Source organism: Nelumbo nucifera, chromosome 1 (assembly GCF_055504915.1).
Source record: "Nelumbo nucifera cultivar China Antique chromosome 1, China Antique-T2T, whole genome shotgun sequence".
Classification (NCBI taxonomy): Eukaryota; Viridiplantae; Streptophyta; class Magnoliopsida; order Proteales; family Nelumbonaceae; genus Nelumbo; species Nelumbo nucifera.
Genome location: NC_142649.1, coordinates 163,841,594 through 163,985,772, shown reverse-complemented (window position 1 = coordinate 163,985,772; position 144,179 = coordinate 163,841,594). Strand labels below are relative to the sequence as shown.

Genomic DNA, 144,179 nt, shown 5'->3' with positions numbered 1-144,179 from the left:
TACTTTACTAACATAATAGATGGGTCGTTGGACCCGATCTACTTCCTTTATTAGTACCGAGCTGACCACTTCGTCGCTCGCCAAGAGGTACAGTTCTAAAACATCGCCCTCCTCGGGCCGGGTTAAGGTCGGCACACTAGCGTGGTATTTCTTGAGCTCGTCGAACGCGAACTGGCAATCTTGGGTCCATTCGAACCCTTTGCTATTAATTGCCTTAAAGAACGGCAGACAGCGGTCCGCCGATTTAGACATGAAGCGGCTCATGGCAGCTATGCGGCCATTCAACCTCTGAACCTCCTTCAGCTTCTGGGGTGGTCTCATATCTAAAATGGCCTTAACTTTATCCGGGTTGGCCTCGATGTCGCGTCGGTTAACGATGTATCCTAAGAATTTGCCCGAGGTCACACCAAACACACACTTGTTTGGGTTCAGTCTCATATTAAACTTACGTAGAATTTCAAAAATAGAATGCAAATCTTGTATTAATTCATGTGAGAATTGAGTTTTGACGACCATGTCGTCTACATAGCATTCTACTTTTCTGCCGATTAATGGTGCAAACAACTTATTTACAAGCCTTTGAAAGGTTGCCCCTGCGTTTTTCAACCCGAAGGGCATAACCTTGTAACAGTATAGGCCAAATTCCGTGATGAAGGCAGTCTTTTCTTCGTCCGCCGGGTTCATCTTGATTTAGTTATAGCCCGAATAGGCGTCCAAGAAACTTAGCAACTCGTGCCCTAAGGTTGCGTCCACCAATCGGTCAATTCTAGGGAGCGGGAAGCAGTCTTTTGGGCAAGCCCGATTCAGGTCGATGTAGTCGACGCACATGCGCCACTTGCCGTTGGCCTTCTTTACCAGGACGGGGTTGGCTACCCAACTCGGGTAGTGAACTTCTCTTATGAAGTCAGCTGCGAGGAGCTTCTCAACCTCTTCGTCGACCACTTTCCACCGCTCCGGGGCTAGGTTGCGTTTCTTCTGTCTAACGGGCCTAACTACAGGATCAGTGTTCAACTTGTGAGTTATGAGTTCGGGGTCTATACCGGGCATCTCTGCCGCGGACCATGCAAAAATATCTAAATTTTGAAGTAAGAATCTTACCAGTTCGGATCGTAGGGGCTCCTGGACGGAAGCACCGATCTGAAGCGTCTGAGCTGGGTCTGCTGCTGAGGTCGGGACCGCGACTGTTTCTTCTGTGGGCGCAGCTCGCTCTTTGCCTTGTTCCGTGGGTCGCTCCAGTTCGAGGTCGTCGGCCACCTTGGTTTTCCCCTTCAGGGCGGCAACAGGGCACTTGCGGGACTCGAGCTGGTCGCCCCGCGCTACTCCCACACCGAAGTCTATTGGGAACTTCATAGCCAAATGGTAAGTGGAGACCACTGCCCGTAGGACATGGGTGATCGGTCGACCTATTATGGCGTTGTAGGGGGAGGGGGTCGCGACCACCAGGAAGTTGTGTTCGAATCTGACCACACAAGGCCATGTGCCGACCTCTACAAGTATTGTTACTTTCCCAAGGGGACGAACTTCTTCTCTGCTGAAGCCCACTAAAGGGGTGTTTGTAGGCTTCAGGTTGCTCCTCTACAACTGAAGCTGGTCGAACGTAGCTTTGAAAAGGATGTTGGTTGAGCTGCTTGAGTCAACGAGTACGCGCCTGACCTCGAAGTCGTTGATTCTTAGCTTTATTACGAGCACGTCATCGTGGGGGTAGTGGACCCCTCGCGCATCGTCTTCTGTGAAGAAAATTGGGTCTCCCGTCTTCGGCCGCTTTGGGGGGTTCTGCTCTTCCCGGGTGGCCTCACGAACTGACGTCCGAGCTGCTTCTGAAGTGCAACCCGCAATGATCAAACCTCTCACTATCATGTGGATGGTCCCCCGAACTGGCCTCTCCTCCGGAGGCTACCTCTGTGGTTGTTCGGCCGGCCTGCTACTGGACTCGGGAGCATCTTTACCGTGCTCCCCTTGCCGACCTGCTCTATTACTATTGTTATTATTATTTTGTACAAAGTTTCTCAAATATCCGCGACGGATGAGTTCCTCTATCTCGTCGCGGAGATTTTTACAACTGTCGGTACTGTGACCGTGATCTTTGTGAAAACTGCAATACAGACTCTTATTTCTTTCATTGGGATTCCCCCTCAAACGGGGTGGCCACTTCACGTACGGGGCATCCTTGATTACCATCAGGATTTTGGCCCGCTTCGCGTTCAGTGGGGTGTAATCAGCTCAGTCCGCTACAGAAGCTCGAAACAATTGACCCGGCTTTGCCCCCGAACTGTTTCCTTTTTCTTTCGGTTGTCCCCTTGACTGGAAGGCTCTCCTTCTCTCTTTCTTTTATCGGGTGCGCCCTCGCCCTTCTGGTTGATCTCCTCTTCGGTGGCTATGAACTTGTCCGCAAGCTTCAGAAACGCGGTTATGGTCGCGGGTTGGTTGACAACCATGTGCCATTTGAACTCTTTGTGTGTCACACCTTTTTTGGCTGCTGCAAGGCATACGGCGGGGTCCAGGCACGGTATCTGCATACAAGCATCGTTGAACCGCTTGATATAGACCCGGATGGACTCTCCCTCTCTTTGCACTATGCTGAGGAGGCTTTCTTCAGTTCGCGGGCATCGTTTGCTGGTGACGAAGTGGGACGTGAAGGCTTGTGCGAACTGCGCCCAACTTCTTATCGACCCGGGTGCCAAGTTCTGGTACCACGTGCGGGCTGCTCCCCTAAAAGTAGTGGAGAAGGCCACGTACATGCACGACTCATTGGCTTGCGCCAGGTGCATCTGTGACTGAAAGGCATTTACGTGATCATTCGGGTCGAACGACCCATCATACTTGTCAATAGGGGGGAGCTTGAAGTCCTTGGGCATTGGGACTTCCAGGAGTTTGGAAGACAGGGGGGATGGAACCGAGAGGAGGGGAGCTTTGACTTCGGCCGAGCTTACCTCTTCTTTGCCCATGAGCTCGGGCAAATCGCGGGTGACAGATCGGCGAGCTTGGCGGCGGCGTCTCTGCTTCTTGGTGGGCTTGGTGTTCGTGCTGCTCACCTTTGTGCTATCCGGAATGGTTTGCGCAAGAAGTAGCCCGGTCTGCTGGTGATGGTTGTGGACAGAGGGGTCCTGCTTGGAGTCTGTTGCCAGGATCTCGAACTGGTTTTCAAGGATCGGGGTTCCAAACTTCGACTGTCGAGGTGATGTAGACCTGCCGAGCCGGGGTCCTCCCGACCTGTCCGCCCGCGGCGAGATCGGGTTAGCCGATCTCTCCCGTCTGCCGCGAGGGGAGGCCTGATTTTTTGGGAGATTTTGGGGGACCTCTCCTTGGCCGGAGGGGTGCTCGTTCTGGCAGCGAGACTTGGCTTGCTGCGAGGCTGGGCGCTGAGGCGGGAGCTGAGGCTGCTAAAGCTGAGGTTGGAGCAGCTGGAGGAATTGCTGTTGATACTGATGCTGGGAGACCTGGTGCAGTACGTGTTGTTGATAGAGCTGAAGTTGTTGGAACTGTTGCATTTGAGCCTGCATGGCCCTCATGCACTGCATCAAGTCCTCCAGCTGGTTCGGGCTGGCCGCTGGGGGCACGATTGAAGGTTCGGTGAACGTCGTTCCGACTGTAGCAGGGAGTGGGGCGATGACAGGTGCCATTGTGAGAGGCACATTCAAGCTGGGGATTCCATCCGCTGAGAGGGGGACAGTGAACTGTCCGATACAGACAATGGGAAGCTGGGGTCGTTCCCTGGAGTTATCCATTTCCATGCTTCGTCCGACGTTGCTAGAGGAAGCCATGAGCGTTGGATTGTTTCAAGGAGGGAAAGAACTGAAAGAATTTAGAGAGAAAGGCCTTTTTAAGCGTTTCCCACAGATGGCGCCAAATGATGTAGCACAATCCGGTCACTCCTAGCTGGCTGTTATGGGCCCGGGCGTAGGATCGCGTCACGGGTCGCTCCACCGTAGGAACCTCAGATCTTTCCTTGCCCTTGGCCTTGCGTACAGGCCCTATTTTGACTATCTCAGGGGTGATTTGTCCAAGAGACCACCGAACTCTCCTTTACTTTCTTTCTTGACTGAATATTCGATATCCTCATTCAATAATAGCGTCTCCTTAAATAGGAGATTACAAGAGGAGGGTTCCTTGTTGGATTCGGCTAGGTTAGTCCTAAACGGACTCAAAACTCCTACTTCTAATTAGACTACTTACTTTTAATGGTACTACAATTCCTTCTAAGAATAGGGGATAAGATAAGGGAGAATGGGATAAGGGATAAGGGATAAGGCGCATTCTCTTGTCGTGTCCGGATAAGGGTGGGCCCACCCTATGAGCTATCGTGTAGGCCCCGCTCTGCTGCTACTGCTGGTGTGCGTGCGCACGGCTCATGGTGTCGCCGCCGCACGGTGCTGCGCGTGGTGCCGTTGCCGCGCGGCGCATGGAGCCACTGTCGCGCGGTGCGTGCGTGCAGTGCTGTGTGCGGTGCCGCTGCCGCGCGGTGCTGCGCGCGGCTCATGGTGCCGCTATCGTGCGGTGCCTGTCGTGTGTGCGTTGCTGCCTCAACTGCTGCCGTGTGGTGCGGGTGCTCATAACATCACTCCCCTCCTGGACTACGAGCTTGTCCTCAAGCTCGAGGTTTGGATAAGCGTTGTGGAGGTCGGTCCAGGGAATCCAGGTCGCCTCTACTGGGGGTATTCCCTCCCATTCGACTAAAACCTCGAAGGTGCCTTGATGGATGCGGGACCGGATGAGGGCACGGGGCTGGAGGATAGGTCTGCCCTCCTGCAAAGGGGGTAGGGGAGGCACATGGTCGGGAGGAGTGCCAACATAAAGCTTTAAGAGGGATACATGGAAGATCGTGGATCCTGCTGTGCTTCGAGAGCTCGAGTTGATAAGCTACCTTTCCTATCTTCCTTAGAATCTTGAAGGGCCAGTAGAATTTGGGGGCCAGCTTAGGGGGCCCCCAGCGCCTGAGGGACAGTTGCCTGTATGGTCGGAGTTTCAGCCAAACGTACTGCCCTGGTTCGAAGGTGACTTTGCGATGCTGCTGATCGTAGGCGTGTTTCATACGTGCCTGCGCCTGCTGTAAGCGCAAGGAGACTTCGGCCAGGAGGGCATCACGAGCTTGAAGGCTGCGGTCCACTTCTTCCAGCCGCGTTGAGCCCGTCTCGTAGGACAGAAGGCGTGGAGGATCTCGACCGTACACAACTCTGAAGGGAGTGATTCCAAGGGAGGAGTGATAGGATGTATTGTAGCAGTATTTAGCCCATGGGAGGTACTCCACCCAGCGGCGCGGTTGGTCACCCACAAAGCAGCGAAGGTACATCTCAATTGTCCGGTTCACCACCTCTGTTTGGCCGTCTGACTGTGGATGGTAGGCTGAGGAGAAGGCGAGGGCCGTGCCTTGTAATCTAAAGAGCTCCTTCCAGAATGTGCTTGTGAAGATCGGGTCCCGGTCAATGACGATGGATTCAGGGAATCCATGTAGGCGAAAAATGTGGGTGAAGAAGGTATGGGCGACCGAGACTGCGGTATAAGGATGGGATAAAGGGAGGAAGTGAGCATATTTGGAGAACCGGTCCACTACCACGAACAGGACTGACTTCCCCCCGACTTTGGGTAGCCCTTCGATGAAATCCATGGCAATAAAGGCCTAGACCTACATTGGGAGGGAGAGGGGTTGGAGCAGGCCTGCGGGGTGCAGATTTTCCCATTTTTGCTGTTGGCACACTGCACAGTTCTGGATAAAGTCCCGTACCGAGGCCCCCATAGCTTGCCAATGGAAGTCAGCATGAATGGGATGCAGTGTTTTTTGAATGCCCTCATGTGTCGAGTGGTGTATGCTGGCGATGATGGAGGGGATGAGGGGGCAATCGGCGGGTAGGTAGATCTTCTTTTTGTAAAATACCAGCCCATCGTGGAGAGACCAGTTCGGGTTAGCAGACCCCGACTGTATTTGTTGGACTAGGTTGTTCCATTCTGATGACTGTGGCAGTGTGTTCCGAATGTCTTCTAGCAGGGTGGCTCGTGGTTGGGAGATCGCATGGAGGAGCATACTATCTTCTTCTCGTCGGGACAGGGCATCTGCTGCACGGTTCAGGGATCCTGCCTTATAGTCCACTTGGAAGTCGAACCCCAGAAGCTTGCTGACCCAATGTTGTAGTGGGGAGGTGGTCAGTCGTTGTTCCAGCAAGTATTTGAGGCTATAGTGGTCTGTTTTGACGACGAAGGGTCTGCCCCACAAGTACGGCCTCCAGTGTTGTACTGCCTTGGCTAGGCCAATGAGATCGCATTCATAGGCGGGTAATTTGAGATGGCGGTCAGCTAGCTTGCGGCTGAAGAAGGCTATCGGGTGCCCTTGCTGTTGAAGGATGGCTCCTATGCCTGTGCCGAAAGCATCACACTCGACTATGAACTCAAGATCAAAGTTTGGTAGCTGGAGGACTGGTGTGGAAGAGAGGGCTTCCCTTAGGCCTACGAAGGCTGCATCGGCTGTGCTATCCCAGTGGAAGGCATTTTTCTTGAGCAGGTTGGTAAGCGGGGCTGCTAACAGGCCGTAATTCTGTACGAACTTTCGGTAGTACCCTGTTAGCCCTAGGAACCCACGGAGGGCCTTGGCGGACTGTGGCCGGGGCCAGTCCTTAATGGCCTGAATCTTGGAGCTGTCCACAGTTACACCTTGCCCGCTGATTACATGTCCAAGGTAAAGGACTTGGTGTTCCCCAAAGGAACACTTGGATCTTTTAAGGAAGAGTCGGTGCTGTTTTAGGAGCTCAAGCACGACCCGCAGGTGTTGAATGTGTTCCACCCACGTCTTGCTATAGACCAAGATGTCGTCGAAGAAGACCAGTACATATTTACGGAGGTGGGAGTGGAAGACTTCATTCATCAGGGCCTAGAATGTGGAAGGGGCATTGCAGAGGCCGAATGGCATAACTAGGAACTCGAAATGGCCATGATGCGTCCTGAAGGTTGTCTTTTCTACATTTGCGGAAGACATCCTAACCTAGAAATAGCCTGACCTGAGGTCTAATTTCGAGAAGAATTGTGCGTCGTGGAGTTCGTCCAATAATTCGTCTACGATGGGGATCGGGAACTTGTCTTTGACGGTTCGGCTGTTGAGTTCCCTATAGTCTACACAAAATCTCCAAGTCCCATCCTGTTTGGGCACCAACAGAACTGGGGAGGAAAAAGGGGAGTGGCTGGGCCGAATGATCCCCTGTTGTAGCATATCTGCGCATTGCTTCTCTAACTCATCTTTTTGTCGGTGGGGGTAGCGATAGGGCCGAACAACGACCAGGTCTGACCCTACAATTAGAGGGATCCGGTGGTCGCAGGCTCTAGGAGGTGGGAGGCCCTTGGGTTCTTGGAAAACGGCCGAGTAATCGATGAGAAGTCTCTCCACATCCGTTGTGTGCGAATTCTCCCCCTGGAGTGCATGCAGTTGTGTCTTGGTCCTTGTCCGGGTTCCCTGCCAAGTAACTGGTTTGCCATCTAATTGGAGGGTCATGGTCAGGGTAGCGAAGTCCCACAGGATTGGGCCTAGCGTGATCAGCCATTTGACGCCTAGGACGATGTCAAATTCGTCCAAGGACAGTACAAATAAATCTGCTTGGAAGGATTCTTTTTCAACCTGAACTCTGGTGTTCTTGCAGATACCAGGGCTGTGGACTCTTTCCCCGTTCACCACGGCTACCTGTAGTTGTGGCCTGACTTCCATGGGCAACTCTAACTTGCGGGCCGCCTGATTGCTGATGAAATTGTGGGTGCTTCCGGAGTCTACCAGAATGTGCACGGGTTTCCCCATCACTAGTGCCCTTAGTTGCATCGTCTGGGAGGTTCTGATCCCTGTGATTGCATGAAGTGAGATCTCGGGTTCAGTTGGTGATGGCTCTTCCTCATCCTCTTCAGTCTCGTCTACTAGAAGGCAGAATAGTTTCTTGCATCTATGCCCTGCGGAGTATAGATCATCGCAATTGAAGCACTGCCCCTTCGCGCGCCGTTCTACCATCTCGGCTCAGGACAGACGCCGGATGGGGGGTGACACCCTGCTGCTCCCTGTCTGTGATACTGATCTGGAGGGGTTACCAGTGTGGGTCCTCTGCTCCCTGTTGGGCGCAGGGGTAGACACTCCCGCTGGCCTTGACGGTGCCCAAGTCGTGGCTGGCCGTCTAATGCTAAAGGGTCCCTGAGTAAGCTGCATCTTTCGTTCAAAGGCGTGGGCGAGGTTCATTGCCGTAACCAGATTTGGGGGGTGTTGCATCTCTACGTCTACCCTTAAGGGTTCTATCAGCCCTGCTGTGAACATGTCCACTTGCTGATCTGGTCTAACCGTGGCCGCTCTGGCAAGCAAGGTTTGGAACTGGCGTTGATATTCAGCCACGGTTCCCATTTGCTTGAGATTGATTAGCTCACCCAGCGGGTTGCTCGTCATCGGGGGTCCAAACCTGAGGAGGCAATAGGACCTGAACTGCTCCCAGTTGAGCCCGGGTTCTTCTTGCTCCACGCGGTAGAACCAGAGTTGTGCCTCTTCCGTAAGGTGGAAGGCTGCCAGGCTGACCTTGTCTCTGTCATCCGTGTGCTGGTTGCGGAAGAACTGTTCGCAGCGGTACAACCAACCTAATGGATCTCCGATGTCGTCGTAAGATGGAAATTCAAGCCGGCTGTACTTGGGGACAACTGCAGTCATCGGTGCTGTGGCTTGATGTTCGTTGGCTGATTCTGTCCCATCCGTGCGGCGACTGCCGGTAGAGGCTAGTCCCTCCGAGTTTTTTTCTTTGTTGGAGAGGAACGCTTCTAACAGGCGACGCAGCTCCCGGACGTCATCTTTGACCTCTCGGACCTCCATACTGGTTTCTGCGAACCTATGCTCCAGTTCATGGACTCTGAAAGACAGCGGCTCCTGTTCCCCCATGACGGTTGGCTCTGATACCAAGATGTTATGGGCCCGGGCGTAGGATCGCGTCACGGGTCGCTCCACTGCAGGAACCTCAGATCTTTCCTTGCCCTTGGCCTTGCGTACAAGCCCTATTTTGACTATCTCAGGGGTGATTTGTCCAAGAGATCACCGAACTCTCCTTTACTCTCTTTCTTGACTGAATATTTGATATCCTCATTCAATAATAGCGTCTCCTTAAATAGGAGATTACAAGAGGAGGGTTCCTTGTTGGATTCGGCTAGGTTAGTCCTAAACGGACTCAAAACTCCTACTTCTAATTAGACTACTTACTTTTAATGGTACTACAATTCCTTCTAAGAATAGGGGATAAGATAAGGGAGAATGGGATAAGGGATAAGGGATAAGGCGCGTTCTCTTGTCGTGTCCGGATAAGGGTGGGCCCACCCTATGAGCTGTCGTGTAGGCCCCGCTCTGCTACTACTGCTGGTGTGCGTGCGCGCGGCTCATGGTGCCGCCGCCGCGCGGTGCTGCGCGTGGTGCCGCTGCCGCGTGGTGCGTGCACGCGGTGCTGTGTGTGGTGCCGCTGCCGCGCGGTGCTGCGCGCGGCTCATGGTGCCGCTGTCGTGCGGTGCCTGTCATGTGCGCGCTGTTGCCTCAACTGCTGCCGTGTGGTGCGGGTGCTCATAACACTGGCGCTCATGTGGCTCCTGAGAGGTACCTGAGATGAGAGGAAAAAGGAAGAACTCCTGAGGGGTTTCCCGACGGGAACGCTCCGATGCTTAAGTTAGTATTATGTGCAAGAAGCAAAAGGAGAACGAAGGCTAAGAGTGAGGATAGCGCGTTATCATTATGTTCAGGAGGTCAGAGATTCAAGAAGAAGTTTTCCTTCTGCCCTGAGGGCTTTTATAGGGACATTCACATTAGGTCGGGCATAACTGCCACTGGGCTCCTGCCACGGCTGTTACCTGCCAGGGCTGCGCAGGTGGCCGTTGTGGTGTACGCTTCGCCCAGATGAGTGACACGTTTCCAAAGTGGCAGGCATGCCTTTGCTTGTCGAGAGACGTGGACACACTGTCGAAAGGACTGGGACTGCGCCGTCAACATAGGATATGGTGCAGTCTGATCGGTACGGTCTGTCAGTCGGAAGCTTCCTGGAGGGCGCTAGTGCAGCTCGTTCGCGAGCTATCTCGTGGCGAGCTGGGAACACTCTAGGATTACCCTTAGTGAAATTGGTCCTCGGAATGACTTGTCTGTTAGGGAGCTCGACTTTAGCTCGCGAGCTACAGTTGCCTCGGAGTATCTCTTCGAAGATAGCACGAGGAACCCGAGGTTCGCCTTGTGGCAGACTCCTCCCCTCGTGTACTGTAACATAGCAGACTGCTTCGTGGGCTCGTCACTTGGTCGTTCCGGGCTCCTACGCTAGGCTGTCAGTCATGCTAAGTCAGCGTCTACAATATATATTTGTACTTACATGGTCAAAGGTGTTGAGATCTCCAAACATGTTCCAATACTCTACCAACATGATCTGACACCACACATCTCATATATATATGACGGTTTCCACTTTTATGGTGGGTCTCAATGTCATCGTGAAATATGTGGTGTCAGATCATGTTGATAGGGTGTTAGAACGTGTATTCCTTTGTAGATTATGGATAGAGGTATTAGTAGTTGTGCCTGTCTGCATACCTGAGCCACCGGGCTCATACTTTATCATTATTTTATGTAAAGGTGATGGATTGGGTTACGGACTTTTGAATTTTGATGATATTATGCAGTGAAGCAAATTAAAGAAAAATTTTATGATTCTTCTTCTAAGTGGGCCTGGGTATTGTTTTATGGGATAAGAAGGCATTAAGACTGGCTGGATGGCATGAAATTGACATAAAATGCTGGACTCGGGTAATGTTTAATGGTCTGCAATCTACATTTTAAGCCCACGGGCCAGAAACATCCAAACATTGTTTGGTTTACGGTTGGAATTTGAATTAGAATTGAAAACGGAATCAAAATCTGTTAGAATCAGAATTGGAATGGTCTATTTCCATAGTTTGTTTGGTTCAGACAGGAATCAGAATGAGAATTGAAATCAATTGAAATGGGATTTCATTCCCAAAAGAGGGAGAGGGAGAGATTGCATTCAGTCCTTACAAAATGGTGTTCACACCATACTCATAGCCACTTGCGGCTGTGCACTGGGAATATCTCCTCATGAATAAAAACATACAATAGGGGTGTCAATTGGATTGGATTTTGGTCCAATGTGAGTCTATTATAAATGGACCAAGTCCAGTCCAATCCAATGAATGTTTTGGACCAATTTGGATCGGTCCAATTCAATGTCTGGACCATCCAATCTGTTCAAATTCATTTTGATTTAGATTGATTTCAACCCAAACCCAGTCCATTGACACATATATTCTTATCTTATATCAATGGACTAGATATTGGCTTAATCCAGCTCAATCCAATATAAATTTGTTACGGACGAACCAGGTCCAATCCAATCTAATAAATATTTTGGACCGGATTGGTCCAATCCAGTATGTCTTGTTGGTCCGTCCAATCCATCCAAATTGATTTTGGACTGGATGGGGTCCAATCCAAAACTGGTCTATTGACACCCTTACATACAAGTATGGAGATATCCCAAATTCCCAATACACGGTTGCAAGGAGCTGTGAGGACGGTGTGGGCACTGTTTTGTGAGGACTGAATCCGAATTCGGAGAGGGAATAGCCATTTCCTCAAATGAGAGAACGCCATTCCACCAGAAATGGGAATGGGATTCTGATTCCACCCAGGCCCCTATTCCTGCAAACCAAACGAGCCCTAAGATCATTTACCCTGTAAATCTCCATTATGGAATCCATGGAAGTATGGATCCAAATCCTGAAGTCATGAATTGGATCACTTCAGACCATGGCCTCATGGATGGCTGAACCCTGGTGTACCAACCCTGGCCCTAGCTCCAGGATGGTCCGGGCCGCCATTGCCACCATAGAAGAAGGGTGGAACGGTGGCAGGGGTGAAGGAAACATCCGGATTACTTGGCCAAAATTTCAACATCAGAATCCTAAACTTGATTTCTCAGATATGAGCAACGCTTAGGATACAAATCCGCCTTACAGAAGAACATGAGAAACAGGATCGCTGCAAGATGAATTTGTATAGGTGTCTCTCTCACAAGCAATTTCTTCTGACATTTGGGTTGAGCATGATTCCAAGGTGATATTGCTGGGAAGAATGGAACTGCATACGAAGGTTGTCAATGGACCGGCTTTGGTCCAATCCGATCCAATTCAATAAGGATCGGAATATTCAATAATATCATATCCAGGTCAGGTGGAACATCTCCCAATGACAAGTACGGGAGATGTTCTCAATGCATGTGGGGCATTTGTGGGGGCACCCTCAGCCCTCTGTTAGGCGCAGATGTGAACTCGAAAAATCCAGTCATATTGGTCCATAATTTGATCTAACTTATCAGCTGGTTGGCAAGGTCTGTTGGTCGTAGTGGAGATTTGGGATCTGATCTTGCCTACACCTGGGTGGAGGGGTTATGGTTCTTATGGGTTGGGGTAGGGGTGGCCACAAGCCAAGCTCTTCACGAGTTATTCGAACTCGGCTTGTGAAAAACTCGGCTCAGCTTGATTTCAACCGAGCTTTGAGCCCAATTTACAGACTCAATTAATAAACAAATCAAGCTCGAATATATATATATATATATATATATATATATATATATATATATATATATATATATATATATAATAATAAATATATTATAATTCTTAATTATTTAAATATCAAATAAAAAATATTTTTTATATATAATTTTGTATTTTCATAAAACTTTTTTCCTCAAATCAAACTCGAGCCGAGCCAAACTCAAGCTTATGAGTTTTTGATTCGAGTTGAGCTCAAACTCAATGTTCTATCTTGAACGGAGCTCGAGCCTTATACTTTTCGGCTAGGCTCAGCTCAAATCCACCCCTAGTTGGGGGATAGGCTACCCCGTTGTGTAGCGTGTAGCCTTTCAAAAGAAATAAAAAAAAAAAAAGTATTTCCCTGATTTAGTTTTTCCAAGGTGGTGGGATCCACTTTAACAAGGGAAATTCATGTACTTTAGATTTGAGTTTTCTACACTGATGAGACCCACAGGAAATTTCATGTAGTTATTTCTTGTACAATTGTGGGACCCACTTTAAGGGAAGAAAAGTAAAAAATTGCATTATATATAGAATTCATTTCTGATGGAGCCCACTTTATTTATGCAATTGTTTTAACCAAAATTTTATGCATTTGTTCACTTGTAGGACCCACTGTAGGACAACGAAGATTAGAAAGAAATTACCTACAGAAATTGTGCAACCAAGTAGTGCTGTAGTGGGGATTCATCATAAAGGAAAGGTATTCTTACCATGCAAATGTGGCATTCTTACCTACAGAAATTACCTTGAAGATATGAAGTCTACGCCCACAGCCTACCATGCAAATGTGGCATTGTTAATTCTTTATCCAGCATAAAGGAAAGGTAAGCCACGAGTATCACAAGTGCAACCTCATCATCAGTGGAGTGGCAGGAATTTGTGATAACTAGGCATTACAATGTTTCTCAGGAAAATAAAATAAAATAGTTTTCAGGTTAATCCTGTTAAAATTCTACGTTTTCTCATAAACCATCTGTGAAAAATAAGGAAATGGCCTTTAACATGATTAAAATGTCCTTCAACATGATTAATGACATTAACTTCCATAGAAAAAGTGGGACTCTGCCCCTGCATGTGCAACACCTGCTGCAGAAATCATCACAGTATCTGCTTCAATGGAACCCCCACGGCGTGCAAATAGAAATAATACCAGAATAGAGAGAGAGAGAGAGAGAGAGAGATCCTTAGCATGATGAAGTTGCCAACAAACTGCAAGGCCATGATGAAGTTGATGCATGTTTTGAGGTAAGATTCTCTATCACCATAATTTTCTCATGAAGATAAAATTGGAATAATTTATTTTTCACCATAGTGGCTGAAATTCATGACACCTTTCAGTGTAGTCCTTAAACTCAGCATGCACCAGTAACCATTCCATCATCATTGAACAAATTCCAGCCACAATTCTCGTGAAGGACTTAATTTCCCAATGGAGTAACTATTAAAAAAAATAGGCTTGATTACAGAAATAGGCCACCTGCACAATAGGCAAAGAATGTGCTACACAATGGGGGTAGCCCCTTCCCAACCCTGGTGAAGGCAGGATGCAATCCTAATTCCCAAGTCCCCTGGTGAAGGCAGGAGTAACTTTTTTTTTCAAGTAATGTGAATAAGTGACTTCAGAAAGACTTCTTTATTGACAAATATTTTCTAATATTTGCAACACAGAAAAATTTAATCTAGAAGATTACAATTCTATTTTCTCAGCTTCATAGGCAGACATGTTTCTACAATAGAAGACCTGAAGTACTTCAGTCTCAATGCACTGCTGATGATCCTTCCATGAGATTTCCTTGTCCCAAAAATTCCTAGACCTCCCTCCTGAGCATAGGTAAGCTGTTTCTATTCCCAGATTCCAGCAATGCAATAATAGCTAAGATTCTATAAAGAGCAATTGCCAATATATTGGTTTTAAAGGCACAAGAGACCAAAGCATCACACTTTCACACTAGAGATTTAAGTGTAGATACCAGGGGATTGCACCAAAAGAGTTTCCAGAGATTAAGAGAATGCCTTCAATACCCCTTAAAAATACAGCCCTGACAACCAAATGTTTCATCTGCGAATCAGAACATCTCCAAGTTGTAAACGATTCCATGTTATATAGTGAAGAACAAATCTCAGAAAGATTGAAAATAGAAAGGGGGTACACTTTCTAACCTCTACATCTGGGACTTGGACCCCAAGATTAAAAGTCATGTGATTTTTCAAAACATCAAACTTTGTACTAAGGTCTTTTTACTGCAGACCCACCATCAACTCCAAATTCATTAAACCTGCTATACATCAACACATGATGAATCTAGGTTGGAAATATTTACTGCAATAGAAAATCTTTTCCTAGATAAAAATTATAAAATCAGCATAACATCTAAAATAGTGCTTAATCACATATTAGTCAAACAAGTTGAACCAACTGTATGTCAGCATAACATCTAAAATAGTGCTTAATCACATATGTTTACCTCACCATGTTAACACTAACCTAACTGTATGTCCAAGGAAGTTGAACCAAAGCAGGCACCCAAACACTATAGTTATCCCCACCTCATGACTTCAATCATATTCCGAAAGTTATTTCTCATTTACAAATACATGCAATGAATGGCGTTGCCCTTATTCATCAAGCAAATTTTCAGAACCCTACTCTATCTTTAACCTTTTTTTTGGTAGAATATAGAGAACTACCCTGTGCTTTGGGGGTAGTGACACCTAGGTCCCTGAACTTTCATTTGCGACAGAGAGATACCCTGTACTTTCAGATTTCAAAACTCCACCCCTAGTGCTAGCATTTGTCAGTTTTGAACTTTTATGAGACCATTTACCCCTCCTTTATCTCCAAAACCCAAGTGCTGAACTTTGTGGTGGGTGCTTTTCCTCTTGCAACTCTCTTTCATCTCTCTCTTAAACAAATGAAAAGAAAAAAAAAAGAATATAGGAAAAAAAATCAAAACTTGAATTTTTTAGGGAAGCAATAAAGGAGAGGGAAAAATGGTCTCATAAAAGTTCAAAACTGATGGAATGCTAACAGTGGAAGCAAAGTTTTGGAATCTGAAAGTACAAGGTCTGTCACAAATGAAATTTGAGGACCTAAGTGTCACTACCCCCAAAAGTTCAAGGTAGATCTCTGTATTTTACCCCTTTTTTCTTCTCCATCTTTATCCTTGAAGCTTGAGTTTAAAATTTCCATTAAGAAAAATGAAACCCAAAAGTAAGGTGGTATATTGTTTATAGTGTATGTAATAAATAAATAGGATTAATTTATAGAGAAGTACATGCAGAGTGCAGCATAGATCTTAAAGAACCAAGAAAATTCCATTGCATCCCCCTAGTTAACAGAAATAGAAATTGTGGAGTTGTAAGCATATAAAGAGTTTCAAGGTTCTCTGCTAATGGGCCTTTATATGCTCCTTGCTCACTAACCAGTCCCAAGTCCCAACAAGGGGAAAATGACAAAGAAGTAGAAAATAGAGTAAGATTTCTGCCTATACTGTTTAAATGCCAACAAGTTACTTAACTATATCTGGTCCATTGTTTTGACAGATTTCTTGTTTCTTCAAATTGGGAGGAAATTTACCCAGATTTTAAACAGCTGGCCCTCCCTAGACCAGTTTCAGATCACACTCCAATTCAGCTTGTTTGCGGGAATAGGGAAAAGGTAAAGACTCCTTTCAAATTTGAGAACTCTTGGTTTGAAGAAGTTGGTTTTTTATCTCTGCTGAAATCAGTGTGGAATGATTTCCGGGTGGAGGGTACTAGCTCATTTGTCCTTGTGAAGAAGTTGGGAGCAATTAAGGAAAGGGTCAAGAACTGGAAGGCAGAAAAAGGTGCAGATTTTGAAGCGGAGAAAAATAATTACTTGAAAATAATTTCAGAAATTGATAAGGAAGAAGAGGGAGGTCCAATATCGGAAGAGTTGAGATTGAGGAGAATTCAGGCCAAAACTAAATTTGATAAGGTGATAGTGAAAGAAGAGACTAAATGGAGACAGAGAGTTAAGATAACCTGGCTAAGGCTAGGTGATAGAAATTCCCATTTCTTTCACAAAATGGCTAATGCCCGTATGAGAGTGTCTTCAATCAGAAAGCTGGAATGGAAGGATAAAGTAGGGGATTCAGTAGCTGAAATCAAGTTAGTAGCTACAGCTTTCTACAAAAATCTATATAAAGATAAATGGGACAAGAGACCTTTTCCTCTAGATTTACCCTTCAAGAAGCTGAGTTCAGAGCAGAAGATGTTCCTTAAGAGACCTTTTTCAGAAGAAGAAATCAAATCAGCAATCTGGAATCTAGAAGGGGACAAATTTCCTGGGCCGGATGGTTTGTCTAATTTGTTTTACATTAAATGTTAGGATTTCATTAAGTCTGATCTGTTAAAGGTGTTCCAAGACTTACACAGAAATGCTTCTTTACACAGAAGTCTTAATGCTACCTTTATCTCCTTAATCCCTAAAGTGGAAGGGGCCACAAATATCAGGGACTTTAGGCCCATCAGCCTTCTAAATAGCTTCTACAAGATTCTCGGAAAGGTGTTAGCAGTGAGAATGAAGCAGGTGCTAAGCAGTGTTATTTCTAATAATCAGTTTGCTTTTGTACCGGGGAGACAAATGCTGGATTCTGTCTTGATTGCCAATGAGCTTATTGACTCAAGATTAAGGGAGGGTTCCCCGGGACTGGTTGTAAAGCTGGATATAGAAAAAGCATATGACCATGTAAATTGGAGGTGTCTGGATCAGGTTCTGGAGAGAATGAATTTTGGTCAGAAATGGAGAAATTGGATAAAAGTTTGTGTTTCTTCTCCCAAATTCTCGGTGCTGATTAATGGCCAGTCAGTAGGGTTTTTTGATAGTACGAGGGGTCTTAGACAGGGGGGCCCACTATCTCCGCTGCTCTTTATCTGTATATCAGAAATCCTGACCCAATTCTCTTTAAAGGCAGCAGCTAATGGCTTATGGGATGGTTTTGCAATTGCTCCGGAAGCGGAAAATGTTAACCTATTGTAGTTTGCTGACAACACTCTCTGTTTCCTTGATGCCTCTTCTGACCAGGTGGATGTTCTACTTGGTATTCTTTGTTGGTTCGAAGTTGTTTCAGGCCTAAAAGTTAATCTTCATAAAAGTAAGATAATCCCAGTGGGCCTTGTTCCTAATCTGGATTCTTTGCTAGATTGATGGCCTGCCAAGTGGATTACTTGCCAGGTAAGTACCTTGGCCTCCCACTAGGTGCCAATTATTCTTCTGCTTTATGGGATCCAGTAATTGAGAGAGTGGGGAAAAAATTGGCATCCTGGAAGGCAAAATATCTGTTTATCGGAGGCAAAATTGCCAACCTCCCTACCTACTTCATGTCCATGTCTCCTATGCCATCCAAAATTGCAAAGAAGCTTGAGAAGATGCAGAGAAAATTTCTCTGGAGAGGGTGGGAAGAAGACAAGAAGATGCACCTTGTGAATTGGAATCAAGTTTGTCTTCCTAAGGCAGAGGTTAATTCGGCTTTATTGAGTAAATGGTGTTGGAGATTTGCAGAAGAAAGATCTTCTTGGTGGAGGACCTTAATTGCAACAAAATTTGGTGTGGATTGGGGTAATTGGAAATCTCAGGATCCATACACAACATGGGGTTGTTCGGTTTGGAAAGGGATTCCAAAATCTTTTCCTGTGATGTATGAGGGAGTGAGACTATAAGTGGGAAGTGGAAATAGGCTGAAATTCTGGAAAGATCCCTGGTGCATGGACAGACCTTTAGCTGAGGCATTTCCCCTTTTGTTCCAATGTGTAGTTAATCAAGAAATATCAGTGGCAGAGTCTTATGTGATTTCTAACAACTCAGTGATCTGGAACCCTCAGTTCAGAAGAGATTTATTTGATTGGGAAATAGAAGGTGTAATGCAACTTCTGCAGATTTTACAGGAGCAGACGATAGACATTGCAGGTGAAGATGAATGGAGTTAGTCCTGGAGTAAGGATGGCTACTTCTCAGTCAAATCCCTTACCTTGAAGCTTAGTAGTACGGGTATTACTGAGTTCCCCTACCAGCAAGTATGGAAGTCCTGTGCTCCCTCGAAGTCTGTATTCCTTGTTTGGACTATCGTGCTGAATAAATGTCTCTCAAGACTCAACCTGGACAGAAGGGGCATTCAGCTCCCTTCTCTGATGTGTGGGTTGTGTGCCTTGTTGCCTGAGTCCACTGACCATCTGTGCTTACATTGTCCTATCTCCTCAAAAGTCTGGTACCATTTCATTGGAGCGGCTGGTCTTAATTGGGTTATGCCAAAGTCAGTTAAAGATCTGCTACTTTGCTGGAATCTCCAAGGTTTGAAGAAAAAAGGTTGTTTAATTTGGAGAACTATTCCTGCAGCAGTGATGTCGGTAGTTTGGTCTGAAAGGAATAGAAGAATCTTCAGCAACAAAGCTAAGAGCACAGAGGAGATACAGGCGGTCAGCAAGCTGATTTCTTGGGTGGCTGTTACACCTGATTTTAAAGAGCTAAATGTTCCTGTATTAGTAAGTCTAATTCGATTTGGGATCTGTAACTTGTCCTGAAATCTGAGAAGCTACTTGTGGCTTGCTCTTTTGTTGTACTGAGTTTTTTTCTGATTCAACAAAGTTATTACTTCACCTTTCAAAAAAAAAAAATCCAATAGAGGGAGTGATCACTTCTGCACATGCTGAAACTGACCTTGTGGTAGAGCTGTAGATATCATTTCCAGAGGTAAAACTGAAAAGCTAAAGAGAAACATGTTCTGTGTTTCATTGAAGTGTTACATGGATCAAAAATGTGTTACATAGTTAACCTTTATGCCATATGTTATATTGCAATGTTAACCTTTACTTAAAGAAATATACATAAGGTGACAAATAAATGGGTTTTCTCCAAATTTCCCTTTTTGACAGGGTGAATCTGAAATTTAAACATAAATGGAATTAATACACTATGAAATTATGAATGTGTAACTCATGCACCTAGTTCAAAGCGTTTGTCAATTCATCAGGTTGATTAAACCCATTAACAGCCCTATTAACACATAAACTAGCAAAGAACTAAGATATCAATAAATCTTTTTTTTTTTTTTTGAAAACTGTAAAGTAAAGTGATTTCATGAAAAATCAACTAAAGAAACCCCTGTACAAAGAGGAATGAACAGAGGATATACAAAAAACCAAAACAGCCCCATACAGCCTCAATCCCCCCCCCCCAAAAAAAAAAAAAAGAAACTACTCACTCCTTACAAACAAAAAAATAAACTCAAAAAAAGCACTTCGATGTCTGCCTTTAAACAACGGATGTACAGTCAGCCATGAGTGAATCATCCCCATAATTTTCCTCTGAACATCTTTGGAGTTTTGAATTCCTTCAAATAATCTGTTATTTCTTTCACTCCACACAGCCCACAGAACAGCTGCGGGAATAATGCTCCAAGCCACCTTTTCCAGCTTTACTCAGACCACTCAGCCACCAACCTCTATGAGTCCCCTAACATCTGCCGAGAAACATAGCTTTGCACCAAATAATTCCACCACTCTTAATTACATCCAGTGAGTAAAATTGCAGTGTAACAGAAGATGACTAGATGATTCCACATTCCCAATACATAGGGGATATGCCATGTCTACCACTTCTAACCCTCTTTTGACTAAATTGTCTTTGGTTAGAATCTTATCCAGCACTGCAACCAAACAAAAAGGCTATCTTTGAAGGCACAGTTCTAATCCATATTCTTTGACTTGGGAAAGAGATAGCTTCTTCCTTTGAAACTGCTTTAAAAAACGAGTTTACAGAGAACACACCTGATTTCTCAAAGCTCCACACGCTTTTGTCTTCCCCTATTCCAGATATATTCAACTCATGCAGAAGCTGGAGCAATCTGATTAGGGATGCCACCTCCCAATCATTTAAATTTCTCCTGAACTGAGGGTTCCAAGAGAACTGACCATTCTGCCTTTCCAAACATTCAGCAACAGTTGCATTTTTGTTTGTGGTAATTTCAAACAGGTCCGGAAAAGCATTCTTTAAGGGGCCCTCTTCACACCAGTTATCCTTCCAAAAGAAAACCCTCCTACCATTTCCCACTTTGTATTTTATTCCCCTATTAAACTGGGACTGGATTTTTTGTATGGCCTTCCAGATTGAGCATCCATCCATAGGGAGAGCTTATCCCCTCTGTTTCCCAATCCCTGCTACTTGGACCATATTTGGCTACTATCAGCCTTCTTTATAGACTTTCTGTCTGTTCATTAAACCTCCATAGCCATTTACCAAGAAGAGCTGTGTTTACCTCTCTTACTGATCTGATCCCTAGGCCCCTATTTGTCTTGGAACACCATATTTTCTTCCAATTCACCAAGTGGCATTTTGATTCCTCCCTCCAACCCCTCCACAAAAACCTCCTCATCTTTTTTTCTAGCACAGCAGCCCATTTAGCCGGAATAGGGAATAAGGATAAGTAGAAAACTGGGAGGGAGGCCAGCACACTTTTAATTAAGGTTACTTTGCTGCCCTTGGATAAATATTTTGTGTTCCAAGAGGCTAATTTCTTGTCTACCCTCTCCAAGATAGGTTCCCAAATAGATTTGGATTTACAACTTTCTCCCAGAGGCATGCCCAAGTATCTAGAAGGAAGTTTTCTGACTTTACATCCCCAATCATCTGCCCATTCTTCCATGTATAACACCCCCACAGCCATTAATTCACTCTTCAAGATGTTGACACGCAAGCCTGATACCACCTCAAACCATCTTAATGTTGCCTTCACATTCCAGATTTGTTCCCAAGAGGTGTCACAGAAAAATAATGTGTCATCTGCAAATTGAAGAAGAGCTATCTCCACCTTCCCACTGCCTACTTTAAAACCTTCCAGCATTCCTCCCAATCATGCTCTTTCTACCATCCTGTACAGGGCTTCTGTCACACAAATGAACAGAAGGGGGGAAAGAGGGTCCCCTTGCCTCAGACCTCTATAACTTCTAACATTCCACAAGAGCTACCATCACTAGGGCTGAGAAAGATGGAGAAGATAAGCACACTTTTATCAAATTTCTCCATTTTCTCCCGAAATTAAACATCTTCAGCATATAGTCAAAAAAATTCCAGTTTACATGGCCATATGCCTATTCGCTTTATCATTGATAACTAAGTAAATAAGCAAGGGACCTAGAGGCACTTCTGTTAGCCTTAAACTCACTCAAGTCAACTTGACTGAGTGATATTGCAATTAGTCTATACAAATAAGCAAGGGACCTAGAATCAACACTTTAGACTTACTTCAGAGAAAGAGACCTAACCATTGTCTACTTCCTAATAGATGTGCTCTTTGTAAAGCTGATGGGGAATCTGGCTACCACCTCATGGTCTCTTGTAAGGCTGCTAAAACTGTTTGGGAGTGGGTTTTCTCCCGTTTTGGGTGTTATTGGTATCCCCCGGAGACTGTCCAAGGTGTATTAGGGCAGTGGTGTGCTGGTCTTTGTGGGAAGAAAGAAACTCACGCATTTTTTCTGACAAGGAAAGAACATTGGAAGAATTGTTAGATCGAATCCTTTTAAGAGCTGTCCACTGGCTAAAATCTTTGGAGTTGTTTTCAGATTTTCCTATGGATGACTTGCTAAGAAACTGGAAAGAGATTGCTTCCATTGCTAGATGCAAGAAGACTCTTTGTCCGCTTTGGTCCCCTCCCCCCTCGGGCTTTATAAAGCTGAATTTTGATGGCAGCAGTGTAAAGAATCCAGGGCCCTCCGGGATTGGAGGAGTCTTCAAGAATGAGGAAGGGATTGTTACTTCTTTATTCTTTGGCCCTATTGGAAAAGGTGACTCTCTTAGGGCTGAGATCCTTGCAACGCTTGAAGGAATTCGAAGAGCAAAGGAATTAAATATCAATCGTTTGATTCTGGAAGGTGATTCGAAGGTGGTGGTTAGTTGGTTGGAGACAGAGGACAGTGGCTCACGGAACTTTAACAATGAAAAAAAAAAACAGTTCTTATGGCTGGGTAGGGACATTGAGATTCAGTACAGCTGGGTGAAGAGGAGTGCCAACTCATTTGCGGATGGGTTGGCCAAGCAAGGAGTGAATAGGGAGTCTGTTTTTTGGGCTAGTTTTTAATATTTTTCTTTGCTTTCCCTTTGTTTTCTGTTTTTGGGGAGCTAAGTTATTTTATCTCCCCCTTTGTATCCTTATTCCCTCTCTTCTTTTAATTTAATGAAGTTGGTGTTATTGATCAAAAAAAAAAATTCCTGTCTGTAATTCTACTCTCCATGACTACTGTTGTTATCCTGATCCATCTTTAATTAACACCACTAGACTAATGGTGTCAAATTAAATATGGATCTTTTGCACAACAACTTCTACAGCTCTACTTTGGTATCTTTAAACCAAGTTTTAGCTTCCAGGTCAACAAATTGCTGATTCAATTTCAAATTCCAAGTGTATGTTTACTTAAAAGCTCCTTTCAGAATCAAGATGCAGAATCATTTTGAATCGTTAGGCAATGTTTGATCTTAGGGTTTTCATTCATGCACATCATACAACATACCTTTGTCAGTTTTCGTCATGGTTGTTGTCCATTTTGGATCAAATGTTGATAAGGTAGCTAATTGCCATCATGATGTCTTAGTTTCTCAAATCCATATATTATGATCTTAATCAACCCATGTCCACTACAAGTCTTTCTGGAAGGTCTTAATCAACTTAAGTTGTATATGATTTTGCAGTCTTCATTAACACTTGATACAGCAGCAAATATGTCAATTTCCATATCAAGGAGTTGTGTATCAAGCTTCTACTCAAGAACCTGAACTATACTACAGATTTCTCCTCCAAGCTAAGAGGGTTCCTTGGCACCTAAGATTAGAGAATGGACATTCATCACATCACCCTTCTGTTGGTCCCTTGGCAAAAAGGTTGGAAGAGAAGTCAAATATTTGTGATACTTTTCTTCCTTTGTGAGCAACTCTACTACTAAGGTTGCTGTTGATGCATCTGGGGAAACATCTCTCTCTACCATTTTATGAAGAAGCTCAATCACTTTTTCAACGTCACTATTATGGCAGAAACCACGCATGAGGGTATTAAAAGTTACCACATTTGGAGCACAACCCATTTCTTCCATTTCCAAGAATAAATTGTTTGCCTTCTCCAACTGCCCACCTTTACAGAGTGCATTAATAATGATGGAATAGGTCACAACATTGGCCATCAAGCCCCTGCTAGACAGTTTATTAAATAGTTCCTCAGCAGCTTCAAGCATTCCTGCTTTGCACACTCCATGTATTAGGCAGTTGTATATCTTAATACTTGGTTCAAATGCACTACACTCAAGAGTTTTAAACAGTTCTATTGCCTCCAAAACACAGTTTTTCCTGAAAAGACCATCCAATAAAATAGTATATGACAACAAGTTGGGCTTCTGGTCATGAGCCTGCATGTCATCAAACAGCTTCCGTGCATCGTCAACTTTTCCTTGCTGACAAAGACCAGATAATAAGGTGTTATAGGTAATCATTGTCGGTCTGACCTCCTTATGAAGCATTTCACCATAAAGCCTGATAGCTTCATCTGATCTTCCACTCTTGCAATACCCATTAATCAACACATTATAGCTGACAACATCATGTTCGTGCCCCCTACATTTCATAGACTTGAATAGCTCCACTGCATCATCAATCCGACCTTCATAACATAACCCATCCATTAATGTGTTATAGGTGATCGTGTCAGGCTCTTCCCCTCTCTGAATCATCAATTGAAGCAATTTATTTGCTTCTGTCGTCTTTCCTTCCTTGCAAAGTGCATCCATCAACATATTGAAAGTTACTACAGTAGGTGGAATCCCTCGGTCCACCATTTCATTGAAAAGCCCTATGGCCTCTTTCCAATTGCCTACATTGCACAAACCATGAATTAGAGAGCTGTAAACAACCACATCAGGAGAAATCCTCCTACCCATCATCTCCGCAAAGAGTTCCTTAGCCTCATCTATGGAACCATCTTTACAAAGGCCATCAATAACCATACTGTACGTAACTACGTTAGGCTTAAACCTACCACCACCAACAGTTCCATTCACCATTTCTCTGTGCAAATTCAGTGCTAGGGCTGTGTTTCCTGACCTACAAAATCCATTAATCAGAGTCCCATATGTGATTACGGTGGGCATGCAGCCCTGCTCAATCATTTTTTGGAAGACCTGGGCAGCTTCATTGATCCGATTCTCCGTGCACATCCCCTTAATCAGAGAAGTGAAAGTGAAAGTGTTGGGGCCGTAACCCCGTTTCAGAATTTCCCCGAAAACTGCTAAACCGAATGGAACATGACTAGAGTTACAATAACAATTTAATAGAATGTTTAGCGTAATGAAATCGGGAGAGATACCGATTGGATTCAATTTTCTGTAGAGAGAAACAGCAGCTAAGTAGTGTTTGATCTTGGCAGTTGCACCTAAGACAAGATTGAATATGCTAATGGGAGGCGGGGGTTGCACGAGAAGCATTTGATTAAAGAACCCAACTGCATAATTTAGATGGATATTTCCTGATTTGCACTTCTCCTTGAAATTTTCGATTTCTGTTTGATCTAAATTATGGGAGGAGTATTCTGTTGTAGCTTCGGAGGCAGAATCAGAAATAACAGGTGGGTTTATGAACAAAGATGAAAGTTTACCTCTCGCAGCACATCTCAAAGAGGATGATGCAGCAGCAGAAGCTGAAACTCTCAACACCATTTGGAACGGAAGTAGCGCAATGTCGTGCCTGGGTCGCGGAGTTAAACACTTGAAAACTGATTCACTTCACCGTAGGGATGTATCGTGCGAGCTCACATCCTCTGCATCAACGTTGGAGAAAATTTTCTGCAATGTCCAATAAGAAAAGGCCAGGATCGCTAATCATAACTTAACGGAGCCAGGACCGCTAACGGGAGTCTAGACTCTAAAAAAAATTAAAATTCTTTTAATCCTGCCTTTCTCCCCCCACTTCACTCTCTCTCCCCCTCCTCCGTTCTCTTTCAACCCAGATACGAGATCGGCTTCAGTCAGAGCAAAATCGGCGGCAGTCTGAGGACCGCCAACATTTCTCAATCTCTTTTCTCTCGAGATTCTCTCTCTTCCCTTTTTTATTTTTGGAAAAATTTCTGATTTATACCTTGTACTTTTGGCTAATGTCACTTTTAGTCTTAGAACTTTAATTGGGACAATTCAGTATAGGAACTTTCATGACAATTTAGTATCTAAAAGTTAACCGCTTATAAATCAAATGTTAAATGACATTTAAAAATACATAAATGTTCTTAGATTGTCATCTAATTTTTTTATTAACATCCAAATATTGACACAAAATGAACAGTCCCAAATCCTTTTATCTTTTATTTAAGAAAGTTGAGGTCACGTCTTAGTGAGTATTGTAGTAATCCCAACTTTCTTAAATATAAGAGGCAAAGATTTGAGACATTTCATTTTTTGTTAACGTTTGAATGGCTGATAAGAAAATTATATGAACTCAAAGGGCATTTGTAGGAATGGCAACGGGGGGATTCAATGAAGGGATTACATTCCCCATCCCGACCCTGATTTCCAAATCATCCCCCATCCCCGTCAGGAAAGAAATGCTCTTCCATCCCCGACCCCCATCGGGGATGAGTTCCCTGTCGGAGACCCGGACCCCCAATTGCTTTTGACTTTCCCATCAGAGAAAGGAAAGCTCCTCCATCTCAGATCTGCAACTGAGATTCACATTGATTAAGTGATGGCCACGAGTTGCAAAGTTTCAAATTGATTCACATTGATTAGTGATGGCCACGACTGAGATTCACATTGATTAACACGAGTTGCAAAGTCCCAGATCTGCAACTTGTGAGCACTGAGTTGAGAGAAAGAGAAAGAGAGGATTGTTGTGGGCTTGCGGCGTGTCTCACCTGAGAGAGAGAGAGCACCAGCACCAACAGCGACTACTAATAGTGAAGACAATAGGATAGACGAAGAACGGAAGAAGAAGAACTGAAAAAGGGTAAGGTTTTGAGTTTCAGGCGCTGCCCTATATTCTTTCTTCTCTGTCTTTTGAGTGTCTAGTAGTAGAAGAGAGTCAAGAGACTCTCGATAGTTAAGAGTTTTAAGTTTTTGTCTTTTACTCTTTTTTAGTTTTTGTTATTTGTGTAATTATAATATAAATATTATACAAAATAATATATAAATATTATAATATATATATATATATATATTAATTGGGGCCGGGCGGGGCGGGGATTGCATTTCCTATCCCCGTCCCCAAACCCAATCGGGGATTCAGCTTTAGCCCCATCCCTGACCCCGACTTCGACCCCAACCTTGACCCCACCAAAGCACTCCCCATACCCAACCCCATCGGGTTGGGGAGCCCGAGTACCCGCCGAGGACGGGGAAAATTGCCATCCCTAGGCATTTATGCCTTTTTAAATATCACTTAATGGTTGATTAACAGTTGATTAATAGTAGATACTAAATTGACACATTTTAAAAATTCAAGTACTGAATTATCGCATTTTAAAGTTTAAGGACCAAAGAGACCCAAAATACAAAATAATAATTAAAAATTTTCCCTTTATTTTCTCTCCCATGCTTCTCTCCACCCTCCTTCCTTCTCCTTCAACCACCATTGTCACCACCCAAAAACCAAAATGGTACTATCACCAATGATGCCTCAATGTTCTCTCTTCAGTTTTACGACATTCACCTTAACTGTCCCTCCGAGTTCGTCTTTCTTCACCATCTCTCACCCACCTCCGTATCTTCTGGTTTCATAAAAGAAATTCTAAGTCGGCCAAAAAAAAATAGAAAGACCATCCTCCTATCTTTTACATGACCTGCAGTTTGGTACAAAGGCCCTCTTTATTAATTGTCACCGATTTATTTATTACTTAAGGAGTCAATTAAACTTTTTCCCAAGTTCCTCGTTCCCCATTAAGGGTCCAATTCTCTAACAACTTTCTAGAGTTCCCTGAACTCATCGTTCCTCTTCTGTACAAGGCATTCAACACGGTGGTTGAAAATATACATATCATTAGAAAAAGAGAACGAAATATTGGGTTGAAGCAGAACGAAGGGAAAGAGAACTATTCTAAGAGAAGCAGGGAGGCAAGGCTGGATAAAAATAAGGGAAAATTCCTGACCAAGTACCCTGTAATTTGGCTCAAGTGACAAAATCAGCCGTTAAATGGCATGTAAAAATACACAAATGCCCTTCAAGTGTTATCTAATTTTCTTTATCAATCATCCACTAAAATCAGAATCAAGTCAAATTTTTCATCCCTACGACAATACTTTTGTCTTTCTTCTCTTCTGAATATTCCATCATCTTCAGACCAAAACCAAAGCAATTTCTAGGAGAAATGTTTTCCTTTAACTACTGTAATTATCTTATCCAAAAAACAGAAAAACAAAAAAGTCTTCAGCCACCATCACTGATCTCTCTCTCTCAAGTATCAAGATAAAGCTTTCATTTCTTCTCCTCTCTTTTACCTATAGGAATAAAATATTACTGTGTTAAGTTAAAGAAATAAAAATAAGTTGTATAAAACCTGAAATTTTTGTTCTTGGCAACGACTTTGCGAAAAAGGCAAAATCGTTGCAAGTGTTTGTGACAGAGAGCTTGGACTTTGTTTCACCTTCTTGAGGAAGAAGATGATGAATAATGTGTTTTATTTTCAAGGGTAATTCTGACAGTTTCAAAAGTCTTAAATTGCATGAGGTCACATGGACAGGTACTAGATTGTCGTGTTTCAAAAGTTCAGGTACTGGATTGTTGAATTTTAAAGTTCAGGGACCAAATTGTCACTCGAACCAAAGTACAAGATATTGATTAGGAATTTTTCCTAAAAATAATTTTAATTTTTTGGAATACAGACTCCGGTTAACGGTAGGGGTGATCATGGGCAGGGCCAGGCCTAATTCTAGGCCAATGTCACTCATATATAAAACATTACATATCTATATATTAAATGACATAACATGAATATAAACTTATTTTATACATTATATAATATAAATTATACATGTCATGTTATAATATTTATATATAAAATATATAATAAAATGTAAAATAACATATATACATTATAGACAAAATGTGTAAGTTTAAATATATGCGAATCGGGCCGGGCTTGAAGTATTAAGCCCAAGCCTGGCCCTAAATTTTGCAGGCCTGAGCCGAACTTAAACACAAAACCAAGGCTCAAGCCCGGAATTTCCAGGCTGGGCTTGTGCGGGCCAGGCTGAAATGATCACCCCTAGTTAATGGTCTGGGCTCCCGTGAAATTGTGATTAAATAAGGAAGAGTGATGTGGCCCTTTTTCATTCGCGGTTGCAGAAAATTTTCTACAACGTTGATGTAGACGATGTGAGCTCGTATTGTGCAATAACTGCTGTTGAGGAATGAATAAGCAGTTGAGGACTGAACAACACCAATGTAGTCCGCTCCGAACCTTGTTTTAAGACGAAGTCGTTGACCATAAAAAGTGAAAACCGTTGATTTGGTCACCTGACCGGTTCTGTTTGAAAACTGGACTGAAAAACTGGGAATTGGTCATCTGATTGGTTTTGTTTTATTCCAAAACCGTTATTTGGATAAAAACCGTTGATTTGTTCAGTGAACCGCTGACACAGGCAATCGAACTGTCAAACCGTTCAACCCAAGAATGATTTTTGGCCATTTTTTTGGTTTTTTTTATTTTTTATTTTTTGTTAGAGAAGGCCGACCATCTGGACTTGACAGTTGGACCATTCAATCCGGGAACCGCACCCCATAATGATTCCTTGTTTGGTCCAGTTTTAAAAACCTTATTTTCAATTTTGTTTCATTGTAACATTTTTCAATTTCATGTATGAGAAATTATATGGAATAAATTTTAAGATTTGTTTTCAAGCTGTTTGTCTATCTTGTTACTTTGTTAATATTTTATTATTTTTTCAATTTTTCTTAAAAAAAAAAAAAAGAGATCCGCGCCAACCCACTATAAGCCCGAGCCCAGAAGGGCATGGCCTGCTACACTGTAGGTGGCCCAAAAAAGTGGGCCAGCATTGCCCACATTACAGCTCTAGCCACACAATGACTTGGATCTTCTATTCACGCACAGTACAACGGCACACATGATTGGTTAGTAGCAAGTGATACACCATATTGTGATGGCTCCTTCACATACCCCCAACACTACACTAGTGGCAAGTGGCAAGTGGCAATTGAATTTCATTTAGTCTCTATTACCAGTAAGTAAGGGTGGCAACGAGCTGAGCTTTTCACGAGCTGCTTGAATTCAGCTAGTGAAAAGCTCAGTTCGGCTCGGTTTTAGTCGAGTTTGAGTTCGAGTTCGAGCTCAATTCAATGGCTCGATTATTAAACAAGCTGAATTCGAGCCTACTAGAGCTCGGCTCGTGAGCCAACTCGAATATATATATTTATATATTTAAAATAAAAATATTATAATTCTTAATTTTTTAAATATAAAAAAAATGTATATATAATTTTTATTTTTATAAAATATAAAATGAGCCGAGCCGAGCTCGAGCCAAGCTCGAACTTGGTACTATTCGGTTTGGCTCGGCTCAACTCGAATCCACCCCTACCAGTAAGTAAAGTGGCTTTACCAATTAAGCCACCGTTAGTTTCAATGTGAACTTGGTTGAAAGAAATTGACATAAGTATGTAATACTGAAGGTCAAACGCTTTTCAACAAGTTTACTCGGGTAAATTTATTTGGGTAAGTTTTTTTTGGGAATATCTAAGTAATTACATTTACCTATTTTTTTTCCAAGTAAATAAGGCAATGATCATTTTAGTCATAAAAATCTATTATTTAAAGGGGTATTTTTGTCCCATTCAAGTATTGGCAACTCCCATGTGGGAAAATTGTTTATCCACAAAGGAGATGGGTACAGAAAAATAAACTTTCCAAAGAATGCCCCTTGAAAATTAGGATTTTAGAAAAAACTTAGGACAAAATGTTGCCAAATTTTATGAATTTTTAACCAAATTAATTGACATAATATCCAAATCAGGGTGGCTAAAATGTTGGAATCTAGAAGTTCCCCGGGGAGGGGGGGGATCTTTGTCCCAAAACAATCGAAAATTTAAATTACAATGATATAAAATTAAATTCTAATTTATAAATAAAAAGCTAAAAATGGGATTTGAGTCCAAAATAAAAATGCACAATTATATTTTCAATTTTTATTTTTAACTCTTTTTGACAAAAATATACATAGACAACAAAAAAAACCCAAAATAAAAAAAAAATATCACTCTGAACAATCAAACATGAAGATATAGCCTTCATAAATTTTGATAAGATAGGTTTTGACCAAGTGGGTGTTTGGCATCATGGTGTCGTGTATCTATTGTGATTCTATTTCAATGATACATCAGCACCACATAAGTGATTATACTTGCATCTTGTATGGTACATTCATCAACTGTTTTATACTTTTTCTTGTCTTGGTTATATGAAACTCAACTTTAGAGAATGGTATTTCCATTGTTGTATTTCAATTTCGTCTAGGTGGAACTGATATATAATAAAATAAATAATGTTGCATCGCATTTCATGCCTGCAACATTTTTTTCCCAATTTCAAAAGCACAAACTCAATGGACATACAATGCATCCAAAAAAACACCAATTGACAGTTTGAACGGTCAATGGCAAGGCAGAGCTTGGTCTCAATGATACAAAAAAATAAAAAAAAAACACCTGTCAGTCTTTTTTTTGGTATTGATTATTCATCTTTGTCCCCGTAAGAGCTATATATAGTTGTTAAGTGACGCCTAGGCAGGTGCCTGGGCAACAAGGCGCTCTTTGAGGCTCACCTCGTCTAATCGCCAAACAGTTTTCTACTTCCTACTATAAAATACATTTTTATTCGTTCTTTTTTGAGATTATAATTATAAAATAGACATTATTAAACTAAAATAATCATTTTATGTGTTTATATACTAATTTCTTTTTATTATTTTCTTATTTATTAGGGTTTAATCAACACAAGCATTGCTAAATGCTGTATCTAACCCTCAAAGACTTAAAAACCTAAACCAATAAGTAAGGAAGAATTTAAAATTTTATCTAATCAGCACTTTTTCCTTTTCCATATATTCTTCTTCTTCTTCTTCTACTAATACATTTTATTTTCTTCTTTTCCTATAACAAAAATAAAGATTCAGCCCCTATATTTTTTGAATTTTATGTTCCTTCTTCCTTTTCTTTTTATAAATATGTTGATTGTTTATACTTTAATATAAAATTTATACTTTTCTTATAAAAATACAAATAATTATTAAAAAAATATAATTATGGTACCTAGAAAACTACCCTATGATTTGGCGTCATCTCATCCCAAAAGGGACCTAAATAGGTGGTATTGTGTTGATACTTCGGAATTCGATCGTTGACTACACGAGTAAGTAAGAAAAAGGAGATTTTTTTTTCCTATTTTAAAATTAAAAGTAAATTAATGGAGACCATCCCCTTTCTTATTAATCTTGTACTACATGCCGAATCAAGACAACTTGGTATACTTGTCCTTCTTCCTATTTGCTTGCTGCGTACCAACATCGAGTCTTCGACAGGTGAACCTATCTGGACCCTTCAAACACCCAAAACGCTTACCATAACATCACAAGAATTCGATTCATTTTTGCATAACCCAACCAGTTGGTCACTCATCAAGATGAAGAATGGCAGCATCCAATGTCGCGCACAGCAGTCAATAGAGAGCTACAAGGGGGACTCACTTCCGTGCAAGCTTCCGAGCTGCTCCAAATAACAAGGCTTTCCCGATCACACCTGTCCGGAGTCCACATAGCAAAGCCACACTACCACCTATAAGCACCCATTTCCAGTCAAAACCAAGATCCACCTTGCGCTGAAAATCCATCGTTTGATCCTTTTCTTGTTCAACAGATAATGACTCAACAGAATCAGTGCTGTCATCAACAGGAATCTTGGTGGTGATCTGTGCCATCTGGGCACATCTAGACAGCGGTGCCCCAGATTTCCTGGCAAGCTGGTATGATCTCATGCCGGAGTGTAATTTCTTGACAGCTCCTCGCATCCCATGGCGGACACCCAGTTTTGCGACGTCCTTGGGGATTCCCATGTCTTCGTAATGTACTAGTATCACCTCACATGCAGATAACTGTCCATCTCCCTTACGAGATTCCACTGCATTTTTAACTCAAGAAGGAAACCAATCATGATTCATGAAGCATCTTTAGAGTCTAATATATTGTGGGTTGTGGCAAACATCAAACGCTGAGTAATAATGTTTACCTGCCTTGATTATCCAACTTGAGAAATAAAGCTCCACTCGCTTGGGCTTATTGCGCTTTTCTAAGCCTGGATATGGAACACCCTGCAAATATTGTTGTAAATAGTTACCAGCTAACCACATGCACAGAGACATTCTTTGTCGCAACATTAATGGTGAAACTTATTTTTAGCCTCTTAGTAAAATAGTACTAGAAAATGGATTTTGATACTTCAACAGCTACACTTAATTGCATGTATTATGGTGAAAAAAATATGTATGAACATTCAAGGTGTCAATGCTCATAGCTCATATATATATGGCAGATGCGGAGAAATGTGAAAATCAGAAATTGCAGTGCTTCTAGAGAATAGTACCACTGCTTACCACTTACATGGAAATTTCCATTTCTTAAGGTTGTGTTTGGCTGCAATGCAAATAAATTTGCACTGATGCAAAACCATGGCAGTGCAAATGATTTGAGTATAAATTCTGGCCTATTTTTGTTTCAAGTGTTAACTTATTTTATTTGATTACAGTACAAATAAAGTAAATTAAGACATGAAGCAGAATAAAGTAAAATCCAAAACAAAATTAAACAAGAATTTGCATTTTTTTACATTTGCACTCCCATGCATTTGTACTAGTGCAAATAAAATTGCACTGCAACGAAACACAGCCTAAAGCTTCTTCTGACCAACATATGGCCTTCGCCTCAGCAAAGAAGTGGCAAGGGTATGATGAGAACGCTCGGAGACCCAGAGTTAGGTTATGTTTCAAATAAATCCTTCATTTGCTTCTCTGTTCTGAAGAGCAGAAAAGCGCTGGAACATTTCAAAGAAAGTTGTCCAATTTTAAATTAGTATCAACAATTCTTCAATTGTTTCTGGAAAAACCTTCATTCTTTGCTTGAAAGTCATCATCCAACTGAAGCTTTGCCCATCCCAATTCCTATTTTCTTAAGCTTACCTTACTGCCTACTAAAAGGCAACAAGTTCAATATCATCTGATCCAGTTACCATACTTGAAGCAAGGTAGGCGGTTTCCAGCAATTAGCTAATATTTCCCAGAAGATTTCCATAAGAAAAGATCTCCTACTATCAACCAAAGAAGTTTCTAGAATTAAATAACCTTGATAAAAATGTTGGCAATAATTCTGTCGAAGTATTCCATTTGACAATATTTTGGGTGAATGACAATATCATAAAAATGCCAATAGCTAGGGTGATACCACACCCAAGACCCCAGATAGCTGGGACAAACATCGGGTAATGACGATATCAATTAAACCTAAGAATTTACATTTCGAGCTTACTAAATTTCATCTGAAACCTGAAACTAATATTTTGACTGAAACCACATTTGTAATTTTTTTTTTTATAAATGATGATTGGTCTTTTATTAAGCATAGAAGAAGTGTACAATCAGCCTAAGAGGAGACACGAGATGTTACCTCCCCTTAGAGCTGAGCACTGAGAATAAAGCACACTCTAGCCTGAAATTACAATTATAAGGTAGCCCAAAAAAGATCACCCCTTGTTTAGCCAATGAATCAGCCATAGCATTTGCCGTTCTGCAGACCCACTAAAAACTAATTGCCATATTCCTTGTCAGCCAATTAACTTTTTTCTAAAGATCCCTGTAACCCCAAAAGACTATTTTTGGAATTGACAGCCATCCCACTATCACCTTGGAGTCCCCCTCAACTATCAAGTTCTCAACTCCAAGTTGGTTAGCAACCTGTATACCTTGCACCACTGCTAATATCTCAGCCCTTGTAGAGTCTCCAACTCTCACTTGTCCTGAGAACAAAGATAGGATGTTGCTGTCCTTTATCTCTCAGGATTCCTCCTATACCAAAGGGCCCTGGATTACCTTGACTGCTTCTATCAAGTTCAGTTTAACCATTCTTTCTGGAGGGGGTTTCCTTTCTGCTTGTAGTCTATTCTTCGTGGAGTCTGTGGATGCCACTACTGCCTAATTTCTCCTTAAATCATCATAAGAAAAATTCATGAACAAGTCTGAAGTTTTCAACCAGAAGATTGTCCTTGTCATTATTATACACTCCTTTACTTCAGCAAGGTTTCTCTCCTTTTCTTGAAACCACATTTGTAATTTTATATAGATATTATTACGAGTCAATGGACTGGTTATTTTTTGAACTATTTTACAATCACTAATTATATATAATTTACGATCTCTTAAATTTCAGGACTTCCACCCCCCCCCCCAACCTTCCTGGCTCTAATGATACCTTTAAACCAGATAATTTTATGCCATTTCCAAACTTCTCTTGAAACTTTCAATATTTAAAGACAATCTCTATGCTGCTAGTAATCTGTGGAAAGGATTTCACCCTAGTTCAAGCAACATTTTTCCTTTTTTCTCTCTTCTCTTTTTTGGATCGGAAACAAATACTATATATTAAGATAAAGAAAAAATGGCATACACCCAACTCCCAATTAGGAGGACAAGTCTATACAATGAGCCCGTGCAACAACTGCTACAAGCAAAAAAGGCATTACCACTTTGAAAAAACACCCACTAGCATGAAAAAGCCCTGGGGAAATAGTTTTCAAAAAAAATTAATTCAACTATTTTCTCTCCTATCAAATATCATGCTGCTTCTTCAAAAATTAAAATATTCTTGTTGGCAGCAGTTTTGGAGAAGTGTGATGCAGGCATGCAGCAGCGCTAGAATAAGCTGACACAAGCTAGAATCTCCCCTACTCCAGCCCTCAATATCTACAGATAGAGCTTGACAGGCTACTACAGAATGAGTTGTAATCTGAGAAAGAGAAATATAGAGAGAAGATAAAGGGTAGAGAGAGAAAAGAGAAAGAAATCCCAAGGAATCACTACAAGGGACCTAGAATCATCTAGGGTTTATAGGAATCACTCAATACAGCAAACTTGCAAAAGAGCTCTAGAGAAATCTTCATTAGCTTCAAAAGGAAGAAAATACATCAATTTAAAGAAAGTGACTTGTGTGGCCACTGTTCGTCGTAATTACCAAAATGTCACTCCCTATCTTGTGCATCAAAAAAATCAGTAACTTTCCACCTACTAATGCAATTAAGGCTCAGTTTGGAAGGAGTAGAAATGCAAATATGTAGAGTGCAAAACCTTGTATTTTGTATTATTTTACTTGTATTTGTACTGTACAAATTTGCATTTGTACTCCTTCCAAACTGAGCCTAAACTGAAAATTCAAAGATAAACCCTAATAAACTAGAAAAAAACAAGATACCATGGGCCAGGCCCACATGGGACTACTCAAAATGACAAAAATGACCCTGACCAGATCAGTCCAATTCCCAAGAATCTTCCCCATGCCAAATCAGAACCTGTTTGTTGGCCTTCTTCCTACAGGTAAGGCCTGGACTGATTCCCATCAAAGTATTTGACTAAGGACAAGCTGCAGAGTAGGGGGATGCCTTTAGACAATGTATACTGTTCTATTCTCAGGGAATAAGGGGACAGCAAATCACTTATTTCCGCATTGCCCCTTTACAGTCTAGCTCTGGTGCACTGTACTTGAAATTTTGGCTGGATGGGATGTTATCCTTTGTCTATTTTCTAACTTATGCAAAGCTGCCATCTTGGGGGTTTAAGCAAGAGGGGAAAAACTGTCTGGAAGTTGGTGCCTTCGGCTGTGTTTTGGTGTGTATGGGGGGGGGGGGAGGAACGATCACATTTTCCAGAATGTGTTTGTTGATGAGCACAAAGCGGTAGGAGAATTAAAGGTAAGATATGTTCTTGGTTATCAGTTCAGAAGGACTTCAGAATTTTTGACAGACACCTTGTTTTTGTGTTAATAGCTTGCTAGAAAAATTACTGATAAAACAAAAAACAAAAAGCTCGCTGACAGAATTATGACTAGTCTTATACATATCCTGGGTGTTTTTTGAGGCCCATGGTATATATATATATATTGCCTCATTTCCTGAGCATGAATGAAATATTTTGTCAAGCTACTTTTCACAGTTAAGATGTCAAAAAAAAAATACAAGTTGTTACCCAAGGAAAAATACATAACACCTAAGGCATATTGATGAACTTAAATAACTAGAGAATAAGAAGTCATCAGCAGAATGAAGAGTTCAATTAAAGAAATAGTTGTCTCACCTTTGTCACACAATAATATGTCTTTCCAGACTCCCATATTTGTCGACCAATGATATACTCTCGATCACTGCAGAAAAATGGGAACTGAAAATCACAGATAACCAGGCCAAGATATCAATCAGAATACTGTAGAGACAAGACAACAGAAACAAAAGAAAAGACCATCACCAATTATGCAAATTCACAAATTGTAATTTTTCATAAACCTTTTTCACCCATTGGACAATCATTTTCCCTTCATGAGGGTATTCCTCCAACACCTTGAAGCATGCAAGCATGGGATCCCATTTAGGTCGAAATTCATCATCCCAGAAGAAATCTCTAACAAGCTCAGGAGTTGCATCCTCAAAAACAATTCTGCTACGGTAAATGGTTGGGCCTGTCTGGTAAACAAGAGGCAGTTTCAAATGCTAGTCAAGACAATGGAAGACTAACAGAAATACAATGACAACTTGAAAAGTTGATGCTGTATTGCAACAACAGAAAGTACCAAGTTTCAAGTTTATTCTCCACCATTACTGAGCTTCATAAAGTTGAACTTCAATGGTTACAACCTTTCTAACTTAGGAAAATCTAGTTGGGATGCACATTTGGGGAACACACATTTGCAGGTGGAGGGAAATTAAGTCATAGGATGGATAAGGATTGTGGGTCCTAGTCTGTAGTTGTTAAGACACTTTATGAGGGAATTCATATCCTTGGTTATGAGATTACATGCATCATTAAATTGGGTTCTACAGAGCAAATTCTCTTGTTGGTTCATTAGCATGGGAAAGAACATGTAAGACACTTCTCGAACACTATTCTGGGTTCCCCCCCCCCCAGATTAGTGTACTACTTTTGCTTAATTTCTTCTCTTTTGGAAGTCATGTAGTTTGGGGAAGAGTATCAGTGGAGCTAGCTCTCATGATTCTTCCTGTGAGAAGGATCTGTATTATTTTTAATAAGAATATCAAATCTTATGATTTCATATTCTTATTAATAAACTTCTGACTAGTTACCATTCAAAACAAGATGTTTTTTATAGTATTAGAGCTAACAAATGGAAGTCTCTCAAAAAAATTCTCAATTAAATGATTAAATATCTATACATATTTTAAGATGATGGGTATATAATAAACTATAATGAACCAAGGAAACTTTCCAAAGACTGCAGCAGTCTCAATAGAATAGCATATTCAGTAATGAATACATCCTGGCTCCTTTTCTTTTGCACATTTGTGCAAACATATTACAACACTGTATTAATTAAATATGTACTATAAAGGTGAAATCCTCTGTCCATGGTAATAAAAATTAATTAAGACAAATAAAGAAAAAAAGAAGATAGAAAACAACACTATTTGATGCATAACAAAGAAAATACAATATAGAATTATAGACTACCACATAGACCATTGTTTAAAAGAAATAGGAATGCAGGTGAAATCTTGCAGCATCCAAAAGATAAAGAAAGGTTTATCCAATCTAAAATGCAATATCTACCTCAGGCTCATAATGCCAAGCTTGATATGCAATATTTGGAGTGAAGCGTTCCATCATACTTTGCCATGATGTGTCCCCCACCCTCCCCTCAAGAAGATACAATAGGTGTTCTAAATCCTTTTCAGAGACCATGTCCTGCTCTGCCCCTGAAGTTATGCCACTAAAGCTGCAGAAAAGATGGAGACAAAGGATCTTTTCATTGACAATATAGCAAAATACTACAAAAGTTAGCACCCATGTACACACTAAGATTTTTACAATGGAATTGTGCAATCATAGAGGTTTTATTATAACTACGATACCTATACCTGAATAAACCTGGCATACCAGTGTTGGAAAATACCGGATACTGCATACTTCTAGGTGTCACTTTATATCATTAATAAAGTATTCAAAATGGCAATGTTTTAACAAACTATATTATTAAAAAAATCTGTATATCTTAGGAATTTAATTAAATTTCACAAGACATGCTTGAGAACCTCAAAAACTGGATATAAATAGCAGATTACATGGAGCACCCGTACCCGTATCTGTGTCCAAGATTTTAGGAAATGGAGAGTCATATCCCCTCTTTATGGAAATCGTAGGTTACCAACTATGACTTACAAACAAATAGCCATAATCCAAAAACAAAGGTATCAAAAGATGGCTCCTTGAAACACTTCGTGAACTAAGAACCAATAGAATGGCGTGCTCACTGTCGTCTTGGTCTTCTATACATGAAACATTTTCTTATCAAGTATTTCTTCTTTAAGTTTTATTGTTTAGGGAAATAAATGTATTTTAAATGTCAAACTTATCAAAAAAATATATATTGCAAATGTCAAGTAATATGTTTGCATCCTCTTCCTCTATATAAACCCATGTAAACACTCTTTTTAAGCATTGATTAAATGACTGAAGAGTTTTCCCGATTGATGTGTTAGGTACTGACTCCATAAAGTTCACCCAGACACACCGGAAATCAATAAAATGATAATAACGGGAATAAAGTTCGACAAAAGATAAGTTTATAATCATAAATACGTCAAGAAAAGCCGAAGAGGGAAAAGAACAAAAACTCACTCGAAACCACTGCCGGTCCGTTCCACCAACTGCGTCAAAGCTGCCAATACCGACTCCGAAACCGGCGGTTCGTCGCCTTTTCCTCTAAAATTCGACCAAAGCTTGCGACCAACAGAGAATGCAGAAAGCGCGGTAAAAGCAAGCCAAAGCCGACGGGCTCCGAACTCCAGCGGAGCTGTCCAAATGAACCGGAACTTGCTACGAAGGCCCAAGAAGACGAGACCAGTCCACCGGGGCCTCCATGACCAACCGATAACTAAACCGATCATCACCGCCACCCAAATAGGTACTGCACAGAGCAAAATGTCGACTAATGTTTCTACGATAACCGGTTTCCTTATGAAATCCATGAAATCTCCATAAATTCCTTCCATTTTTCGTGATCTGTAGTCCAATTAGAAACCCTACTACATGGATCACTCACCGTATAGAGAGACGAAGAGAGATCCAGGAGAAAGGGACTTACATACGAGAGAGAGAGAGAGAGAGAGAGAGAGGCAGGGAGCGCGAGATGTCTGTAACTTTTTATGGTTTAAAGCTGGGTTAATTAATAATTGATTAATTTGTGGATCAATTTTCACCAAAAGAAAGTAATTGTGGTCCAATCACCATATGCCACGTCATACATGTAGACGTGGGTCCCATGTTCTACCATGCAGTGATTACCCCACCGGTTTTACCCAAGACAAGAAGAGACCAGAGATCACAACGTGGCAACTGGCATTTATGTGGGGACCATAAAGTCCGGGCATTTCTTTTCGTAGTCTCCGCATGGTTGAGCATGAGCATAGGTGTCATTCACCACGTGTTCGTAGATTAGTGGGTCCTTTCATGCACGTCCTTTTGTGTACTACTATGATAAGGTAAATTACAGATTGCCACGTGTTTGGTTGCAATGTAAATAAATTTGCTTGAATGCAAAATTATAACCGTGCAAATGATTTGAATGTAAATTTTCACTTATTTTTAATTTAAATTTTAGCTTATTTTGTTCGATACAGTGCAAACGAACACATGAAGCAAAATAAAATAAAATTAAAAAAGAATTTGCATTTTTTTTTCATTTGTATTTCATGCATTTGTACTAATACAAATAAAATTGGATCGTAACCAAACACATCATAAAGGAATAGAGCACTAAGCAAAACTACTGGCTTAATTCTACAAATTTCCTGGTAGTGAGAGGTGTTCTCCAACTCGGTTGGTTAATCGATCAGCAAGACAGCAAGTTGGTTTGGGACTCGGCTTAAGTCAGTGCAATACCGATTCGAACAGTCTTTAGAATCTTGCATTGGAAATATCTTTATACTTCTATGCTTTATTTCATGGGGAGATATTTCTAATATAAGATCGCAAGAGGCTGTTGGAATGGTGTGAGCATAGGCTTGCAGTGCAAAGTCCAATTCATTGATACAACTAATTGCAGTTTCTTGCAACCCAACTAATTGTAGCTTGACCATCATCCCCTTGACACAAAGCATCAATTTAGGCCCCATTAGGTTTGCATGAATAGGGGTCCAGAATCAGAATTGGAATTGGCTATTTCGATTCTAACTGTTTGATTGGGCAGAATCGGAATCTCATTCCTATTCCTACTGGAATGGCAATCCCCCACTTGAGGGAATGACCATTCCCTGCCCCTCCCATGGGATCATTCCTCATTCCTATTGATTCCAATTCTCTTTCACATTCCTATCAGACACATACTATGAGAATAGACCATTCTAATTCCAATTCCGACTATAAACTAAACAGACCCTTAAAGTTGAGTTTAATCTGGTTCAACTTTGGAGAGGACCAACTAATGTACCTTATAATAGTGCTCTTCGCCTCTTCATCGCACAACCTTATAGTGTACCGATCATCTATGTCAATGGTCGCCTTACGCGTTGTCAATAAGACGGGCTGGGTCTGGGTGCAATACTGTCTCTTTATCAAAGATCGATTTATTTCTTTGAAGCCAAATATTCCAAATAACAAAGGCCAAACTTTCTACCTTAGACTTAGCATATATTCTCTTGAGCCAAGCTAATCTATCTTCGCATTCATGGGATCTGAGGGGTACCTGAGTGCAGTTCACAAACAGGTGGGTCCGTGTCTCCTGGTTCTCTAAACCACAAAGATTATTGCACATTGGGTCAGCTCCCAGCCTTTTTCTTGTAAACTAGCTTTGATGAGAACCTTTCCAGCAATAGCATGCCATAAAAGAAATTTTATTTTTGGGGGGATTTTGAGGGTTCTCACGAAAATTTTCGGTTTCAATACATCTTGGGTATCCTGAAAAGATTCTCATGTGACTTTTATTACTAAACTTTCAGACTTTAGCAACAAAATACATAAAATTGCATACAGAGAAAAGAGGAAAGTATAGAAAGACAGGAAAAAAAGTGTCGAACTTCGAATGAGTATTTTTGTAATTTTATCTTTGTGGTCAAGTCCATTAACAAAGTGGGGTAAAGTGCTAGAATTTAAAACTTGATGGTGTTTCTTTGTTACAGTTGAAAGTTTGGGGGAAGGGGGTGTTCTGTCCACAAAAATTTTGTTCACGTTTATCGCAGTCATACATGGAGAACATCTCATCCTCTTCATAATATCATGCAGGGGGAAATGTTTTCAATTCACAGGAGGTAGTGTATTGTGGGTAGGCGTGGGCAGAAGATCCCAACTCCTTCATTTGTAATGTAACATATCTTTTTCTGTAAGAGCGCATAAATGAAGGTAAAGTTTCTCATAATTTTTGTATTAAAGATGAGAGCCAAGTTTGCTTCCATTTATAAAAGCAAATTTTGCCATCAAAGTTGGTCAATGTAAAATACGTTGATTCCAGCCTTAGGATTCTTGTTTGCCTCCATCACAATAAATTTCTTGATGCCAAACTAAACCTGGATTGCATTCACACTTATTTGAACAAAATTGCATTCACACTTATTTTGGGTTTAAAAAAAAAAATGCATTCACTTTTTGCACTCTTTGCCACATAAAAACTTATTCCAATTGTTTGATACATCTAAGGACCCCCAAGGGCAAAGCCGAGGGACCTAGGGAAGCCATCCCCCCTCCCCCCGGCCCAGAACTTCTCACTTATATTACCTCTCCACTAAGGTTCAAAATTTTACAACGTATCAGGTCATATTAATCATTATGTACTATTTTGATAAGAGCCCAATACATGAAACGTGTAGAAATAATCTGTTCTATTTTTTTTCGTATATATTGCACCGATACAGACCCGTATTGAGCTGTTTTGGCTCTGTATTGACTGATACGGGCCCGAAACAATTTGATACAATTAGGGGTATTCACAGGTCGGGTTTGATTGGTTTGAGTCATTTTGTTCAATCGACTCGACCTAGTTGGTTTACTTATTAACTAAACTGAAACCGACCGACCTTGAAGCTAAACCAGCCCAAACATGAAGGGTCGGTTTGGGTTCATTTATCAGTTTAATTGGTTTTTATATATATTTTAAACTGAAATATCTATATCTAAATATCTATTTATATTTAAGTTTATTTCTTTTTAGTTTTTATGCAAAACCAAAATATATATTAAATCAATTAGTTTTTTATGCAAAACTGATTTTTTTGTCAATATATATTTAAATTTATACACAATTGAATTAAATATTGTACCATTGTATTATATTTGTATTGGTTTTGCGTTTTTAGTTTTTATCATAAATAACCAATTTTTTTTCAAATTTCAAACAAAACACAAATAAAATATATCAACACTTAACATATAGGGTAGGGACTAATTAGTAATTACTTAAACATACAAGATCAGTTCGGTTCGGTTTAGTTTTGGTTTTCATGTATAAAAACTAAAAGCTAACTGATTTGTCTGTTTATTTTCTCATACAAACCGAAACCAGTCAGTTATGAAAAACAGACCAACTCAGGTTAGGTCAATTTGACATTTAATGTGAACACCCCTCGATACACTTAATTTTTTTGGGTACCCTTCATTCATTAAGCTCTTTAATTACTTATATATTTAATTATAACTTTTCTTTCATTAATTAGTCAATTACTCCTAATTTAAATTTAAATTTGAATTTTAGCGCCTAATTCGAATTCTCTTATTACTTTAAATAATGGCAAGATAAGAACCTTAGTCACTAGGTTTTAACAACCGTAAGTTACCACTAGGCCACGCCCATTTGTTAGTTATAGTTGTATGCATTATTATTTTTAAGTAAATTTTCTCTTTTCTTAATGAATATTTATTAATAAATGCTAGAATTAATTATTAAAATTTATATACTAATAAATATTAATATAAATTGATGTACACACATAACATTTATATTGGTTATTTGAAAATTGATGTATACACATTCATATTTTAGTTTTTTTTTGTTTTCTCACATTTTATTTATTCCATCATTTTTCAACAATTGTTAATTGTAATTATTTACAATTAAATGAGTGTAAATATGGATTTTTACATTTAAACAACTTATTTACAATCATTTAAAACTTGTAATTATTGTTAGTACTATATTTTTTAGGATATATTTGAATTTCCTAACATATTTTTTAGGATATATTTAATTTTTCATCCGTATCTATACATATCTAAAATGTATCTCGATATGTCTCTTAAAATTCCCCCCCCCCCCCCCCCCGAATGACTCATCCATGTTTATTTTCACCTGCCCTTCCTCTCCATTTTAGGTCCCCTTTCATAAAAAATTCCTTACTCCGCCCCTAGGTAGGTTTACTTAAACCACCTCTATACTTTGACCCTAACAAAAACCTCCCTATATATTATAAATAAATATTTAAATACACCTCTTAAACAACCTCTTTTTAGATTGAGCTTTAAGGTCAACTCCAACTTGGCGTTTGTTGTTTACTTAATGAAGGAAGGAACAACAAGATCCACTTAAATAAAGTGAATCACTTTTTTATAGTAATTCGAAAATTTTTCATGGGCAAAAACAAAATAGGAATTTTAAAACTTTAAAGCATTATATCATCAGTTTCCATCAAAACAATTAACAAAAGAGGTGCTTTTGCATATTTATTTAAAACATGAACGACAGTTTTTGAGAAATTCAAAATACAGGAGAAGTTTGTTTTTGTCAAAAAGAAAAAAAAAATGAAAGGTTCAAGTAATATTCCCCTTTATTGTATGTGAGTGTGTTATCAATAGGATGTAAAAAGACAACAAGGGCTGAGATTGGCGGCCTGAAACAAGCTTGATGTAGTTGAAAGTGTTGAAAATGAATGAGAGAACCATTGACACGTGGCAAATTTAAAGGATCTCTCATATGAAATAAAATATCTGAATCATCTAGTTTACTTTATTCTCTTTTTCTTGAAAAACTAGTGAATGACCCCGGATTAAATACGGAGAAATTAATTATATATATATGAATAAAAATTAATGATTTTATATATGAATAAATATTAATAATTTTTATTTCCATTTTTTATTATTGTTTATAAACTGCCATTTTTTAAGTTATTCATACAGTCTACGGATCCACATAAATTTGCCCTTATATGTCAAACCCGTAAAATTATACTGGTCACTAAATTCAACTTGAACCATTCATTACTTTAATTTAACCATCATCATCATCATCATTATTATTATTTTTTTTTTATTTTAGTACTTAATTTAAATTTTTTGTTATATAGTATTAATTTAAGGTTTAATTACTGTATTCAGTAATTATTATGGGGCATGCTTTGAATAAACATTAATGATAATTGATGGTTGTTATTTCGTTTTTTATTATTTACTTAATTAAGTACTTGATGAATATTATTATTATTAATTATTTCTATAAATAATTGATTGTTATTATTATTTACTTAATTCAGGAATTTTCAGCAAGTAATTACTTGATTTAATTTGGATTATTTCATTTTTTAATTATTTATAATAGATATTTAGGGTAGTCTATTTATTTGATTTAAGAGACTTACCATGTTTTATCTAGACAATGATCCCATACTAAGTAAGGGGCAACTACAGTATCATTTAATTTGAAATTTACTATTTAACAATAAAAAAGCAATGTCCTGTTGAGCAACCCACCCCCCAAAAAAGTATCAATAACTTTGAAACCATTAATCTATGTATAAAATAGTAAAATTAGATGGATGTTTACGATCATATCACCAATACTACTTAATATTTAGGGACATGTGAATGGATAAAAAGCATTTAAATGATATCCATTCAAAGAGACAAAGAAGGAAGAAAATCATTCAAAGAGCTGCTAAGAAAAACAATCCATGCCAAACAACATTTGCAGATGCATCCATCATCTGAAGTAGGAGAACAAAAATATATCATGTGTGGTTACAATAAATTGATAATTTAATCAGGACTCCAAAGCCCATCCAACAGATGGAACATGAAAACAAAGGAGAATAACGGGACCATCCTAAGTATGGAAGTCACCTCCAAGTTAGGTGGCAACGCGCTTCTTTTGGTCGATCATGGTTACGGATTTTAAGTCTAAGCGCCCCACAATGCACATAGACTAGCTAGAATTTATCTTTAGGAAAAAGGTAGGGAAACATGTACATATAACATAATGGCATGCTTGAATATGGGAATTGGGGGATAGAAATAGGAAATGTAAATGTAGGTTGAAATTATAATTTCGGGCATGTTGATGTGTCAAATTCAAGTCAATTAGAATACTCATAGATTTTTAGTTCATTCATTTAGTAGCAATTTGAATATTTTTTTTTATTCCATGTATTTATTGAGTAATATAGATTAATAATTATGAAATCAGTAATAATAATAAGTATATTATTATTACTATTATTTACTAATAATATATTCTTATTATGTGTGTATTGATTTTGAAATCAGTAATATTAAATTATTATTATTATGAAATAATTAATTTGTTATAATTATGATTTTTAGTTAATCCCTAAAATAATAATTGCTTTTATATTTCTTTTAGTTTAACAATAATGGGTAATTGAAAGTTTATAATTTAACTTTAACAAAATGAAATATTTATTGGAGAATAATAATAGTATTGATTATAATTAGTAATAATAATAATAATAATAATAATAATAATAATAATAATAATAACAATAATAATAATAATAATAATAACAATATTAATAATGTAAATAAGTAACACTAATTATATATTTATCAAATAATTAATATGAATTAAAATAAATATAAAATGATTTTATCCGATTAATAATTAAAATTATTATAATACTTATTAATTATCATTAATTGATTAACATTCTGAAGTAATAATTATCATTGTTATAATTAAGGAATTAATTATCAGTAAGTAATTATATCAGTATTTAAATTTAATTAACTATAATTATTGATAATAATAATATAAATATAATTATTGATAATAATATTTATCAACAATATAAATATAAGTATTAATTAATATAATTTGATAAATTATTATTATTATTATTATGATAATAATAATATAATTATATATTAGTAATAATTAACTACAATTATTGATAATAATAATATAAATATATAATTATATTAATTAATATAAGTATTAATTATAATTACTGATAATAATAATATAATTAATTATTTCATATAAAAATATGAATTATAATTTCTGAGAATAATTCTAATATAAATAATTACCATTAAATATTTATTTTCAAAATAATTAATATGAGTTAATATAAATATAAAATGATTATTTTAGAATTATTAATTACCATTATGAAAATCATTGTTAATCATCATTCTAAATTAATAATGAGAAATATTATCAGTAATTATTTAATACCAGTATTTAAGTAATAGCAGTAATTATTATCAGTAATTAATTATTATCAGTGAGTTATTATTATTAGTAATTAATAGCTGAAATTAATTAATTAGGAGTCATTAATTATTATTAGTACTCCCCTCTTTCAAAAAGTTGACTCATCATCATTGTCATCATCAATGACAACAACTTGATAAATACATAATTTGATAAAAATAGGTAAATATCATTAATTTATTTATTTTTTATCTTTTGAAAAACCGAATAAGAGAAAAATAAAATTGTTAGCATTGCAAATGAAAAATTATTTGGATTTTTGCAAAAAAAATATTGAACATAAAAAACCAATTATTCAAAAATAAGGTTGTTAGTCAAAGAGTATTTAAAATTGTTTAGTAAATAATAATTTTAAGAAATTAAAATTATTAATTAATTATCTATCCGAAATAAAATGGGTAATTTCATAAAATAATTTTAAAAATTTAAGTTTTGCTTTTAACATTTTTTTAATAATAATCAGTATTAATAATACATTAATAATTATGGATTCAGTAATAATAATATGTATATTATTATTATTAACTAATAATATATTCTTATTATGTGTGTATGGATTTTGAAATCAGTAATATTAAAGTATTATTATTATTACTACTATTGTTATTATTTTATTTTTATTTTTATTAAGTAATTAATTTGTTATAAATACGATTTTTAGTTAATTCATAAAATAATATTTGCTTTTATAATTCTTTAAGTTTAACAATATTGAATAATAGAAAGTTTTATAATTTAACTTTCACTAAATGAAGTATTTATTGGAGAATAATAATAGAATTAATTATAATAATAGTATTAATTTTAATTACTTGTAATAATAATAACGTAAATAAGTAATACTAATTATATATTTATAAAGTAATTAATATGAATTAAGATTAATATAAAATGATTATATCCCAATTAATAATTAACATTATTAAAATACTTATTATTTATCATTAATTAATTAACATTCTAAAGTAATAATTATCATCATTAGTTTTAGTAATAATTAATTATATTGATAATAATAATAATAATATAATTATATTAACTAATTTAATATTATTAATTATAATTGATTATAACAATATAATTAATTATTTCATATAAATGTATGAATAATAATTTCTGGTAATAATTATAATATAAATAATTAATATTAAATATTTATTTTCAAAATAATTAATATGAGTTAACATAAATATAAAATGATTATTTCCGAATTATTAATTACCATTATAAAAGTATTTATTAATTATCATTAATTAATCATCATTTCGAATTAATAATGAGCAATATTGTGAGTAATAAATTATCAGTAATTAAGTATTAGCTGTAATTATTATAAGAAATAATTTTTAGTAATTAATTATTATCAATGAATAATTATTATTAGTAATTAATAGCTGGAATTAATTAATTAGAAATAGTTAACAGTAATTAATTAGTAATTAACAACAATTATTATTAGTAATTGTTAGACAGTTTTGTATGCCCTTAGCTTCAATCAGAATGATGTACTTTATGAGTTTATTGTAAATGAATAAAGATACATATTTGATTCATGTTCCCTTGGTATGTTTCTGTGTAATACCCTTAAACTGGACACTTAATAAGACTCGTGCTAGTTTAGAATGTTCACAGCTAGTGGGTCGGTCTGGGGAGACCTATCCTGACAAGGCTGACACTGTGGTGCCACCAAGTCGGTTGGGGTGGCCTATCTCAGTTGCCAGGGTGAGACCCTAGGCACATACAGTGTAGGATTAATTGAATCTTTGAACTGGACCAGATTTCCAGTATTGCCCTGGACCTTGGAGATTGATGGGCAAAACTGGAAAGTTACACCCGACCCCTAGACTCGATTATGATACTACACTAGGTGTCGGATTGGGCTGTCTTTGATGTACCAATCAGTGAGATCCTTAGCGGGGGTCAAAACCTAGGTATGTTGGGACAGTCCGAGAATTCATCTGAGTGGGTGATCATAGTGACAGGATCAGCCCCTTTGTCGGACAAAGGTAATGATCGGGGATGCACTCTCACTGATGGAAACCAAGACTGCCGGCAGCCGATTTCAACCGTTGAGATTTGTTTTGCAAAACATATTTTATATAAGATATAAAAGTATATATGTATGGTTTCTAAATTGTTTGCAAGAAGGTTTTAATTCCCGGGATCCATATAAGTGGAGAGTGCAACACTGTTCCTTGCAGCCGAGGGAGAGGTCCTCTCTTGTCGGGCAGTGTATGATCATTATGGGCTGAGAGGTTAAGTGTAAGACCATTGAGGATAATACCTGATGGGCTAATCTTGCATCTGCCCACAGTCCCTGGGTGTTACAAGGTGGCTTGGCCTAGGGACCACTTAGTGTAAGTGTTGGGCCCATAGAGCCCATTTGATGGGTTTCAGGGGGTGCACTGTCATTAACAGTGTATTCGGCCAGGCCTTGTAACAAAGGCTGGGCCGAACCCATGTGGCTGATGTGTAGATCAATGCTTGGGTCCCACGCCATACAAGGAAGCCCAACTGGGCAGTAATTTGGAAGCCTTTTGAGTACATAACCTTAAATGGGCCTTAAGCCCATTTCGAACTGGGCTGATTTGATCAGTCATTTAAAGGGGGCGAATTCTGAAGTGGGTCAGCTAAAAGGATTGGACTTAGACCATATCCACTCAGAGAGTCCAAGATCTAAATAAGATTTAGATCTGGAAACCTCCTAATTAGATTAGGAGACAGCTGATCTGATTTGCAGATAAGATAAGGATTATCCCTTATCACTAAGGGACTTCTAACCCAAATATGATTTGGATTAGCAGCTCCTAATCTGATTAGGAGCTGATCCCTTTGAGATTATAAAAGGGGAAGGAGGCGGCAGCCTTTTATATCATCAACAGCATTCTTCTCTTAAAGAAAGAGAGATTGAGAGATTTCCTGCATACTGCGAATTCTCTCCTGCCGCCACCTTCCTGCCATTGCCATTCCTTCAGTTCGATCTCCAGTTCTTGGGAGCAATCAAGATTGGATCTTGATTTCAATCTTTTGTGAAAAGATTGGTTGGAGCTGTACTCAAGTCGTCCAGTTGATCCTTACGAAGGATCAAGTTCTTTTGAAGAACGTTGCTGATTCTGCTCCACCCTGCATTGCGCCATCTTCAGTGGGAGTAGATTTTGGATCCTTCCTTGGGCGTGAACACCTCCATTGGGAGATAGTATTTCTCCGTATCAGGTATAATCCTCTCCCACTCCTTTTGGTTCAGATCTGGTTCAGTTTATGGTTCAAGATTGATCCTTGAAAATATGATTTTCTAAATGGGGAATACAATTCCCAGTTGAAGGGAGAGATAAAATTTTTGAAATTCGCCCCTTATTCCGCAATCTTTGGGCGTCCATAGGATGGATCTCTCATCCCTTCAGTAATTAATTAATTAGAAATACTTAATAGTAATTATTATTAATAATCAATAGCTGGAATTAATTAATTAGTTTAGTAGTTAACATTAAACAATAACACAATTTTTTTAGGAAATGATTGAAAGTGGGAGCTTCCCACTTCTCACTACTTTGCTTGGTGGTACGCTCCACTCTCCATGTTAGTGGGCTCTTTTCTTGAACTACCACTAATCAGAATTTGACACGTGTCCATTTTGTTTAAATCTTTAGAATGACATGTGTTTGAATGTAAATGAGCCACATGTTTGACTGTAGGGGGCTTTGGCCTGAAATCATTTATATATATATATAGGGCCACGTAACACATGCCATCACGTGAAGGTGCCAAACTACCGGTTGGCTCAATTGGTAATGTCTTTTCCAAACTACCAATTCCATTCTTTTCTCTTCTCTACAAATCCAATAAAACAATACGAATGGTGTTCACTCATGTGATAAGAGTCCTATCTACAACAACTAAACATTAACACTAGGGGTGAGCAAGAAAAACCAAAAAAACCGAATTGACCGATATATATATATATTATGTTTTTTATATATTATAAATTAATAAATATATAAGATATATAAATATATTTAAAATATTTAATATATTATTTATTATTTAAAATATAATATTTTATATGTATTTCTATTTTTTATTATATATTTATTTATAATATATACTATAAATATAAAAGCCAAAAAACCAACGAACCAAACCAATCAATCGATTAACCAGTCGACTTCAATTCAGTTTCGATTATCATTTTTCCAGAAACCAATAGTAGTGATTCAGTTTAAAACATAGGCCCACAATTCGGGGGCTATTTGGCATCATTGCTATTTCCTGGAGCAACAACACCACATCAACGCCACATCGGAAAAAACAATGCTCCAGGAAACAGGCATTTGTTTGAAACCGTTTTTCCATAAAAAATTGTGCTCCAAGCCATGCCTCGGAAATCGAGAAGCCCTGGCTTAGAGCAATGCCAAATTTGGCATTTCCTAGAGCTGCACCTCGTTGTTGCCAACAGGGCAATGATGTGGCACTGGATAATGGGTACCAGTGCTGAAAACGTTTTCTGGAGCAATGGTTCCAAATAGAAAAAGTTGTTGCTCCAGGAAACGTCCTACCTGGCAGCAACGATTCAAACAAAAATAAAGGCACCATTTTCTCTCCAAGCCACACATCAGCCTGCAACTGCAGCATCGATGCCAAACATGTACTCAATTAACCGAACCACGAGCGCCCCTAGTTAACGCCTCTGTTATATATTTTTTTAGAAAACAAAATATATTTATTTGTTATGAATAAACCTTTTCCAAAAAAAATCATTTTTTACACAGTCTTCATTCCCTTTCTCTTTTCTCTCCTCTCTGCCTGTTTGTAAAAATGTTCAAATAAAAACTCTCGGTTTTCTTTTTCTCTATGAATAACGAACAACCATCTTCAAAGTTTCTGTTTGCATGGCACTTGATGCGATCAAAAGCAGGAGCTCTAATGGTGAATCTGAAATTTGTAGGGACCAAAGTAGGGGTTTAGAGGTCATTGAAAAAAGAGGGGGAAAGGATCATCGGAGTTTTGTTGGAGTTTAAGGTATGAGACAGCAAGAGATAGGGAGAAGAGTGGCAGAAGTAATGGAACCGAGCAAAGATATACAAGAAAAACAGAGGGCTTAGGAAATGTTTGGCAAGTCTTATCTTAAGGAATGCCAGGCAAGTCTTTTTAGGTAGATCTTTCAACAGCCTAGTAAAAAAGATGCACTGAGCTTTTGGGGTCTTGTCTTTAAAGACCAAGACTGTTTGGTTAATTGATTTGCAATTTCACATCATGGTCTACCTGGCTGTTAAAAACAGCTGGAAAGGCTATTTTCAGTGTAGAAAGAACAAAACCTCCATTTAAAACTTTCCAGTTTTTCAGCCTTTTCAGTCTTTCCACACGCTTATCTTTGTGTCTTTTGGTCTATGACTATGCAATACCAAACGGGAAAAAACCATTTTTTTTGGTCTTGGGAGCTTCCTGCAGACTGAAAGATGGGCCAAAAAACACGCCAAACACCCCCTTAGTAGAGAAGAAACAAGAGTGGAGTTAGTTCTTAGTAGGAAATCAGATCGATGATAAAAAGTTTGTTTCCACCATGGCAAATGGGCAAATGGGCGACCATGTAAAAGTATAAATAGAAACACCTAATCTAAACCTCCCCGCTTTCAGAGCAGGGGCGGTCATGGGCCGATCACCCCTATTTCACAGGTTTTGTGAAGAATCTTTTTTTTTTTTTTTTCCATTAAATTCCTTCTACTTAATTCATTATAAGTAAACCAACGTTACATCATTACATATTCACATAATATGGTCAAAATTAGTAAATAAAAAAAGTTTAAATTTTAAAATGAACCAGAATAATGGTATCCGCCTCCCTTAACTAATGTTTGGATTGGTTTTCAAAAGCTGGAGAACTCCCATACAATTTTGATCGGTTTGTTCTATCACCCAAAATAAATGTGAAAACTGGACCAGGGATTGCACCAGAAAAATCTCTTTTTACGGATTAAAGTTAATCTACAGGTTTCTAGTTGTTTACAATAAACCAATTCCTGTTTTCCAGGTTCAACCAGTACTGCACTCCGATTTTTAAACATTTCCCAAAAGCCACAAATCATGTTACAAGTGAACTCTACAATCCCAGAACCACAACCAAATGCTTTAAATAAACTAGAATCAGCTTTTGAATGAACCGTATTGCAGAATGCTCTTTGAAGGTTCTTAAGTATGAAGAAGCAAGTGGGTAGGACAATCTTGACTTTATTCCTTTCTACCAAATGAGCTTTTGTTTCCTAATAACAGCAATGGAACACGTAAAAGTTCATCATTTTTTTATCAAATAAAAGTTCATTTAATCCAGGAAAAATACCAAAATTTTAAAAACTGAGAAGGTGAAGATATAATAAAGAAATGAGGCCGAAGACAATTTGTACAATATAATATAATCAGGTGCAGGTGGTTTATTTTATCCAAGACATCTTTGAAGGTGTCCGTTATGGCTGCATTTTTTGTTTATTACCTTTCATCATAATCAACAATGCAATGCCCCAAATGTCTGTTAGAAACTTGGTACACAGAATGTTGTGGCACTGAAGTGTTCTATTTTTATTATAAAAAATTTTGCTGCAATTAGGTTGTGATCACTCAAAGTCTGAGATGCTTATATATTACCTTATACATAAAGCAGCATCAATCAATTAGTTGTGCCCAAACTTCTCAATGATAAATTTACCCATCCAATTTAGAAATGAAATTATTTATTCTTTTCAACATAATGACATATCTTGCTGTTCAAGTAAAGGGTACATTGAATAGAACCTTATATATTATGGTAATAATTGATTCTCCCTATAAATTTATGTTATTGAGTATTAGTGGGTTAGTATATAAATTTTGAAGCAATAAAATAAGATTATGACACCCTCTGCATGCAACTAGTTTTTTATTAGCATACCTTTGATGACTCCATTGTAGAGATTATGAATTTACTATATATCCATCTAGATACTATAAAAATTCAAAATGAAGCTATTTCACTTCATCTAGCCTACCAAAAAGCTCTGTAAGAAATGAAGACACTTCAGTCTATGTGTCAACAGTCAACTGGAGATTCGTTGTCTCACAAATTGGTATTAGTTTTCATTATTCAAAGGATGACTTATGTATTGATGGAATAGAGCTTCTATCAAAGTAATTTTACTTTAAAGTAAGAGTGTCTTATTGAAGGTCAATGGTGAATTACATCATTGAAGTTTGTGGTTTGATCCTACATTAGAAATGTGCAATTACAAGGCCAGGTAATGTTTTTGAATGGGTTTTGCAAGTGCTCTCAGAAACCAAACTAGTGCAATCGATAGTTAATCTCCTGCTAGCATATAAGCTTTTTCTTTCTCTGTTCATACTCTATTTCATGCACTTTCCTAACCTTCAATTGAAAGGACAGGTCATACAGAGAAAGGAGAAAATATGGCAGATATTTTAGTCTAGGTTTATTATCAATCGTGATGAAATTTTCCAATGATAAAAACAAGATTCCTGCAAATTTGAGAGAAAAACTGAACTCTGAAAACCTGCTCACCTTTGATATTTCGCCTTTTCTTGTCCTGAAAACAAAAGGTTGTAGAAAGGAGTTTATTCATATTTGGAATAAAAGATTAGTAGACATATCATGATGATGAATCTATCCTCTATGCCTGGTTCATTTGGTGGGTACATATGAAATTACAAACTAGATCATGCCTGTAAGTGTATCACTCACCAACTTCAAATCAATGCTATGTCTTTAGCTACTTTCATTGTGTTGGATACATCTAATCCTGCAAAATTCAACCATCAAAATCAAAGAAAATGCAATGCCAAAGTTGGTACTTGGAATAACAAATACAAATGACAAAAATTATAATTGTCAGGTACAATTATGGAACCAACTGAGGGCTAGCTCGTTGGTGTGTTAGCTGGTTTGTTCCAGCGTTGACGCAGAATCAAATCCCGCAACCAGCACTTTGGGGAAAAAGGGGTCAGGGGAATTTTATTGATGGTGCATAGCACCGAATACCCAAAAAAATTGCCCATGCAAATCACATAATTTAGCCTAGCCCCTTGCCCCCCGTTTCAGTAGTCTCATAAGGGCAGTGTAATATTTATTGCTTTCTCTATGTTTCCCTACCCATATCTCTCACAATCTTTTTTTTTTTTTTTGATAAATAACGAGATATTTTATTGATTGCCATGAAAAAAAACAAGTATCCAGGCTTAGACAGCAGGGCTAATACAAACCATCCACAAGCTGAACATATAAACAACATATAAGTTATAACACAATATTACAACAGAGCCCCACGACTAGGCATTCCCCAAATACACCCCTGATTCATTATACCAGATCTTGCCAAGCTGTCCACTACAGCATTAGCAAATCTAGGAATCCACCTGAACAAACAATTCAAGCTACTTCCCGAAGCCTCCCTTACCAAAACTCTAACAGGAATTTCATATGTAGGCATTATTCATGGAATTTCATATGTACTTGCACAAACACGGTATATACAGTACATGAAACTTTATACTACAAACTAATAGTATGAATATTATGCACCCACAAAGCACCCATGCTCTCACTACTCACACCATTGTTCTAAAAGGAGCTAGAGACGTACACCTGGATGCACACCTTCAGGAGAGGCACTAAGAAAATGCCTGGAGGCATACAGTGGTTATAAAAAGGTTTGCTCTCGAGATTCAAAGATAAAATGTGCACAGAGAAAGTGGGGGTATGGACACTTTTAGCATACTGTATCTTATTTTATTCAGATTATGATTAACTTATAATTATTGTAAGAAAATAATGCAATAAGAAAATGAAAACACACACACACAACAAATGTAAAACTTATTATTGAAAGAAAAAACACTAAGAACTTAACATGCTGAGAGGCATACTGAGAGAAACATAAACTTTGAAATGCTAATGAGGCTTCTTAGAATCTATATTTAGACTCAAGGTTGCTTTAGATGATTATACCAGATATTGCAAAACATTCATCAGAAGCTCTAGAGAGAGAACTAGACGCTTGCCACTACTGCAGCAACCATATGTTTGTTGATTTCTGCCACCAATAGCCAGAAAATAAGAAATTACCATTAGAAACTACAACTAATACATCCATGCATTTGTTATGGATATTAGAGCATGAATTAGAAGTTACAATAAGATGAGAAAATATGCACTTACAGAAGCTGTTAAAATTTCAGACTTTCTGCTCAGCTTTAATATTCATGTTTTAGAAGACAGAAACTCGGCTACTTGTTCTTTAAATTCTAAGCCTGGAAATTGCCCAATATCATGGCCTTCAATAGGCTGAAATGCATCATGCAAACCAATGGCGAATTCATCTGGACGGGATCCACCACTTTGCAAGTAATCAGAAATCTGTTTTAGAAAATTACAGAACCTGGTAAGATTAATCTCTAGAGCAGTAGTGTGCAGGAATACAAGGCCTAGTCCAGGCATTGTTCACTGAACCATAACTTTTCAGGATAATGACTCTAATTATCAAATGATTGAACAAGCAGGAGTATTTCACCTACAATACATAGTTGGCATTCATAAATCATATATAATGAGTTACACGTTCAGTCAAGGATTAAAGTAGCGGTATCGGGTAACTCAGATATGGATACGGATATGAATACATTTTGGAAAATGAATATAAATTCCATAAATATATTACTAACTTTAGGTTTAATGTCAAAATAGCTACAAATAATGTATAAATACATAAGATTGTATATTTTAAAGGAATATATGAAGAAATAAATTACAATTAATATAGCAAGATGCATAGATATCATACAATTTTATTGATATGCATCAATCAAGATTCCAAGACACATATTATATAGATTTTTACAAATTAATACAAGCACAAAGCCATTATTATCTTATTTTATATTAAATTCCAAGGCGCAAAACATATGCAACTATTATATTTCAATTATTATATCAATATTTTTCTATTTTACTAATAATTTTTAACATTAACAAAAAATGTCAACTAAAAATTAATTCTCAAAATTTTGGTAAACAATATTTTCATTTTTGTAAACAATAAATATGTTATCATAAAATGCAAATCAAAATATTAATTGATAATTTATAAAAATATATAATCCTAACTTCAAATATATCAAATCTATTTAAGTTTCAAAGAGACATATTATATGAAAATTCATAAACTTTAATTACAACAATAATTATTCATTATTAATATTTTATTTTATAAATTTCTAAAATAAAAAATTAATTTTTTAATATAAATAAAGATCAGTGGATTTGATAGATTCAATTTATATTACATTTTTAAATATTTTATAAATAATATTTTTATTTTTGTAAATAATAAATACATGCTTATTTAATGCAAATTAAAATATTAATTAATAATTTATAAAAATTTTAAGATATATATCATGTGCAAATTTATAAATTTTAAGTATTAAAATAATTATTCTATTATTAATATTTTTAAATTTCTCTAAATTAAAAATCAATTTTTAATATAAATATGGATTTGGTAGATTATTTACTCCATTGGTTTATAAAATGTTAATTTTAAATATTATTCTTTTTAATTTGTAATTGGAGTTGTTGAAGATAAGCGTATGTTGGTTGTTTGGATTTTATGTAGATATTACAAAATAAAAGTTAATTTATTTCATTTATTGACATGAAATAAAAGTTGGCTTGGTGGTTAAAGATGCATTACTCTTGGGCACTAGGCGACTTGACCTCTTAGATTCAAATCACACAGAGCGTGTTTTTTATATTGAATGCGCTTGTTGTCAAACTAAGGTTCGATATGCTTCTGTATCAGTGCGTATTGGACTCTATCGGTCAATACTGCACAAGAAACACCAATACAATAGCATATTGGACAGATACGGACGACTAGAAGGACACACTTTCAATCGTAGCACATCCCGTGCCAGTATGATCCAATACCAATACGATATGCTCCATATCAGGCGTATCGCATTGATATTTTAATCCTTGAGTTCAATATATAATGTTTAGCAGAAAGGCAGATATTTCATGCTCATTATTAGACAATGTATGCACATTAAGACATCTCTATGTATGCATATAGGGGGCTGGCAGGACTGAACAGTGAGCATGGACATGGATTAGTGTATCATTGTATTTAAATCCTATGTAAGGAAATATAAGTGCACTTACATGATTGGCAAGAGCCATGCCACTCAAAGCTGCAGCTTCTAAACTTGAACCTAGTAGCCAGTCACCGCATATTCCAGCCCGTCCTTGGGGATCAAAGACGCAAGGAATTCCTGGACTATTAGTTGGAAGAGCTGCACCCCTATACATTCCAGGACAAGAAAAATATCTCAATCATCTGTAACAATGACAAAAATCAATAGTATTGCTCAAGAGTAGTTTCTCACCATAACTGAACACGGGTATAGAAAGGTCTAGTGAGTGATCCCTTTGATAATCCTAGTGCAATCTCAACACCCTCAAGCATGCCTTCTATCACCTTCTCTGCTGTGGCATTTGGGATATTTTCCTGATAAAACAGAAACTTAAATAAGATCAACATCTAAAAGGGAAAAAAACTAGCAATTTTGGATATTTTCCAAAAACCTCCATTATATTAATGCATGCTTGTTGATATGGTCAAATGTGACATGCATGGGAATAAGAAACTTATGTCACTTACCAATGAAACAGTTATGTCAATTTCCCACATTACAACTAAGAAAACTGATTTGATTTTCCTCTCTTGTTGTCTTGTAGCCTTTTCTGTTTCAGGCCAGATAAGGCTGTAATTTGATCTTTTCTGATCACTAATAAAATTTCTTGTTATTGATCAGAACAAGAAATATTCATATTCACTATAAATTGTGTTTGTATTCACACCGATAAATAATATGAGTTTATGACACAGGATCTTTTTAATCCAAACTGGAATTCTAAATGATGCAAAAACCTTTGCTTGTATGAGTAATAGATACATTAGCCCAAGTGTTTGGCTTTGGATACAATCTAGTTTAGCCATTCCACTACCAAAAACATTAGCCTAGGCATTTGGCCTTATGGCCTTCTGATGTCTTTTTGGATATTTTAACTTGTACACAAATTTTCTTGCTTGGGTCTGTATTCTGCATGACCACTCCATCTCAGTCAACCCACCATAATCTTGTTACCTATTAGGTCTACCCCTAGGAACATTTGAACGCATATTTCTAAGTTTATCCTTCCTAGTTTCACCAATCATCCATCTCAACATTGTAATACATGTGTTATTTCTTAATTGCCTAGGATTCTAAACCATAAAGCATGACAAGTCTCATAGCAATCACATGGAAATTTTCCTTCAATTTAAAAATTAAAATGCATCATTGAAGGAAACTCCAAACACAAATCACCTCTTCCACCTTGCAGAACAAAGATTATTATAATAATAGCTTTAAGGCAACTCTCGTTGATCAATCTAAGTTTGTTACAAGTTTCTAATCCGTCTTCATAAAAAGTTTCTATACACCCTGTTCCTGTCATTATCCAGCCTGCTTTTCAACTTAAAATTCCTTAGAATCATCCATAGTTATGAATTTCCATTTACTCCCTTTTTTTTGATAAATAATTTCCATTTACTCCCTTTATTATCTCATTAATGAAAGCTATACCACTGTTAAACAACACACACAATGGGACCTTCTATTGTACATACCCAGTTGCTTAGCTTTAACCAGAGCATAAAAGAAACAAAAAAGTAATGGACTCAATTGTAATCCATGGTATGTATTGTAACTGGATACTCATCTCTCCAATAAATGTTCTCATTCCAGCCACCATCACCTCACACTATTTCCAGATCATGTCAATATTGAGAAACACCTTATACCCTCACCTTCCAAATAATCTCTAGGAAGTAGGGGCTGTATCATATGATTTCTCTACCTGACCACCCTGGAATGAAGTGAACTTAATGTTTCAATATTCCCATTTCATGACTCAAATTCCATTAACAGAGATTCCTAATGTTCAACACATACCCCAATACAAATTGTCACAACCAATAACCAAACAAACATACATACAAGGATACGTGTATATAGAAAGAATCCAACCAAAAACGTACAAGTCGCAATAAAAAATAGCTAACCTGTGGAACTTTGTTTCGTTTTCCATAAGCAGCAGTGCTGAAGAAAGTCCAACAGTGAGGGCCACCGCTCTGTGAAGGGAATAGTTTCTTTGTGTTGTTTGCCATCCATGAAACAGAATCAACCCCTTTTACAAAAGCTCCTTCAAAAGCAGTTGAAATTCTGCTATTAGGGGTAGGAAGAGGATCTTCGAATGCTGCAAGTAGGGCCCAGATGGAACTGAGTTCAAGCTTCTACAAACACAAATAAGACATGGTCAAGTAGGAAAACAAACTTACAAATGCTTGAAGATGCATAGAGATGAAACATTAATATACATATAGCCTGTTTGGATGCCACATAAGTAAAATGAATTGATTGTAGCTTTTAAATTTCAGAGAACAAGTTTACCACCTAAAATGGATCCATTCCTAGTAGTTGGTGAAATATTGGGATCAGATCATTTCATATTTTATTAAAAAGATGAAATCATTTCCAACTTTTCTATATGGCCAGGATGAATCCATTTCAGGTTATGAAGATCAGGACATTGTTGTTAAAACTGGATCAGGCATCAAACCAGAAAGCTCTTCACTGGTTATACCAGTGGTTAAATAGTTCAGCCCATAAAAACCACCTGTAACAGGAAACATGAAAGCTCTCTACGGAATTGATTCATTGGTTTATCTATACAATATGGTTCAGGTTTGACAACAACAGTGTTTAGCTGATTAAAAACAACACATAAATTTAAGGGCTAAACAAAACCAAAGCGAAATGATTTTATTTGAGGCAACCAAGCAAGTTTTTATAATTTGCATCAAGTTTGAACAATTTGCATGAACACCTTCATTTGTCTTGCTATAAGTGGTAACCCCGATGAAGCAAGCAAGCGGTTTGCGCATTTTCCTGTTTATGAGAAAGAAAACAAGGGGAAAAAAGATCGGTATCTTATACAACCACAAATCCTCAGAGAAATCTAAGTAGGATCAGAAAGTCAAACAGGTGCCTAGTTATCAGATAAGTGATAATGGCATAACTTAAGGTTAAAAGGAAATCTGCACATTATAAAGAAAAGGATTAATGCCATTACTTTAAATTTCTGATTTAGTAAAAGCCAGAAATAATGTTTGTATTACACCTATTAGTTTTAGGACTCAAATGTTGAACGAGTACAGATGATGCCATGAGTCATATAGTACATATGGATGGTAGCCTAACATTAACTTACCTTTATGTGTACTTAAGATTTAAATTTAATTGAGACATATACTTAAATTAATGAAACAAAATAATGATTGAATGAGATAGACAAAAAGAGTCATGTCAGCAACAAGTTAACAACCATAGTACCATACCATAAGATAAGGTATACCAATTAAAAATGCATATTCTAAAGTAGAAACTCATGCTAGCACCTAGCACTTAGTAGTTGCTACTCCACAAAACGAGTGGCAAATGTACTGCCAACTATCAAGACAATTTTTACATAGTTGTGCAACAAATGAAGAATCCATCCCCAAAAAGGTAAATAGGTTCTAAGCATTGTAAGAAAACAAAGTCAATTTTACGCACATGAAGTTAACCAGAAAGCAGACAAATCAAATGGTATGGTAGAAGCCAACAACTGATCTATGTAGTTTTTTTTTTTTTTTTTTTTTTTTTTTCCGGTTTTGCTTATCAGTAACAATTATTAAAGAATTACTACTAGTTACTACTAGGGGTGGCAAATGGGTGGGTTGGGTAAGGGTTGAATACCAACCCACCCATCTTGACCCACCAACCCACCATGCCCCATCATCAATGCTTGTTAAAGGATCATAACCCACCCTAACCCTGACCCACCCATATTGATCCACTTGACCCATTCATACGACCCTTGCCCACCCTCACCCATACTAACCCACCTACCATCACATATAAATACATAAACAGGTTGGGTCGACCCGTATGCCCTAAACAACAATTTTTGAGAGAATCAACTCTGCCGAGATTGTCAAGTGGTATAAACGGGTAGGATCGACCCATGTACCCAAAAATAACATTTTTGATGAAACACCTCTAAGTGATGCCACATGGTAGAAACGGGTCGTGTTCGCCCATAATACCCGAAAAATAACAACTTTTTGAGAGAAACAACTCTCCTGAGATTGCCACGTGGTATAAACGGGTCAGGTTGACCCGTATAGTCGAAATAACAGAAAATACCAGAAAATGCATAAATTAATCAGAAAAAAATGCAGAAAATTCACAAAAAATGTAGAAAATTGCAAAAAATGCAGAAAAATAGTAGAAAATTGAATAAAAGAGCAGAAAATAATAGACAATTGCAGAGAATGTAGAAAATTGCAGAAAATAGCAGAAAAATAATAGAAATTTGCAAAAAAATGTAGAATATGCAGAAAATAGTAAAAATTTGAAGAAAATACCAGAAGATAGCAGAAATTTTCGGAAAATAGCAAAACATAGCAGAAAATTGCAAAAAATAACAGATAATTGTAGAAAATAGCAGAAAATTGCAGAAAAATACCAGAAAATACTAGGAAATTGCAGAAAACAGCAGAAAATTTCAGAAATTACAGAAAGTAGCAGAAAATACAGAAAAAACCAAAAATTGCAGAAAAATACCAAAAAATTGCAGAAAATGCAAGAAAAATGCAGAAAATATCAGAAAATTCCAGGAAATTGCAGAAAATAACAGAAAATTCCAGGAAATTGCAGAAAATACCAGAAAATTGCAGAATAATAGAAAAAAAATACAAGAAAATAGCATAAAATTGCAAACAAATTGCATAAAATACCAGGAAATTGCAGAAAATTACAGAAAAGACCAGAAAATGCAGAAAATTTCAAAAAAATAGCAAATATTTGCAGAAAATGCAAAAAATACCAGAAAATTACAGAAAGTTGCAAATAAATAACACAAAAATAGCAGAGAATACCAGAATATTGAAAACATTATGCAGACAAATAGCAGAAAATGCCGAAAATACCATAAAAATGCAGAAAATTGTAGAAAATGCAAAAAAAAGTAGAAAATTATAAATAAAAGTGTATAACTTTGAAGAAAAAATGTATAACTTTCTAACATTTTCAACAAAATCTAGAAAAAAAAACATGCAAACATACAAAATTCCAGATGGGTGAGCTCTGCTTTCAACCAAGAGATTACTGATTTGAGTTTTCGTTTTGTAAATACTGAGATGGTCATCAGATCCCACATTCCCGTATCGTTAGCACCAAGTTCAGAAAAGCTTTGCCTTATTATGATCAGTAACCTTGAACATTTATATATTTGCTACTAAAACCAAGTAAGCAATGTGGAACAGGGACATAGAGACAAGTTTCAGACAAAAAATATCCATTTTTTGTCAACCAACTTACTTATTTTTCTATTTTACAAAAGCAAGTAATTAACCTGTTCCTTAATTATAAACAAAATAAATAAAAGATTATTGGGCATGATCAAGTCTTGTCATGTCTGTGTTGGGTTAAAGTTATAAACCATAAGTATCAGAGTAGTTAAAAAGCTGAAGCTGTTGAAGTGTGGCATTTCTGGTGTATAATGTTAATGTTATTTTAATCAAAGGAGTGAGCTTGGAAGATTAGACACATTGTGAATTGTGATCAGGGTTCATTGATGACAACTAGGGTCTTTTCATAGCTACTTAGACACATGACCTCTAACATAGTTTGGGGCCATATAACTTGCCATGTGTTCCAACCTGGGGTAAGCTACTCATGTGTCCCACCTTCCTAGAATGGAGAGTGATAGGCTCAAAAATCAGCTAACTAGAATATGATTCCAAATGAACGTTTCTAGTATCAAATATTTAATTTGGATGACACAGAGAAGTTCCATCAACATTCTTTAAAGTTCTGAAGATAATTCTTTATAAATGAAGTCATGTTTAAACTCAAACAGTCTGCTGAAACTCTGTTGTTCTATCCAATATTCTTTATTCATTGGGGATCATCCCATGGTGTTGATTGAAAACTTCTTTACCAAACCATATTATAATGAATAAACAACCAAGGAAATTAATATTTAGAAACAGGACTCACAGTGGGTTGAATAGAGCAGCGGATTTGAGGCTATAAATTATAATAATACAACTTTATGAGCTTGGACTTGTGCAACATAGCAGAAGATGTGACCTCCATTGCTCCAATTTAATTAACAATCAGTCAATGCCGTGGACCTTAATTTAAATTTACAGAACTGATGTGGGGTTCAGTGCTGGATATTAGATAAGATTGTCATAAAACAGTGACCATGTTTAATGGGCATGGGCGCACGACAGCCTTAGAATCTAAGTTCAGACAAGTCATCGTCAAGCTTAAACAAAATAAAAGAAATGAAGTTATCAGGAATGGACGCTCACATCAACCCAGCTTAATTAGAACCATCACCTCTAGACGAGATATAAGGAGAAGACAAGCGGCCATTAGATATTTGATAAAAGAACAAATTGAAGACATACTTGCTGGGTCGATTTGCATTAGACTATACTGTAAATCTGCGGTGTTTAATAAATGAAGCTCCATTACAAGCACCAAGTTAAGGGAGACATTCATTGATCCAGTCCGGCAGCCTTGTAGTCGTTTCGTTCTTTTCTTTGTTTTATCTTTTTCTTCCAACAGTCGTCCAACACAGAGAGATCCCCATGAGCCCATGACTCAACTGGCCACGAATCATCCCACCTAACCAATGGGGATCTTTCTGTGCCCACTGGAGAGTAAATATATGTTTTGGGCACTTTTGGCATAAAATATATGCAACGGGGACAAGTTTCAGACATGTTTCATGTTCAACTTTTTGATTGAACAATATGACTGGGAGGCAGATAATCAATGAAGGCTGAGCAATGTCAAAAGATTTACCTATCCAAAACTCTTATGTACACACGACTTGAGATTTGAGAACTCTGAGAAACAATGGCATTGAAGCTAAGAGGACTATGAGAAACAATGGGCTTTTTCCCTCTTTGGGTGTAGATGGAACCCTCCATCAGATCTGCAGTGCCTTTTTTCCCCTTCTGTCTTCAAGTGGCATAGGAAAAGGGGAAAGACTATGTGGAAAGGTTTGAGGGCTGCAGTATGTTGGACAATATGGGAAGAAAGAAACTTCAAGATTTCTCAGCGGCTGAGAGAGGGGTGGAAGAACTAAAGGCTATCATTCATTTTAGGGCTGTACAGTGGCTGAAATCCTTGGAACTATTCACAGGTTACACAGTGGATGACATGTTGAGGAAGTGGGGTGAAATAGCAAAGTGCACACAGACCAAGTCGGTAATAAGTGTGTCTTGGACACCTCCACCTGCTGGGTTCATGAAATTAAATTTTGATAGGAGTAGTAGGGGGAACCCTGGACAATCAGGGATTGGGGGTGTCTTTAGGGATGAGAATGGGGTCATTTTTGCCTTGTTCTCAGGCCCAATTGGAGTGGGTGACTCCCTTAGAGCTGAGATCTTTGCAATTATGGAAGGAATCCAGAAAGCCAAGGAGATGAACATCAGAAAACTCTTAATTGAAGGGGATTCAGAGGTGGTGATAGGGTGGCTGAATGCAGACAACAATGGTTTATGGAGGTACAGTAATCAGAGGAGGAAATTTGAGTGGTTGGTGCGGGAGATGGAAGTTAAAATGTGCTGGGTCAAAAGATCAGCCAATTCTCTAGCTGATGGTTTAGCTAAACAAGGGGCAGAAAGGGATTCAATGTTTTGGGCTAAGTTGTAATTTTTTGTCTCTACCTATTCTTTTGTTTTCTTGATTGTACTTGGAAGATAAGTGTGTTTGTCTTCCTTATGTAACCTCTTTGGTGAATTAATGAAATTGTTGTTGATCAAAAAAAAAAAAAAAAGCTAAGAGGACAAACTTGTTTCAATGGCAGAGAGGACAATCTTGCTTCAATGGCGGAACAAAGAACTGCAAATGGATTGAAACCCTAACACCTTTCAATCTTGCACTTGATCTAAAGACTAGTGGAACAAAGAGCAAAGATCTGAAACTTAAATAATGGATTAATCTTCAATGGTGGAAGTTCGTTCGACTGAGAACTGAGAAAAACCCAGAGATCTTTGTTCGACAATTCAACTCTTGTAGCAACTCTCTCTCGACCCTCTCCTCTTACGGTCTTACCCTCTCTTGACCCTCTCCTTACCCAAGTGACCCTAACCCTTTTTGACCCAATGGGTACCCTCGACCCAACCCACCCTGACCCTCTTTTCCTTGACCCTAATGGGTCACTTGACCCATATAACCCACTGTTGAAATGGGTGGGTTTTGAAGCAGGTGGGTTGGGTGGGTCAAAAGGGTCAGGGTCAACATTGCCACCCCTACTACTACTACTACTACTATAGTAAAAGTAATGACACCTATGGTCCAAAAGATTGAACTATAGGGAATGAGTACCATTGAGGCATGCTGTTATAACAATGTGCAATATAACAACCGCATGATCAAACTGCAAGTACCATTATTAATTGTAGTAAAAATTGAGTACCCACATGGTCCAGATCAAACTTTACGGAAAGCATACCACTAAAGCATGTAGTTACCATTGTGTGCAATAACAATTGCATCAAACTGCCCACGAGGTTTCCCATTCTCACTTAAGTGCCACATCCCATTAAACGGCTCAAGTTTACTTATCCAGCAAGGCCTCACCATGTTAACCATAGAAGTCTGCACCAAGTGTCGAAGTTATGGTTAGAAATGGTGAAGAAGATGTCACAAAAGGCAAAAACATCCAATACAAGAAACAAGGAAAGAGCAAGAAAGTTATAAGGAGGCACAATAAGTTATTTGAGCAAAATCTGATTTACTAGTTTGCTGCTAACAAAGAAGGCTATAGTGCATAACAAGACATTTCCTAGGGAATTATAATCAATAAAGTGGTAATGAAGAAATAGGAGTTCAAATTTGGACACTTGAGTTGAAGAACTTCAACTACATCAGGGCTGGGGCTCAGACTATGAAGAAAAGATTAACCCATGACATGCCCACCCAAGCTACACTCCTACAAAGAAAAGGGCAATGCTAAGTTGTCATATAAAACTAGTAAGTGTGCACATGCTTTGCACGTGACATTTTTGATGATGATGATATTAAATAATATGTTTCCAAAATTTCTATAATGTTGGCAAAAAAAATTCTATAATGTTTTCATATTTCTGTCTATAAAAATTATTCTATTTATCACACTTATTTTTGTTTAGCATGTTGAATATACGATATTAGAGATGGGCCCAAATGTTTTCTACAATTTTTTGTATTTTTTATACTTTTGTGTGTTTTCACTTTTATTAATTTTTATTATTATTTAATTGTCAAAGCAATGGTTTACACATTTGACCCAAAAGGTTGAATTGTTGGCTCGCCACCAAACAGGAAAACAACTCCATTTTTGGGTAGATTTTAAATTTGTATTTTATTTCTATATCAATAAAAACAATTATTCTTTGTCACACCTATTTTTTTAATATGGTCATTTAATATAAGATTCAATGAAAGAATGGAAGTTAATATCATAAATATAAGACTTAATGAAAGGGAATTGAACGAGGAGAAATGTAGTAGTTCAAATTACATTTTATGCCCTCACAATTAGAGACCAAATTCAAAAATATGGGTATTCTAGTCAAGAATAGGATTCAATGAATTCAATGAGTTAATAAACTTAAATATAAGACTTAATGAGAGGGATTTGAATGAAGAGAAAAGTGGTTGTTCAAATTACATTTCTGTCCTTACAATGAAAGAGGAAACAAATTCAAAAAATGGGGTATTTTAGTCAAACAAAAGTTCCACATTCTAATTCACACTTTTAATAGTAGTATAGATAGTTATCTGCTCCAATCAAAACAAACTCCAAATAGCATTATTGCATTAAATCGGGATTTTACACCATGTCCTCCCCCCAACCCAGGTGCAGGCGGGATTCGATCCCGAGTCTCCGCTACGACCAATAGAAGACCTTACCAACCAGCTGGTTGGCACCTTGCTTTCATAAGGAACATTTTGCAGTGAGGGAAAATATTTATCTAAACATCAAAATCAGCTATACTTATTGTATCAAAGTCATTCAAAGTTTATATCTATGCGGCAGCAAACATCCATCACAACCATTGTGCCTTGGCCTTGCCCTTATCAACTTAACATACTTCAAATAATCATACTATTATCAGCAATAAAGGACAACACAGAAGAAAGTTGAAGCCAAAGTAGCCAATAAATTATGTTAAGGTGTTGGATATGGAATTTACACTTAAAAGTTGCAGTATCTGAGACAATATAGCACCCTTGTACAGGTATTCACATATCATAGCCAACAAATGTCACCCCACCTCATTCTTGGCATGGCTCCTTATCAAACATTTTTTTTAAAGTGAAAAATGATTTTATTAATAAGAAAGGGAGTGTACATTCACCCAAAGAGGAAGCACAAGATGTTACATCCCCTTAGAGGTGAGAGCATAAAACAAACTTAACATAATACAATCAAGTGGCAGAAAATAACTCAACCCTTGAGACCCCTTGTTTTGCCAAAGAATCTGCCATGGCATTTGCTGATCTGCTGACCCACTGATAGGTGACTGACATATTCCTTGTGAGCCAATTAACTTTCTTAAGAAGATCCATGTAGCCCCATAGAACTGTTTCTGGACTCAACAACCAACTTACTACCACCTTAGAATCTCCCTCAACTATCAGATTTTCCACTCCTAGTTGGTTTGCAGCATGTATTCCTTGCACCGCAACCAGTATCTCAGCCCTTGTTGAATCTCCAACTCCCATAGTCCCAAGAATAGGGATAGGATGTTTCTACCCTTACCTCTTAAGATCCCTCCTATGCCCAAAGGCCCTGGATTGCCTAAACTGCTGCCATCAAAGTTCAGCTTTACCACACCCTCTGTAGGAGGTTTCCACTCTATCTGTAATTTATTCTTTTTGGGGGCTGTGAAGACCACCTCTGCCCAACTTTTCCCAAGATCATCAAAAGAATAACCTCTTAACAGATCTAAAGTTTTTAGCCAATGAATTGTTCTTGTCATAATGCACTTCTTTGCTTCATCAATGTTTTTTTCCTTTTCTTGAATATTCTAAAATTCCTTTCCTTCCAGATAGTCCACAAAATGGCTGCTCTGATACACTTCCACATTAGTTTCCCTCTCTTAGTTGGCTGCCCAAAAGTAGATAAATCAAAAAGCAAGTTTACTTCAAATGGCAAGGTCCACCTGCAACCAAACAACATAAAGGCCCAATTCCAAATGTTAGCAGCAAAGTGGTGGTGATCCTTGTTATGCATTTTACACAAAACACACCAGTTTGGGGATATACAAAGGAAAGGTCTCTTGCTTTGCAGGTTATCCATAGTATTGATCTTATCGTAAAAAGCTTCCCAACAGAAAACAGCTACTTTAAGGGGAATGGACCTTGACCAGATTTCTTTGACAGGGAACTCCAAAGAGGGAGGGGCAGAACAAAGGGACTCGAGATAAGAAGCACAAGTAAAGGAGCCATTAAGAGTTAGGGTCCAAATTCTTCTATCGAGTTTAGAGAGGTCCAAACAAATAGAGTCCAAAAGAAGCAAGAGATCAGAGACACAAGCAGATTCCTCATCCCTTAAACCTCTACGAAACCCCAAATTCCAATTCAAAGACAAGGGGAGAACTGGGGGGAAAAAGAAATCTTGAAATAGGCTCCTTTTTAAAGAGGGAGATAGTGTAAAGGGAGGGAAAGCAATCTTTTAGAGGTTGAGAGCACACCCAAATACCTTCCCAGAAAAGAACAGAATTACCAGAGCAAACGTCATATCTTACATACCTGAGGAAATTAGGGAGGGTGCCTTAAATAGCCTTCCAAGGGGTTGTAAGTGAAGCCCATCAAAATACCCCCACATCCCAACCAGTCTTAGAACAACCATGAATGCTAGCCACCACCCCATGCCATAACCTCTCTCTTTCCAAGGGCCACCTCCAAAGCCACTTACCTAGAAGAGCTTCGTCCTTCCTAGCTATCTGTCCTAGCCCTATCCCCCCTTCTTTTTTGATTCAGCTCACTACTTCCCAGCTGACCAAATGATCCTTTTTTCCTTCCCCTGGCTCCCATAGGAAGTCCCTCATCAATTTTTCAATCCTCTTTGCTTCCCTGTTAGGTATCCTAAAGACTGACAGAAAATAAATTGGCAAATTAGCCAATGTAGCTTTTATTAAGGTCACTCTACCCCCTAAAGAAATGTAGTTCCTCCTCCAAGTCGCCAATCTTTTTTCAAACTTTTCCACCACAGGGTTCCAAAATAGACTTTCCTTTGGGTTGGCACCAAGGGGAAGTCCTAAATAGGTCAAAGGCCACTCAAAATAAGAGCAATCTAAGCAGGCGGGGATAGACTCCAAAACCCCTTCATCCAAGTTCAATCCAACCATGCAACTCTTTTCAAAATTGATTTTCAAATTAGAGGCATTCTCAAAGAGAATAATTAGATTCTTTAAGTTTCTCACTTCCACCAAATCACAACCCTCACAAAAGATGATAATGTTGTCTGCAAACTAAAGGTGGGTTACCAGAATTCTATCTCTACCTATTCTCCAACCTCTCAATAACCCAACCCTATCTGCATCTGATAAAAGTCTACTAAAAGCATCAACAACCAAAGTGAATAAGAAGGGGGATAGTGGATCACCTTGTCTTAGGCCCTTACAGGCTGGGGAAAAATCATTAACTACCCCATTGACTAGAATAGAAAAATGACAGGAGGAAAGGCATCCCTTGATCCATTTACACCATTTATTCCCAAACTTGCACTCAAGGTTCAAAGTATCGATACGATACAAGTTTCGGTCGTATTGTATCGGTACTTAGAAGCGGCCAGAACTTTATTTTTTTTTAGTTTTTTTTTCACATTTTGGTTTTTTGGAAAGCTTTTAACATGCTTTTTATAATTAAAAAAATATTGGGGGTCCGAAACACCTGGAAACAGGCGTTTCGGACCGTATCTTTTTCAAAAGAGACAATACGATACGCCCCGTATCGGGTGTATCGTATCGATACTTTGAACCATGCCTGCACTTCCTGAGCACCTCTAACAAGAAGCTCCAGTCCACTAGATCATAGGCCTTTTCAAATTTACAAACAAAGCCTTGATTACCTGATCTTCGCATCTCCTCCACGCATTCATTTGCTGTTAAAATTTGATCAATTATTTGTCTCCCCTAAACAAAAGTACCTTGACCTTGACTGATGATTGAGGGGAGCACCTTTTTTATCCTCAATGACAAGACCTTGGCCAGAATTTTGTAAATGCTAGTAACCAAACTGATAGGTCTAAAGTCTTTTGGATGAATGACCTCTTTCTTCTTTGGAATCAGGGCTAGAAAAGTAGCATTAACTCCTTAGCTTATTATTGAGCTTTCCTCAAACTCTCTAAAGACCTCGAGCAAATCTTCCTTAATGACATTCCAACAATCTTGAAAGAAAGCCATAGTAAATCCATCCGGCCCTGGGGCTTTAGATCTATCCATAGAAAAGATAGCATGTCTAATTTCATCCTCCTCAAAGTGCCTTTCCAACCATCCTTTATTTTCCTTAGAAAGTCTTGGCCAAGTAACACTTTCCAACTCCACCCTATTACCTAGAGGCCTCCTTAGAATAGATTTGAAATGGGCAACGAAACAATTGGCTATCTCTTCTTGAGACTCATAAGTCACTCCATCCACTTCAAGCTTAGTGACCAAATTTTTCCTCCTCCTCCTCCTCCCATTGGCCATCTCATGGAAGAATTTAGTGTTTCTATCACCTTCCATAATCCATTTGCATCTAGATTTTTCCCTCCAAGAAATTTCTTCCCTTGGTAGTACCTCTTCTAGATCCCTCTTCAACTTCCATCTCAATTCTCGCTCCTACATGTTCATGGTTCTTTGAGACTCCTTCCCATCTAACTCCTCTATCTAGCAAAGATGATTTTGATTCCTCTAATCTCCCAAAATGGTCTTTATTCCAATCCTTTAATTTTGATCTCAAGCTTCTTAGTTTTTTGTGGAATCTCACCCCACTTATATCTTCCCTCCACCATTCCTCAATCTTCTTCACAAAGTCGGGGTGTGTCAGCCACATGTTTTCAAATCTAAAGAGTCAAGGACCAAGCCTAAAAGGTTCCTATCCTAACTCAATAGGACAATGGTCAGAAGTAACTCCAGGTAAAGCTCTAGCTACCAAATCCCTCCAATGACTTTCCCAACTTTCATTAAAAAGAAATATGTCTAGCTTTGAGCAGGTTGGGGTTTCCTGGTAATTAGACCATGTAAAGTGAGCTTGTAGCAGAGGAAGTTCCTTTAACTCACAACAATTGATGAACTCATTGAACTTCATAATGGTAGTCGTTATGGTATGATGGGGGTTGTTTGATTCATTAGTGAAGTGGATTAAATTAAAATCCCCCCCCCAAACACCAAGGACCATCCCACAAACCCTGAATCCCTGATAATTCTTCCCAGAATTCATTCCTTTCTCTATAGTTACATGATCCATACCCATTGGTTAGTACCTAGCTGAAACCATCCTCCACACTTTTAAACTTGAGGGATACTGAAAAACTCCCTATTAATTCCTCCACAATCTCCACAACATCCTCTCTCCAAAAGGTGACAATACCCCCTGAAGCCCCCAAATAAGGTGCTGAAACCCAACTAATTCCTCTAAATTTCCAAACACTTCTAGTCCATCTTCTGTCAAGTTCAACTAACTTGGTCTCCTGTGACATTACAATATCCAGCCTTTCCCTTCTAAGGAGATCATTTATTGCTCTTCTCTTCCTTGCTCTGCCTAAGGCCCTCACATTCTAGCTGATAATTTTCGTAGGAAAACAAAGAATTTGATACCCACCTCAGTTTATAGTCCCCTACTTAGGGATCTTCCTTCTCTCCCCTCTTCCACTGAATTCTATATCTCCTTTTATGTCAGAAATTAGTCTCTCCACCTCTGATCTTTTCTTTTTCCGACGGTTGTTTGCTTGTCCAGATGTGCAAGAAAACACCTTTGATGCCTTTAGGGGACCCAATTTTCTAGGATTTTCCTCTGGAGATTCTTCTATAAGTTTATATTCCTCAAGGAGTTCACAAATTTGTCCCCAAATCCTCTCCAATTCCTCCTGTAATTTTTTCAATTCAGGTTTTCCTGGCACAGTTACACAGTCCTCAATCACACTATCAGAAGCTTCCTCTTGAGCTTTAAGGTTTTCTATATTACTTTCCAACCAGTCCTCTCTTTATTTATATTCCTCAAAATAAAAACATATATGATCCCATATCTTCTCTAACTCCTCCTATTTCCTTTTTCTCCTTAGTTCTTCCTCTTTGCCCTCAAATTTGACACCCAATAGCTCCCCATCCCTGGTCATTCCTTGTGGTTGGGGAGCAAAGGTACTATTCCAGGGACAATACCCATACTAGTACCCAAAAACAAATTGACAGACATACCTGGACTTGTGGAGGAAACAATCAAAGAAGCTAGAGTCCTAGAATGGGGAAGCGGTTCAAGGATGGATCCTTCCCTAAGGTGCAATTGTGGGATCAAGTTCGGTTCAACCCAAGCTATGTTAGCCGTAGCAGCCGAAGTGACCTTTCCAAGTTGTTCCACAAATGATGAATCTGCATTCAACAGCATAGGAGAGTTCTGTTCCACTACACCGCTAATCACCTTGTGCTGCTCTACTCAAATGGGGTTATTTTTTGGTTTAGGTGTACCCTGACTCTCCTCTGTAAAACCTTCCAAATTTGTTGCTTCCTTGGGTGAAACCAGGTACTGGAGGGTTTTATTTGGATACCTTCTACCGAGCTCGAGCTTTTATCTTCTAGAAACAATTGTTCGATGCTGAAACTTTCACCGTCAGGAAAGGCCATCAACATCTGCTGATCCATGCTTCCAAGGCTAATTGCATCCTCAGTGTCAGAGTCTGACCAGTTCTCTTCCTCCGACGAGAACTCCACTTCAATGAATGCAGTTTTACTGCAACCCGCCGCATTTGAAACCTTAGAAGACTTCGATTGAGCATGCAAAGGAGACTTCTGGTATTTTGGATTGTGTCGTTCTGGGGAAACGACTTGTTTTCCTTTGCTTGGGACCCAAAAACAAGATGAAGTCGCCGTCGATCTGCTGTTTCCTGTTGCAGAGAGTCAAAGGGTGTTTGAAGGGAACGATGATGGACCAAACTTAGTATCCATCATCACCCCAGCAAGCTCGGTCACGTGCCCTTTTAAAGTGGTGTGTGTCTTGTTAAGAACTAGGCCAGCCTCTTTTAAAGTATGAGGCCCACTAAATCTGTTAACCGGCCCATTTGTTTCAATTGGGTCAACTTTTAAATGTTTCTCCCCTACCACATGACTGCTTAAAGAGTCACCCGATTCAAATGATCCACCCGACTCAAACCCATTGTCCAGTCCAAACCATGGTTTTCTCTCAATCCTTGCTCCATTTCTGTAATCTTTTGAACTTCCTGCGCATGCCTTACAATAATTTCTCCTACCACCACCTGGGCATCGGAACTGCCACACGTCTATCTTCTCTGCCCAACATTGTTTCCCCAGGTGCTAAAATCATCAACTTGCTTCTTTTCTTTTTTGTTTTCCACTTTTGACTTTTCCAATTTTATGCTAAAGTCTCTGCATTGCAGTCCTCCCAAGCAGACCTGCTCTGTCTCCTCATCTTCTACCCTACGACCTTCCTTCCACAACTAAGCTTCAATGGAGGTCACCAGCCAAATCGGGTATGAAAGTCCATCCACCGGTAAATTTGTCCTTCTCGGAATGTCACAAGGTTTTACTCCACCAAGCTTTATCGCAGCTGAATGAAGATCATAGACAAAAACTCCTTATCAAACATTTTTGTCCATAGCTTGAAAAAGATTTTAGTGATAATGGAAAGTGAGTACAGGAATCTATGTATGACATATCTTTATACATGTAAATTTCTGACTATAAGTTCATCTTAAACTTGAGATCCTTCAGAAGAAAACAAATAAAATAACAACCATGAGACTAGATGGGAGTTCAAAATCAGTTTGTATATCCATAAATCTTCCACAGCACTTGCAAATATATCTATACATATATATACACATTTAAGTTGATAGAATCATGCTAGTCAGGAAGGGTTGATCAAGAACATCACCTACAGTCCTGCCAAAGGCTCTTTCATTCACTTCTAGAAAGGTGCATGGTTTGGGGACAGCCGGAGGACTCTATTGCTCGCTTTCCTAACTTATTAAATATTCCCTTGTACCAAGACACATCAGTCAAGGACAACTATCAATAAGTAGTTGATCAGGTGTTATGGTCTCCACATTTGAGGTGCCATGTGAACGACCGGGGTGTCATGGTTAATTTCTTCACAATCCAATCAAGCACCTTCCACCGTGCCCTCCGCATGCCATCTAAGCATCATCTTGTGTGTCTTGGGTGGGGTTACACATGTATTTTGTATGTTGGGGATTGTCAATGGCAATATTGTAATTACCAATATGAATTTTCACCATTTTGATGTATCCTTCTATTATACCCTCAAAAGCTTAACATCTTCTTTAGGGGGAGGTAGGTAGTTAGAAGGGAAGTATGGTGTAAAGGTTAAGCATGGGGGGACCCTGGCACATTTTTTGAGGAAAGTTTAACCAAATTTCATTAAAGCAAGAAGAGTACACGAGAAGATGTATATAGCAGGGGTAGAACCCCAAAGCTTACGAAGGAGGAATTCTATAGTTCTTCCAGAAATATACCTCATTTGGCTAAACCATTTGCTATGTGATTTAGTTCCCTAGGAATCCAAGTTAGTCTTACATTTTGGCAGTTCAGGGAGTCCCTAGCCTCTGTCAAGTAATGATTCAGTCTCCAAGGTCCATGGTCCTTTTCCTTTAACCATTTTATGGTATTTACTGAGTCCCCTGCAATTATTAAGTTCTGAATTCCCAGATTTTTCACTATTCGGATTCCTGTAAGAAACACCATTACTTCAGCTTTTGTAGAGTCAACCAAGCCAACTGGACCACTGCAAGTCTAGCAAGTATTACCCCTTTCATCCCTTAAACAACCTCCAATTCCAGCTAAACCAGGGTTGCCTGAAGCGCTTCCATTAAAGTTTAGGATCAACAAATTTGATAACTTTGTATTTTGATGCCATAATGAGCATCATTTTAGGGTTACCTAGGCCTTAGAATAGTCAAAATGTGCCATTTTCCCAGTTAAAATCAATATTGTGACCTCTGAGGGTCCCTGTGCAAATCTTGGAAAAAAATGGGGAAATTTCAGGGCTGAAATGCAGTTTTAGGGAAGCTGGTGTGAATTCCAACTGAGAGAGGGGGTGTTTCTATGAAAAACTGAGCACAGGAGGGCACCTCCTATCTGCCAAACCCAGATAGGCGCCCCTCTTACTGTATTAGCATACTCCCCTCTCCTTAGCTAACCCTAGGGCGCCTCCCCACTCATTCTTTTCACCTCTAACAAACCCTAGCCGCCCCTAACTATCAAATCTCCACCCTCCACTCTCTCCTAACCTCTAATCTCAACCATCCAAGCCTTAGCAGCCCCTCATACCCTTAGATCTCTCCCTAGACAGCATCCTAGCCTTACACCTCACTCAAACCTCAACCAATCACCTTAGGGTGCCACATCACACAGACCAATCACCTTTCTCCAGCTATAGGCGCCCAAATCTGCACCCTCCATTCTGGGCGCCCAAATCTCAGCCCTACATAATATTGGGCGCCCTCTCCTTCTCTTTTCAGCCTTAGGATCTCCTTAAAACAATCCTAACCCTCCATTCTCAAACCCTAAGGTGCCCATATTTTTGCATAAACCCAAGAACTGCCCATCTCTTCATCTCTAATCCCAGTTATGTCCACCCTTCTCTATAGAAAGGACCCAAGGGGCCCTTGAGAAAGGGTTGGTCAATTCACCCAGTTCACAAGGCTAAGGTTTCTTGAGGAGTTCAAGGGTTGTAGAAAGGAAGGACGCCCAGATCTTGTCAGGAGGGGTTCCTGCAAGTAGTCCAACCAATCTGCAACTACTGCCACTGAATTTGATCGACCATCCCTTTCATTTTCTTTATTTTCTTTTTATGTTATTTTTATTCTGGCAATCTTTTAGATTTAATTTCGGTTAGATTCTACCCCCAGGTAAGACGAAAGGTTGTTCTTGAGAAGTTTAAGGGTAGAGGAAGAGGAGAACACCCAGGCAAGATGAGGGGTTCCTGCTTGCAGTTTGCCTAGCCACTACTGCCACCTCTGGATCTGGATCCCAACCAGTTTCCCATAGTTTTAGATTTACTTTTTACGCGTGTTTTTATTTTCCATTCTTTAATTTCCAGTTTTTTATTTTATTTCTGCAATTTATTTTTATCAAATTTAATTTTTGTCTTCCTTTCTACAGATCTAAAATTCGGCCAGGTAAGACGGAAGGCCCAGCTCGAGGAGTTCAAGGGTCAAAGGATATATCCAGAGACTGCTACCTCTAACCGAGTTGCAAATTTTTTATTTAGTTTTTTTTTATTTCTGTTATTTATTTATTTTTCTACAATTTTTACTTTCAACATTGTTAGAATTTTATTTTAATGGATTCCAATTCAGTTAATTAAATTTTGTGTTTCTGCAATCTCAAATCTTGTTATTTTGTCTAGATTGAAGTACGTAACAATTTTTCCCTCGCTTCCCTGTGCATACAACCCCTTTCTCATCACTAACTGCATTTTGTAGTTATTCTGAGAATCGAAAAATTTATAAATATTGAAATTGGTGTTCCGAAGTGGTTAACACACTTCCGGACACACCAAGTTTTTGGTGCCATTGCCGGGGAAGTAATGGAAAAAAATATATATTTTTTCTTTGTTCGGATCTGTTTCATTATTTTTTTATTTTCGTTTGATTACTTGATCTGTAATCTCATTTTAATTCTTGTTTCTCTTTGATTTTGCAGGACGAAAGGTGGGGTACACGAGAAGATGTATATAGCAGGGGTAGAACCCCAAAGCTTACAGAGGAGGAGTTCCCTAGGAGTCCTCATTTGGCTAAACCATCTGCTATGTGATTTAGTTCCCTAGGAGTCCAAGTTAGTCTTGCATTTAGGCAGTTCAGGGAGTCCCTAGCCTCTACCAAGTAATGGTCCAGTCTCCAAGGTCCCTGCTCCTTTTCCTTTAACCATTTTATGGTATTTGCTGAGTCCCCTGCAATTATTAAGTTCTGAATTCCCAGATTTTTCACTATTCTGATTCCTGTAAGAGCCGCCATTACTTCAGCTTTTGTAGAGTCAACCAAACCAACTGGACCACTGCAAGTCCAGCAAGTATTATCCCTTTCATCCCTTAAACAACCTCCAATTCCAGCTAAACCAGGGTTGCCTGAAGTGCATCCATCAAAGTTTAGGGTCAACACACTTCCATTGAAAACAAGTGGATGTCTCAGGGTTGCTTGTTGAGGATGTGGAAGAAACAGAAAAGTGTGAGCATCTCTGTTGAGGTCATTGACTGAAAGACCTCTGAACAGATCCGAGTTGACAGCCCAGAGGTTAAAGGTATAAGTGATGTCTGAGATCAGCTCTTCAATAGGTATGAATTTATTGGTAAACAAGCATTTGTTTCTTTCCTCCCAAACTCCCCACAATAATGCATGTAGTACAGTTTGCCAATGAACTTTGCCACTTTTGCTTAGTCCTGTACCTTGCCACTGATGCACAAAATCCATAATATGCTTTGAGAATACCCAACTGTAACCAGCCAGATTCAAGAAATGGGACCAAATCTTTTGAGTAAACTTATAGTGAAGAAGAATATGATCAGCTGATTCACCTTCATTTAGACATTAATAGGCAAGCATGGGGAGATATAAAGAGTCTTCCCAAGTTCTTCCTCTGAAGGAGGTCACAGGTGTTTATTCTCTGAAGACGAGCTTCCCAGACAGAGAAACACTCTTGAAGGAATACGGTTGCACCAGAAATTCTTGAAGGGGAAGGAAGAGCTTTGTTCACCTGCAGTTAGAGCCTTGAACATAGACTTAGAAGAGAATCCGCCTATTGGGTGGAGGGTCGAAATTTGGGTGTCAGAGGAGGAGTGGGAGATGCAGACTTCTTCATGGGTCTGTAAAAGAGCAATTAGGTCAGAAATATCAAGGTCCCTTAGGGGTCTTCCAAGGTGTAGGTTCAAGCTGTTTTCAGCAGTAAGGTCTGGAAGGCAGGAAGAAACAGTAGCTTCTTGGTCTAAAGAAAGGTTGAAGAGTCTAGGAAAAGATGCAGCTAGGGTAGAGTCTCCCCACCAAAGGTCTTTCCAGAATTTTATTTTAGATCCATTCCCCATTTCATATCTAATAAAAGGAAAAAAAAAAAAAAAAAAAAAAAAAACTAGCGTGAGTGGAGACTATACCTTTCCAGGGGTTTGTTGACTTTGTTCTGTTCAAATGGAGATTGCTATCCTACTCATTTGCATTTGACCCATATTTGCTGGAGATGACAGCAGCCCAGAGAATGTTAGATTCTTTAGGAAATCTCCAAAGCCATTTACCCAAGAGAGAGGTGTTTTTCTCTTTCAAATGCCCAAGTCCCAATCCTCCTTCCTCTTTTGGCTTGCAAACTTGTTCCCAACTTACCAAGTGATTTCTTTTCTCCCCTCCACCTTCCCAAAGGAAGTTTCTCTGGAGTTTCTCAATCAGATTTCTTACTTTGGTCGGAGCCTAGAAGACTAAAAGGAAGTAAACTGGCAAATTTGCTAAGGAGGCCTTTAATAAAGCTTTTCTTCCAAGAAGTTAACGTCTTTTCAAAATTTTCCACTACCAGTCCCCAAAAGCTTAAGGATTTTGGATTCCCTCCAAGAGGCATCCCTAAGTAGGATAAAGGCAGATTCTCCACTTTACAGCCGAACAGATTTTTTAGGTTTTCAAGGAGATCCTATCTACTGAATTTATGGCTTCTATACCACTTTTGCTGAAATTAACCCTCAAGCCAGTAATTAGTTCAAAGCATTCAATAACCCTCTTCGTGTTTGAAATATTTGCTAAGGATGCATCCAAAAACAAGATGATATCATCAGCAAACTGTAAGTGGGAAATGTGGATCAAGTCTCTCCCCACTTCAAAACCTTTCACCAGATTTAGAAGAATGGCTTTGTCAAAAAGATGATTGAAAATGTCCATCACCAATGTGAAGAGAAAAGGGGAGAGCAGGCAACCTTGTCTGAGTCCCCAGCTGGCCTTGAAGTAGCCCTTGGGCTCTCCATTTATCAGAACTGAAAACCAGGAATGACTAATACAGCCTTTAATCCACCTGGTCCATTTACTATCAAAACCTCTTTGCTTCAAACAGTCTAAAATGCAGCCCTAATCCACTTTATTATAAGCTTTTTCAAGATCAAGCTTAACTAGGACCCCCGGTTTCCTTGAGACTTTTCTATCTCCCACACATTCATTTGCAATTAGAATGCTGTCCACAATTTGTCTTCCTTCCACAAAAGTGAATAGACTTGGGGAAATCAAATCACCTAGGACTTCTTTTAACCTTCTTGCTAACACCTTTGCCAGGATTTTAAACGTGCTCCCTATCAAACTTATTGGCCTATCCTTTACCTCCAAGAATCCCCCTTTCTTTGGGATGAGGCAAGGAAAAGTTGAGTTTATGCCTTTATTGACAATGCCAAAAGAGTGAAATTCCTTGAAAAAATCTATTAGATCTTCTTTTACAATTTCCCAACACTTTTGGAAGAAAAATAAGGGAAATCCATCTGGTCCAGGAACCCTATCTCCATCCATACTAAAGACTGCTTCTCTAATTTCTTCCTCTTCAAAGCTTCTTTCCAACCAGGAGCTCTTGTCTGAAGCCAGAGTTGAACCTTGCCACCTGCTCAAGGAAAACTGGCTAGAGCTGTCCTCAGAATAAAGACTCCTGAAATAGGAGAGAAAGGCTTCAGAGATCTCATCGGGATTCTCCACTTCCCTTCGATTCACTTTCAGCTTAGAGATGAAATTTTTCCTGCGCCTTCCTGATGCATAGTTATGGAAGAATCTGGAATTGTTATCTCCTTCCTTCAGCCATCTCACTCTCGATCTTTGCCTCCAAAAAGTCTCTTCTCTTCTGACCACCTTCTCCCATATTTTTATCAAATCAACTCTTCTACCTCTGCTTGGGTCATCTAAGATGCCATTTTGCTCTCTTCTATCTAACTCACCTAGTTCCAACAGAATTCTTTTCTTCTCATCTTCAAATGCTTTGAATTCCTCTCTTCCTCAAGATTTGAGTCTTTTCTTTAGATGTTTTAATTTCTTTCACAGCCTGAAACCCGCCCATCCCTCTACTTTGCATTCTTCTCACCAATCTACTACCTTCTTGTAAAATCTTTGTGTAGAGTCCAGAACTTTTACAATCTAAAAGGGGTCTTTCCTTTGATAATCCGACCAGTGTTCAACAATATTGGCCAGTGATCTGAAGTGCATCGAGAGCGTGGTTCCTGGAAAAGATTGGGAAATCTCTCCAACCAATCCTGAGATAGAAGAAATCTGTCTAATCTGCAACTTATAGCATTTTCTTGCATGTTTGACCAGGTGAAGAGCCCATTGTTAAGGGGAAAATCACATAGATTGTGTCTAGAAATGAATTTGGAAAAGTTTCTCATGCTTCTAGTCAAGGCTCTACCATTTGAGTGTTCTTGACTACATCTGGTGACATTGAAGTCTCCGGCTAAGCACCAAGGAATGTCTTTGTCCTCGTGCAAGGAATCCAGTTCATCCCAAAACCTTCCTGTTTAAGGGGGAGTTAGGACCATAAACTCCAGTTAGAATCCAGTTGAACCCATCTTTATTGTTGGTGAATAAAATCGACACTGAGAATTCACCTCAGTCAATCTCCAAACCTGACATTTCATCTTCCTTCCAAGCCAGAATAATTCCACCTGCAGATCCCACCGCAGGAACAGCAGACCATTTCCTTCCCCTTATCCCCCAAATAGCTTTCATTAACTTTCTATCGACTACTTCCTTTTTTGACTCCTGTAGGATGATTATGTCTGGATTTTCTCTTTTGAGAGTCACTTTCACTAGACTTATTTTGAGTTAGCTTCCCAATCCCCTGACGTTCCAGCTTAAAATCTTCATTTAGACTCTCTTATAGAAATTCCCTTGTTCATCCTACACCCATTAGATGCACGATCCAACAAGCCCCATTGAAGCCTTTTAATTTCCCTTTTGGAGCCCTTTTTTCCACTTCTTCCCTGGTGGATTCCCTTTTTGGTGATTTCTTTTTGAAAATTTTCTTGAAACTCTCCACTGTCCTCCCTTCTTTCAATCCCAAGGGGCCCTAACACATCAACTTTGTGCCTGTACTTAACATATCAATACAATACAAAGTGCCTTTTGCTAATTCATGTGCCACCTTTGTTGCCTTTGTTATGTTATTTGCTTTGTCTCATAAGCTTACTCAAAATGCAACAGTTGGAAATAAAGCAGACAACTATTGTCGTAGTTAGTATCAGAGCAAGAGCTCAGCAACACATTTGAACCCTGTCGATCAATATTTGCCTAGCCACACCCAGCTTGGCACAATGAAGAGCAACAGTGGGATCTCAAAAGAGATGCAATTTGGACTTTCCCAAGCTCACAAAATCAATGAGGCACTAGAGGATGACACCACCAAGGACTAAAATCCCAAAAGGGCCGAATAGCTAAAGCAAACAAGTGGGATAAGCCAGTTGATAAGCTAGCAGCCATGGACATGTATGTCTTACATTGCGAGGTCACCGTTGGTGAAACATGAGATCGTGTGGACAAACTCCACCTCAACATGGAGACTATTAAGAGAACTGTGGTGGAATTGGAAGGCCGCCTAGATGAAGCCCTTAGGGAGACCCATGAGACCTTACAACACTCAAATGCTTGCCCCTCCCAAACTAGCCTTCAAGGCATGATGGACAAGATTCCAAGCTCAATTTAATGAGATGAAAAGGGAATGGGAAACCATGAAGCTAGCTGTATCCACTTCCACCAACATGCAAGCACAACTTGATGAGATGAGGGATGAGCTAACAATCCTGAAAAGGGCAATGGCCAACTCTTTCGCTTCCTCGTCTATTTCAACCATCACACACATCAAGATACGACAACCAATGAACCAATGCCGTACTCATGTGCTTGAGATGCTCAGGAGCTTGACAACCATGTACCACTAGCTTGAGTGGGGGAGATCGAAAGGTGAACTATACTCGGGAAAGGCCGCCCTACACCAATAAGCCAGACAATTATCAAGAAGGAAAGAAGCCACAAAGAGACCATAGCTCCCAAAACTACAAGTACACAAGGAAACCCACAACTCCTCTTTCACCTTGCTTCATTTGTAATGAAATGCATTGGACCAGCGACTACACTACAAGGAAGAAAACCAATGCCCTCATCACCCAACTTAGTGATGAGGAGAAACTCACTCCGGCGCCAAGGGTGGGCGCCCTTGGGTGCCCTACCACTTATCAATGCTATGGCAAAGAAAGAGGCCACATCTAAATGGCCCAACAAGGCCCACAAGGGGCTGAAATATGTAGGCATCACCCTCAGTGGGAAGCCAACTTAGGCCCTAGCAAATACATGTGCAACTCACAATTTCATCTCACTCGCCAAGGCAAGACAAATTGACTTGACCACCTCAAAACAATCAGGATGGATAAAGGCCATTAGCTCAAGGGCCAAGGTAGTAGAAGGCATGGCTCGTAGGGTAAAACTCCAAGTCGGACCCTAAAAGGGGAAGATCAACCTATCTATGGTACCCTGGATGACTTTCAAGTTGTCATGGGAATGGAGTTTCCAATGCAGGAAGAAGTAGCCCTCATGCCACACATTGGCAGTCTACTCATCTTTGACGAGAGTTCCCCGTGTATGATCCCGATGACAACTATAGTCAAGGTACATGGGAAAGCGAGTCTTAGTTCTACAATTATACCAAGGAGAAGACAGCCAACACCCGCTCCACCCCAGGAGTAAAGAATACTCCTACTCTTGAACCCACACCATTGCATCAAGGACGGATATGGATGTCATCATAGCCTCCGTCAAAGTCGTTTCAGCACCAACCACAACACAACAATCATTCAGCTAAGAAGGCTCAAGGAAGACCCAAGGTCATCTCGAACACCATCCCAATCTACTACCAATCTAATTGGGAGAGAGCGCCAACCACTCCAATTAGGAACTACAGCCCAACATTGCCTTGATCCAATATTTATAGTAGCCATGTGAGGAAACACCCTTGGGGAACACACTATGGGAACCAACACTCCCACCATCCAAAACCTCAATCCATCCTAAACATGGCTTCAACATATCATAGAAACAAACTCAACCTTCCGATGTCCTACCTTGAAGCCGCTCACCAAGCCCTCAACTCAAATTTTAGCCACTAGATTCCCTAACCTAACAAGAACCATCAAGCCTACCACCCAAGTCTTGAGAAATTAGATGTTCGTGAAGAAATTCAAGAATCCTCTCACACCAGCACAATCAAGGATCAAGTTGAAGCTGATCTCCAAGGACATAGATCGAATTGAGTGGGGGAGACTATCACAATTGATCTCTTCACCATGCCATCAAGCACAATCCACTGTGCCCTCAGCATGCCATCTAAGCGTCACCTTTTGTGTCTTAGGTGGGGTTACACATGTATTTTGTATGTGGGGGATTGCCAATGGAAATATTGTAATTACTAGTATGGTTTTTCACCATTTCAATGTATCTTTTTGTCAGACTCTCAAAAGCTTAACATCCTTTTTAAGGGGAGGTAGGTAGTTAGAAGGGAACTGTTATGATTCGGCCTGCCTTGGAGTTCTGTTTGTCTGAGATCAGTCACGTAGAGAGAGGTAGAAAGGTGGAAGAAAGAGAGAGAGAGAGAAAAGAAGAAAATCTGGTTCGAACTGGAAGTCAAAGAACATAAGTCCCATTCAGCCAGACATGTGCTTTTATTATTAAAATTAATGGAAAAGACATATGTGCCCTTATTTAAGTAAGGGGCACTGGTTCTAACACAATATTACAGATCAACAACCATAATCTAAGTATAAAGACAGAAATACCCCTACGCTAACACTCCCCCACAAGCTGGCGAGTATATATCATATACTCCCAGCTTGTTACATATGTAGTCCACTCTTCCCCAACTCAAGCCTTTTGTAAATAAGTCTGCCCACTGGTTTCCTGTATTAACATATGCAGTGTCTAGCTCTCCATTCAGCACCTTCTCCCTCACAAAGTGACAGTCAACCTCGATGTGCTTGGTTCTTTCATGAAACATTGGATTAGAAGAAATATGAACTGCAGCCTGATTGTCACAATAGAGCTTCATTGGAGTATTGATGTTGTACCCTACTTCCTGTAGAATGTTCCTTAGCCACACTAGTTCACAAGCAGTATGCGCCATAGCCCTATATTTTGCTTCTGCACTACTTCTTGCCATGACTGTCTACTTCTTACTTTTCCATGTCACCAGCTTACCTCCCAGGAAAGTGCAATAGCCTGTGGTAGACCGCCTATCAGACATAGAACCGGCCCAGTCAGCATCAGAATACCCTTCTATTTCAAGTTTTCCGCCACTTTTGTATATCAAACCGCGACCTGGAACCCCTTATAAATACCTCACAATTCTCAGAGCTGCATTCCAATGAGGAATCAGAGGTTTCTGCATGAACTGACTCACCACACTAACCGCAAATGAGATGTCTGGCCTAGTAATGGTTAGGTAGTTCAGTTTACCTACAAGTCATCGGTATCTGCCAGGGTCTTCAAACACTTCACCCATATCACTGCTTAGCCTAGTATTTGTGTCCATAGGTGTTTCAGTTGGTTTAGCACCCAACAAGCCTGTTTCTTCCGGCAAATCAAGCACATATTTCCTCTGGCACAGATTAATACCATACTTAGATCTTGCTACCTCTATCCCCAAGAAATATTTCAGTTTACCAAGATCCTTAGTCTGAAAATGATCCTGTAGATAAGTCTTCAGCCTGTCAATACCCATGTTATCATTCCCGGTAATAACAATATCATCTACATACACCACCAACAGTATTTTTCCTCCCGGAGAGTCATGACTGAATACAGAATGATCAACTTGGCACTGTTTCATACCAAACTTCTTTACTACCTCACTGAACCTACCAAACCATGCTCGAGGAGACTGTTTAAGCCCATATATAGCCTTCCTTAGTCTGCACACCTTACCATCCTCCCCCTGAGCAACAAACCCTAGAGGTTGCTCCATGTAGACCTCCTCAAGTAAATCACCATGCAAACAAGCATTCTTGATATCAAGCTGATATAGCGGCCAATCATACATAACTGCAAGAGTGATCACAACACGAACTGACCCTATCTGAGCAACTAGTGAGAAGGTCTCTGTGTAGTCAATACCATAGGTTTGGGAGTACCCTTTTGCAACCAATCGCGCTTTCAGGCGTTCAACACTACCATCAGACAGATACTTAACTGTATAAATCCATTTACAACCAACAACTTGCTTCCCAGGAGGAAGAACGGTGAGGTCCCAAGTATGATTATGATGAAGGGCTGAAAGTTCTTCTTCCATCGCACGGCACCACCCTGGAGAGGCAAGGGCTTCCTAGACATCCTTAGGGACAACAACTGATGATAACATGGTGACAAACTGGCGATGGGAGGCAGAAAGGTGAGTAAGTGAAACATAATTAGAAATAGGATGAAGGGTGCAAATGCGTTTACCTTTCCGCAAGGCAATGGGGAGATCAAGCTCAGATGCTGGGTTCGGGTCTGGAGCCGGATCTGTCAACGGAGATGTAGCCGGAGTAGTAGCTGGTACGCATGGGCGATGTGTATACACATGACGGATAGGTGGGCGTTCAACAGGTGGTGGCACCGGAGGCAAGGATTTGGTCACGGCTGGAACAAGGGGAAGAGGGTCGGCAACGAGAAGTGGAAGAGGATGAGGTGATGAGGAGGAAGAAGCATCACCGGACCCCAAAAAGAATGGAGTAGACTCAAAGAAGGTGACATCAGCACGCACAAAGGACCGTCGAGAACTAGGATGGTAACACTTATACCCTTTCTGGGTCCGGGAATAGCCAAGGAAGATGGACTTGAGAGAACGGGCATCGAACTTGTCGTTCCCAGGACCCAGATTATGGACGAAGCAGACACACCCAAATACCCTAGGCGGAAGAGGGAACAGAGACAAGGCTGGAAACAAGATCGTAAACGGAGAATGACCATCAAGGATGAACGTGGGCATCCGATTAATCAGAAAGCAAGAGGTAAGCACCACATCACTCCAAAAGGGTTTGGGAACATTCATGTAATGCATGAGAGATCGTGCTGTTTCAAAGAGATGGCGATTCTTTCTCTCAGCCACCCCGTTTTGTTGTGGGGTGTAGGTACACGAGGTCTGATGTATAATACCGTGTTGGTCCAGGTATTCTTGAAATGATGAGGATAAAAATTCACGGCCATTATCAGAACGGATAAATTTAATGTGAATACCAAATTGATTACGAATCTCAGCATAAAATTTCTGAAAAATGGTAAACAATTCACTTCTTTCTTTCATTAGGTAAAGCCATGTCATCCTTGAAAAGTCATCTACAAAAATGACAAAATATCTATATCCATTATATGACATCACTTTATAAGGACCCCAAACATCGGAGTGAATCAAAGAAAAAGGACTCGACACACGGTTATCAACCCTAGAACTAAAGGGAACACGATGGTGTTTCCCAAACTGACACGACTCACAATCCAAAACAAAAAGTTGACTCAAAGACGGAACTAAAGACTTCAAGACTTTTAGCGACGGATGATCAAATCAGCAGTGCCACTGGAGAGGAGAAAGGGATGACTGAAGAGTTGTTGAAGTTCTTCCACCACCGTCAAGATAATACAATCCACCAGATTCATGCCCTCCACCAATCTTCATCCCCGTCTTGAGATCTTGAAAAACACAAATAGAGGGATAAAAAGTAATGGAGCAGTTAAGTGATTTGATCAGCTTACTAACAGACATAAGATTAAAAGACAATTTAGGAACATACAAAACTAGGGAGAGGGATACAGGGTCTAGGTCAACATTACCAACACCACAAATTGAGGATGTGGAACCATTAGCAAGGGTGACAGATTGTGATGTTGAGCAATGAGATAGGAAAGAAAGCACACCTGGAGTTCCAATCATGTGATCGGAGGCTCCAGAGGCAATGATCCAGGGATTGGGTGTGGATGCCAAACAAGCCATACCAGAGTGAGCGAAAGTCGCCGTGTTCTGCTGTGATTGGATAAACCTCTCATATTCATCACGGGGAACACTCACCATTTCCTTCACAGGACCATCTGTGGATGTAGGAGTTATCTGATCAGATGAACGATTCTCCTGTCTAAAGCTGGAACTAGTGTCACTAGTCACAGCATGATTGGCCCAGGTTGAGGGTGGACCATGTAGATCATAACAATAGTTAATGGTATGTCCATCCATACCACAATGAGTGCACCTCCTCGGGCCTGAGCCACGTCCTCTACCACGAACTCCCCCTGAATCTCTGCCCCCAGTACGACCACCACTACGATTATAAGTACGCCCACCAGTGCCACTTCGGCCATAAACCAGACCACTACTACCACCACGGCCAGACTGAGCTCCCCGAGCACCACCTCTAGCACCACGGCCTCTCGACACAGCAAAGGCAGATCTATCTGAGATATTAGAGTTCTCAGTAGATCCGATAGAAGTCCTCCGGAGTCGAGCAAATACCTCTTCTAAAGAAGGGAGAGTTGATCCTCCTAGTATCTGAGCCCGTACTGGTTCATATTCAGATTTCAGTCCCACCAAAAATCTAGTCACATCAAGTTGTTCTCTCTGTTGTTGCTGAATCTTGACATCAGAAGTGAGAGGGTGATAGACATTCAACTCATTACGTATGTTTCTCATACTGGCATAGTACTCCTCAAGACTCTGATTGCCTTGTTGCAGATTAAAGTACTCCTAATACAGCTGATACACTCTGGTTGTATTGTCTTGACCCGAATACAATTTCTTCGCATGGTCCCACACATCTTTGGCAGTGTCGAGAAACATGAAGTTTACACTAATCCTGGGTTCCATACTATTCCATAACCATGTGATGATCTGAGCATCCTCTTGCTCCCAGTCTTCATAGTCGTGAGAGTCAGTGGAGGGTTTCTCCTCTCTTATATGTTTTACCTTCTTTGCCTTCAGAAAGACTTCAACGGATTTAGCCCAAGGCACATAATTCTCTCCATTTAGTTTAATGGAGGTCATCTGAACATTCAGGTAGTCTGTAGGCACCATCACATTAGGTTTACAATCACTGTTATCTCCCATTCTGTTATTACCGATTCTGCACACTTGCTGAATTCTATTACCACTGAATTCTGCACACTGCACCCGACTAGATTACACTCGTCACACTGATTTCAGCACTTGTTGTTGCTGAAAAGTGTACTCTTTACACCACAAACCCTACTCCTACGGCTACCTGAAATCTCACCACTATATGATCACAACTCTTCCTTCGAAATACACAAAAACAGCATAAACCCTAGCACGCTATTGTCTGAAACCCCAGCATATGATCTGAAACATACTTCCTATTTGATCCACAACAGAAATCATGCACAGAAATCTCTTACCTTATCACTGAAGGAACAACCACACGAGCAGAAAATCAGTCCACACAAGACAGCCACTGTATCACACAGATCGGCCCTCTTCTCTTCATCGATTAGGGGAGGGTGATCTTAGAAACCACAGCAACCGACCACACAAGACATGACTGGAGGCATAGAAACCTCCAAGGGGAGAGGGTGATCACTCCTTTTCAGTCCTTTCCCTTATCTCCAATTGAATGCAGGAAAATCAAGAGAAACCCTAGATAGGGTGTGCAGAGAATAGAAATCTAGGCTAGACAGAAATCTAGGCAGATTCAAGTGGCTCTGATACCATGTTATGATCCGGCCTGCCTTGGAGTTCTGTTTGTCTGAGATCAGTCACATAGAGAGAGGTAAAAAGGTGGAAGAAAATCTGGTTCGACCTGGAAGTCAAAGAACATAACTCCCATTCGGCCAGACATGTGCTTTTATTATTAAAATTAATGGAAAAGGCATATGTGCCCTTATTTAAGTAAGGGGCACTGGTTCTAACACAATATTACAGATCAGCAACCTTAATCCAAGTATAAAGACAGAAATACCCCTACGCTAACAGGAACTAAGGTGTAAAGGTTAAGCACAAGGGCCCCTAACACATCAACGGTGTGCCTATACTTGCCTTTTACTAATTCGCATGCCATCTTTGTTGCCTTTGTTGTGTTATTGCTTTGTCTCATAGGCTTACTTCACATGCAACGAGTGCCACACCCACACAGGGCCTCAACAATTAGCCCTGTGACAAGGGGGTGGACTTTTTTATTATCTACTTAAAGACTTCAGCAGAGCCAAAATTCAAGTGGGAGTAGATGGTGCAATGTCACAAGGACCTAACCAAGATAGCGATTTCTGTGTAAAATCTTTTTTTTATTCTTTGATTGGACCAGCATGACAATTCTCCCCTTGGAAGTGGTTGTGGGCATTCATGTGCTATACAAGGTATCACTTTTTCATGTAAACTGCTATTTTGGACAAGTTCAGGGAAGCAAGGTAACTCCAACAAATTCTCTTGTTGACTCTCTAGCTTGACAAGGAATAAGAAGACAACGTCTAGTTTGGGGCAGTTTATCCTTTAGAATAAAACTGCTCCTGTACTTGAAGTTGTATCTGAGAAGTGTGGAGAGCAGCAATTGCTGGTTCAGCTTGTAACATAAAGAAATATGCACTCACCTCGTACACTATTTTCACATTTATTTTTGGAACAAATACAAATTAAGAAAAAAATTTAAATAATTTTGAATCAGGCGTAACATCAAAAGGTCACGCATCTTTCGCTGACGTGGTTAAAAAAGGAAGTGGGCTGCGAGTTAGAGTATCTGAACCAGTAGGAGGTCCGACCGGTTCAAACTTTGGGTGGAACCCCAATCCACGTGCATGTTTAAGTGCACACGTGATTCGGGGTTTGTAGCGGGAGACTATAGATGATAGCGACCATCTATTTTCTTCCTCCTCGAAGAAGGCTTGCAGAGAAGTTGCTACCTCTTCCAAAAGGTCTGTGCGGAACTCGAGCTCCTTACAGTGGGTTTCTCGCACAACTTCGGATGATCCTAGGGTGGGAAGATCTTCACTAGACCGGCCCAAATCCCAGATACGCCAGAGATTGTAACGTAGAGGAGGGTTTTGATGAAGGCTGGGTAGACTGTGATACCAAAGATGCAGACACGGAGGAAGATCTAGAAAGCCAGTCTAGCCTAGGCAGTGCTGAGTTCGGTAAGGTCGCAGAGGAAGAAATCGCCGCAACTCTTAACTTGGAAACTCTGTTTCAAGAAGTGCAAGCTGTGGAACCTCATTACTGTGCCAGGAAAGAGCTAAACACTCAAAACAGCGTGGAACATCTCTCTAATGCTGTCGATGAAAAGCCTGACTCATTCTCAGAAGCCACTTCTCCCAATCTTTTTGTCGTACAGGAAATTGGTAATGAAGTATCTGAGACTTCCCAGAAGCAAAACAAGGGTACAAAAAATAGGAACAAACAGGAGGGTGAGAGAAGTGATCTCTGTTTAATAGAGGAGATGGAAAGGCATTCTTACCAAAACCGAACCAAGGAGTTAGAAGAACCCCACTTTCAACCTCAGGGTCCGATAGGCTCTACTTCCAATTCCAGTAGTCCCATTCTTCCCTAAATCAACCCAGGTAACTGTGTCTTTTCGGTTTGTAATACTAATGTTTGCTCTTTGTCCTATGTGCCAAATACAGAACACAGTCCAGAGGTTGCTACTCGTGAAGGCGGGGATGGGGCAAGAGATAGCAGTGGAGACAAGGAGGGTCAGGAGGGTGAGATAGGAAATAAGGAAGAAGCAAAAGGAAATAAAAGAATTCTGAAAATACTTGAGTGCCTGTTAAAGGAAGTAGTAGTGAGCAATAAACAGAAGGAAGGGCCAGAGGGAATTAGAATAGAAGGAATTAAGAAGAATGGAGACAAAGATGGAGAAACAGAATAAGGAGGGAGGAATAGAAAGTCAGAAGAAAGATAGTTTTTTTTTTTTATCAAGAAGAAAGATAGTTGACTAGTGAGAATTCCGTGGCAGCTTTTGTACAGAAGTTGGGATGTAAAGTGAAAAATCCAAATGACCTAAAAATGTTTCTACAAAAAAAGGGAGAAGAAACTAAGGCTAAAAGAAAATAATTAAGTGAAGTTGAAAGATTGATGAAGGATGTGGAAGGAGATAGTAGTCTTGGTGTTAAAAGGGACAGGAGGAAAGGGAATAAGTGAGGGTAAGAGGAATAAGGGGTCAAGAGTACAGCTAAATGAAGATCATAAGTTGGAATGTTAGAGGGCTAGGAAGTGCTAGGAAGAGAGCAGTAATAAAAGAGGCCATAAAGAAAATAGACCCGGATGTAGTACTCTTGTAGGAGACTAAAAGAGCAGATTTTGACATTAAGTGGGTAAGAAGTGTATGGAGAGGTAGGGGGATTAATTGGGCGGTTCTGCCCCCATGGGGGTCTGCAGGGGGTGTTGTGACAATGTGGAAGAAAGAAGTACTGGAGGATAAGGAAGAACTAATAGGCCAATTTTTAGTTTCCCTGAAGTTTAGACAGGTGGAGGATGGGTTTGAATGGGTGTTAACCAATGTCTATGGACCGAATGACTACAAAGAGAGGAGGCAGTTATGGGAAGAATTGGCTGATATAAGGGGGATTTGTGGGAAGGACCTTGGTGTTTAGGAGGTGACTTCAATGTAATCAGATTCATGGAAGAAACAAATAGTCCTAGGCAGAGGTCAACCATGAGCATGAGAAAATTTAATCAATTTGTGGATGCCTATGAACTTAAGGAAAAGTGTTGTCCAATAGAATTAGAAAAGTGCTCCCAACAATTATAACAGACAACCAAGGAGCTTTTGTGAAAGGGAGGCAGATAACAGATCAAATACTTATAGCAAATGAGAGTTTGGAGGAGTTCAAGAGATCCAAGAAAAAAGCGGTGGTATGCAAATTGGATTTGGAAAAGGCTTATGACATGGTGGATTGGTCTTTCCTATTGGAGGTGATGGTCAATTTTGGGTTCGGAAACAGGTGGTGTAAGTGGGTTATGGGATGTATCAGGAAATGCCATTATTCCATTTTGATAAATGGGACAATGGTAGATTTCTTTCCAGCTTTGAGAGGAATAAGACAAGGAGATCCTCTTTCCCCATTCTTATTTACGATGGTTGTAGAGGTTTTGGGGAGATTAATTTCTAGAGCAGACTCCAGGGACTTAATAAGAGGATGGAGAGTTGGAAGGGAGAGTGTGTCACTCACACATTTGCAATTTACAGATGACACAATACTCTTTTGTGAAGGAGGGGACCTTAATAGGATAAGAAAGCTGAAGCTCACTATACAACTCTTTGAGCAAATGTCAAACCTTAAGGTGAATTTTGAGAAGAGTTGTCTAGTGGGGGTAAATATGGGGGAGAGGGAGACATCGGAGTGTGCAGACATCCTGGAGTGCGCAGTTTCTAATTGGCCCCTAAATTACCTTGGTTTGCAATTGGGAGACAACCCTCAGAAAGATGAGTTCTGGATTCCAGTTGTGGAGAGGCTTGAAAAGGGACTTGCAACTTGGAAGAAGAACTATTTGTCTCTTGGTGGGAGAATCACTTTAATTAGGTCTACATTAGCTAACCTTCCTATTTATTTTTTATCAGTCTTTAAGATTCCAACTAGGGTGGCTAGTAGGTTAGAAAAATAAATGAGAGATTTTCATTGGGAGCCAGAGGAGGAGAAGAAGGACTAGATGGTTTGTAGGAGCAAGAGGGAGGGAGGTTTGGATATTGGGGATATAAGGAGTAGGAATTTGGCACTACTAGGGAAATGGTTGTGGAGATTTTCTTTGGAGAAGGATAAGTTGTGGGTGAAGATAGTGGGCAGCATTCATGGGGTAGCAGACAATGGATGGGATTCTGGGATTTTGGCAAGGACTATGAAGATGATCAAGACTGCTATCAGTCTTGGACACTAAGGAATTTCAGGTTCGAACAGAAGAGAAAGTGAAGAAGAAAGAGGAGAAAGATTAGTGAGAGAGCAGTAGAACACAGGTTTGAAAGGAAGGACAGATTCAGAATAATCTGCCGCCGCCACTTCAATTTAATATTTATATGTTATGCTAGTTACATGAAAGGACATATTTGCCCTTGGTGTTTACATCATAACACTTAACAATATAAAAAACTGAAAAGTAAATAACAGAACTAGAATAACAGAATAACATAACAAATAGACTAGGTATATTCTACCCTACGGACAGAGTGGCCCCACAGCTGTGGGGCCCACATCAGTTTCTCTACACTCCCCCTCAAGTTGGGAGTAAATGTTTATCATTCCCAACTTGGATAGATCCGCTTCTAGATTCTTTCTTGATACAGCTTTAGTGAGGATATCTGCTAGTTGCATACTGGATGTGATGTAAGGGAGGCATATTTCTTGAGATGAGACCCTCTCTCGTACAAAATGTCGGTCAACTTCAATGTGTTTGGTTCTGTCATGCTGCACTGGATTATGTGCTATATTAATGGCTGCTTGATTATCACAATACAGCATTGGAGGCTTCTCATACTCAATACCCAACTCCTCAAGTAGAGATCTTAGCCATAGGATTTCAGCCACTCTGTTGGCCATGGACCTGTATTCTACTTCAGCACTAGACCGGGAGACAACACTTTGTTTCTTACTTCTCCAGGAGACAATGTTTCCTCCCACAAGGGCACAATATCCTGAGGTAGATCGTCTGTCATCAACACTCCCGGCCCAATCGGCATCTGTATAGACCTCCACCTTCATGTGGTTATTGTTCTTGAACAATATACCCCTACCCGGGCATCTCTTCAAGTAGGCTAAAATTCTTTCTGCCGCAAGAAGATGTGTGGTTCTAGGAGAATGCATGTACTGGCTGACAACACTAACAGCATAAGTAATATCCGGCCGAGTGAAGCAGAGATATAGGAGCTTTCCTACCAACCGCTGGAACATAACTTTGTCTTCAAGCAGCTCCCCACTCTCTGCACTAATCCTGTGGTTCTGTTCAATGGGTGTATCTGCAGGTTTGACACCCAGCTTTCCAGTTTCAGCCAACAGATCTAAAACATATTTCCTCTGAGAGACAAAGATCCCCTGTTTAGATCTAGCAACCTCAATGCCCAAAAAATACCGTAGTGTACCCAGATCTTTCACCTCAAACTCTTGATGAAGGAGTTGTTTGAGGGACTCAATCTCATGGCTGTCATTTCCTGTCACCACAATATCATCAACATATACTGCAAGTAGTGTCAGTGAAGACTCCACCCTCTTGATGAACAGTGTATGATCTGACTGGGCCTGTACATAACCGAACTTTCCAAGAGCTAGTCTGAATCTGTCGAACCAAGCTCTAGGTGACTGCTTCAAACCATACAATGCTTTATTGAGCTGGTAGACCTTCTTACCTATCTCTGTATCATAGTATCCAGGAGGCAACTGCATGTAAACCTCTTCCTGCAAGTCCCCATTCAGGAAGGCATTTTTAACATCCATTTGGTACAAAGGCCAAGTGTGGCTTGCTGCATAGAACCCGAATGGTGGTCATCTTGGCTACCAGGGCAAATGTCTCCAAATAATCTATACCATAAGTCTGAGTGAACCCTTTTGCAACTAGCCGAGCTTTGTACCTCTCAATGGATCCATCCGCATTGTGCTTCACAGTAAATACCCATCTGCATCCAACTGGTTTCTTTCCTTTGGGCAAGTCAACTAGCTCCCAAGTATTATTTTTCAACAGGGCATCCATTTCAACTTGCATTGCACCTCTCCACTCCGGGACTGATAGGGCCTCTTGTACTATTCTTGGAATAGGGACATTGGAAATGGAACTAAGGTAGGACCTGTAGGTAGAAGATAGGCGATCATAAGATAAAAAATGGGAAATATAGTGGGCTGTAGATGTGGTACAATGTCATTTCCCTTTACGGACTGCAATCGGAAAATCAAGGTCATCTGTAGGAGGTGAAATGGCAACAATAGAAGAAGTCTCTGTGGGTCCTAGGACTGTAATGTCTGGACCTGGAGCCGTAGATGAGATTAGAGCTGGCCTGGACTGCTGATGATCGGGATCAACCTGCTAGCACCGCCGTGATAGATCCTCAACTCCTGATCCCTCTGACCACCCTCACCATTGCAGCTCCCCCTCAACTCCTGATCCCTCTGGCCACCCTCACCATTGCAGCTCCCATCACCCAATGGAATAAGTAAAGGAACTACCCCACTCTCACTGCTCTCCCCGTGAAGACAAGGACTTAAACCCCTACTCTCACTGCTCTCCCCCTGAGGAGAAACCCGAGGATAATAGGGTGTCTCCTCAAAGAAAGTGACATCCATGGAGACGAACTTCCTCCCTGTGACAAGATAATAGGGTGTTTCTGACCACCCATCTCAGAAACACTGCCATAACTGATGCTCCCAAAGCTGCCTTCTGCCTGATTTTTAAACTCCATCTCAGTCAAGTCTTAAAACAACACTTGGACTACCAATCACAATCAAAAACAGTATAGGCCTGATCTGTATTCACAGTGTATGTGCACAAAACTGGGATAACTCTGATCTGAAATCAACTAACAAACACAACAGTGGCTGTCCGTAGAGCTCTAACCCCTTTAAGAGAATTCGAAAACCCCAAAAATCTCTGAAAAACAGCTTAGAAGGAGGTCTGATTTGCCTTTGCAGAATTAGGGTTTTAATCAGTCCTTAAAGTGATCAATTCAGTTGCACAATCTAATCAGTACTGTATAGATAGACTTGCAGTAAGGTTAATATGAAACCCTAGAATCTGATCAATGCTAACAATAAACTTGAGGACAGCTCTAGATAGATCACAAGATTCAGTCCAGCACTAGGGCTGCCGCAAGATCACTTTCAAACTTCTAGTGCGGAAAGAAACAAGGCTGAGACAGTTCGGTGTAAAACAGTAGGGTTTTAATCACAGCAGAACAGTAGGGTTTGCTGTAAAACCCTAGTGAGTCGAAGTGTAAAACAGTAGGGTTTTAATCACAGCAGAACAGTAGGGTTTTCTGTAAAACCCTAGTGAATCGAAGAGATGAAAACCTAGAACGGTTCAGCCTTCCTCTCCAGATAGGTCCAACCTATCTTTTCTTAGAAAAGTAGATGCCTTACAAGAAAAGAATTGTTCACTGCCTTCTAGGGTTACCCGAACCCTAGTCTTCTCTGATCCTTCCTGACCACCAATACTCTGCAACCATAACAAAACTTCCAACAGCTGCTAGCACTTCTGGCGATCTCCAAGAACCAGTCTGCGAACTCCACCTTTTCAGCTTCTAGTCCTAGGAGATTCTCATGTGGTCAGCTGGTATTAGACTCACATAAGAAACCCTAACTTGGCTCTGATACCATGAAGATGATCAAGACTGCTATCAGTCTTGGACACCAAGGAATTTCAGGTTCGAACAGAAGAGAAAGTGAAGAAGAAAGAGGAGAAAGATTAGTGAGAGAGCAGTAGAACACAGGTTTGAAAGGAAGGACAGATTCAGAATAATCTGCCGCCGCCACTTCAATTTAATATTTATATGTTATGCTAGTTACATGAAAGGACATATTTGCCCTTGGTGTTTACATCATAACACGTAACAATATAAAAAACTGAAAAGTAAATAACAGAACTAGAATAACAGAATAACATAACAAATAGACTAGGTATATTCTACCCTACAGACAGAGTGTCAGTTTCTCTACAGACTACAAGAACAGCACCTTGGAAAGCTATTCAAGCTATTTTGCCTTTGTTCTCTCCATGGATCAGGTATGACTTGCACTCAGGTAATCTCATCAATTTTTTGGAACATATCTGAATTGGGGATTCTCCTTTAAAAGATCAATTTCCGAGTCTTTTCACTCTTTCCACTCTTAAAAATGAACCAGTTTCCTCCTTCCTTGTTCCTTCTAACTCAACTTCTGGGTTCAGCTGGAACTTGGGCTTTAGAAGGGAAATCAGGGACACAGAGTTTGATTGTATCTTATCCTTGCTATCCATTCTTGAAGGGATTTTTTTAGAGCCAACAAAGACAGACAGTAGGATTTGGTCTCACATCCCCTCCGGTTCTTTCACATGTGCTTCTTTCTTTAAAGCTCTAACACAACCTCCTTCTTTGGGTCTGTCATTCCCTGTTAAAGAGGTGTAGTGTCTTGCTATACCCCCTAAGATTGGGAGTTTCTATTGGGAAGCATTTCTGGAAAGAGTTAATACATGTGATCTACTTCAAAGAAAAAGACTCAACAGTTGTTTGTGTCCTCACTGGTGTGCTCTCTGTAAAGCCGATAGTGAGTCTGAATACCATTTACTGATTTCCTGTCAGTTTACTAAAAGCATTTGGGAGTGGTGTACTTCTTTGTTTGGGTGCAAGTGGACCCCCCCCCCCCCCCTTAAATGTGCAGAGTTTATTCAGGTTCATGCCGAGTGGGCCAACAAAAAGGGCCAAGGTTATGTGGAGATGTATAAGGGCTGCAGTATGCTGGACTATTTGAGAGGAGAGGAACTCACGGATATTCTCCGAAAAGGAGAAAACCTTGGAAGTAATTTTGGAGGTAATCCATATCAGGGTGATTCATTGGCTGAAAACTTTGGTTTTGTTTGCAGATTTCTCAGTAGATGAGATGGTAAAAAACTGGAAGGAAATTGCAGAATTAGCTTCAGCTAAGAAGGCATCACTTTCTTGCTGGAGTCCTCCACTAAACGGCTTTATTAAACTGAATTTTGATGGCAGCAGTATGGGTAATCCAGGTCCATCTGGAATAGGGGGAGCAATAAGAAATGAACATGGGAATCTGTTAGCTATGTTTTCAGGACCAATAGGGGAAGGAGATTCCTTGAGGGCTGAGATTCTTGCAGCCCTTGAAGGGGTATGAAGAGCCAAGGAGCTGCAAATTAGTAAACTAATCATTGAAAGAGATTCTGAAGTGGTGGTGAACTGGTAAAAAGAGGATAACTCAAGGATATGGAAGTACAGCAATGAAAAAACAAAATTTAAGTGGCTGACTAGGATGTTGAAATTCAGTATAAATGGGTTAAGAGAAGTGCAAACTCACTGGCAGATGGTTTAGCTAGGCAAGGGGTTAATAGGAACTCTTTGTTTTGGGCTTTAATGTAATTGTATCTGCTGCTCATAGACTGTTATAGGGAGCTAAGATGGTTTAGCCCCCTTACTTTGTAATTCTTCTTACATTTCACAGTTATTGATCAAAAAAAAAAAAATAACAAATGCAAATCATTATTGATAAAAAATGATATCTCCAACTACAGTCACACTTTTTGTGGAATCTTCCCCCTTTCGCATAGGATGCCCAGAAATCTGGCTCAATGGTGTTTGATTTTAAGAAGTTGAAGGCTTCTCTTTTGATCGTATCCAGAACCAATTGGAGGATTTAATCTTAAATTCAGATTTCGATCCCATTTTGATTAATAGTAATATATTTTTTAACCTGCTATGGAGGCCCATTTTACTTACCATGGAGCAAATGAGAAGAAAAAAAGTTCAAGAATTTTCTGAGAAATATAATACAACAGGAAAAGGTTGAGGGAAGCGCATTAGATAAAGGTTGGCAAACTATCTTTGGTATGACTTGTGATTCCATCATGAAAATTAATACCAATAGTTGAGCTTGCTATTGTTTGCATTTCAGGTTCCTATATTGTGTAACCTAGACAAACTTTTTCTTCTCTAGGATCCAATTTATTTCACTGTGGTTTCTGTGCTTGTGCACTTGCTTTGTTCTATTTGCTTCTATTGTTCTTTCTCCCTTTGAATTAAAGTATCCAAGAAAAAGAAATGTGTTGAGAAGATGAACAAGCCATATCTCTAATACCTTGAATGAAGCACCTAAAATATATATCAGGAACAGAAACATGTTGAGAAGATGAACAAACTGTATCTTTAATAGTTTGAACGAAGCACCTAAAATATATATATCAGGAACAGAAACATGTTGAGAAGGGCAACTGCTTGATGTAATGCTAAAAGCTAGGGTTGAAAAGCATGAGAATGCATGTTCAAGTTTGAGAGAGCCACTTTGTGCAAAATAAATAAACAAATGCCTAAGGTTAGGTTCATGTTATCTAGAGGAGAAAAAGGAAGAGACAGAGAGAGAGAAGAGAGAAGAAAGAAGAGAGACAAAAGTTTGGAGTCTCAGAAAGATGCTGGCGGCGCCAGCTTTTTGTTATTTATACTAGGGCGACACAACTTAAAATAAAAAAAGCTGAAAGTACTAAAGTACCCCTGCGGTACTAAACATACAGAATAACAACCATTTCAACACTCCCCCTCAAGTTGGGACATAGATATCAATCATGCCCAACTTGTCACATAAATCATAATGTCGCAAGTGATGTAACCCCTTTGTGAAGATGTCTGCAAGTTGGTCTTCAGAACTGACATAGGGAGTACACACTTCCCCTGTGACAACCTTTTCTCTGATGAAATGTTTGTCAACTTTGATATGCTTAGTTCTATCATGCAGCACAGGATTAGCAGCGATGTTTATGGCTGCTTTGTTATCACAGTAAAGAGTCATAGGTCCATCAACTGGAAAGCCCAACTCACTCAACAAATTCTTTAGCCACAATTTCTGCCACTCCATGAGACATTGCCTAATATTCAGCTTCAGCACTAGACCTAGCTACCACATTCTGCTTTTTTCTTCTCCAAGTGACTAGGTTCCCTCCTATAAAGGTACAATAGCCACTTGTTGACTTCCGGTCATTCAAGATCCTGCCCAATCAGCATCGGTATACACTTCAACTTTCAAATGCCCGTGCTTTTGAAACAATAAGCCTGCACCTGGGAACTTCTTAAGATATCTAAGAACTCTTTCTGCTGCTTCAAGGTGGGTAGTCTTAGGAGCATGCATGAACTGGTTAAGAACTCCCACTGCATAAGCAATGTCTGGTCAAGTCAGAGAAAGATATAGCAGTCTTCCTACAAGTCTCTGAAACGGTTTCACATCCTCGACAGGTTCACCTTGACAGTCTCCTAACTTGTGGTTAGGATCAATAAGGGAATCAACAGGCTTCACTCCCAATTTTCCTGTATCCTAGAGTAGATCTAAGACATACTTTCTTTGGGAAATGAAGATACCCTTTTGTAAGCAGGCCACTTCAATCCCAAGGAAGTACCTTAGAGGACCTAGATCCTTCACTTCAAACTGGGTAGCAAGGAAACTCTTCAACTTTTGAATTTCATCATTCCAATCACCAGTGATAACTATATCATCAACATATATTATCGGTGTTGCAATCCTTCCTTCCCCTCTTTTTACAAACAGTGTATGATCAAATTGACACTGCTCGTATCCTCTTTGTTGAGCTGCTACATGGAATCTATTGAATCAGGCTCTTGGTGATTGTTTCAGGCCATATAATGATTTTTTTAACCTGCACACTTTCTGTTCATTACCTTGAGCCCGGAAACCAGGGGGTAGAACCATGTATACTTCTTCTTCAAGGTCACCATTTAAGAATGCATTCTTGATATCAAGTTGATGAAATTCCCAGTCAAGATTAGCAGCTAAGGAGAAAAGAACTCTAATGGAGTTCATCTTAGCAACAGGTGCAAAAGTTTCTACATAAATCACTCCATACACTTGTGTAAACCCCTTTGCTACTAGACGAGCTTTATACCGCTCCACTATGCCATCAGCCCTATGTTTTACTGTGAAAACCCATTTACACCCAACTGGTTCTTTCCCCTCAAGAAGATTTACAAGTTCCCATGTACCATTCTTATGTAAAGCATTAATCTCTTCCTTCATAGCATTTGTCCATTCAGGTATCAAAAGAGCTTCTGCCACATTCTTAGGAATAGGAACACTATCAATGGAAGAGAGAAAGGCCCGAAAGGAAAGTGAAATGTTCTCATAGGAAACAAAGTGAGGCATGGGGTGTTTAGTGGTGCAAGACCTAACACATTTCCGATGAGCAATAGGAAGGTTAAGGTCATCAGCAATAGAGGTATCAATGGCAATAGGGTCAAGAACATCAATGGGAACCAAGATACCTAGTTGGGAAGGATCCACCCCCAGAGAGTTTGATGGTATTGGTAGTGCAGCTTCTAGATGCTCCACAGCTCTTGAACTTGGTTGGCCTTTGTGACGTCGAAAGAAAACACGAAAGGGAGGAGGATCAGGAATAAGGGGCAGCTAAACTAGTTTCTCCTCATTTCTACACTCCCCCTGAGGAGAAACAGGGAAGAAAGGCTCACTCTCAAAGAAAGAGACATCCATAGAAACATAATATCTCCGGGAGACGGGATCAAAGCATCGGTACCCCTTTTGAGTGAGCGAGTATGCCAAGAAGATGCAAGGAATAGCACGGGGATCCAATTTTCCACGAGTGGGAGCTAGATTTTGAACAAAGCAACGACAACCAAACACACGAGGAGAAATAGAAAGAAGAGGAGCCTTGGGAAAAAGAAATTGATGTGGGAACTTGCACTCTAACCAGCGAGAGGGCATACGGTTTGTTAGTGTCGAGTATGTAGGGGTATTTCTATCTTTGTACTTGTGTTTAGGTGTTGATGTGTAAGTTTATGTTAGATTTAATGTCCCTAACTTAAGTAGGGGCATATGTGACTTTTCCACATTATTTTAGTAATATAAAATACATCTGGCCGAATGGGAGAGTGTACTTTTTCTCTCATTCAAACCAGAATCTTTTCTCCTTGTTTCTCTTCTGCTCTTCTCCTTTCTCTCTTTCTCTCCTTCTCTCTTCTCTCTTTCTTCCTTGACAGTTATCAGTCTAATAGGCACACCGAACACTAACATGGTATCAGAGCTAAACTGAGCAAATCGGATCTGCCCAGCCTAGGGTTTTCTCTTGTTTTCTTCGCCATCAGCTAGAGATAAGGAAAAGGGTTGAAAAGGAGTGATCGCCCTCTTCCCTTGGAGGTTTCTATGCCTCCAGTTGTGGTGTTTGTGGTCGGTTGCTGCAATTTCTAAGAAGCCCTCCCCTAATCGATGAAGAGAAGAGGGCTGATTCGTGTGGTGCAGTGGGTGTCTTGTGTGGTCTAATTTTCGGGTGATCAGGTAAGAGGTTTTATGCATTTTTTCTTGGTGTGAATCAAATGAGAAGTCTATTTCAGACTGTATGGTGGGATTTCAGATTGTAGTGTGCTAGGGTTTGTGCACCGTTCAGTGTGATTCGAAGGGGGGGTTCCTCAAACAGTGTTGTGAAGTTTTAGGCAGTTGTGGAGTTGGGTTTGTGGTGTAAAGAGTGCAATTTGCAGCAGTAGTAAGTGCTGAAATCAGTGTGTAGTGTGATCTAGTGTGCAGTTTGCCAAATTCAGCAATATCAGAATTCAGCAATGGGAGACAACAGTGATAGCAAGACTAGTGTGATGGTCCCTACTGACTACCTGAATGTTCAAATGACCTCCACTAAGCTGAATGGAGAAAATTATGTACCTTGGGCCAAATATGCAGAATTCTTTCTTAAGGCAAAGAAGAAGGTGAAGACGAAAAACCTTCCACTGATTCTCCTGAGTATGATGATTGGGAGCAGGCAGATGCACAGATAATCACATGGTTATGGTATAGTATGGAACCCAAGATTAGTGTAAATTTCAGGTTCCTTGATACTGCCAAAGAAGTGTGGGACCATGCTAAGAAGCTGTATTCGGGTCAAGACAACACAACCAGAGTATATCAGTTGTACCAAGAATACTTTAATCTACAACAGGGTAATCACAGTCTTGAGGAGTACTATGCTAGTATGAGAAACATTCATAATGAATTGAATGTTTATCACCCCCCACTTCTGATGTCAAAATTCAGCAACAACAAAGAGAACAACTTGATGTGACTCGGTTTTTGGTGGGGCTGAAATCTGAATATGAACCAGTGCGGGCTCAGATACTAGGAGGGTCAGCTCTCCCTTCCTTAGAAGAGGTGTTTGCTCGACTCAGGAGGATTTCCATTGGATCTACCGAGAACCCTAATATTTCTGATAGATCAGCCCTAGCAATATCTAGAGGCCGTGGTGTTAGAGGTGGAGCTCGGGGAGCTTAGTCTGGCCGTAGTGGTGGTAGTAGACCTACATATAAACGTGGTGGTGGTCATACTAGAGGTCGAGATTCAGGGGGAACCCGTGGCAGAGGACGTAGTTCAGGTCCAAGGAGGTGTACACACTGTGGTATGGATGGACATACCATCAATTATTGCTATGACTTGCATGGTCCACTTTCAACTTGGGCCAATCATGCCGTGACCAGTGACAGTAGCTTCAAACAGGAGAGCCATTTAGCCGATCAGGTACTTCCTACATCCACAGATGTTACTGGGAAGGAGATTATGAGTATTCCCCGTGATGAGTATGAGAGGTTAGTACAGGCCACATCTCAGCAGAACACGGCCACTCATGCACACTCAGGTATGGCTTGTCTAGCATCCACACCCCATCCCTGGATTATTGAATCTGGAGCCTCCGATCACATGACTGGAACTCTAGGTGTGTTTTCTTCTCTATCTCATTGCCCAACATCACAATCTGTTACCCTTGCTAATGGTTCTACATCCTCCATTTGTGGTGTTGGTAATGTTGACCTAGACCCTGTATCCCTATCCTCAGTTTTGTATGTCCCTAAATTTCCTTTTAATCCTATGTTTGTTAGTAAGTTGACCAAGTCTCTTAATTGTTCCATTACCTTTTACCCCTCTTCGTGTGTTTTTCAGGATCTCAAGACGGGGATGAAGATTGGTGGAGGGCATGAAGCTGGTGGATTGTATTATCTTGATGGTGCTGGAAGTATGTCAACAACTCTCCAATCGTTCCTCTCTCCTCTCTAGTGGCACTGTCGATTTGGTCATCCTTCACTGAAAGTTTTGAAGTCTTTGGTTCCTTCATTGAGTCATCTTTCTGTTTTGGATTGTGAGTCGTGTCAGTTGGGGAAACATCACCATGTTCCCTTTAGTCCTAGAGTTGATAATTGTGTATTGAGTCCTTTTTCTTTGGTTCATTTAGATGTTTGGGGTCCCTATAAAGTGATGTCATACAATGGTTATAAATATTTTGTCATTTTTGTTGATGATTATTTAAGGATGATGTGGCTCTATTTAATGAAAGAAATAAGTGATGTGTTTACCATTTTCCAAAAGTTTTATGCTGAGATTCGCAACCAATTTGGTGTTCACATTAAAATTTTTCATTCTGATAATGGTCGTGAATATCTCTCTTCATCATTTCAAGACTACCTAGACCAACATAGCATTATCCATCAGACTTCAAGTACTTACACCCCACAACATAACGGGGTGGCTAAGAGAAAGAATCGTCACCTCTTGGAAACAACTCGGTCCCTCATGCATCACATGAATGTTCCCAAATCCTTTTGGAGCGATGCAGTGCTTACTTCCTGCTTCTTGGTTAACCGGATGCCCACGTCTATCCTTGATGGTCATTCCCCATTCACCACATAGTTTCCTAGTCTCCGTTCCCTCTCTCTCCTCGAGTTTTTGGATGTGTTTGTTTTGTTCATAATCTGGGGCCAGGAATGGACAAGTTAGATGCACGGTCTATTAAGTGCATCTTCCTTGGCAATTCCCGGACTCAGAAAGGGTATAAGTGTTACCACCCTAGCTCTCGACGTTCCTTTGTATGTGTTGATGCTACTTTCTTTGAGTCCATTCTTCTTAGGGTCCGGTGATGTTTCTTCCTCCTCATCACCTCCTCCCCTTCCTCTTCCGGTTGAGGACTCTATTCCCCTTGTTCCCGTAGTGACCAAGTCTTTGCCTCCGGTGCCACCACCTGTTGAACGACCATCGATCCATCACGTGTATACACATCGCCCACGTGTACCGGCACCTCCTCCAGCTTCATCATCATTGACAAATCCGGCAGTTGTTACCACACCAGCCCCGACCCCAATATCTGATCTTGATCTTCCCATTGCCTTGCGGAAAGGTAAGCGTAGTTGTACCCTTCATCCTATTTCTAATTATGTTTCACTGACTCACCTTTCCACTTCCCATCGCCAGTTTATCTCTTTGTTATCCTCTGTTGTTATGCCTAAGGATGTCCATGAAGCCCTTGCCTCTCCAGGATGGTGTCATGCGATGGAAGAACTCTCACCTCTGGCTCATAATCATACATGGAGACTCACCACTCTTCCTCCTGGTAAGCAAGCTGTTGGTTGTAAGTGGGTTTATACAGTTAAGTACTTACCTGATGGTAGTGTAGAGCGGCTGAAAACTAGATTGGTTGCCAAAGGGTATTCCCAAACCTATGGTATTGATTACACGGAGACTTTCTCCCCGGTTGCTAAGATTGGTTCAGTCCATGTTGTGATTTCACTTGCTGCGATGTATGATTGGCCCCTCTATCAACTTGATATCAAGAATGCCTTCTTGCATGGTGATCTGCTCGAGGAGGTCTATATGGAGCAACCACCGGGGTTTGTTGCTCAGGGGAGGATGGTAAGGTGTGCCGACTACTGAAGGCCATTTACGGATTTAAACAGTCTCCTCGAGCATGATTTGGTAGATTTAGTGAGGTAGTAAAGAAGTTTGGTATAAAACAGTGCCAAGTTGACCATTCCGTCTTCAGTCATGACTCTCAAGCAGGGAAGATCCTATTAGTGGTGTATGTAGATGATATTGTCATTACCGGGAATGATAAAATGGGCATTAACAGGTTGAAGATCTTTCTGCAAGAACATTTTCAGACAAAGGACCTTGGTAAATTGAAGTATTTCTTGGGGATAGAAGTAGCAAGGTCCAAGCATGGTATTAACTTGTGTTAGAGGAAATATTTTCTTGATTTGCTTGAAGAAACAAGTTTGTTAGGTGCTAAACCAACTGAAACTCCTATGGAAACAAACACTAAGCTGAGTAGAGTGATATGGGTGAAGTGTTTGAAGACCCTGGCAGATATCGGCGGCTGGTAGGTAAACTAAACTACCTAACCATCACTTAGCCAGACATTTCATTCGCAGTTAGTGTGGTAAGTCAGTTCATGCAAAAACCTCTGGTTCCACATTGGGATGCGGTTATAGGTATTTAAAGGGGGCTCCTGGTCGCGGTTTGATATACAAAAGTGGTGAAAAACTTGAAATAGAAGGATATACTGATGCTGATTGGGCCAGTTCTATATCTGATAGGAGATCTACCACAGGCTATTGCACTTTTCTTGGAGGTAATCTGGAGACATGGAAAAGCAAGAAGCAAACAGTTGTGGCAAGAAGCAGTGCAGAGGCAGAATATAGAGCTATGGCACATACTACTTGTTAATTAGTGTGGCTAAGGAACCTTCTACAGGAGATGGGATACACTGTTGATACTCCAATGAAGCTCTACTGTGACAATCAGGTTGCAGTTCACATTTCCTCTAATCCGGTGTTTCATGAGAGAACCAAACACAGAGGTTGACTGTCACTTTGTTAGAGAGAAGGTGTTGAGTGGAGTGATAGACACTGCATATGTCAACACAGGGAACCAGTGGGCAGGTTTGTTTACTAAAGGGTTGAGTCGGGGGAGAGTGGACTACATATGTAACAAGCTGGGATTATATGATATATACTCTCCAGCTTGAGGGGGAGTGTTAGTGTTGAGTATGTAGGGGTATTTCTATCTTTGTGCTTGTGTTTAGGTGCTGATGTGTAAGTTAATGTTAGATTTAATGTCCCTAACTTAAGTAGGGGCATATGTGACTTTTCCACATTATTTTAGTAATATAAAATACATCTGGCCGAATGGAAGAGTGTACTTTTTCTCTCATTCAAACTAGAATCTTTTCTCCTTGTTTCTCTTCTGCTCTTCTCCTTTCTCTCTTTCTCTCCTTCTCTCTTCTCTCTTTCTTCCTTGACAGTTATCAGTCTAATAGGCAGACCGAACACTAACACGGTTAATGAGATAGGTAGCACAAAGGACCGCCCCAAGCCAAAAACGTTTTGGAACATTCATATGGATGAGTAAACCCCTAGCCACTTCAAGAAAGTGTCGGTTCTTTCTTTCAGCAACACCATTTTGTTGTGGTATTCGGGCACAGGAGCTATGGTGAAGTGATCCATGTGAAGCAAAGAATTCCGTGAGATCATTATGAAAATATTCTTTTGCATTATCGAATTGGAAAATTTGGATTTCAACTTGAAATTGAGTGAAGATCATTCGGTGTAAATCTTGGATAATTTTGGGTACTTCATCCCTAGTTCGCATAGGATATATCCATGTGCATCTGGAGTAATCATCAATAAAGGTAATAAAATATTTGTAGCCACTCTCGGACGGTAAAGTAACAGGATCCCAAACATCAGGATGAATAATATGGAAAGGAAATTCAGTTTTATTATTCTTTGAAGAAAAATGAGTTCTACAATGCTTACTCAATTGACAAGTTTGACATGTAAATTGTGACACTGACACTGACTTAAACAACTCTGGAAACACCAATTTTAAAGACTCAAAAGACAAATGACCGAGACGACTATGCCATAAATAGACCTGACTTTTACTAGACTGACTCTTAGACTCTGTGAATGTAAGACTAGCCTTATTCTCCAGCATGTAAAGTCCATCCATCATACGTCCTCTACCAATCGTCTTCCCCAAGGCCAAATCCTGGAGTACACAATAATTAGGGAAAAAGGTTACTAAGCAGTTTAAAGAATTAGTGATACTACTAACAGAGAACAAATTAATGGGGAATTTTGGAACATGTAAGACATTAATCAGGGTGAGGCCAAAGGGAAGAGAGATGGTTCCTTGACCAGCTATGGTAGAATATGAACCATCAGCTAGTCTCACCTTGTCTCTTCCAGAGAGGAATTGATAGGTATGAAAATAAGTGGACTTACCAGTCATATGTTTTGACACTCCAGAATCAATTATCCAAGGAGAGCTAGGGGGATGAGACGATACATGGAAAGCTATGGCAGAGTTACCTGATGTAGACGCAAATGAAGTTGAAGGAGGAGAAGAATCCATCTGACGAATTGCTCTACCATAGAGTTCCAAATGGTCACGGAAGGAGTTGATAATATCCTCCCTCGGGTCAGAACCAGAAGTGTATGTCTGAGTCATAGCAATAGTAGGGGGTTGATTCTCCCGAGAAGCCATATTTGTTGTGGTGAACTTTCTTGGACCTTGTTGTCCTGACTTCTTATTCAGGTCTGAACCTTGCTTCTTGCTTAAATCCTGGGCCCATTTGGGCCTCCCATGAAGATCCCAACATGTTTCCCGGGTGTGTCGGGGTTTCTGGCAGTGAGTGCACCATAATTTGTCTGTCTTCCACCCTTTTTTGAGGGTCCCCCTTCTTAAAAAAAATTTCCCCCACTTGTAGCAACATTCCCTTTTGCTGCCAACACAACTGCATCCCCTCCGGAGCTGTTCATTAAATTTCTTCTAGTCTCTTCCGATTGTACTAATGCATAAACCTCCTAGACAGAGGGAAGATCCTTACTGCCTAGGATTTGGACACTGATGGATTCATATACTAGATTCAAACCACGGAGAAATGCAAACACTCTCTGTTGGGAAACAAGCTTCTTGTATGCTTTTGCATCTTCATCACACTTCCAATCTACACTCTGTTAGTGATCTAACTCCTTCCAAACGGAGGTCAAACCTGAATAGTACACAGAAAGGTTCCTCTCCCCCTGTTTACAAGTGGATGATTCTGCTTGTAATTGATAGATTTTTGCGTAGCGACGCAGTTCAGAATAGGTTGAATTTGCCTGCTCCCAAATCTCATAAGCCGTTTCAGCCCACATGAAGTTCCTTCTCACCTGAGGTTACATAGACACCAAAAGCTAGGACATAACCATGTTGTTTTCCTAGTTCCATCTATCATACTCAGCACTCCCGGGATTCGGTTCTTTAATTCTCCCATTTATATGCCCTATTTTTCCCCTTGCTGTAATGTATAACTTGATCCCCCTCAACCATTCTAAGTAATTCAGACCATATAGGGGTACAACAGCCATAGGGAAGGACAAATCTATTCCCCCACTTGTTCCGTTTTGCATTGAGGAGACTCCAGATGTGGCATAGTCTTCACCACTCATAATCACAACTTCAGGTTACACTCCAACTGAACACAAGGAAGACCAAATAGAAGAAGCCGAACACCCCAAACAAAATATTTTGCACTAGGGAATTAGAGACAACCACTCCCCTCCTTTCCCTCCTTTTAAATCTCAGTTCTTCAACCAAAAATAGCTGCTGTTACCGGACTCACATGTCATCACTAGCCTACCATAAATCAGGTATGGCTGCTGTAGCAGCATATACAGGTCCTCTCTTGACCTACAAATCAATTGTGGCTGCTGTTGCAGCATATACAGGTCATCCCCTAACCTACAAGTTCACCAGAAGACTGTTGTCTCAGCATATAAAGGTCATTACTGACTTATAGTCTGTTACAGGGATCAGCCGATCCCACAAAAAAGGAAAGAAGAGGGACTGCTCGCCTCACATTAACAATCTGAACCTATTACAGGTTCTGTTCTGGCACACGACCAAAAAAAATAAAAAAAGAAGGGAGAGAGAGTACTTCAGTCCGATCTGAATCTGGATCTGGATCTTCAATGAATCTGGATCTGGATCTGGCAAATGGAGAAGACAGGGAATGTATGCTTGATCTCTTCTTCCAGATCTGACAGTCCCGCTCTGATACCATTTTATCTAGAGGAGAAGAAGGAAGAGAGAGAGAGAGAGAGAGAGAGAAGAGAGAAGAAAGAAGAGAGACAAAAGTTTGGAGTCTCTGAAAGATGTTGGCAGTGCCAGCTTTTTGTTATTTATACTAGGGCGACACAACTTAAAATAAAAAAAGCTGAAAGTACTAAAGTACCCCTGTGGTACTAAACATACAGAATAACAACCATTTCAACAGTTCATATCCCGTCCACCCCTCCCAGGGCGCCAGGGAGTTTGGAACAACATTGGGTAATGGCCTTTTTAACAGAAAATTTGAAAGTAATGAAATTACATATTCTAATGGGCACAAGACATATAACCATATATCCAAGAAGTCCTTATTTTTGTTTTGTTTTATTTGCTTTGCCTACACTTCAATATAATAAAGTGATAGGGACATCAAAAATATACTAGGAGAAGATCATTTTTAAAATAGGAGGAAATAAGAAGGAAACCTCACATAAGTTCCTAAACATTATATGTAAATATGCTTACTTTTATCATTTCAGTGAAAAGAAAAAAAAAAGCCCAGGAGAGAAGAGTCACCTCAGATAGAATTGAATCTGCAAGGGGACGCATCCCATTAACACCTATATATCTTGGAGATAAGGATGGAAGTGGAACAAAACAACCACCGGCTTCGAGCTCTCCAATTGGACCTTGCCACTGCCGAACCAAACCCTTCTCCAACCATCCATTAACCAACTCAGCAAATCGAGAATCACCTACCGTAAAGAACTGAGCTGCATGGTCAAAGATCAAAGGCTGAGGATCAATTGCTCTTGTAGCCATTCTTCCACCCAACCCATGAAGCCCCTAAATAAACAAACATAAAGAGAACACCTCAGCATCAGAAGTTTAGACCTTGCATCTGAATTTCCAAAATGCACCAAGTTGCAAGCTCCACAAAAGAATGGAAAAAGTAAAAATTGCCAAATGAAAAATCTTATATTTTACTGCTCATAAGTTGCAAGATTAAAAATGGAGGAAAAATAATAAAAAAATCTTCAAAGAAAAAAGCTACAGAAAAGAAATTGTTTAGAATCCACAAACGAGCATCCATAAACCCAACAAACTATTACAAAGAGAGCTTAGAAAACAGCCAAGAAGACAAGAACAACAAGAGAAGCAATGCATGAGATTTATGTGGTTTGGTCTTGGTGTATTGAGCCTACGTCCACGGAGGATCCCTGAGAAATTTCTCTGTTTCTCAATCAACTGTTACAACCCTTACCATAAAATTACGGTTTCCTTTTAGTATCCTAATGTGATTAAAATAGAAATTGAAATATTCCCAAATACCATGTACGGGTATTGTACGGACAAATTTACACAGCATCCCTTTTGCAGGAATAGTTGTCTTGTCCTTCTTACTCTAAATAAAAAACATTCTATCAACAGTTGTGGAGCACATACTCTAAATGTAGTCAGTATTCAACATTTAAAAGAAAAGGTTAAATGAAATAAAACTCTCAAGTATGTACAGTTCCAAGTGGGGAATTAACTCAAGAGGAAAAAAAAACTGAAAGTTTATAAACTGGCATGTTTTTGCATTTTAGAACAAAATGGAGCCATGCGCTGTTGTTACTTGTTTATAAATGAAACCGACACCATTTCAGAAGTGAACTCATTCCCACTATTTCCTACAACTGTTAATGAATCCAATTTCAGGTAGTACAAGACTAAAATGAGATAATTCCATTTCACGATGCATCCAACGTGCTATACATAATGTAAAGGATGACAACGAACCGTATCGAATACCGTAGAGCGAATTCCCCGTTTCTCCAGACTGAGGGCGCATGCTAATCCCGAAAGCCCTCCACCGATGATCGCAACAACAGGGTCTTCTGGGACTGATTTGGTGAAAATAACCTGCTCCTGAGTGAATGATTTCTTCAGAATCGACCTTCTAGAACTTCCATACGATGATTTCCTGGGGTTTCTGCGTGTGGGTTTGTTGCCTCCCATGTCATTTCTCCTGCTGGGGTTGCTGGGCTTGGATTCAGCTCTGCAAATTAAGGTTAGGTTTCTCGGATTTCTGATAAGGATGGGTCTCTGGGAGGTGGGAATTTTGATAGGTTGCAGGATGAAAGCAGAAGCAGAACCAAACCCAATGCAAGCGTTCATGGTTTCAGACGGTTGCAAATTTTGGAGGGAATACGTGATGAGTGAAGGATAAGCTCTCTGCGCACTCCGGTCATCCAAAATTTTAGGGCTGAAAAGTGAAAACGGATCGAATCGGATTCGAACCAAATCTTATCCATCAAATTTACATCGGATTGCACTCCCATGTTAATATATTATCCCATAATAACATTAAAAAACTTAAATTAAAAATAATCAAAATATATACTATTGATAAAATGAACTATAAATTTAATATATTTTATATCATGAACAAAATATATTCAAAATAAAATTTATGAAATTATTTTCTTATATATAAAATAAATATATATATATATAAGAAAAATCTATAATGTCATAAATATATGGTACCGGAAGAGTTTTGACCAATAAAAAATCCATTGAATTTTGATACATCCCATCTGATTGGTTATGACGATAGTAATTGATTGATTACTAGTTTTTTGATTTCATATTTTTTTAATATCATAGTTTAACTCTAAAAATATATAGGGTAAATTTCTTAAACTACCCTTATGATTTAATTAATTGACTAAATATACTTTTATTGTTGACTATTGCCTAATGCTACTCTTACTGTTTATAACAATTGACGAGCTTTACCTTAACCGCTAAAATCCGTCATAACCCATACACATATGACACTGACGTATAATTTTTTAAAATCCAATTTTACCCCTCATTTCTCACCCTCTCTCTTCTTCTTCTCCTCCTCCTTCGTCATCTTTCTTCCTTTCAGCAACGACAAACCGACCTAGCTCAATCCTTAACCCCCTCCACCTCCAGCCCTCTCTCTCTCTCCTTTGTTCTCTATCCCCTGTTTTAGCACCGCCACTACTGCCACTGCCACTGCCGGACCCCTCCACGTCCGGCCCTTCTCTCACTCCCTACTTCAGCAAGAACTCCACCCTATTATAACTCGTCCCCATCAACCGTCTTTAGTTCACGCAATTCCATCATGGACTGCGAAACCATGACTAACTTATCCCCATCCTTCAACAATGATATCTTTGGGTTATACTCGAGGTGAGACGCATTCGGCTTTCCGACAAGTGTAATGTGGGATCCTAGAGTCAAGCCACACGGAAGTAGCAGAATCTTACCCTGGTCCAGAAATTCTGATTCAAAAAGCATAATGGAGTACGGGCAAGCCTCTGATCAGTTCTCGGCTTTGCTCTTGTCATCGAGCCGAATCTCCCAGATTCAAGCTCCTCCCAACATCCCAAGCATGCTTAGCAGATTTCTGAAGCTCGAAGAATCTATATTGAAAATTCAAACTTGACACAATGTTGTACTCATCCATCCATCCCTCGGACGTTCCCTGATGAGATGGCTGAAAAGAACCCTGAGAAACCTTATGGTAGGTTTGGTTTCCGAGAAAGGGAAGGGATGGAAAACATATTGGTGAAATATTCCACCTTTCTAGTGTTTGTTTTACAAGAAACACTAGGAAGTGAGAGGGATGCGAGTTCTCAAAAGTTAAAACATGGGGTCGCACCGAAACAGTGAGACCCTACTAAGAAGAAAATATAATGTTTCAAGTGGGAAAATTTTGTCGAGCCTGTCAGAGCACCAAACTCGTGTCTTCATCTTCCGACTATACATCCTCCAACGGTTAGTACAAATCCGACATCCTCTTGCATTTTACTTCTATTGTTGTATCATTTTGATGAGGTTTCATTGATTTCTTCTCCTTCCACAACCCATTGAATTACCCCTCCAACCATGGTCGGCCAGAATAGTTTTTCATCGCCGGAGAACTAAAACATGACACCAATGTTCCAAATCTGCTATTATTACCCTCTGGTTTAACACCGGCACTCCAGATCTGGCAAGGGACATGTATTTGTTCCAGATCTGTTGTTTTTTCCATGCATTTGTTCCGGATCTGGTGTATTTCAAGTGGTCGTTCCAAATCTGTTACGGATTTTTTTGTTATATTACTTATTCAATTAGTATTTGATGGGTTCTGTTGTGTTGCTTTATTTGGTTCCATGTATTTTGGTTTTGGTTTATGTGACTTGGACATACTTCATGAATCTTTAGTTTCAATTCAATTGTTTTGATGGTTTTAAAGAACATGAAGTTTTTTAAATTAAGCCAATGGTTTTTTGTTTTCTGTTTTTTGTTTTTTGTTTTTTCATTCCTCAAAACAAAAAATAGAGCTCACAAATCTGATGGTTGGCCTTTCCAATATGTTCCGATTTTGATGCTTTGAACATTTGAACTTGTCCTAAAAGGAACTAAGCCCAACGGGTTATGTGGATTAAATAGCATGAATTGATGACCAATAGGACTAGTCCTTAATAGTACTTTTTCAATGAAATTAATTAAGTCCATATTCATGTAAGAATTAATTGGTGTAGTACATGTTCAAATTAAGGTAGCATCTCAGTTTCTCCATTGTTATCTCTGAGTTCTTTCTTTCTTTTAAAATATGCAAGTTTAAATTAATGTAGCCTTAAACGCATACACATTACAAGTCTATAGCTTTTCAACATGCCATATTACTTATGACATCATATGTTAGAACTTTATCTCCAAGGCATGAAAGAAACTCATGTACATTCAATCAAATATCATTTTCCAAGTTTAAACCAAGCTTGAACATTGAATTGATTTGATAACCATGGCATCCATAATTGTTAATTTCAAGATTGAAACCTATAGAAGGGTAAACCATTCATTAATTTCAAGATTAATACAAACTGATCAATGGCCAACTAATGGTGGCTCAGTTGGTGTGTAATTGATCAATGCAAACATGTTGGTTGAAGAAATCTCTCCTACCTTACAAAACATGCTAATAGTGTTGTGTTGTGGAGTTCGAGAAAGCATGGACTTATCCAAGTGGGCTAAAATCAAACATCCTGCAAAATTTTCTCATCAACCAAACACTGGAAGCAGATTCAGTGGATAATAAGTCTCAGTAAACAAACATAGGGACCAAAAATAAGAAAATAAAATTTTCCTTTTTCATCCCACTATTTCTCGGCAATCAAACGGAACAAGACACCTTGGAAGGTCGGACAAGAGCTCTTCTCTTCTCCAAGTCCGCTTCACGGTCAAGCCTAAGAGGCCAAGGCGCTAAAGAACCCATTAAAGCCCTCTCCCAATGCAACAAAGGAACCACTCCCGAAGACATATGGGATTTCCACGCTCACCAAGAGCATGTATAGAAACCCTACACCAATCAACAACTGAATTGATCTCTATGTGCACAGAGACAAAAACATAACCAATTTCCACTGCTTCATCATCACTTGCTTTCTTTCTCCCCTTGGGGAAAAAGAGAAAATTAGGGGAAAAGGAAACGATAGCAAATCCATACAAATCCTATGGAGAAGAAAAGAAAATAACCACCGATTCGATCAAAATGATTCGTATATGCAAAATCCCCTGTTCCCCAGACCTACCTTTTCGACGATTGAGAAGAAAAAAGGTAGGTCAGCAAGCAAGCTCAATATGAAAGGGGAGAGAGAGAGAGAGAGAGAGAGAGAATGCTCTTGAATATAAAAAAGAGATTAGAAATAGAGTGAGAGTTGGAGTGAGAGAGGGGCTGAAGGTGGAGGTGGTGATAGCCTCCACTAGTTAAGGATTGAGCCAGCTCGGTTTGCCACTACCAAAAGCAAGAAGATGGTGAAGGAGGATGAGGAGGAGAAGGAGAAGATGAAGAAGGGAGAGGGAGAGGGAGAGGGACGATGGGAAAAATTAAGTTTTAAGAAAATTATACATCATATGGTGCCACATGTGTATGGGTTTTGACAGAATATTAACGGATGCAAACAATAAGGGTAGAGCTAGTCAATTGTCAAAAACAATAGGGATAGTGTTAGACAGTAGTCAAACAGTAGGGGTATACTTTGTCAATTAGCTAAACCATAAGGGTAATTTAAGAAATTTATCCAAATATATATTTCAAATCAACTTGAAGCCTGAGAGATCATGGGTATAGGGAAAGGGCTGAGCTCAGATTTCCTACCCATAAAATGTTCCCACATCCATAACCCATAGGACACTAAAGGGGTGCATTGGAAATATCTCCCTTGTCATGAATTTGGATTTCCTCCTTACACTCACCACACATAGGGGAAATCTCCCATACTTGTATGTTCATGGGTGATGTTTCCAATACAGGTGGTAGTGCCTTGTGGGTATGGATGCAAGAAAAGTTTATGGGTATGAGATGAAAATCATTGAAGGAACAAAAAAAAAAACATCAAGCAAACTTTACTAATGGATGTACTACAAACTTCGTGTGTATATAATTATATACATTTTAATTAAATCTAATAAAAAATAGTATGGTGCAGATGAGATCAGCTAACTTTACCATGGAGAGCTTGCAATTAAGCAAGGTTGATGATCTGCCTAAGTGTCTTCATATTTGGAGGAATTCCAAGTGGCCATCTCAGCTATTTGGTCATTGGTGATGATGATGATGTAGGAAAAGCTATCTACCTTACCCAACTACTGAACCCCTCTCATGTATGGAATTAGGTTTGCTAGTTGGACTGTTTAATGAGCTTCCTTAAATGATCAAGGAATTAGGATTGCAAGTTGCAACTTGGGTTGGCTTGGGTTGATGTCATTAAAATCTTCAACTCAGCTACCTGAATTTACACCCTATAAGAAATCTTACATGTGCCAAACTAGTTTGGAGCTTCAAAGAGTTTCTTTTTTTTTTAATTTGATAAGAGCCTCCAATTTATTCTCCCCTCAAAAATAAGCCCACCATATATATTGGGCAATGTTGTATTGGGGTATTAAATAGGAAAGGGCTAGTTCAGATAAAAAAAATGAAAAGTATTAATAGATAAATACAAAAAAAGAAAATTATAAAAATTCAAAATATTCATGGTATGGAAATGCAAGTATAAAACATGCCTTAACCTAGTTCATCAAACCACATTCATCAATTGCCGACAACCAAGTATAAGGCTGCAACTTGGGCTAGGTTGGCCCGAACCCAATCCGAAAAAGTTAGGTTGGGTTGGGTCGGGTTAGAGTTAGGGTTGAAATTCATGAACCCGGTTTTACTTCGGTTGGGTTAGGGTTGACCCCTTAGTCAATCCGACCCAACCCGAACCCGACTCTATAGTACATGTCATATATAAATATATGCTATATATAATATATAACATACATTGATTTATTTAGATGCACGATATTTGTATAGCCCCCACCAAATAGTATCATGTATTTCTTTTAAGATAATCGCTTCACTTAATCCTAACCAGAAATACTAAAACCTTAATTGTTTATTTTATGTTTTTTGAAAATTTTACTCTTCATCTCCTCTATGTTGTTTTCCGCCCAAAAAAGATCTATCGTAAGTCATAACTCATAATAAACTATAGTCATTTCTAACACTTGTTTTTTTTGAATTTTGTACTAAAAGAACAAAAAAAGTAACGTCAACAAACAAATACTAATGAAACATAGGATTAATATATGTAGTGAAAGTTGAGTTAAGACCTAAATTCGAGAAATTCTTTGAGGTTTTAAAGGATGGGAATAAGGTTGGGTTGGGTTAAAGGTCAGGTTAGGGTTGGGGTTTAGAACTTAGGGCTGGGCTAGGATTGGCCTCAACCCGACCTAACCCGGCCCGACTTGCAGCCCTAACCAAGTAGCTGAGTTGGTCACTCGACATCGCTCCAAATATGAAGGCCTAGGATCAAGTCCGTGTAACTACATTCCATAAGGCTACAGGCTCTCCATGATAAGGCCAATGGACTTCACATGCACCCTGCTCTGTCCCCATCCTCCCTTAATGAGTTCAAATCAGCCCCCCACAAGATTGCCCCCACAACGTTTTGGTATCATCATCGAGAGATGTTCCCAATACATGGCGGGGATGTGTTGTGGGACTGGGGGGCAATCTCGTGGGGGGCTGATTTGCTCTCCCTTGTAATGTGTACTTTGTTATATAAAAGAGTGGAAAAAAATAACTCTATATCAAAATTAAAACCCTGCCCGTGTGGAGTTCGAATCTAGTCCCAACAATGGATCCAACATCCATTACAGCCATGCAAATTAGAAACATCTCCCCTGTTCAAAGTCTAGATCCAATTCCATACAATACATTAGACCATGGTTCAAAGGAGTTCACACCAGCGCCCCACAACATATCCCAACCATGGTTCAAAGGAGATGTTCTCAATGCACGCTGATCAGATGTACGTGCATGTGGGGCACTGATGTGATCTCGGTTCAAAGTACTGAGAATTGCAAAACTCTTTTTCATATGGGATAATTTGACTTCAATCCCCCTTCAAATGATTAATGCATTCATACAGTTTGTATTAGTGTCAATTAGGGAAAGATTCCCAATTCACAGGGGATGGTGTGTATAGGGAGTATGTATACATACATTTGGAGAACCAATAAAACAAATCTGAGCCAGGGGATTGAACTCGATCTAAAAAGGCCTTTTATATATTTGTTTGACAACTTGACAGAATACCTGTCGCATCTTATATTTATGTTTAAAAATCAAAATCTTAAAAATGACCCAAAAAATACAACAATTTTTTGATTAGTACCCCAATATAGAATATGATACACCGGATAATTACTTTGGATCTTGCACCAAAACCATACTAGATAGGATGGGACAGGTTATCCAAATAATCAATCCTATTGACAATCCCCACCTATATTTTGATATGTGTGTTAGTGTTATTATCATCATCATCTAAGCCTTTGTCTGGCTTATCATGATAATGATTTTAATCATAATCATAATATAAGACATACATACATACATATATACTATATATATATATATATATATAATGGTTTCAATTTTAACTTGAACATTCATAGTTCAGGCTTGGGAAGCATGAACCTTTATAGTTAGTCTCATTCAAAAGAAAGTTCAGAGAAGAAAGAAAAGATATTCACATGTTTCCTTTTGATTTACATTAGTGTAGAAATAATTTTTTGGCTCACATCAAGAAAGAAATAATATTTTGATAATGTAATATAACCTTTGTGTGTATATATCTCAAGCTTCTAATTCTGAGACTCATCATATGGCCCAGAAAGCAAAATCTTTTGAGAATGCTACGGTTTGGTGTGGCATAGACCACCATCTTGGGAAGACAAATTAAGTTTCTGTTTATAGAGGAGTAATTTTGCAAAGAGCACTCTAAGAAAACAAAATCTGTGCAAAAGCTCTCAACCGGAAGATCTGTTTGAGACTGGATCCGCTCGGTGTTATTATTTATTAAAGCTTGACTGACCATTCAGGGGGTGAAGGTTATCAGAGCTGAGAATAATGAATGGTTCTGTTTCAATCAATATCTCTTCATATAGTTCAATCTTGATGCAATTACATGGCATCATTGCCTTCTATGAAATCTCTCTTTTTCCACCAAGAATCCACATTCAAGAAACTTTAGGCAGATGCCTTTATTTGTACAAGTGATCTTTGCAATAAAGCTCTTTACGAAAAAGCCTATATAGGCGGTTAGCATTGAGTGACTAAAATGTGGAAAGAGGAAAATAAATGGAGAGAGAGAGATAAAGAGTATTTGATATAAGAAAAATTAAAAAAAAAAAAAAAGACAAAAGGAAAATAAATGTATTAAACTTTGACTCAGGATCTGCCGCGAAGACAAATGTGTATAACGGGCAAGGAAACCAATTGAGAACGAACATGTGGTTTAGGCCCATGTGAGTCTCATGAGTATAAAACACTAGCATGTTCAGTCTTGATTAGTTACGTAGCCCATTATACACATTTGTATTCATAACAGATCTTGTGTCCTAAATTTTTTGTATGGTCTTTTATATATATATATTTCATGCGCAAGACCAACAACCTCTTCTCTGAATGAATTTATATGGGTTTTTCTATTTTTAAGGGATGACTACTAAAATCATTGATGCTCTTTCAATCTTTTCTAACTAGGCCAAACAACTACTTAGGACACGGTTGGTCTCCTTACATCTACTCCCATGGCAGTAGACAGATATACGAGTATATATACACACTTGATGGATGGCTTAAACACCACCCAAAACAGTCATCAAGTGTAGCGTTGATCTGTCTTATGCCTACCATATCAGCAGCGGTAGCAAAATTAAAAATAACTGTATAAATATCAAACTGGTTATTATGTGATGTTGTACTATTAATTCATAGAAAAATAACAGCCCTTGTGGGGGGATTTTTTTTTTTTTTTGTATTTAACACAATACACTTCCAACTTTTCAACGTTGGTGGTAATAGCAGGACTCAAATCCATGTTTCCACTGAGACTAACCAGATAATATACCAACTGAGCCACCATTCATTTGGCCCTATGGGGGGATTCAGGCTTTGATTAATACCAAAAAAATAATATTATCTAAGTGGTCGGGGCTTGACAACCCTAAAACCTCAGCTTCTTTAGCAATATTGGATGCTGGAGTTGGGAGCTCTAACTGCAAAACAAAATCCACTGGTTCATTATGAGAAGAGTTGTATTTGTTTAGACTGCATTTGGATGCGATCGATGTAAATCAAGAACTGATGTAAATTTTACATCGGTTCGGTTTTGCATGTGTTTGAAAAGAGAGTGTAATTATTATCGGTTTTGCATCGGTTCAGTTCAGTTTTACGTACGCTTGGATAGAGTGTAGTTTTACATCGATAATCAATGTAAAACCTCATCAAATATAAAGTTTTACATCGATCATTACTATTTTCAAAAAAACAACGGTCACTTTCTGATTTAGTGATTCCAAACGAAGCCTTAAGTGCAAAACTTCGTATATCATGTTTCTAGATTACAGCACCAAGTAGCTAGCTACCAACAAAAAACCCCCTTTGAAAATAATAATGATAGTGATGGGGTGCTGGTGATGATGATATTAATAGTTGAATGCCACAAGCGTTTTGTTTTTACAAGTAGAGAGATGAATATATATAGTGGGGAGGGAATAAAATTAAATGGAACAAGATTTCGGGATTGTCATCTTGACATATCATCTTATGATGCTCATATTTGGCTTGGTCTCATGCCAAGATGACCATCCCAAAATATGATGATGATGATATAATTACTAGTTGAGTCTTACATGCATTTGCATGAGAAAGAGAGAGAACTGGAAGTTTTTTGGGATGGTCACCTTGACATGAGGCCAAGGCAATATAAACATTGTATGATTAAGATGATGATGATGATAATCTCACCTCTCTTTTGTGTATAAACATGCTTAGAGGCAACTGTACATGTAAAGGCTTTTGAATTTGATCCTGACATTATTTTTAATCTACTTTTCAAACTCAGCAGAATATCTTGTTGTATGTACAAAAGTAGCTGATTCAGCTAAGAAAAGAGAAGAAGGTAAAGAAAAAAGAAATTGGAAGGATTTTCAGCAACAAATTAAATCCCCAAACAGGGGTGAAGTCGTACAAAGATGTTATTCAATCTCCAAGAAGATTTTGGAGCTAAAACCCTGAAACAAATCTAGGGTTTTGAAAATCTTATTAAAGTAACAAACACATTTGTCTGCTTAATTAGAAAGTGAAGTGAGAATCAAGATCCTTGATGAAGCAAAAGTAGTAATATTTTTTGTTAGAGGAGCCCACAAGTATGCATGCATTAGTAGTGATCTCCTTTTTTATATCTAGTATGGGAAAGCAGCATTTCCACTACTTTAGTTGGAAACAAGAGATGCTGGAGAGAGGACTTTTTTAAAAGAAAAGTTGTAGGAATGGGTCTCTCTCTCTCTCTATCTATCTCTATCTCTCTCTTTTGTGTGTAAATCAAATGGAGATCATGAGAACTTTCAACTCTGATCAAGATTAGGTGGTATGAAAATAGACCACATGAATGCTATATAGTCAAAAGTGATGGGCTGCAGAGATCCAAACAATGGATATTGGATAGGCCCATACTTCCATACGGATTTGTAGACCATAAGAATGGTATACAACAGGGGTAATAAAGGGTAATAATTGTATAAAATATCTACATAGGAAACCACCACATGATTTGAAACCCTACCAATAAAATTTCTTCATGGGACCAACCTTTACAGGGCCCCACTTGGAGATCCACCAGAAACCAATCTTAATTTTGTTGGGCCCATCCACACTGGTTAATTATTGTTAGGCCATTCTTATGGCCCACCATTGGGTACAGTATGCTTCCCCATCATTAAAACTCAACATCAACTGCAAAAAACAAGGAAACCCTTGGCAAGACTGGTCCATTCTTATCTGATCCATTCAAATTTTTGCTACTGCAACCACTACTACTGTCGGGTGGGTTAGACTTAGACCAGACCAGTCATGTAGTAAAAAGACATGGCAACCCAGAAACCTTACAGAGAGCAGCCTATCTAGGCGGTGGTTCAATCAGGTCTTGACGTATTTGCTGCATGTCTGAATCATCCTAGCTTCAGCGCTGGAGCCGCTTCAGATGACAAAGGGAAGTAGTCTTCTGGCATCTGGCCATCTGGGTTTGGGCCGGGATGAGAGATGAATCAAATACAAAACAGGGTACTTAAAAGAGAAGTTAACACGTGGCTAGTCTAGAACATTGAACATCTAATAATTGGTTTGGATTAGCTTTTCCTTCCTCCCAAGTAGTGCAGAAAAAGAAAAAAAAAAAGGGATAAATAGTTGAGCCGTCCAGAGGACCTTTCCACTACAATAATAATAAATCTCAAACCGGATCATTGATTTGTGAGTGATGAAGGGTACATGATAAATTAAAGGGGTTTATTAGATTATTGGAGAAAAAGATTAATTTGAATTAGAATCAGAGTTGGACGAGTGATCAATCGTGGTGGACTAATGTGTTGTGATTGTCCTGTCTATTAAACAAATCAAAGAAGAACTTGGGTGCTTTAGGTGAAGCCACTTTATACTTGAAATGGGCATGAGTGTTGTGATTGTGATGCCCAACAAAATCCTGTCTTTTGAATGGACTTCTGCGTTCCCTATGGAATGATTATTAGTATCTTCAATGGGTAAGTCAAAAAGTAAGAAAAATGTTTTTGGGGGTAATCCATTTTATTATTTTGAGTAGGAATTTAAGGTGTCTTTATTTAATTCACCTCACTTTGAGAAGTGCTTTTTGTCATATATACTCAAGCGTTTTCTTTTTTTATTTTTTCCTTTGCCCGCTTTTGACTGCTCTAAAGACTATATAGGCAAGCAGTATAGTAGAATACCTGTATCAGATTGAGGACTAGTGTGTGTGTGTGATTGTGTTCATGAAAGAGACCTTTATGTCATGAGAGAAGAAGCCATCCTACCTAATTAACTTTGTGGTACACTTTGTCAAAGACTCAAGGGTTACCCATCACATCCTACAGCCTTTTAGACGGTCGGAAAATTATATATATATCAAAATAAGAAATCGTATGGTTTCATTCAAGCTGGGCTGATTTTGATATAGAAATTTTCTTGGTAACACGCTGAGAAATCATATACTAAAGTACCTAGCGCCTTATATATGTACCCACTTGTACAACACAATAAGGAGAGAGAACACTTTGTTCTCTTCCTGGGTGGACAAAACCATCTCCCTCTCTAAAGTTAACCAATTACTTACCTCACTATGATATTATAATAATGAACTGACTGATCAGAGAGAGAGAAAGAGAGAGAGAGGCCAAAGTATAATATTTGGCTAATCAACATAAATAATAGGATTATAAGCTGATTAGTTTGATACAATACACTATGAACCAAAAAATATTTCTGGACACCCTTAGGGCCTTTTGGTAACGGCTGAAATGGTTGAACATTGCTTTGTCTTTTAGTGTATAAAATAATTAGATGATAACATGTTGGAAGGTATGGTAATCAACTCAACTTTCAAATAGTTTCAGCCATTAAAGAGTTTGTGGTCTTCTGAATAACTTACTCACTAAGGCTGTATTTGGTTGCAGTGCAATTTTATTTGCACTAGTACAAATGTATAAGAGTGCAAATGCAAAAAAAAATGTAAATTTTCATTTTTTTTTTGGATTAATACTTTATTCTACTTCATGTCTTAATTTATTTTATTTGTACTACAATCAAATAAGATAAGCTAAAATTTAAAACAAAAATAGGTCAAATTTTACACTCAGATCATTTGCACTTATAGTTTTGTATCAGTACAAATTTATTTGCATTGCGATCAAATACAGCCAGAGGCTCAGTTTGGAAAGAACACAAATGCAAATATGCATAGTGAAAATACACACAAAATATAAGATTTTGCACTGTACATATTTGCATTTGTACTCCTTCCAAACTGAGCCTAAAAGACAACAATAAGCATCATTAGGTTCAACCACTTCAGCTGTTATCAAAGGGTTCGGTCCTTAATTATTAGTGTAAATATGTATAAACATGAGTTTGAGTGGTGGTGTAACTTCATTAGTCGGGGTAATTAATTTTCGTTTCTCTTAATCGAGAGAACCCCACATTGTATGATAAAAGTGAAACAAGAAGGTATATCAGATAGAGCTGATTAGGGAGAAAAAAATCTCTCTCCACATAAAAGAGAGAGAGATGAGAACTAGACAGTGGGAATGTGAGAAGAAGGATGAATATGATGAAAAAGTAAATAAAATGTGATCAAAATTCTTACATTCTTGACAAATCTAACTTCTTAGGAGGTTTGGTAACCCTACATTTCAGCAGGGAAAAGCTATTACAACATATGAGTAACACGTAAGGAGACAAGCTCTTATTAGGTGGCCCTTTTCTTTTGTTTTTTTCTCCTTCTTGTTCTTAATTTAATTCTCAACCTGTCCAAATCCTATCAAATCCAACGAGTACATTTCAATCCAATCTTTTCAACCCAACTTTCAAATATTAGATATTCACAGTTTGCAGAGCATATTTCCAAGAATAATAGAATACACATATAAATCACCGAAATGAATCTTATCTCAATTATTTCATGTAATGTCACATTGTAATGATGCATCTGTATAATGTAAATTCTGTGCAGATGGAGACTTGGGGTCATGTTCAAAACTAAAATGATATGTAATTTGATGCATCTGTATAATGCATTTTCTAGAAGGTAATATATAGTTGATAAACCCATTTTAATTTTATTAAATAGAATATGATCTCATTTGTTTGGTCAAGATAGAATTATAAAGAATAAGAATGAGAATTGTAACCAATCAGATACAAGAAGTCATTCTTCAGCAAAAAAAAAAACTTCATTCTCATTAATTAGTGCCATGAAAAGAAGTCGCTCTTCAGAAAAAGAAAAACTTCTGTTCGTCCATGGCAAACTTCGCTCATTCTTGAATTTTGATCCAAGGGTAAGAATGATGAAGAATGAGCATTAAAGCTAACCAAACATAGTCTTAGTATCTGACTCAAATTGCAGTGTAAGTTTCCTCTTGTAGATCTAACCCACATGGGTATTGGGTAGTATCACATCGATCCACATTAAAAGTTTGGTATGGACTAAGGAGAGATGCTATTATTGCAGTCTCATGGGGGAAACTGGGAAAGGGAGGCTAAATTCAAAGCTCACCTTTAATGGGGTCTCTCTCTCTCTCTCTCTCATATGTAACGATAAAGTGAAAGGTCCTACTTATTCCTTCTCACTCTCTGCAAGCAAAGGCCATCTGTTAAAATCACCTCAAATTCCCAAAATAAACAAACCAGAAAAGACCAACCTTTGATTATAGTCATGTGTTCACACCAGACTATCTATTTTTGTCAATTCATTAGGTAAGTATAAGGTTACCGTAGAATAAGCCATTATTGTTTTCATACCCTTCTGGCAGCTTTGCAGCAACACAAACTCGAATCTTCTTCCGGCAGACTTACGCCTCATCACTTGCCTTTGAGTTCCATGCATGTCTTAATTAACCATCGTCTGTGTATTTCTGTTAGCCTGGAAGAAACAAGAAAGAACTCACCGTCATCTCCGCATGAGAAAACAGAAAAAGTTCTACAATTACTTGTTGAAACAAATGAACACAGTAGTAGTTGATGCAGGTATAGCTAGTAGGAAATAGGGCATTGATCAGTGAGTCAGTGAAGAAAATACACCAAATTACAACCAGAGGTCATCGGATGATCATGGCAGCACGAAATTCTTCCGAGTTGGGGGGAATGAAGCCTGGTCCGAAATCACCCATCTGATGCTGATTTTATCTTCTTTCACATGAATGGTCTCGAACCAGACAACATTCCCCTCAACCCTCAGCTCGTTTTAATGAGAGAGAGAGAGAGAACTTTGAGATTGATTTGGCCATGCATTATCTTTCATGGGTCCTTATATACGTGAGGATGGGGAGAGATTCTTTCTTGGGTCAGATGACATGGAGTCCACTTATTACACCATCCTCAGCATTCTTTTCACACCAGTGATGAAGTTAATATAGGATACATTTTTTAAGAAAGTGAGCAATGAAATTAGGGTAAATTATGCCTAAAAGCAAATATAATTAGAAATTGTTTGATGGAGAAGTTAAAGGACTTTTTGTCACAGATTAGATAATAAATGGGATTTAAATAAGAGAATGGGCTACCTTATTCTATTTTGAGGTCAACTCCTGAATTGCTTTAACCTTCGCAATTTCTCTTATTAATCCATGTATAAGACACTATTAAACAAAGCCTTGGGTCCACTGTTTTCAACCCGTCGTGGATAGATCTGGCTGGTTAGACCGGTGATTCAATCACAATCCCGGTTCTGATCAACCTCTAAGCCAAAAAGAAAAGAAAAGCATTGATTTGGTCAATGACCCATCAACTCGGATGGTTAAACTGTAAATCCATCTAACCCATTAAATAGGTTCCGGTTTTTTATCCTTTGTTTTTTGAATTTTTTTTTATAATAATGATATCATGGTTTGACCCATTCAACATTGATTTGGTCAATGACCGATCAACTCGGGTGGTTAAACCGTAAATCCATCTAACCCATCAAATGGGTTCTGGTTTTTTATCCTTTGTTTTTTTGAATTTTTTTATAATAATTAATGACATTATCATGGTTTGGCCCACTGAACCGGACCGGGATTTAAACACTGATTGGGTCTTGGCTCCATTCTCTGAAATAAGTGCCATAGAGAATTTACTACTTAAGGAATTATGCAAATGATTGACATCATTGATATGGGATTTTAATTGAATTAATTACTGCATGAAGTTTATTAAACAGTCCTAGAGGATCTTACTTATTTGAGTATCTTGACATTTGAGTTTATTCTCAAGTAAAGGACACCTCTTTTTCTTTTCCACTGGGGAAAAAAGAAGATGGGAGGTGGAGAACCTTCATCATGGGAGAATACGCAACTAGCTAGCTAGTGTGATTCCAAGCTTAAATGTCAAGGCAAACTGGGTTGGTCTGTTAAAAGCTTTTTGGAGGACTAATGCAGCTAAAGAGAAGTAGACACTGGAAAAGTATAAATTTTTGGAGGACTAATGCACAGGAAGCTTACTGATGAATTTATTCAGTTAGTTACCTAAGCCCTTTGGTTTTGAAATTGACCTCTTTCTACCTAAAAAGATATAAAAAGGAAGAAAGAAAGAAAGAAATTGAACCCATGTGTGTCATTTAAGATTTTCTGTTACATGCATGGTGTGATTGATCTTGTTCATCATATATACATACATAAATACATACATACATATTTTGTAAGTCATTTTTTGCATGGTTTTCGAAATTGGACCGGACCAGACGGTTGGACCAGAAAAAATGGGAACCGGTCAGGTAACCGGTTCTGTTTTCTCCAAAAACCGAATTTCCCCCCAAAACCATTGATTTTGGTCAGCAAACCACTGAACCGAGTGGTTAACCATTTGAACGGTTTTGACCATTTTTTATTTTTTTTATTTTTTTTATTTTTTTATCAGAATAGGTCGAGCATTCGGGCCAAACAGTCAGACTGTTCGACCCGGTAACTGAACCCCTGACCGGTTCAGTTTTAAAAATCATGATTTTTTGTAATGTTTTCAAGTAAACAAATAAATTAAATAAAATGGAAAAAAAAGATTTTATGTAAGTCTAATTTCACAAGCACAACTTTCCATGAATACTTTTAAGCTCATCAAGCCCCTTTTTATAAAGTGAAAGATGGGCAACTCCTAATCCAATAATGTAACCCACAATCTGTCAATAAAGCAATATCTTGGAGCTAATTCACCAAAGTACTACCTTATCACTGAATGCATAGATCGACTGGTGCAACTTCGCCAAAGCCGGAGATCATGATGTCTAGATTTGGTTTACTGAGGAATTCTAGATTGACCAAAGTTCAATTACTTGATCCTGCCTACAGAGAAGAAAGGTGAATAATTCCAACAAAACTGTGGTTCAGTATTATCAGCTATATATACAGGCTTAGATTAGAGAACCCCAAATGCTAAAGGACAGGAAAAAGGGCAGTTTGTAAAATTTCTTAATTTATAATCACAAAGATCTGTTTGGACAGTATCAATCTATCAAACCATCATAAAGTGAGTGTGAGAAAATACATTCGTAGTGCATCCAGATTATGAAACCAGTGTGCTCCAGTAATTAGATCTAATGTTGGTCTGAAAGGAATCCGATTGAGTTATCATAACCCATTTCTGAAAGGTGCTTTTGTCTTGATGATCTGCTCATCTTTAGTTCCCTAAAAGTTTGAAATTGAACCAGCACATCATATTGGAAATCTTTCAATTACTTTGAAAATATAGAACCACCTTCCAAACTGTAGATTGAACCAACTCTATCATAAACCTGGTTTGGTCGATGGTAATTGGCAAATCAAAAGTATGATTGCGCTTCATAATATGCTTAACTGTTGATCAGATAAACCAGATAATGTAAAAGGCTGGAAGGAGAAAAATTCAAAGTAGCTAGACATATTTATCCAGTGTAAAGGATAGAAATGAAAAAAGGGATGATGATTATGCTCTTCCACCACAACCAGAGGAATATATTCCTGTTGCATGCTTTTTGCTAGTTATGCTGAAAAGCCACAGCCACTGATATTGTCTCAAAATTTTGAGTTTCAAATCCAAAAGAAGAAAAAAAAAAAACTGAGCACATTCTAGGAATAGTTTGAAAACATTGGACCCTGCTGATAGGCAGGCAATCTGGCTTAAAGTTTAGAGGTTGGATTGATTAGGTGCCTGTTTGGGAGGGCTTTCACGCAACAGCGGCTTCTGGCTTTGCAAGTTAGGTGCTACTTAGAAAGCCATGATGCTATGTTTGGTGAAAAACCCAAAAGCAAAAAAAAAAAAAAAAAACTTACATGAGCGGAGAAGTTATTTTTGGTAACTTCTCCAAATTGGCTCAGTCAATGCATTTTAATCAACACTGACGCCCTCCCAAACGAGTGCATTGGCTTCTGGGCTATCCATACATGTAACATGTTGCCCACACGGACAGGCCACGAGCTATGTTTGGTGAAAAAATCTGGAGAGCCAAATCGGCTGTCAATGAGTCAGTCGAAGGTTTGTCCACTTCATCCTCTTTTGAATAGCTTATTGGGAATGTTCAAGGTTTTTAAAACCAAATCGGACAATAAACTGGTCAGGGTTCCGGTTCCTGTGTTGAATGGTCCAACCATTCAAATCAAACGAACAGTCCATTCTGACAAAAAAAAATGAAAAACGACCAAAATCGTTGGACAGTTTGAATGGGACTGCCCGGGTCAGCGGTTTGCTGACCAAATCAACAGTTTTGGGCAAAATAACGGTTCTGGGGTAAAACGGAACCGGTCTCCTGACTGATTCCCAGTTTTCCGGTCCGGTTTTGAAAACCATGCAATTATTCTTAGGCAGTTAAGCCAGTTGTCAACAAACATATGTCTATCTAGCTGAACCAAGTGTATGTTTGGGAGGACTTTCACACGGCAGCTTCCGGCATTGCAAGATAGGCCTCACACATGGAAAGCAAGGTTTTTAAAACCGAACCAGACAATAAACCGGTCAGGGGTCCAGTTCCCGGGTCAAACGGTCCAACCGTTTGAACCGAACAAATGGCCTGTTCTGATAAAAAATAAAAAAAAAAAATTAATAAGAAACAGCCAAAACCATTGAATGGTTCGAATGGTTAGACCACCCATGTCAGCGGTTTGTTGACCAAATCAACGATTTTTGACGAAATAACGGTTCTGGGGTAAAACAGAACGGTCACCTGACCAGTTCCCAGTTTTTCCGGTCCGACTGCCTGGTCCAGTCCAGTTTTGAAAACCATGATGGAAAGCCATGAAGTCATGTTTGCTGAAAATCCTAAAAATCCAGAAATAGGCTTACATGAACTGCAAAATCAACTTTCTGATGAAGCATTTTTGGTAGCTTCTCGGAAACAGATCAGTCAGCATAGCTCAATCAATGAAGCCCTCCCAAATGGGCTCCAAGGCATTTCTTCAAAGCAGCTGAACCAAAGCTTTTATTTAGCTCATCCCTCCCAAACGAGCCCTAGGTTAACCTTCAATTTCTTTTAATGTGGTCATACATTGCAGGCCCAACCAGACATGGGTTGGACTGCATGAGGATTCAAGCCCATCCTCCACTTGCTTGTCTGTTTTGATACATAGAAAACTACCAACTACCGAGGTCAAGTTATCTCTCAAGAGAACCCATTTTGGCTGGTCCATATAGGTTCATTTGGTCTACTACATCATTTTATGTGGCAAGTTTATATTCATGGGCGGTACACCAGAGAGCGAAAAGACCCCTTTTTTTTGTTATATTTTGATTATTTTAAAATTTGAAGTGTATTTAGGCAAAAGGGGTTCACAGTGAGATAAGGGGATAGAATGTTATCCACCTAGGTGATTCAAACTTCAATGGTTCCTTCATCAGATGGATCATGGATGAGTTTAGTTTTCCACATCAGCGGCCATATGTGGCGGAAACTGGAAAGTCATTTTCCTGCGCCTCTAGAAAGAGAACAAGATTATTCTTGGCTAACTTCATGCATAATAATAATATATCTATTCTTTTTTTATCTACGTATAACGTGTAATCGTGCAGGAATAAACGCTAGAGAGGTCGTCTAGGGGAAGTATCTAGGAATCTTTCACGTTGATTTGGGCATTTGGCCCCTAAAAGGGATCTTCAGGCTGCATTTGGCATTCCTTAAACAAACTCCCAGAACTCAACAATGGTTTATGAGTGAGTATATAGGCCGTTGATGGGTTCCTGTACCTTTAAACAAACTCCCAGAACTCAACAATGTCATACCCCCTGCAGATCCAGTGACAAGATCAAACATCATGGAAGGGTAAAGGTGTGCTTCAGTTTTCACTGATCTGATGATATCTATACAACAAAAGTACAACTTGTACACACGCCATTCCTTGAATCTACCCGACCTGACCAACCCATTAACCATCTTCCCCATTAGATGTTAGCTTTGGAAAACGACTCCAGATCTCCTACCCACAAAATAACATACAATCACAGGAGGTGTTCTCCATGTGTGCCTGCCATGTCATGTGGGCAAGCGTGGGTAGGAAACCCGAGCTGTTGGAAAACAGATTTGCCTTTCATAGTTGATAGTAAATCCCAAGATTCTGCATCTGCAAGGCGCCAGCGTAAAATGTTCAGTCAAAGGAAGAGTGAAAGAAGAGAAAAATCAAGGTTTCCTCGTTTGAAATGAAGAAAACACAATTCAACCTATGAGGTGTCACACCCATGGGGAATTGTGGAGTCAAATGGATTTTCCAGATGTCAGATCGGCCTGATCAAATATGTACCATCAAATGCCTTAGATTACTTGACAAATAATCAACTGGTCAAACTAAAATAACAATAAGAAACAAAAAGAGATGTAAACAGAGTAGTGTTTCAGAGTTGTCGGTCCATGCCAAAGTCCCCCTTTTGAATAGCAATTCTACTTCCACATCCACAGCATATTCTCCACAAAAAGTCATCTACACCAATTGAATAAAACCAGGTGCTGCACACATCAGAGACTAGGCATCTTTTTCTTTTGTTAACAGTACTTTACAGTATGCATGATTATGCTGAGACTGACAATGTCTCGATTGCCCCTTTGTCTTAGACCAGAGCTATCGATACCGGTCTGGCCTGACGGACAGACTAGTATATCTAGCACCTGTTACCTACTAGTAGTAGCAATAAGTGAATGGTTAACTATCTTTCTGTTTATGTGTCCCCAACTCTCTGTGATACCAAAAATGCAAACCAGGATGCTTTCATTAATGTCCAGTAAAATGGGAGATCTATATATATAAGGTAATAACTTACAAATGATTTACACTATATCACACAGACTGCTGCAACAAGTCCTTGCAAATGTGGGAAGATTACATTTCTTTTTCTCAGAACGAAAAGAAAAGAAACTGGTTTTTTTTTGCTTTTTTAAATTAGCCAAGATATCAAGAAACTCACGATTGGACTGCTATGTCTACATTCCTCTGCTCAGCAATATTGGGAGGAGCAGACTTGGTCGCTTCTCTCACCTGTTTGGGCCCATCTTTAACTTTAGAAGTGTTAGCATTTTTACAGCTGATCTGGTATTTGTTGTTAGTAGTTGTAGTGGTGGTATCCTCTTTGTGACTACCCAGACTATGACGGGTAACCCGGCCACAAGCACTTTCTCCCTGAGATGAGTTGATAGCATCACTGCAACTCTTCCGTCTACCCAGCTTTGGTGATCTTGCTCGAGTTGGAGGTGGCTGGCATCCAAACATGAAAACAAAGGTAGATTAAGTTTTTGGCTTAAGAAACATCTCTAAAACTGGGCTCCTGAAATACACAGAATGCAGAACAAGGGCAACTTGCGACATACCTTTTTAAGTTCAACCTTGGGTGGAGGTCCCTCATGATAAAAGCTTGGCATAGGGTTTGCTTTGAACATTAAACTCTTCCTCAGTTGCTTTATAGCTGCCTCTCGTTCCTCCTGTAAAGTTTGCACATAATAGATAAAATAACAGAACCAGCAAAGTCCCTAGCAGACTTGCTCCTCGGGAAGAAACCAATAAATGATTCTAGACCACGTGACACGTGTAACCACGTCAATATTGTGTTAAATGGAGAGTGTCAATTCCATGTGTAACCACGTGACACATGCAACATAAACATTTCAAGACTTCCATTTTGCACATAAGGACATAGCGCCCTAAACCTAAAGACTTTCAACAAATACGGACCATGCCAATTCCAAGTTTCTGAATAACATTTTTTTTCTATCTTTTGGATGGGTTGAGACCTGCATCAGCTAACGCCTTTGCCACCAGAGCAGGTTTGGAGGGCCCCAGATCCAGGGACTCGATAATTAGTTTTACTTCTTCACCAACATGCTTCTTTCTATCTCTTCTGATCAACTTCTTGCTGTTTTCTGTCTCATGGGGGGTCCTTTGCGTAATCTCATTAATAAAATCAGCTTCTGGTTAGAGATAAAAGTAAATGCTATCTAGAAATTTCCCCAGAAACAATGGATATTAACACATCTCCTCTGTTAAATAAATCCATGTCTTCTATCAACATGTTAACTAATGCTTTAAGGAAAACTATAGAAAGTAATGTACCTTAGTCCTAGCTTCAACTTGGGTTCTCTCTGCCTCCAGGGCCTGGTGTTTCTCCTCTAACTTTGAGTAAAACTGGAAGAGAAAAGAAATGAGAATGGAGGGAGTGAGCATATAATTTAAATATGGGTTGCAACTAAGAACCGTTACTCATGAATGTCACTGAAGCAGGGCAATCCATATTCAGAAGTCTAAAAACTGAAGTACCTCCTTCCGTTTCTCAGCACGCTCAGTGCATCGGAATTTAGGAGCTGATGCAATGGTTGCCCTGGGTTTTAATGCTCGAACAGATGCTGCAGTACTAACTATAGCTAAGGATAAACCAGATCCAGAAAAAAAAACAGATAACTAAAAAAGGAATTATTTAGACTTTGGACTGCGAAGGGTCAAAGGATACGAGGAAGCAACAGAACAAGCATCTTCTTCATCAATATGCTTTTTATTATCAGGTTGCAGTGGCTTCCTTGATATCAAAGATGTACTAGGCTGCACAAGATACAAAACTCTCAGCTACAGCAATGGAAAAAAAATCCTCCATTTAGTCAGTAGTAACTATTAAATAATTTCTAACTAATCCAATACTTTTACATCCAATGACCTATGAATCAGGGCAGACATGCCACTGAATGAACTACCATGAGTTCCTTTTGAATTTCAAAACCCCAAGTAATTCATTGCCCCTCCTCCACAAACCGAAGTAGATTCAGTACATTAATATATCAAACCAAGCTTAGAAAATGCTCAAATGTTTTATGGAGAAAAATATGTTACTTCCAACAGCAAAGAACAATCAAACGCTATAACACAATACAGGTTCCTCTACCTTAAAATTGAAGATGCATGCTACCGTGGTTCAAACAAATGCATATTATGCTATGTAAAATTGTAGCAAACCAGAATTTCTCAACAGAAAAAACAAACACAACAAGCAATGCAAAGTCATTGTATTAAAGATTGAAGAACCCATTCAGAAACCATTAAATGTCCATCACTTTTATGGTTCTTCATGTTACATTAGTTGCATTGAAAATAGCATGAAATTAACAAAAAAAATAGATTTCAAAATAAACATCATCACCTGAGGCTTCTTTGAAGTACTGGGAGAATGTATATTGTTAGCATTTGATGGTTTATTTATACCAACAGAGGCAGCAGCAGTTTCAGCCCCAACAGGACGAGTTCCACTTGAAGCACGTTTATCAGTTGCCAAAGAAAATGGCTGAGGAACAGTACAGTTTATTCGAGTATTCCCAGCAGCAGCAGATTTTGATCCTGGCTTCACAGGAGAAGACAACTTTTTGGCATCGGTTGCCTTCTGGGATTCAGATTCAACTGTTCCCTCATCAGACAAGCCAGCCTCAACGTTTGTGCTTCTATCGCAAAGTACATCTTGCTCCTCGTTGTGACCATTTTCAACTTGATAAAGCTCAGTGATCTCAATTGGGCTTTCTGTTGTGCACTCCTTAACTTCATAATCTTTCAATTCAATCTTCTCCTCTGGAATTGAAGGTTTGGCATCCCCATTAATATGCTCATCAGGCTCTGTAAAACCATTGTGCTTAGGAGTAGTTGCATCATATGTATTATGTGCATCACCATTTGAATAAACTATGGCACAATCAGACTCCTTATCCATACAAAGTTCATCAACTTCTCTCCCCATTAAACTGCCAAAAAATAAAATAACACAATAAAATTCAGTTTATGTTAACCTAACCATTCAGTGGTTCAAGTAGTAGCATATCCAAAAAGCATACAACAGAATGCAGCTAGAACTCCTAAATTGAGCTAAGGCATAAATAAGCATCATACAAAGCAAAATAGAAACCAATTCACTTTGGCCAGAGAAGCCATTAGCATGAAGTAATGCAGGATCATTTAATAAAAAAAGGAAGTATGGTGATTCGCGTTGAAATGTAGAGATGAAAAGAAACAGCAGATAGTACCAATCATATATATAAAATAAACAAATAAATTCAATGCTGAAATTCAAAGCATAAAAACATACGACCATACTAGATTCAAATTCCACTTTTTAAGTCAAAAACTGATTAACCAGCATAAGCCATACTGCAAAAAAATAAAATAAAATAATGACTGAACAAGAAGAGGATAAATCATTAAAACAGGCAAAATTGTAGCTTACCTGGAGAGAGAGAGAGAGAGATGAGATGCAACGGAAAGATCAATTGACTTGAATCAACTGCCTAATGAGTACGAGTATATTTTTATTGTGCGTGTGTGTTGGGTGGTGGGAAGTGGGTTGGTTGAGACCTGATGGTTTCGCAAATAACTTCTGATGAATTAACATGAACAACCACTTAGAATTGAAACGGATTCAGTGTTGCCTCCCAATAGATTTGAGAGCACAATCAATCATCTATATTGGAACCATCTTGGTTGGTAAGTCGAAAGATGGAAACAGGATCATTTCAGGACTTGCATAAATAAATTGATTACGTTTTTTCTTAACAACTAGTAACAGTTGATGTTGTATTATATTTTGAGTTCCAACGCAGAACCAACTAAACTAAAACGTATGGCATTCAGAAACACCATGAATCTTTATAACCTACTTCAAATAAGTAGTTTCTGAGAGATCACGATATAAAACAGGAAAAGATCTAACAAATCAAAGAGCAGATAAAAAAACCACTCCTTCCAGTTTTGTTTCATGAAACAACGCGAGACAGGCATAAAATGCTTAGAAGGATTAAGGCAAATAATAAAGTAAAAAAACAGTAACAAAACCACCCGCTTTCAAACTGATTAACAGGAACGAGTAAAAGAGAAGCGAACATGAGAAAAATAATGGATTTTCCACTGATTTTATGCGATAGAAAAAAGATAAAGAAAAGGAAGCCAAGATGGGAGAACAGAAAGCAAAAATTCATCAGTCTTAATTCCATTTTCAGCATTAACAAAAGAAATCCAAAGAAGCAGAAAATGCCCTGCCATTTCCGGCCGATTCATTGGAAACTACCCAAAAAAAAAAGCAAAGCAACCAAATAACAAAAATCACGCATTGAACGAAGCAGATGAAATGTACACAAGAACCCTAAGAAAAGTAAAATACAAGCAAAGATCACTCGGCGTACAGAAAGAGAGGGAACAAAACAATAGGGGGAAAAACAAAAAGCACTCCTTTCCCCTCAATATTCACACAAAAACAAGTAAAGACATCAAAAGAAGCTACAACAGCAACCACTTCACAGATCAATCATGAAAAAACCTCTGAAACCAACCAAATCGATTCCCACCCCCTCCACTGATTACTTCACATTCCTCGCATCTACGAAAGTAAAAACAGTCAGCAAAAGAAAGACATCAAGAGAAAAATATAAAAAATGTGGGAGATTTCTTACAGTGGTTCTCCGATCTGAGAAGATCTCTCGTCACTCTGGAGCTTCTCTGAGCGATAAAGCGACGTAAAAAACAGTCCCCCTTTCAACGTTCTGGTTTTCCTTCGTCTCTCTTGGGTGCGTGCAGTGGGCTTGTCTGGTATTTAAATACCTACCAGTGTCAGGTATTAACGGCGTCAGTAACGGCGTAATTCGAAAACCCTAAAACCCCGATTTCTCCGTTAAAATTTCAAGTTTCTTTCCGCCATGTCGTCGGTTCGAATCTGGTCTGAATCGCCTTTTCCGCCAAATTAAGACCTCACGTCCTCGAAGCAATTTGTCGGAGCTCGAATAAGCGACAAACTTATATGAAATGTCAATAGTACCCTTTCAGGTCAGAAATTCCTTTTTTTCTTTTTTTTTTCCAACCATATGTTCAAATACCATTCCGAGGACATTCCTTTGAGATTTTACATGGAACGTCTCGTCCTCATGTGCACTCAAGCTTTTAGATTTCACCTCTAATCCTGTAATGCATGGGAACTGCGAGAGGATATCCTGACCAATCATAATACGCCACGCAACTTTACAGTGGGTTCCACATACACGGAGATGACGGCAATCTTACGAGTAACATGGTAGACGATTCGGACATGCAGCCAGTTTGATTCGGATCAGTTCAACCGGTTGTTCCGTTGTTTGTGGATAATGATCATGTAAACGTGGCGTGGGGCCTTCACATGAGAGGACAATCCTCTATCGTCGGATTTAATTATACTAAACACTCATGCACAACCTTTACTGGAATGATTCCAATCAACTTGTTAAAACTAAAGTGGGGCCCTTTGAATAGTACGTAACTTTATCTAGGTTTGAATGCAAAGAGGAGCTCTTGCTCTTCCCCAAGGGTGACTACAATATTGCACCAACACAGATGCATGACTGATCATTGAGTTGAGAGGGGTAAAATGTTCGATTTACTCCCTTAAAAACTGAACTCAATAAATTGAAATCTAATTAAACGAAATTGTAAGAGAGAAGATTGAACTGGACTTGAATTAAAAATATTAAAATAATCAAATTAAATTTTCGTATTCAGTTATTTTGGATGAAAATGGAATTTTAATATATAATCCCACTATAACATTTCATTGATTCAGGCCCGATTGGTTCACGGGAATAGGAATCTTAAATTGGAATGGACTATTCTGATTCTAATTGTTTGGTTGGATGGAATCAGAATCTCAATCTCATTCTTACTAAAATGGCATTCTCCCATTTGAGGGAATGGCTATTCCCTGCCTTTCCCTTAGAAATAAAATCTTATTTCTGTTGATTTTAATTTTCATTCTCATTCCTGTCTAATCAAACATGTTATGGAAATGGACTATTCCGATTCTAATTCTGATTCTGACTACCAAGCAAACGGAGCCTCATTATTTTTCAATTAACTGAATTCCAAATTTGAGAACCAAAATACTCATAATCAGTTTTTTATTTGATCGATGATTTAGGTTCCACTATGATACGGGAAAAACATTATATCCAAAAAGTTTCTGACGAATCAGCTGTTATCATAAATGTGTCTGATATTTATCAAAATTCAAGGGTGGGTTTTAATTGATCAAAGCTGTTCTCATACCTTAGATAAGGAAAATGAGTTAAATGGTCCACACTAGCATTTTGTGTTATTTACGATGCCAAATGATTAGAACTTTAGGATATGAATCAAATGTATTCAACCAATCGTTTTTTGAAAGCATTCAACCAGTCTGACCCGGTGATTGGTGATCCATCCACATAAAAATAAATGTTGATGTTCCTAGTAAATATTTATTAAAAGAAGGGCACCTATTAGTGTTTTTTATTTATCAGATAAAGTTATATAATGACAATTTTATACGATATACAGTCGTATTAAAAGTACAATGTTGTCCCATCACGCTTTAGCAATTTTCCACACGAGAAGAAAAGTTATTTACCCATGTTTCAAGATGGTATTAATTACCCATGTAAATGATTTGCCCAAGAATTATTATTTTCCATGAAACCCATTAATACCGAGATACGAACATGTGTTTCTTTCTTTTTCATGAAACCCACCAACTTACTTGCCCTCACTTACTAAAAAACAAACGGCCCCTAAGTACAAAGGATTCCTTTAAGACGAGTATTTCAACAATTATTTTCACCACTTTTGTAGTGAAAATTATATTTTCCAATTCTCCCATTTCTAACTTGTTTTTTAATGTAACTAATCACTATGCATTGTTTAAAATACAAAGGAGGGTGTATGTGTATGGACATTTGCAGAAGCATGTTAAGGATCAATCAATTTCAAAGCTTTTGATTTCCGCATTAAGTAGAGTTGCAGCCTGCAGGTTGGGTTGCTCTATTAGAAGAATTTCAACTACATCAAGATCGAGTTAGGATTTGAGCCATTGAAAATTTAATAAACCCCTGGTTTAACCCGATCCAAGTAGTTCCCTACCATTAAGGGTTTGTTCATTTTTTTAGATTTTGAGAGGGGAAAATCATTATTCTTGTTTTTCAAATTTATGTGAAATTCATGGAAAATTTATTTTCCTTGGGTATCACTTCCCCAGTAAGTGACCCATCTCCCAGGTGAATAAGTAACCTTTCTAAGGAGAAAGTTATCAACACTTGAATAAGACAAAATTACCTCTTCTAAAATTAGCTTTTTATGAGAAAAATGGTCATCTTATTTACCTGAAAAATAAAAGAACATGAATACATAACATACCGAAAAACAAATAGGGCCTAAGGGATCTAAATATAAGGGGGCAAATTAGACCAATACGTTATATTTGGGTCAAAGTTTCTAACCCAACTCAAGTTGTTGAGCCCACTTAATCCTAGCCTAGACTAATGACTTTTGGGTTGAGCATTTCTTCAGTTCTTGTTAAAAATGTTCCTTTTTCTTGTACTCAAGATTGGTATATTGAGGTTAACAATGGATTAACATTATTATATTTATATATCTGAAAGACATATTAGGTTAGGTTATTGAAAAGCCAAAACATTAGCCCTCTTTAAGATTAAGCCAGGTTCGTATTTTTTGAACCCTAACCCGGCTCATGTTGCACCCTCACCTAGATGGTTGCATATATGGGTGGTTCCCATAAATGTTGTAGAAACGAAAAGAAAAGAAAAACAAGCTTGTATCGAATGCCACATGAAATGAAATAATTTTCATGCCATAAAATGTAATGTATCAAAATGATACCAGGATGATTATTGAAGAGAGAGAGATGGCAAATTAATCAAAAAAAATAATTCCAACGGAAAATCACAATGAAATCATTTCACTTTTTGTAGGTTTCTAGAAACCTAAAGTATGTACTTGTTTATTGGTGAAATGGAAGTAAAACTTTTTCAGACTGGAAATTTTCAGCTATTATTTCCCCTTTTTACTGCAAAAAAAAAAAAGAAAGAAAGAAAACTGTGTTTTCTACCCCTTTTAATTTGGTTTCTGCAAACCGCAAGGACAAAAGTTCTCATCATGGAAGAGGCAATAATATAGCTTAAAATAATTGTTTCAGCCTCTAAAATTTCCACTTGTTTCATGCTGAAACAAACACAACCCCAGTGGAAAAAGAAACAAATATTTGATCATAGAAATCTTATAGACGATAAAAGGGCAAATTACAGATACACACACTACATTTTGCTCTTTATCGTATTTATCAAAAAGAGATATGGACAATTCTCTCTACTTTGGTACCCAAAGAATAAAAAAGAGATGGACCAAAAAGCCTACAGTATGCTGCACTACATGGATATAGTTGGTTAAATTGTTGTTGTACTACTCTCTTCCTATACTTTTCACACATGATCTCTAAAAGTGGCAAAGCAAAACAATGCATGTATGTGCAACTTGGCTTCTTTGCCTGCTAATTTCAAAATAAACCCTCTTCCAGTGTCAAACTTTGTATTCCCTTCATTATTGCAAGGGGGTGTTTGCTAGTATATATGGTTTTGTTTTTGAAAACAAAAATAATTGTACCATTATTTTCACTGATGGAACAGTTGTTTTTGTTTTTAAAAACAAAGCCATACACATTGACAAACACCCTCTAAATTGTCCTACCAAATGGGATAGATTATTAGAGATTCAATGTTATATTCATCTTATTCATCTGTACAAGAGGCTACATCATTTATTAGTACAGTCTTTAAGGGAAATGCCCAATAAATGGCAAAAGTTGGAATTGACATAGATTGGGAAGTAGTTATCTGGCCATCCAGAGGTTCCCCAATGAAACAGTTTTCATTGGCAAAATTAGTTTCATGGCTTCTTGCTGCAGCATGGGGCCCCAATAATTCATCAATGTGTTGCATATTATTGGAACCAAAATGCATTGCACTACACTTTAAGAAATGTTTTGTTTAAATACCCAAAGGAAGTGATTGCATCAAGGATGCAACTTTATTAGACAATTTTATTTGCTTTGTTTTGTTCTTTATTAGAATATCCAAAATGCAGTAGGAAAAGCATTATTATGACCATTTTTCATGTTGGTTTGACCAAATTAATCCCATGTCAAAGCCCATCAAATAGGAAACCCTATTCAATCTAACAAGGAAGATTTAGAAAGCTCCAAATCCAGGAGCACATATTTTGAATTTTATACCCAAAATCCCTAAATCTTTAAACCCTAACCTTAAACCTTAAATTTTGAATGAAAAATGCATTTGGTCAGACCCAAACCTAGAGTTATTGTGTTGCTACATTTAAAATTAAAATAAATAAATAAATAATGCATTCCCTCTACATTCACTTACATTTAGAATATTTGTTCATGATCAATATCAATATCCATGGAACTAAACCTATTCATGGGATTGGCTAGGCTTTGTCTCTATATTATGGCCAAGCTCGAGCCTGACCTAAAACCTGGTTAGAAAATTAGAAAAATAAAAGATTTTATTACTCAATAAAAACTGATTTATTTATATTGAAAGACCTCAAAATCCAAACATAATGAAATATCTCACTACAACTTGAAAAAAGAGAAGAATAACAAAGAACATGACATATTATATATATTTTTATTATATAAATTATAAAAAGTATATATTTTTGTTATATAATATATTATCAAGTTGGGCTTGGGCTTAGGCCCGGCTTTTGTTGAAAAAGACCGAGCTTTGCTCGAAAAATTGTCGGGCCTAGAGTTTTGGGCCTAAGCCCAAGCCCATAGGCCTAAATTCATGTCCAAGTTCGATTTAGAACAAGGTCGGACTGAGCCATCCCGTTGGGCTATCCAACCCATGAACAAGGTGTAAATGGAACCAAGGTATGATAATGCTTTCATGAAAATTTACCAAAATTTTGTGATTTTAATTCAAATATACCAGTTAAGGATATTGAGGGAAATTGTCTAAATTAATATCCTTGTATCAACACAAAAATTGCAAATTCAGCATTTTCAATGTTTGATACTCCTTTTTTTTGGAGTTTACTATATTTATAAATAAATCTAATGCCTTGAATATTATTGATGGTGCACGATCTGGTTGCTCCTACCTAAGTGGCAGCTCGAACGACGATGTATTTACATGGCCGGTTGAATTGCAAGGAAAGTATGCTCAGAGGACCTGGGGCGGCTTACTCGGTGTAGGCACTCTGAAGCTTAAGTTAGCTGATAGAGTTTGCGAGATGAAAAGCTTGTAAGCAAGAGAGCTAGTGAGCTAATATCGTGCGTACCTTTTGATGTTGGGGTTGAAGCCCTTATATAGGCGAGATGCTGTAGGTACGAAACACATCCGAAATCCCTTGCCCACGTTACCAAGAGTCTGTTCCGCACTTGAAGATAGACTTCGTGTAAATTGATAGGCCTTATCAAATTCGTTCAATCCGAACGGGATGAGGATGAGGCTTTGAGGACATGCGTCGTGATCCCGAAAAAGTCAGAGACAGCTAGCTAGCTTCTAGAAGT

The 144,179-nt window shown here is 39.0% G+C and overlaps 4 protein-coding genes across 16 annotated transcripts; all 4 read right to left on the bottom strand.

Annotated features, from left to right (window-relative positions):
- Positions 1 to 13,434: 13,434 nt before the first annotated feature.
- On the bottom strand, positions 13,435 to 25,715 carry LOC104612412 (uncharacterized). Of its 3 annotated transcripts, none has more exons than XM_010279812.3 (3): positions 23,095 to 25,715; positions 14,734 to 14,849; positions 13,435 to 14,632 (listed from the first exon to the last, which is right to left on the bottom strand). In XM_010279812.3, the coding sequence occupies exon 1, from the start codon at positions 25,279 to 25,281 to the stop codon at positions 23,383 to 23,385; it is 1,899 nt and encodes a 632-aa protein (XP_010278114.1). In that variant the 5' UTR covers positions 25,282 to 25,715; the 3' UTR covers positions 13,435 to 14,632; positions 14,734 to 14,849; positions 23,095 to 23,382. The 3 variants fall into 3 exon arrangements, 2 of the variants coding, with proteins under 2 accessions (XP_010278114.1, XP_010278115.1); XM_010279813.3 differs by having other exon boundaries at positions 13,435 to 14,612; XR_737811.3 differs by having other exon boundaries at positions 13,989 to 14,632; positions 25,221 to 25,689.
- A 6,263-nt stretch (positions 25,716 to 31,978) lies between these two features.
- LOC104612411 (uncharacterized) lies at positions 31,979 to 40,017 on the bottom strand. The gene is made up of 6 exons (XM_010279810.3): positions 39,504 to 40,017; positions 38,436 to 38,601; positions 37,157 to 37,333; positions 36,951 to 37,034; positions 32,846 to 32,927; positions 31,979 to 32,737 (listed from the first exon to the last, which is right to left on the bottom strand). The coding sequence occupies exons 1-6, from the start codon at positions 39,875 to 39,877 to the stop codon at positions 32,304 to 32,306; spliced, it is 1,317 nt and encodes a 438-aa protein (XP_010278112.1). The 5' UTR covers positions 39,878 to 40,017; the 3' UTR covers positions 31,979 to 32,303.
- A 13,242-nt stretch (positions 40,018 to 53,259) lies between these two features.
- Positions 53,260 to 116,729, bottom strand: LOC104612410 (FAD/NAD(P)-binding oxidoreductase family protein). Of its 7 annotated transcripts, XR_016080538.1 has the most exons (12): positions 113,012 to 116,729; positions 111,806 to 112,075; positions 66,999 to 67,125; positions 61,286 to 61,347; positions 60,462 to 60,692; positions 58,741 to 58,862; positions 58,517 to 58,655; positions 56,513 to 56,710; positions 56,303 to 56,387; positions 55,040 to 55,097; positions 54,860 to 54,884; positions 53,260 to 53,573 (listed from the first exon to the last, which is right to left on the bottom strand). XR_016080538.1 is itself a non-coding variant. In XM_088895061.1 (9 exons), exons 1-8 carry the CDS (start codon positions 113,387 to 113,389, stop codon positions 56,555 to 56,557), a joined length of 1,485 nt encoding a protein of 494 aa, XP_088751187.1. In that variant the 5' UTR covers positions 113,390 to 116,729; the 3' UTR covers positions 56,302 to 56,387; positions 56,513 to 56,554. The 7 variants fall into 7 exon arrangements, 1 of the variants encoding a protein (XP_088751187.1); XR_016080539.1 differs by lacking the exon at positions 54,860 to 54,884; XR_016080540.1 differs by lacking the exon at positions 55,040 to 55,097 and having other exon boundaries at positions 54,860 to 55,020.
- A 16,788-nt stretch (positions 116,730 to 133,517) lies between these two features.
- LOC104612408 (protein WVD2-like 3) lies at positions 133,518 to 138,399 on the bottom strand. Of its 5 annotated transcripts, none has more exons than XM_088895059.1 (8): positions 138,241 to 138,399; positions 135,954 to 136,542; positions 135,273 to 135,361; positions 135,083 to 135,176; positions 134,879 to 134,950; positions 134,560 to 134,716; positions 134,140 to 134,250; positions 133,518 to 134,026 (listed from the first exon to the last, which is right to left on the bottom strand). In XM_088895059.1, the coding sequence occupies exons 2-7, from the start codon at positions 136,536 to 136,538 to the stop codon at positions 134,171 to 134,173; spliced, it is 1,077 nt and encodes a 358-aa protein (XP_088751185.1). In that variant the 5' UTR covers positions 136,539 to 136,542; positions 138,241 to 138,399; the 3' UTR covers positions 133,518 to 134,026; positions 134,140 to 134,170. The 5 variants fall into 5 exon arrangements, with proteins under 5 accessions (XP_088751185.1, XP_010278108.1, XP_088751184.1 ...); XM_010279806.3 differs by lacking the exon at positions 134,560 to 134,716 and adding an exon at positions 138,108 to 138,167 and having other exon boundaries at positions 138,241 to 138,355; XM_088895058.1 differs by lacking the exon at positions 134,560 to 134,716 and adding an exon at positions 138,121 to 138,167 and having other exon boundaries at positions 138,241 to 138,355.
- Positions 138,400 to 144,179: the final 5,780 nt, after the last annotated feature.

Excerpts from the sequence above, each read along its gene's own strand:
- LOC104612411 (XM_010279810.3), bottom strand. The coding sequence starts at position 39,877 with ATGGAAGGAATTTATGGAGATTTCATGGATTTCATAAGGAAACCGGTT. Across the intron at positions 37,334-38,435 it reads CTTGGCATTATGAGCCTGAG|ACAGGCCCAACCATTTACCG; the intron begins GTAGATATTGCA and ends CTTGTTTACCAG. Across the intron at positions 37,035-37,156 it reads TTGTCCAATGGGTGAAAAAG|TTCCCATTTTTCTGCAGTGA; the intron begins GTTTATGAAAAA and ends TGTGATTTTCAG.
- LOC104612408 (XM_088895057.1), bottom strand. The coding sequence starts at position 136,538 with ATGGGGAGAGAAGTTGATGAACTTTGTATGGATAAGGAGTCTGATTGT. Across the intron at positions 134,951-135,082 it reads GTGCTGAGAAACGGAAGGAG|TTTTACTCAAAGTTAGAGGA; the intron begins GTACTTCAGTTT and ends TTTCTCTTCCAG. Across the intron at positions 134,251-134,878 it reads AAGTTGAAGCTAGGACTAAG|GAGGAACGAGAGGCAGCTAT; the intron begins GTACATTACTTT and ends CAAACTTTACAG.
- LOC104612412 (XM_010279812.3), bottom strand. The coding sequence starts at position 25,281 with ATGGTGTTGAGAGTTTCAGCTTCTGCTGCTGCATCATCCTCTTTGAGA.
- LOC104612410 (XM_088895061.1), bottom strand. The coding sequence starts at position 113,389 with ATGAACGCTTGCATTGGGTTTGGTTCTGCTTCTGCTTTCATCCTGCAA. Across the intron at positions 67,126-111,805 it reads CAGATTCAATTCTATCTGAG|ACTTCTATGGTTAACATGGT; the intron begins GTGACTCTTCTC and ends CACTTGGTGCAG. Across the intron at positions 61,348-66,998 it reads AATTGTTATTGCACACAATG|GAAAATGCGCAAACCGCTTG; the intron begins GTAACTACATGC and ends TCTCATAAACAG.